Source organism: Aristolochia californica, unplaced genomic scaffold, assembly GCF_029961685.1.
Source record: "Aristolochia californica isolate CCGP_79_NKW_82.1479 unplaced genomic scaffold, dmAriCali1.0.hap1 SCAF_8, whole genome shotgun sequence".
NCBI lineage: Eukaryota > Viridiplantae > Streptophyta > Magnoliopsida > Piperales > Aristolochiaceae > Aristolochia > Aristolochia californica.
In genome coordinates this window covers 34,744,572-34,888,750 of record NW_027182279.1, presented here as the reverse complement: position 1 = coordinate 34,888,750, position 144,179 = coordinate 34,744,572, and the positions used below count along the sequence as shown (strand labels likewise).

The window sequence follows — 144,179 nt, the reverse complement described above, 5'->3', positions numbered from 1 at the left end:
GAATGCTCTAAGAAGTTATGATCAAAGCAACTCATAGAAGGCTCTTTGTGAAGCAAGATTGAAGCTCATGAGATAAGTTTTTTTTATTCTTGAAATTATTAATTCATGCTCTTGGTTTTTGGATTTAGAAGATGGTTTAGAGATGATTTTATGGCTGTCTTCATCTTATGAGATTTTTGAGATTTATGCATCTCGGTTTAGAAGAAGTTACCAAGGCAGTTTTGTCGGTTTGGAAGTTTTTGATTGAAAAACAGTTTATGTTGAGATTTAAAGCAGAAAAGGTTATAATTTTTTGGGAACCAGATTCCATGATAAAGAAGATTGGTATTGAGCCTATTATGAGTGGTTATTTATTCATTGAATTTCATAAATATGATTACTTACTTCTATGCTAAGCTTCTCCATTAACCGAGTTGATTGAAGAACTCTACTTGGTTTTGTAATTATTATTTTTTTGGAGAATTTTTTTACATTGAATTGCCTATTATGGCTAAAGAATACATGGGTAACAAGAGTGATATACTCAAGATTACTAGTATACCCTTGCGAGGGGTTTCAAATTTCATGAGCTGATCCACATCGGTTCATCGGTTTCTTATAACAAAGGACTTCCTTGGCCACCTATTGATGAAGAAGATATTTCTTATACTAAGGGGTTAAAAAATGATACTTTGGTTGTTAGATGGTTCATCAACGGTATGGAAGAACCTATCTCCAACAATGTTATGCATCTTGATTCCACTAAACAAATTTGGGAGACATGTGTTAAGTTCTACTCTAGCTCCGACAACTTACACAGGCCATATGATATTCTCCAAAAAATGTTTAACACTAAACAAAGAGAAAATATCCATGAATATTTGGGCCATTTTAGAGGCCTTCTTCAAGAATGGAAAATTGCTCAACCTACCTCCATGAATGTCTTTGTCCAGGACAAGTAGAAAGAAGCCTTAGTCACTGCCATTTTCCTTGCAAACATTAAGCCATATCTCAAAGTTGCTAAAAGTCAACTTCTTAGTGCCCCTGTTATTCCCACTTTTGATGATGTATGTGCCACATTACTCTGTATTCCATACGCTTCTTCTTCTATTACTAAAGTATCATCCACTATGTACTCCGGGCATAGGGGAACATCAACTAACCGTGGCCGAGGCCGTGGAAGAAATTATAGAGGAGGACGTGGAAGTGGTAGAACGAATGGTTTTGTCTGAATAGATGGCGAGGAATGTACTCAGTGTGGGAGATATGGCCACACCATAGATACGTGCTTGTTGAATTTAGGACCCCATGAATAATATCTCGAGCAATGGGATAGAGAAAGGAAAAATAGAAAACAAAAAGAGGGCTCTCGGGTAGAGAGAGGAGAAGGCGAAAAACTAAAGAGAATTCACGTGAATGAGAGAAGAGGGGAGCTTGCTTGATGTCCTAGATGTCCACCAAGGTCCCCTATTTATACTATTTCAATTACATAATTAGGGAAACTCTTTAATCAATTAGGATTCCTACATTCCCTTATAATACATCAATCTAAGGAAGATAATTAATCATATAAATCAAGGAAGATCTTCAAATCTTTCCAACATATGTTGGGAAAGATACCAACTCTTGGTATATTTTGTGGGCCCCACTTCATCCTCAAATCTTTCAATGTATTCCAGCTCATTCCAGCTCATGTGGTGACTCCTCTTGGCTGACGTCCTCATGGTGGGTCCCACCATGGTTGCACGTCATGGTGGGTTCCACATTGTGACACTCCCCCTCAAGTTGGGGGCGAGAAAACATTGTAGATACCCAACTTGGTGTAGATGGTGGACAAAATTTTATGAGTGACTGTTTTGGTGAGAATGCTTACAACCTAGTTCTGCGAAGATATATGCTTGAAAGATAAGACGCCTGCAGTGAATTTTTCCCACGTGAAGTGACATTCTACTTCAATATGCTTCATTCTTTTATGGAAGATTGGATTCGATGTGATGTGTATAGTAGCCTGATTATCACAATATAAGTACATAGGAGCTTCTTTGTAGAATCCTAGTTCAATAAGGAGGGATCTGATCTATAGGAGTTCACTGACCGTGTGTGCCATGGCTCAGTATTATGCTTTTGCACTATACCATGCAACTACATTCTGTTCTTGCTTCTCCATGTAACCAAGGTCCCTCCAACCATCGTACAATATCCCGAAGTAGATTTTCTATCATCCGGGGATCCGGCCCAATCTGCATCTGAGAATCCTTTGATGTTAAAGTGACCATGATATTTATAGAGTAGTCCTCTTCTTGGTGCTCCTTTTAGATATCGCAATATCCTTTCTAGAGCTTGCCAATGACTGAATTGTGGGTTGTTTATATATTGACTTACCACACTGACTGCATATGAATATCTGGCTTTGTTACGCAGAGGTAAATAAGTCTTCCCAGCAATCTTTGATATTTTTCGATGTCTACTTCTTCTCCGGTACCTATACATAATTTTGTATTTCGGTCCATAGGAGTTTCTGTTGGTCTACATCCGATCATTCTGGTCTCCTCCAGTAAGTCAAGGACGTACTTCCTTTGAGATAATATAATGTTATGTCTGGATTATAGTACTTCAATACCCAAAAAATATTTGAACAGTTTGAAATCCTTTGTCTTGAATTCAGCACATATCCTTTCTTTTATTTTCTGGATGCCCTCGGGATCACTACTGGTTATAATGATATCATCAACATATACTGCCAGAATTACCTTGCCCTTCGGTGTGTCTTTAATAAATACTAATTGATCTCCAGAGCATTTGTGAAATCTGGCCCGTATGAGTACTTGGCTAAAATTTTCAAACCATGGACGAGGAGATTGTTTCAGACCATAGAGGGATTTTTTTAGTCGACATATGGACGCCCCCTCAATAAAATACCCAGGAGGTTGTTGCATATAAATTTCCTCTTTTATATCCCCATTCAGAAAAGCTTTTTTGACATCAAGTTGGTATACCTGCCAGGAAGAGTTAGCTGCCAGAGAAAATAATACCCATACCGAGTTCATTTTTGCCATTGGAGAGAAGGTTTCTTCATAATCAATGCCATAACTTTGTGTATAGCCTTTAGCAACTAGGTGAGCTTTCAGTCAAGCCACGGATCCATCCGGATTGTGTTTCATAGTAAACACCCATTTGCAACCGACGGGTTTATTATCGGAAGGAAGTGGTACTAGAGCCCATGTCTGAATTTCATAAAGTGCTTGCATTTCTTCATCCATTGCCGCTTTCCACCCTAGATGTTTGAGAGCCTCCTGATAAGACTATGGTACAAATATGGAGGAAATAGCTGAGAGAAATTGACAACATATAGGGGACAGACGATGATGAGACAAAATTTGTTATGGGATGAGAAGTAGAGGGTATGGAACATGATCTGGGTTCTTTTATGAGGGCTATAGGATGAGTATCGTATTGTGGGCCAAAAATAATTGGAGAAGATGGACTTATCTAGGTGGGATTCGTAAACTCAATAGGTGTGGTGTCAGCTAGTGTTTCTAGGGGCTGAGTCATTTCTGTAGAACGGGGCACAACCGATCGAGGAGAACCGGATACTGAAGATAGACCTAGAGGAGCATTGTCATAATAATATGGAGAGTCTTCAAAAAATATGACATCTTGGGATACAAGTAAATATTGAAGAGTGGGATTATAGCACACATAACCCTTTTGGGTGCGAGAGTATCCTAAAAGGATACACTTGATAGATTTTGGATCAAGTTTACTATGTTTTGGGGAGGATATATGGACAAAATATTGACACCCAAAGACTTTCAAAGGCAATGAAAAAGGATCATCATTGGGTAATAATAGAGAGTAAGGGGATTTGTTACCAAGAACGGAATATGGTAACTGGTTTATGAGAAAACAAGAGGTAAGGATTGCATGCAAGAAATAAAAGTATGGAACTTTCATGGCATATAGTAAACCGTGAGCTACCTCACGAATATGACGGTTTTTCCATTCGACCACACCATTTTGTTGAGGGGTGTAGGCCCATGAGGTTTGATTAATAATGTCATTTTCTTGACAAAAGGAGTCAAGGTCTTTGGAGGTGTATTCTTTGGCATTATTCGACCAGAGTATTTTAATTTTCTGACCAAACTGAGTGAGCACCATAGCATGAAAAGATTTAAAAATCAATGGTATTCATAACGCCCTTTAAATAGAAATAATAAAGTGGTACGAGTGAAGTCATCAATAAATGTGATAAAATATTTTACTTGAGAAATGTTCGAGACGCTCAAGGGTCCCCATAATTAGTATGAATTAAGGCAAACGGAGTGACACTTTTAACTTTTGGACGGGTTGAGTATGTAGACCTCTGATTTTTACTCAAATGACAGATTTCACATTGAAACTCTGACCTTGTTTTAAGAGTAGGAACAATATGATGAAGAGATTGTGCAGACAGATGTCCCAACCGGTTGTGTCATAACCTGGTTTCAGTTTGACTGGTAGAAACGGTCTTTATTTTTGGCACATATAGGCAGTAGATCCCCCATGTTCACAACCTCCACCAATCACCTGCTTTGTTATAAGATCCCTGAAATACACATGAAGTGGGTGAGAAGGTGATGGAGCAATTAAAATGTTTGGTGAGATGACTAACTGATAAAAGATTTAAAGGAAAGGTAGGAACAAAAAGGATATCAGTGAGCGGAAGTGATGGTGTAATAAAAGTGGATCATTTCCCTTGAACTTTAGTTTGGGAGTTGTCAGCTATGGTAACATATTTATGTGAAGGACACGGAGAAACTGAGTGTAATAAATTTGTGTTACCTGTAAAATGCTCGGAGGCTCCTGAGTCAATTATCCAGGATGAAGAAGAGGCAAATGACAAACCTGAAGCGGTGGTGGCAACAATAGTTGAGGAAGTACTGGGAGTAGAACTCGTCATTGTTCTCATTTTCTGGAACATCTCAGACTCTTCATCAATCAATGTTTTCCTTATCACATGAATTGGAAGATCAAGTGGGACCCACTATGATAACCATGAGTTGGCATCCTTATCATATGATCATGTGCCACGTAGAAGAGTTCTAGTTTGAGTTATGTTAGTCTTCTAATAATGTTGAGTTATTTAATTATGATAGATTTATCTTTAAGAGTTATAGTTTTGGTGTAATTAGGAGAATGGTAGTTTAATTGTATTTGGACTCTACTACTTTTCTCTAGTATAAATAGAGGTACTTGTACTCGAATTATAATAAGAAAGGGAAGTAGTTCTCCACTTCTCATCTCGTAAAGTCTTCCTCTCTAGCCTAAACTTTTCTCTCTTTTTTTCTCTCTTCTCTCATCTCTACCCGAGAGTTCTCTCTCTCTCTCTCTCTTCCTTTTTCTTTCTCCCTCTCTCACCTTGCTTGAGATTCCAGTAAAGGGGTCCTAATAGAGGGAAACCTAATCCTAAACATAATTTCCTTTGACACCCTACTGGTTACATAACCACTCTACAAATTCCAATTAGAAACTTAAAAGGTTAAATTAGGCAGCTGGAAATCTCCTACCAACCAGAGTATACACCAAAAATGTCAAACTCTAGTACAATATTAACAATAATTTATATGTGGAACAGTCCATACCACAATCAGCAACCATACTTCCCACCACTAATCATTTCCTGCTTCCAACAACCCACTAAAAAAAGCAAGAAGTCAACAAAATTTTCAGTGATTCATAATGAGAGTCGTCAAACGAATTATGTTGCAGGAACTCTAGATAAAATAGTAAACTAGTAAACATAACACCACCCTATTAAGACATCCATAGTGGCTACAACAATATAAAAGCCTCGCAGCCTTTGTCAAGGAATTCATATTCAATATAGCATTACTATTCCCTACTGGCAGTTGAATGGAGCATCGGGACAACCTCAGATTCACTTATTGAGACAAACAACGAAACCGGGTTCTTTTGAAATAATTTAATGGATTTCTCTATCTCCTTCTATAGTTTGAGGAACACAAAGTCATCTATAGCAGGGACCTCTCCTATCTTCTTGAGGGTATCCTTGTTTGGTTCCTCATCCACTCCAATTGCCATAATAGCTTGCTTCTTTGGTGCTGTTCTCCCCACGCTCATGAAATCCACATTCACTTTCTGTTCGGCTAGAATATTTCCAACCCTTCCAATCATGCCAGGTTGGTTTGCCTGCAGAGTATTAAGTTACCCTCAAGGCTCTCACATCCACGCTAAAGGATCCAAATCGTGTCAGGTGAGGCGCCCCGTCCTTATCCTGCTTCCAACCTGTATCTCACCAGACTCCGATAAGGCACTGGCAAACTTGAATTTCACATTTGCAATTTGGACTCCGACACACTCAAGTGGAAATTCAGGGGACCCATTCTACTTTGATTATACATCATGAAATGCTACGTTTTAACTACCAATAGAGGAGAGGAAAAGACAAATTCTTCTTACAAACCTAGGAAGGAAGAAAAGAATGAGATTTTTCTTTTAGCTATAAAGGGAAAAAAGGAACAAACTTTGAAGCTTTACTTGATCACTCATACTCAAAAGCCATCATAGAGAAAGAAGTGACAACTATAGAGAAAGAAGTGAGAACTGGTTTGAACAACACCTACCAATGATTGTATAATGGGTTCAGATCTCTAATCCATCTACTAGCACTAAGACTGATTTTTTCCATTTGGCACAACTCTTTGGGGATAAAAAGATGCACTTTAACTGAATATCCAATTTGAATAGGCTTGCTTTATCACCTTTTTTTGTAGAGGAAAAGAAAAAAAAATCTACATGCAAGATGGAGGGTGATGACAAAGCAAGGTTCGAAAATTATGCTGTAAATTTCTACCATCCATCATTTCAAAACATGTTTTGGTATTTGCAAGAAAAGACAAACAAATGGCCTTAGCTAATGTGTGTTGCCATCTCTTGCTCTGATTTAGGCAAAGATTACATATTTAGATCAGATTTGCTAGTACATGTTCAGTTGTTCCCCCTCTTGAAAAAGCTACTGAAAACTTTTGAACCGTATGAAACACGAAAACTAAACTACGCATGTATAGCACTAACCGGCCTAGTTTGGTTGGATTTGACTTCCAGACCCAGAAACTTGCATTAGTGACGGCCCTTGACCTTCGAGTTCTATAACAGGAGGAAGTTAGGAGCCTTGGTGGCATTCGGGTTTCTGCTCCTTCAAGTTCCATGGTTGCACGCATGAGTTCCCTGTTAGCCGTAGTGGCATTCGCGTTTCTGCTCCTTGGTGCTGATGCTCGTCCAGTCTGGGCAGGACCCTTTGTCCATGGAGGCAGTAGAATCGTTTCAGGTCATTTGCCTCATCTTATGGTGATCTTGCGGAGTGACCCTGTCCACTGGCCGGCGTCGCCGATCGATAACCTCCATCACCGTCATGGATTGAAACCACCCTGTCCCCCGGTGGTATGTCATTAATAAGAATCTGCGAGTATGGCAGGTTGCTACGATTGCTTCTGTAAGGCAGTGTCTGTATAACTAATCAATAAGAATCTGCAAGTCTTCCAGTTTTGAGTATTCTATATGTAAAGGGTAAGCAGCTGAGGCGGCCTCACTTGATTTAATCAATTTCCATTTCAATAATTTCACTAAGTCTTTGCAGTTATTATTTAAGAATATTTCTTCTCTCTCTTGTGATTGTCTCTTTATTAACACAAACCTGAGCCAAATTGCTCTAGGATCTAATCTATGTTCAAATTGACCCTGGCCAATTCATTTCCATGTCTACTACACTTGTTACTTAAAACTATTATTGTGAGTTTATGAAATTCATATATATTGTAATTTATTTTTAGAGCAAAAGAAAGCTCTTCGATAGATATTTTTCTCTTACTGCCATGAGAGTTGACAAGGAAGAAGTTGGCTACTCATTTTTTTTATAGAAATAAAACTTTGATTATTGAAGATTTATGAAAATAATATATATTCTATTCAGTTTAGGAAAAAAAATAAAGCCCTTCAGCAGTTATTTTCTCTTAATGCCATGAGAGTTGTCGGGGAAGAGGTTGGCTACTTTTTTTTTTATAGAAATAAACCTTTGATAAAATTGAAGTCATAGAATAAAATATATTTATCCTTTTAAACAGATAAGATGAGCAAAACAGCTAAATAAATGTCAAAAATTAATTTTAAATTTTTAAAAGGGACTTGAGTAATTAACCTTATACTATCAAACAAAAAATTTTATAAGGTATATCTTTTATACACTCAAATATCATAACTTTGTGAAGAGAAAATATGATGTAAATGTAACTTCATCAAAGGTTGAATATTAAATTATTCTATTGCCTTAGTTTGGTTCTTTATTTCGGGTCTCAATTTGAGTTATTGCATTCAACCAAATTGAGAAATTTGACGGAGCTTTCTTCACCCCAAGTACTTGACCTAATTCACAACTATGATCTCAATAAATAGCTTTGGTAATTAGTGATCCATGTAAATTTTTCCATGTTGAATTTATGGAAAAGGGAAAAATTTCATTGACTTCCTATGATTTGAGTACAATGAGCTTCTATTTATAATAAAGGAAACAGGTAGAATCATATTACAGTTAAACTACCTTTATTCCAATTACACCCAAAGTTAAACACCAAAAGATAACTCCTAAAAAAATTGAACAAATGAACAAAAATAGAAGACTAACATAACTAAAACACCTTTAACTGAGACTCTTTTGTGAAACCTTCTCTTGTGACTCCTGTAAGTCTCCACCATATTAATTCTGGCTTTGTGAGAGTTCTTACTGTGAGAGTCATGCCAAACTCTTCCATATATGTTATTCAACACTCCCCCTCAAGCTGGATTTTATTACTTCGTCTTGCAATGAAAAGGATTCTTGGTATTGAATTTTCTTTTGCTGAAAAAAATTCTTCATAAATGCAAAAACTTCATATTTGGTGCTCCCCACTTTCTTTAATGTTTTTGTCACATAAAAATTACCACAATATGTGAAACCAAATAGCTTTTTCTCATACTTATTCTTCCTTTTCTCCTCCTCCAACAGGGGATAAAAAGGACGTAGAGAGACAACTTGGAAAAAACACTATATGGGTAAAGAAAATCACTTCTAGTAGTACGGCAAAAAGCTCTTTACACCAGTAAATAATGGTCATGGTCTAAAACACACTCCACTCAATTTCATAGGCGGAAAAATGGCCTAACTCTAGGGCTTAACAAAGAGACTACTCACTTTTAAAGGTATCTCAAATAAAAATCATCTCTTAGATGAAGAATAAAATACTTGACTCAAGCTGGATATATGGCGACTGAGGTGGAGTTGCCAAAGCTAGTTGAAGGCATTTACAAGATCAAAGAAATTCAGAGAAAGAGAATTCGCAAGGGGAAAATCCAATATCTCATCAAATGGCATGGGTGGCCGGAGTGCGCTAACACATGGGAACCTTAAGAGAATCTTAAAACGTGTAAGGATGAAATTGAAGCTTTCGAAGAGAACCTCGGTTCCAAATCCACCCGCAAATGCAAGTGCAAGTCAGGTGGTCTTCAATTTCAATCCAAAAAGAAATGTGGTACTTCCAAATCACAAGAAACTATAGGGAAGGCATCTCCAATTTTCCATATGAAGTCCTGATTCTTGCATTCATTCGATGTTGTCGAAGCCGGTGGAGTGTTAGGAAGGTAATGATCTGGCCCTTACATTGAATAAGGAGCCTCAAACACTCTTCCACTACCAAGCCACCACCTAGCCTGGTTGGAAGCTTCGCCATCGGCAACGACTGTGAATCTTGAATTTGGCGCGCGAAGGCTATCGACTATCATTTTTTTGTTGTCATCTTACGTTTCTCTGTGATCTCGTGAGATACTAGTACTTGATGGCATTCCTCGCTGATTAATCTCCTTCATCTCTACTGATTTGAGTATCACATTGCTGGTTCATTGCCGTTTTTTGGACGATCTTCATTGCCTTCCAGTTTTAGTCCTCCTTCCAGCAATCAGCCATCAATTTGATACAATATTTTTTTTTTGGATCTTGTCTACATCATTTCCATAATTTTTTTCATTGGCACTACTGATATCCCGCACACTGACATAAGAAACTCAATCCAGATTGAGATCTTATTTCTGGAATCAACAGCTAGCACTCCGCTTGGTATCTTCGTTATTTCTGGAAATACGTCTTTGGTATCTTATAGTCCACCTGGTTCACAAGTCGAAAACCATCCAGTTGGTGGTAGACTCCAACCTCTGTTTCCATTCAAAATCGGAAACTATTTCAAAGAGTTCTCTCAGGATTGATCTTTTGTGCTGCTTCTAGAACAACTAAACCTTCACTAGTTATTTCCTAACGCAGATGTGTTGTCATTTTCAGGACAACAAATAAGCCTGCTATCCCGCTCTAGTTAGAAGCCAGCTTTGCAGGGAAGACAAAGACACTACTTTTGAATTAAAATACTGCCAAATTAGGTAGATATTGATTTTGATCCAATGCGGTAACTAGGCAACTCAGACCAGCGATCCGCTTGGGTTAACTAGGACCAACTCAGACCGAGTCAGCCACCATACTAATTGTCGCGCTGCTGGGTTTAACAGAGTCAACTCGGTCCCCGATCAGCCTGACTCGGCCATCTCAACCCAGTCTCATGACTCAGATCATTATCTTGGATAATTGAAGGCTTATTACTCGGTCAATGTATTTATTTGGTGCATAGCTTTCTGATGGACTCTTATCGGATTATTTCATTCATTTTTAAGGACTTGTTGAATTAATGAAAAAGAGATACTTCATTGACTTATTATAATCAGAGTACATGAACCTCTATTTATAATAGAGGAAGGTAGTAGAGTAAAATTACAATTAAACTACCATTATCCCAATTACGCACAAACTCTCACGCTTAAAGATAAATCCTAGCATAATTCAATAACCCAATATAAATAGAAGACTAACATGACTAAAACACCTTTAAACTGAAACTCTTCCGTGGGTCCATATCTTATGGGCTTGGGCCCATCTTCCAACTTTCTTATATAAGTGGGCCTTCCTTGGTCGTGTGGGCTTGGACCCATCTTCTGTGGGTCCATATCTTATGAGCTTGGGCCCATCTTCCAACATTCTTAGATATGTGGGTTTTCCTTGATTTTGTGGGCTTGGGACCATCTTCCAACACTCCCCCTCAAGTTGGGAGTGAGAGAACATCATGAACTCTTAGCTTGCAGCAAATAATAGCAGTCCTCCATATCTTCCAACACTCCCCCTCACGTTGGTGGTCTCTTCTATGAGGCCCAGATGACATAAGATAAGTGAGAGTAAAATCACTCCAAACTGTATGACATTGTCTATATGCAATGCTCAAAAGTTTAATAAAACTCCTCCATCACCGTGTCCCTCCATAGGACAATGACTCTCGAGTGGTAGGAGTAATAAACGCCAATTAAGGGGGGTAACATATATGTAGTAATAAGCTCCTCCATCACGATGTCCCAACCCGGGCACCGACTCTCACAGGTAGAAATGGATGATAAATGCATGTCATTCACCAAACGGCGATAAAAGACGTGATAAGTGATAAATGTTTGTCAATCACACGACGGTGATAAAAGATGTGTTAAGTGGGTAATGCCCGTCATTCACAAGACGGTGATAAAAGACCCATGGGTATATATATATAAAGTCTCAATGGACTTAAAACATCCAACCATGATGGAATTAAACTCCCAACCAAAGCAACACGCAAGAGGTTGGCCCAAAGAGGTATGTGAGAGTCAAATAAAGCATGTTAGGAGAAAGACTGCCAAATAACCAATGGGTAATGGGTAAAGAGGAAGATAGGATTCTAAGGCCACCACTTCTTTAATAATAATGTCTCATCCAAAAAGACACAATAGTTGCAGCTAAAATAGGTCTGGGCCCATATAACATGAACCAGAATAATAAAAATCCTTGTAAAAGGACCCATGAAATAATCTCATACAACAAATAATATGTTGACCAAGGAATATATTTCAAATACCTCAAAATAATAATCCAGCTGGAGAAATAGAATTGAGTCGAGCCGAGTCAGGTATCACCAATAATTACCACAATTATTATTGCGAGTTAGGATTCTTGGTCTTCAATTTCTTTGCTGTAAAAATTTATTCTTAGATGCAAAAGCTTCATCCTTTGAGCTCCCATTTTCTTGAATATTTTTGTCACATTAAAATTACCACAACATATAAATTACTTCTTTCCTGTACTTCTTCTACTTCTCCCCCTCAAACTAGGAGGTAATGGCAGTGATCCCAGCTTGAACCAAATAACATAGATGTAGTAATAAGGACACAATAGCAGCAATGGAAATGAGCCAAAGCCAAAATTACATGTACTAAATTTGCAGTAGTATAGCAGTAGATAACTGGTAAATAATGAAAGTCCTTAAGAGTAATATGGACACATGAAATAATTCTGCTTAAATTCGGATTTTTAATGCAACAGGATACCAGCATGACCTTTGATTCTTCCAATGAGAATATATTCTTAAATAGAGACCAGATTGACTTGAAATTTTCTCCTTCTTAAACTAGACTTAAATAAATTTAATACAAGTATAACTTCTCTTCATAAAATATAATTATTTTGAGATAAATAATCTGATAGCTTTCTATCTCTGTAATCTGGCCAAACTAAGTACTCTTTCTCCTTTTGCCACCATGACCATTGACACTTCTAAGATCAATATATCCTTAAACAAAACTCATATACATAATTGGTTGAATATTTAAAAAACTAGACTTACATATATTTCTTTTGATATATAAATCTCCATATAAAATCTCGTTCCTGATAGCATAAAGTTGCTCGGAAGTTGAAGTTTTCTACTGCTACTCAAACCTCTTTTGCAATTTGGCCTTCTCTACTTCAAATATCTATTTCTCTTTGTAGATAACTCCAATTAGAAAAAATTATTTTTCCTTGGAAATTAAACTCGAATATATTTCTGTCAATATATAATTTGAAATAATAAAAGCTTAGTATAGAGGTGAAAACACAAATCAAACAACAGGTATAGGGACTAAAAAGAGAAACAAAAAGATAAACACGAACCTAAACTGCTTGAGATAATAGATCAGAAAAGGATCACATTACCTCTATGGGTTGACCAAGTCAACTCATAGAACCTGCTCTAATAACATGTTGAATTTATGGAAAAGAGAAATACTTCATTGACTTCTTATAATCATAGTACATGAACCTCTATTTATAATAGAGGAAGGTAGTAGAGTCCAATTACAATTAAACTACCCTTGTCCCAATTACACCCAAACTCTAACACTTAAAGATAAGTCCTAGCATAATTAAAAAACCCAATATAAATAGAAGAATAACATGACTAAAACACCTTTAAACTGAAACTCTTCTGTGTATCTATTGGGCTTGGGCCCAACTTCTATGGGTCCATATCTTGTAGGCTTGGGCCTATCTTCCAAAATTCTTAGATATATAGGTCTTCCTCGATCGTGTGGGCTTGGGCCTTCTTCCAACAGGACTTTCATTATTTAGTACATGTTATTTGGGTCCAAGCCCATTTTTGCTACTGCTATTGTGTCTCTCTAATTAAGACATTATCATAGAAGGAATCCTTGGTTGCTAACTATTGTCATCATTGGTAATTTTGATGATGAAAATAAAGTGCATGGTGACCCCAACATATTATCTTCCAGTGATTTCCCATTGCCCTCTTATTATTTGTTAAAATCACTTTTGAGCAATGTCTATAGACCCATTATCTACAAAGGATAAGAGTGTGTCCAAGATCTAGCAAAAGTCAAGTCTATTATTCGCCCAAAAGGTGTTTTTTTTGCTACATTTAGAAAGTGAGTAGACTTTGTTCCCCACATTGGGCCTACTTTTCTACCTTTGAAATTAAGTAGAGAGTATTTGAGACTATGACTATTTTGACTAGAGTATGGCGCTTTGTCATACAACTAGGAGTAAATTTTCCTCTCTCACTCTTATATTATGCTAGTTGGGGCTCTTGGTAAAAGAGATCATCCGCTTGAGGGGTAGCATTGGAAGATATGATGGACTATCATTTTATACAGGAAGATCCTATCCACCATTTGCAGCAAGTTGGGCATTGATGATGTTCTCTCACCACCAACTTGAGGGGGAGTGTTGAAAGATGGGCTGAAGCCCAATCGACTACGAGAGGTGTGTTAGAAGATGGGCTCAAGACCAAACGACCAAGGTTGAACCACACGTCCAAGAGTGGTGGCCTGATGGTAAATAAAGAGTCATCTCATAAAGATGGCACTAATGTAATTATTTTAAGTTTCTTGTTTCTTCTTCACTCTTCTTGTTTCCTACTTTGATGCTATTTTTAACTTTTGTGTTTTTGTTACTTGGTTGAGTTTCTTCCGCATAGTTAACTTCGAAAAAATTTGGTCACCGAAAAAAAGTTATTATTGATCAAATTTATTAAGTTCTCTCCTCATAGTCAAACCTAGTTTAAGAAATAAAATAGTCATATTCTAGATTCATTTGGAAGTATGAGTGTTGCATAGTCGCCTCCTTCTAGTTAAAATTAATTTTCTCTAGTATTTCTACAGTTTATCTTCTTCTGTGTTTATCACTTAAGAGCAATGCCAAGACCTTCTACTTAAAAAGTATAGGAGAGAGGCCAATATCCAACTTGAGTCAAGTCTTTTATTCTTCACCCAAGAGGTAATTTGTTTTTTGGATACCCTTAAAAATGTGAATAGTGTCTTTGTTAAGCCCTAAAGTTGGGCCGTGTTTCTGCCTTTAAAATTTAGCAGAGTGTGTTTTATTCTATGACCATTTTTGACTAGTGTATGGAGTTTTGTCGTACTGCTAGGAGTTATTTTTTTCTCCCATATTGTGTTGTATCCAAGCTGAGTCTCTATGTCTTTTTTATCCCCAGTTGGAGGGGGAGAAGTAGAAGAATATTGATTTTCAGGACTCCATGAAATCTGTTTTGGCAATATTTGTTCAACTCTCTGCACAAGTGAGGAAGAAAATTATTTTCACGTCCAACAAAGTCAATGTTGTTGCCCAAGGCATTGAAAATTGAAGTAGCATATTCGTTAGATCTCAATGTTTGTTCTCGTATTCCATTGCGGTTTGTTATCTCAACATCCTCTACTGTATTAATAATGTAGTCCATAACGATAGCATAGCTAGTAAAGAATTCCCTAACAGTTAGATGACATTGTTCCCATGCTGCCATGGCTAGTAGCAGAATTTTGGTGTTGTTATCAATAGACAAATGTTATGTCTGAGAATCCAATAGTACGCTTTTTTCGAAACTTTTTCTAGCATCTTGGAGTCTTCTTGCAATTTGAACAGACTCTATAACCAAGAGTTGTGTTGGTGGGTGATGACTAAAATTTGGTAGTTCCAAAGGTGGAGATGATGGAATTCAAGTGGATATCTTGGTGCACAAGCGTTTCATTACTCGTGGGGACATAGGGGAGATTCCATTAGGAAGATGGCGGTAGTGAACTAAATGAAGCAAATGGAGGACTGAACTTGACTCCATTAGAAGAGCTCGCCCATTTCAAAACTCCAAAAACTAGTTGAAGAAATAAAGAGAAAGCTCTATTGGGTATGGATACTGAGATTTCGAATGGACGACATGATAAGGGATTATCTTCCCTTCCATTTAGGAGATAAGATCTCTGATGATTGTGTTTATCATTTCTATTATAAATTTTATATAAATACCATTCTCAATCAATGCAAAGTCGTGGTTCAATTCAGCCTCTCTTATGGTATCAGAGCAGATTGATTCTTTGGCCTTTTACTGAATTTCTTTCTTCGAAATTGCTTCCTCTATCTCTTTGCGTACAGAATCCTTGCCATCTCTTCCTCTTCCCTTTCTCCTCTGTTCATGTGACACCTTTGATCATTGTACTAACAATCTCTTCATACCCAAAATCAATCGCTCCATCTTCAATGAGAGCAATAGATTAACAGCAGCACTGACAGTCCATCGTACCCAAAATTGATCGCTTAGTTTTCAACAAGAGCATCACAAGCCGCAATAAAACCTAGTAGCATCTTTGACTCACCCCTCATTCATTTGACTCCTCTCCCATCATCAGACATCACCATTGTCTCCTTCCTGAACCTGCCCCTTTCATTCCCACTGCTCTCTACTCGCTTCTCCTTTGTTACACCATCACTTCCGCTCCAAGATATCCTATTTTTTCCAACTTTTCCTTTGAACCTATTGTATGTCGATCAACTTACTAAATACATTAATTGATCCATCACATTCTCACCCTCTTCTTGTGTTTTTCACGGTCTTACAAAGAAGCGGGTGATTGGTGGAGGTTGAGAACAAGGGGGGCTGTACTACTTGGACTTGCCTCAAATAAATGCAGTCTAAACCAACCAAACCGAGTAAAGATTATGGCAGAATAGGTTGGGACATCCCTTAGCACCATCTCTTCAACATCTCTTTCCAACTTTTAAACATTTGTCAATTTTAAACTGTGAAGTGTGTCAACTAAGCAACCATTAGAGGACCACATACTCTCCTCAGACTGAACTTAATGGTGTTGATCCTTTTTCCTTGGTTGAAAATTATGTATGGGGACTCTTGAGTGTCTCGAACATTTCCAGAGTTAAGTAATTTATCATTTTTATTGATCATTTTACTCGAGTCACATGGATATTCCTCTTTAAAGAGAGATCTTAAATTTTCACATTTAAGTCCTTTCATGCTATGGTGGCCACTCAATTTGGCAAGAAAATAAAAATACTTCGCTTTGATAATTCCAAAGAGTATCTCTCTAGTGACATTGACTCTTTTTGTCAAGAAAATTGGATTATCCATCAAACAACTTGTGTCCACACCCATCAACAGAACGGTGTAGCAAAACGGAAGAACCGACATCTCCTAAAGGTAGCATATGGCTTAATATTCTACAGGAAAGTACCATACTTCTACTAGCCAAATACCATACTTACTGTTGTTTTCTTATTAATAGGCTACCCTCATCCATACTCGGTCATAAATCCCCATACTCTTTATTATTTCAAAATGATGAACCATTTTCACTTCTTTTATAAGTTTTTGGTTGCACATATTTTGTTCATGTTACATCACATCAAAGAAATAAACTTGACCCAAAATCTATCAAGTGTATCTTCTTGGGATACTCTTGTACACATAAGGGTTATGTTTGTTATAATCTTATTCTTTGAAGGTACTTATGTCTAGGGATGTGACTTTATTTGAAGACCCTTCATACTACTCTGAAAATGCTCCTTCAGGCCTCTCATTTGTACATGCCTCTCCTTGATCACTTGTATCCCTTGTTGTGGATATTCTTCAACCCCCTGAAGCATTGGCCGATACCACACTTGCGGAGTTTACGGATCCTACTAAAGTAAGTCCATCTCCACCTACTCTTGTTCCATTTGGACCACAATCTGATACTCGGCATGTAGCCTTAAGAAAATAAATACTAGACCCTCTACTTCTCACCCAATATTCAACTTTGTGTCTCTCCATTGTATGTTTTCTTCATGTTGTCAGCTTTTTGCATCCATTTCTTCCATCTTTGTACCATCTCTGAGGTTGTCAAACGCCTAGCCAATAAAGACTGGTTTGTTAGGTGTGGAAAGCACAGCACTTATCCAAAGACCAGCGGTGGAAGGAAGCACCACCTACTCTGATAGCCACCGTTCCCTACCGCTTCCGCCAGGATTCGAATGCGGAACATGTTGCCCAGCTATGATACCATGTCAAACGCCTAGCCAATATGTTGTGGACTCGATAGCAGAACGAGTACTCCAAAGGCGACGCGGATGAGTCAGTGACTCAGTAGAGAAGTGAAGTACATTAGGCAGTATATGTTCTTTTATATTATTAATGACAAGTGGGAAGCCCATGAGGGCAGTATTTTAATAATCAATAACTCTTTACCTCAAGCCTTGGCTTTATTAGGCTATCGAGAGGGAATGAAAGACAAGCAAAAAATTACAAGGATATGTGTTCTCCTCCAACGAACTAGGGTTGGAGTTCCCCTGGAACCCAAGGTGCCGGACTCCCTTTGACAAACCTGATCTCTTCTTCTTCATCGATTTCCCCCTTTCCATCTTTACCTTCTGTTATTCACCCTCATTCACCACCATAGGTCGTCCGAGCAGAACAAGGAGGCCTAATTCGGATTCAGAAATACAGGAAACCCTCTCCCACCATAGAATTACTTGGTCCATGGTCAAAGACCATAACATCTTGGTATTAGAGCAAGTTGGGATGGGAGAGTCATCCAAAAACGCCAAAATGATAGCTACCCTCAGGGAAACGATACACGCAGACCGGGTAGCTGGGCAAGAAGAGATGGAAGGGTGTATGGCTGAGTTGGTGGACAGCAGAATTTTTCAAGCCTTTCATCAGATAAATACGCAAGTTCAAAGTTTGTCTATTAGGTTGGATGAATGCATGGGGGTAAGAAACCCCACCCCTCGGGAAGGAGAGAGAAGCCCTACGACCACGCAGGGGGACTAATTTGTTGGGCGAACAGAGCACCTAGCAAGTGGCATGAGTCCGGGTCCAGGTAGTGGGACCATTCCACGATATACAAAATTGGACTTTCCAAATTTGTAAGGGGTCCGAGGATCCTTTAATTTGGCTCTATAGGTGTGAAAAAAAAAATCACATCAAAAGACGGCTGAAATAGACAAGGTTGGGTTGGCCGCCTTCCACTTGCTCGATGAAGCGCAGATATGGGTGGGGCCACCAGTTAGAAGTGGAGCATCCGAACCTAGACTTGGATGATTTTAAAGAATTGTGTACAATTCGGTTTGGACCTCCAACGCAAAGCAATCCATTGGGGGATCTAGTGCTGCTACGCCAAATAGGTAGTGTGGAGACCTATCAAAAGTTATTTCAAGAAAAATTGGCAAGTACCAGCAAGATGGTTCACATGGATCAATAGGTCAGTCTGTTTCCAACGGGTCTAAATGAGTCCCTCCGCTTAGAAGTGGAATTATTGGGGCTCACTAATCTAGCAAGGGCAATGAACTTGGCAAGGATCTTAGAAGCCAAACACAAACTTCAATACATGAGATCTCCTTGGTAGGGAGGGAAACCATCTCAAGGCGCCACCCCTACCAGCAACCAATGGCGCTCACCTGCACCAGCAGCCACTCCTATAAATTCCAAGCCCAGTCCTTCTCAACCAGCATTCATCGAAAATTGACCAAGGCAGAGATGGAAGACAGAAGGTACAAAAGCTTATGTTATAATTGTGATGAAAAATACACATTCGGCCATCAGTGTTAGAAGTTATTTTGGTTAGAAGTCGATGATGATGGGGAAGAAGTCCCAGAGAGCGAAGAACCTACCATTTCTCTCCACTCCATCACTGCCCTGCAATCCACAAAAACAATGCAACTTTGTGCCATGGTCCACAATCAACCTCTGTTACATCTGGTTAACTCAAGGAGTACCCATAATTTTATCACCTTCAATGCGGCCCAGCAGTTACAACTTCATGTGCAACCTCGCCCAGTAACCTTAGTTTCGGTGGCTAATGGTGAAAAACAACCAAGCTATGGGTTAAGCAAAGCAGTTATGTTCTCAATTGAAGGTCACCAATTTGATGCAGAATTTCTTATTATTCCCCATGCCGGATTCGACATGGTGCTCGGCATTAAATGGTTACAAACTTTGGGTCCCATTTTGTGGGATTTCGCTGCCTTGACCATGAGCTTTGAGATGGCAGGCCAAAAGTACACTTTCCAGGGTAGCAAGACTACCATTCCTCCACACTTACATGTACTCCAGTAGCAGCATCCCTCACCAACTACCTTACAAATATTGTTGGATGATTATAGCGATATCTTTCAGGACCAATAGGCCTCCTGCCTCTGAGACCGTGTGACCATAGAATTTCTTTGAAGGCTGGTTCTGAAGAGGTGATGGTGCACCCCTATCGCTACCCCCATCTACAAAAAGACGAAATAGAGAAACAATGCAAACAAATGCTCGAGCAAGGCCTCATCCGAAGGAGTACGTCCCCTTTCTCTTCTCCAGTCTAGTTAGTCAAGAAATAGGACAACACTTGGAGATTTTGCATGGACTATCAGGAATTGAATTCCGAGACTATCAAGTACAAGTTCCCCATACCGGTTGTAGATGAGTTATTGGATGAACTACATGGAGCTCAATTTTTCACCAAGCTCAATTTGCGCTCAGGATATCACCAGGTTTGGATGTATTCTCCGAATTTTCACAAAACAGCGTTCAAGATGCATCATGGCCACTTTAAATTTCTGGTAATGCCCTTCGGTCTCTCCAATTCTCCTTCCACGTTTCTCGCCTTAATGAACGAGGTATTTACTGACTATCTCAAAAAATTTGTGTTAGTATTCTTTGATGACATATTAATTTTCAGCAAGTTCTGGCCTCAACACTTAGAGCACTTACACATGGTTTTTCAACTGATTCGAGCCCATCGACTCTACTTAAAAAGGACCAAGTGTACATTTGGGAGACAATAGGTTGTTTATTTGGGTCACATTATTACAGTGTCCGAGGTTACAGTGGATCTGGAAAAAATTGCAGCAGTCACACAGTGGCCTCCACCAACCAATGCCTCAACCTTTCGAAGTATTTTAGGTTTGGCCAGGTATTATAGAAAGTTCATTTCCAACTATGCGAGCCTAGAAGCACCCTTATCCAACCTGCTACGTCACAATGCCATCGTTTGGAATGATGAGGCAAGCACAACCTTCCACACTTTAAAAACAGCCCTCGCCACGGCGCCAGTCTTACAGTTGCCTAATTTTGAAGAGCCTTTCGTGGTGGAATGTGATGAATCAAAAGGGGGTATCGGGGCAGTGCTGCAACAATCCAACCATCTGATTGCATATTTCATCCGACAACTCGCACTTCATCAACACAAGTTACCAACCTATAAACTCGAACTGATTGGCTTAGCAAAGGCAGTCCGCCACTGGAGACCTTATTTATGGGGTCGATATTTTCTCATCCGTACGGACCACTACAGTTCAAAATATTTGTTGGATCAATGTATTTCCACCTCCCCTCAGCAATAGTGGATCAGTAAATTGTTGGCCTTTGACTTTACCATGGAACACAAGGCGGCTAAATTGAATATAGTAGTTGATCCTCTGTCACGCAGATCAGAAGACTCACCGCAATTATCTGCCATCAGTCACCCCACAACGGTCCTATTGGACTCCATAAAGGCAGCAAACATAAGCTCCCCGAAATTGCAAAAATTGTATCAGACCATTACTGTTGGAAACATGCCACCTGCTTGGACTGTTCATGACACCATCGTTCTCTATAAGCATCGCATATATTTGCCTCAATCTTCTCATCGGATTGCCACCGTTGTGTCAGCATATCATAACAGCTATCATGAAGGAATTCAAAAGACACACATTCGGATCAACAGGGATTTTTATTGGGCTGGTATGAAATTCTCCATTACTTCATATGTAGCTGCTTGTCAGGTTTGTCAGCGGAACAAAGCGGAGCATTTATCACCCGCAGGGGTACTGCAACCACTACAACTTTCCACTCAGGTTTGGGCTGACTTATCTATGGATTTTATTCAGGGTCTTTCGGGAAATCTATTCTTTTCGTGGTAGTGGATAAATTCTCCAAATTCGGTGATTTCATTCCCTTGGAGCATCCCTACACGGTGACATCAATAGCCAGGGTCTTTTTTGCTCACATTGTGCGCCTACACGGCATTCCGGAGTCAATTGTAAGTGATCGGGATGTGGTTTTTACTAGTCAATTCTAGCGTGATCTTTTCAAATTCTGTGAGTCCAAACTGAACTATTCCACAACCTATCACCCTTAATCTAACGGCCAGACAGAAGTGTTCAACCGCACCATTGCCATGTATTTAAGGTGCTTGGTAGGTGATCGCCCTAAAAGGTGGGTGGAATGCTTTCCGTGGGCGGAGTATGCATACAACACTTCCTTCCGCACAGCCTTACAGGAAACCCCATTTCGAATAGTGTATGGCAGGAACCCTCCACATCTCCTCTCATATGATCATGGCCCCACCCGAGTTGATGTAGTGGAAAATGCCCTCATTGATCGAGATCAGTTATTGGCCGTTATTCACCAACGACTCAGCCAAGCACAAGCCCGTATGAAAGACTATTATGATCAAGGCTACAGAGACATTCAGTACAACCCAGGTGACTTTGTTTGGCTCAAGCTCCAACATTAATGACAAGCTTCCTTATCTGACCGCCAGTACAAGCTCTCTCCCAAATATTTTGGGCTTTTCCAAATTACTCAGAGGATCGGGGAAGTCGCATATCGGCTCCAGCTGCCTCCAGAAGCCAAAATCCATGAGGTTTTTCATGTTTCCCTCCTTAAGCCTTTCAAGGGCATCGCACTTCCTCACACTCCTTCTTTACTGCCCATGGAGGATGGACATATATCTCTCATGCCCTCTAAAATTTTGGAGGCTCATCAGAATCCACAACGGCGAGAAGTGTTAGTTCAATGGTCTCATAATGACGCAACCACGGCCACTTGGGAGGACCTCGACGTCTTCCAGCAGGTCTACCTCACCTTTGAGCTTGTGGACAACCTAGTTTTCCAAGACGGGAGTGATGTTGTGGACTCGATAGCAGAACGAGTACTACAGAGGCGCCACTGACGAGTCGGTGACTCAGTAGAGAAGTGAAGTACATTAGGCTGTATATGTTCTTTTAAATTATTAATGACAAGTAGGAAGCCCACGAGGGCAGTATTGTAATAATCAATAACTCTTTACCTCGAGCCTTGGCTTTATTAGGCTATCGAGGGGGAATGAAAGACAAGCAGAAAATTACAAGGATCTGTGTTCTCCTCCAACGAACCAGGGTCGGCGTTCCCTTGGAACCCAAGGTGCAGGACTCCCTTTGACGAGCCTGATCTCTTCTTCTTCATCGATTTCTCCCTTTCCACCTTTACCTTCCGTTATTCACCCTCATTCACCACCATAGGTCGTTCGGGCAGAACAAGGAGGCCTGATTCTGATTCGAAAATACAAGAAACCCTCTCCCACTGTAGAATTACTCGGTCCATGGTCAGAGACCACAACACAATACTACAAAAAATCGGTCTGTTAGGTGCGGAAAACACAACACTTATCCAATGACCAACGGTGGACGGAACCACTGCCAACTCTGACAGAGGTATCCAGGATAGAAGGTTGCAAGGAAGAAGAAATGCATGCACTATATGAGAATGAAACATGGACTCTAATTCCTCTTCTTTCTGGAAAGAAACTTGTGGCTATAAGTCGGTTTATACTGTTAAACATAATCCGGATGGATCAGTTGCTCGCCTTAAGGCATGCCTCATTGCCAAAGGCTATACTAAGTGCTATGGAATCAATTATGAAGAAACGTTCTCGCCGGTGGTCAAATTGAACTCGGTATATATATTGTTATCCCTTGTTGCTAATTCCTCATGGTTGGTATATCGACTTGATGTAAAAAATGCTTTCTTCATTGGGGATATTAAAGAAGAAATATATATGAAACAACCACCTAGATTTGTGGTGTAGGGGGAGTGAGTAGGCAAATTGAGGAAATCTCTATTTGGTCTGGAAGAGTCTCCTCATGCCTAGTTTGATAAATTTAGGCAAGAAATGATACAAGTTGGATTTCATCAATGCTCACTACATCACTCTGTATTAATTAAAGACACCTCGAAAGGGAAAGTACTTCTGGAAATTTATGTAGATGATATTGTCTTAACTGGTAATGATTCAGATGGGATTCAAGAGGCCAAAAAGTAGATATGTGAACAGTTCAAAACAAAAGACCTTGGACTACATAAATGCTTTCTAGGTATTGAGGTGTTACAATCCAAGCATAGGATCATACTATCTTACTTAAAATATGTCCTTGATCTACTTGAGGAGACAAGAATGATGGGGTGTAGACCAGCAAATACCCCTATGGATTCAAATACCAAGCTATCTGGAGGCTCTGAGGAAGATGTGGATATTAGGAAATATCAAATACTAGTGGGGAAACTTATTTACTTCAATATAACAAGAATGGATATATCATATGTTGTAAGTATAGTAAGTCAATACATGCACAAATGACAACATACTCATTAGCAAGCTTTGGAAAGATTATTACAATATTTGAAAATAGCTCCAGAAGAGGGCTCTCTATAATACCCATGGTCACTTCAACATAGAAGGGTCCGTAGATCTAGACTGGGCTGAATCCCTAGATGATAGAAAGTCTACTTCTTGGTACTATACATTGGTTGGAGGAAACTTCATTCCCTAGTGGAGAAGCTATAATACAGAGCTATGGCACACATAGTCAGTGAGCTTCTATGGATCATATCACTTCTTACTGAATTGGGATTCTATAAAAGGAGCATTTATGGAACTACATTACGATAATCGAGCAACTATCCATATCACATCAAATCTAGTCTGCCATAAAAGAACAAAACATATTGTTGATTTTTAGAAATCCATGGAGAAAATGAGATACAACGTGATGGGAGAAAACAAAAAGAAGAAAGAGGTTATGGACTTGTGTTCTAACCCTCCCCCTGAAGCTCAATTTATAGATGAATAAGATTAAAATATTACAGTAATACCCCTAAAACTTAAACCAGTTACATCAATACCATCTTTATTTGATGAATTTTTATTGACCATAATGCCAACTCCTTGGTCTGTGGGCTTGAGCCCATCTTCACCTCTTTGGATGTGTGGGCCTTCCTTGGTTGCATGGGCTTGAACCCATCTTCTAATATAGTTGGACGCTTGGGCCTTTTCTTGGTCTATGGGCTTGGGCCCATCTTCCAACACTCCCCTCAATATGGGGGTGAGAGAACATCATCAATGCGCAACTTCTTGCAAATGGTGTATAAGATCTTCCCGTATAAAATGGTAGTCCATCATATCATCTAACACTCCCCCTCAAGCAAGTGGTCTCTTTGTTCTTTACCAAGATACCCCACTGGCATAATATAAGAGAGAGTAAAATCACTCCTAGCTGTAAGACAAAGATCCATACTCCAGTCAAATGGTCATAGTCAAAAATACTTTTCGCTCAATTTCACAGGCAGAAAAGTAGCCCTATTGTGGGACACAAAGTCTACCCTCTTTCTGAGGGTAGCTAAAAGAACAACTTTTGGGTGAATAACTAACTTGACTTACACTGGATGTTGGGCACACTCCAATCCTTTGTAGGTAGTGGGTCTATAGGCATTGCTCAGAAGTATAGTAGTAAGCTTCTCCATCACGGTGTCCCAACATAGGGCACTGATTGTCAAATGGTATGAGTAAAACTACCAAATAAGGGGGTAAAGGGTAATCATAGGAAAATAATATTTTGGGGCCACCATGTGATTTCTTCTTCATCAGAATACCAATGCTGAAAACAGTCAACTATTGAGAAGTTCTTAAATAATAATGTCTCAGTCAAAGAGACACAATGGCAGTAGCTAAAATGAGCATGGGCCCAAATAACAAGATAAAAAAATAAAAATCCTTTAAAAATATACAAAATAATCCACTGCGAGTCCATCAGAAGGTTGTGAACCAAATAATATGCTGACTAAAGAATAAGTTGTCAATTAATTCAAGCTAATATCACGCCAGAGCCAAGGAATCGAGTAGAGCCTAGTCAAGGAGTAGACCAATATAGCTGAGTTGAGGAAGAAATAGGTATAGAACTCGAGACCAATTATTTTATATATCATTAGATCTATCATTTATGGGGCTTTCTTCTTGCCATTTTTAATTATTTTTTGTCTTAGAAGAGAAACTAACATACACCAGAGAATGTGAAGGGTTTCTAACAATTGGGTTTGTGATTCACTAAGCGGTTCTATTATTATGTTCCATCTCAAAACTTCTTATTGGATTTTTTTTTCAAAGTTTCCCCAATCATCATGTTCATAGAGGAATTAGTTTTTTTATCTCCCTCTTGGGTCATACTTGGTTTAATTTCTTAAGTTATTTCAATACTACCATTACAGTCTCCTTCATATTATGTTGGTGGTTATTTTATCTTCCATTAATCCCTCATTACCTTTTTACTCGATTACCTTTGTCTTACCATCATTTTTTGACTCTTGTTTACTACCCTCTTAGGCTAACCTTTGGAATTGATCTCTCATTACCTTTCTCGAGTGTTGATCAACTCTAGTGAAGTGAAATGAGCTACATTTTTTGCTTTATTTAAATTGTTGTTTTTTGTTTCTAGAATTTGACCAACTTTCATGTTCTCGAAAATTCCTAGCAATCATGGAAAGAGAGACGATGTGGATCGACATTTTAAGTAATGGTGGTTTCGCCATTAGGATCTCCAATGTTCCTGTTAATGTAGTACATGAAATCAAAATTCTCTACCAAGGGCTAGTGATTTCTTCTCATTTCTCACAACCGAATCCTAAATTCTTGTTGACCAACTCAAAGAGGGAGAACAACCAAAGTTACACCTAAAGTTAAACACTAACAAATGTGTCCTAAAAAAATTGAACAATTAAACATAAATAGAAGACTAACATAACTAAAACTCCTCTGACTGAGACTCTTCTGTGAGACCTTTTCTTGTGAGACTCATGTAAAACTCCACCGTATTAATTTTGGTTTTCTGAGACCTCTAACTGTGAGAGTCATGTAAGAGTCTTCCACAGATGTTCTTCAAAACTTCCCCTCAAACTAAAGTTTAACTTTAGTTTGCAATGAAAAAGATTTTCGGTCTTCAATTTTCTTTTGCTGAAAAGAAAATCTTCATAGAAACAAAACCTTCATCTTTATGCAAAAGTTTCATCTTTGGTGCTCCCCCTTTCTTTAATATTTTGATCACATGAAAATTACCACAATATGTGGAACAAAATACCTCTTTCTTCCACTTCTCCCCCTCCATCTAGGGATAAAAAAGACATAGAGACCCAGCTTGGACAATACACAATATGGGAGAAGAAAATCACTTCAAGTCGTACAACAAAGCTCCATACACCAGTGAAAAATGGTCATAGTCTGAAACACACTCGGCTCAATTGTAAAGGTGAATAAATGACCTAACTCTAGGGCTTAACAAAGAGACTACTCACATATTACCTATTGGGTGAAGAATAAAAGACTTGACTCGTATTGGATATTGGGTACACTTCTACACTTTTTAGGTTGTGAGTCTAGGCATTGCTCTGAAGTGATGAAAGCACAAGAAGATAAACTAAAGAAATACTAGAGGAAAATAATTTTCACTAGAAAGAGGCAACTATACAACACTTATACTTCCAAACGAATCTAGAATAAGACTTTTTTTTGGACAAACTATGGGAAACTATTACAATAGAACTTAATAAATTCGACTAAAAATAACTATCGGATGGGGACTCCTCTCCGGTACCCCCAGGAGGGGGGCACCACAGCGACCTTACAGTGATGGTCAATCCACGACCAACTCAGCATAAGGCGTAAAATTAGGCTCCACAACTTAACAATGCAATGAGAGTTGTGAGTAGATATATGAGTAATCCAGGTAAACGACATTGGGAAGCAGTGAAGTGGATTCTCAAGTATTTGAGAGGCACTGCAAACTCTGCCTTATGTTTCAGAAAGTTAGACTTGGGACTACATGGTTATGTAGATGCTTACAAGGCTTGAGACATTGATGGCATGAAGAGTACCACTGGATATGTATACACATTGGGTGGTATAACAGTTAGTTGGGTCTCAAAGTTGCAGAAGATAGTTGCTCTTTCCACAACTGAGGCAGAATATGTGGCCATGACTGAAGCCAACAAAGAGGCGGTATGGCTGCAGCCTTTCTTGGAAGAATTAGGCCTCAAGCATTGGAAGAATGTGTTGTAATATGATAGTCATAGTGCTATTCATTTAGCAAATAATTTTATTTATCATGCCAGAACAAAGCACATACAAGTGCATTACCACTTCATTAGATTAACTCTTGAGGATGGAGTATTAGCACTTGAGAAGATTGAAGGGAGTCAAAATCCAGCTGATATGTTGACAAAGACTATTACGATTGAGAAACTGAAGTTTTGTTCAACTTTAGTTGGACTTCTCTCTAAGGATTGAAAAGTTGTTGCCTCTGTAGAGGAGATATTGATGTCCAAGTGGGAGATTGTTAAGTTGTGGAGCTTAATCAATGCCCAACACTGAGTTAGTACACGGATCAATGCCCTCCAAGGTCCATGATATATTGATTGTTGTTTCATTAAGGGCAAGTTCAGAACTTCACACTTGTAATCTGATTACCCTAATTTTCTCTTTATATTTGGGGGCGCAGTTGTTAGGGTTTTATCACCCAGAGTAAGATCATCAATTGCGATCGAGAGAGATTAGAGAAAAACCACCTGTAAGTGTGTGCAATTTCTCTTGTAAACTATTTCATCTTCCTAGTGGATTAATGCAAAAATGGAAGACAGGGCATAGTCTCACCTTGAGGCAAACCTGTATAAATCTTGGTTTTTTTTGTGCTTGCTTTTCCTTCTTCTACAATTATTATTATTGCACTCGTTAGTTTTGAATTAGGGTATCTAATTCCTACACACGTGAGTGTCTTTCAACACTCCCCTTCAAGGTGGTGTTTGTAACTTTACTTTGCAAATAGTCCTGGTCAAGAAAGTTGTGTGCTTGACTGAAATTCTAATATCGTGTAGGTTAAATTTTTTTTTTCTTTATTTCATTGTTTTGATTCATCTGGTTTTTATTCATATCTTGCTTGTAATCTTCATCTTGTTCTCATCTTGTTTTTCTCCTTACTTGGATATTCTAATCCCATTAATTTTGATTAACATAACACATGAAATTATTTATTGTTGGTTACCTCTTTTTAATCCTTCTTCTTCTATTTCTCCCATCCAAGCTAAGGATCTCTTTATTTTATACCAAGAGACCCAACATGAACAAAATAATGGTGAGAGAAGAAAATTCACTCCTAGTCATACGATAAAGCTCTATAAACTAGTCAAAAGCAGTCATAGTTTGAAAACAAACTTTGCTCAATTTCTAAAGCGGAAAATAACCCAACAATAGGACACAACAAAGAGATTACTAACTTTTTAAGGGTAGCTCAAACAAAAAATACTACTTAGGGAAAATTTAAAAGACTTGACTCAAGCTAAATATTATGAACACTTCTATACTTTTAGGTAGTGGGTCCATAAGCATTGCTCTGAAGTGATTTTAACAAAAACAAATTGAAGAAAGTACTTTGAGGAACTCAGGGTGTGAATAATAAAATCATCTCTCATACTTCAAAAAGGAAGGAGAATCATAATGTAGCTCTTCATACTTCCAAGTAAGAAGGAGACACTTCTAGACCATTAGATAGATAAAAAGTGACCAGGTTTGACTCAAGACGGAGGTAAAAAAATAATTCCTCTATGAACATGATAATTGAGGAAACTAAAAAAAAATTATCCAATAAGAAAATTTTGAGATGGAACATAATAATGGAAATTTTCTAAAAATAGATTTCTCATATATGACAATTATTTTTAACATAAATTTACCAATTTGGAATGAAAATATTCAAGAGATAAATTTTGGAAAAAAAGGAGATTTAAGACACTAATATTTGAAATTAATAATAAGGAAACAAGACTTTTAATTCAAAATTTTTAGTCTTTGTTAAAAAGAAAATAAAACTCATATAGGGAAAAACTTCTCTCAAAAAAACTAATGCGATGCGAGATAAAAAAATAAAACTTTTAAGGAAAAATAATCAAGTTGGTAAAATATTGACTAAAGATTGAAAAACATAGGAAACTTAACCAACATTAGCAACTCAAAAGTGAAGGCAAAAAATTAGCTTATGTTGGAAGATAAAGGCATATTGGAAGTTGTGCCATTTTACACAAAAAGATTTTATACATCATTTGCAACAAGCTAGGAGTTCATGTTGTTCTCTCACCCCCAGCTTGAGAGAGAGTCTTGGAAGATAAGCCAAAGCCTACACGACCAAGGAAGGCCGACAAGATGGGCTAAAGCACAAAAAAAGTATAATCCACCATGATTACCACAAGTTAGCATCCTTATCACATATGTTGGAAGATCAATAAAGACTCACAAATACATCTTTATCTTATGGTCATGTCCTAGAGGAGCACTAGTTTGAGTTATGTTTGTCTTTTATCTATATTTAGTTATTTAATTATGCTAGGACTTATCTGTAAGTGTTAAAATTTGGGTGTAATTGGAACAAATGTAGTTTTATTATAATTCGACTCTACTACCTTCCTCTTATTATAAATAGAGCTTCATGTACTTTGATTATAATAAGTTAATAAAGTCAATGAAGTATTTATCTTTTCCATAAATTCAACATGGTATCAGAGCAGGCTCTATGAGTTGACTTGGTCAACTCACAAAGATAATGAGATCCTTTTCTCTAAACCCTAAACCCTAAGTCTAAGTTCATAATTATTTTTTTCAGTGCCTACCCCAATAGATTTGTTTGCATTTTTAACCCCTATAATAAGTTTTTAAAATTGTAAAATATATATTTAAAAAAAGATATTTGAGTCTACTTTCCAAGGAAAAACGATCTTTTCCAATCAGAATTATCTAAAAAGAGATATCGATATTTGAATGAGCGAAGGTCAGATTGCAAAAGAGGTTCGAGCAGCAGTAGAAAGCTTCAACTTCCGAGGTATTTAATGCTCTCAAGAACTAGAATTTATATGGATAAATATATATCAAAACAAATATTTGTAAGTCTATTCTTTTACCTATTCAAACATTTTTTTATCTGAGTAATCTACAAAGAGAAATCGATATTTGAAGTAGAAAAGGTCAAATTGCAAAAGACGTTCGAGCAGCAGCAAAAAGCTTAAACTTCCGACGTATTTTATGCTATCAAGAAAGAGACTTTATATGGAGAATTATATATCAAAATAAATATATGTAAGTATATTTTCGTAAATATTCAACCAATTCTAGGTATGATTTTTTTATAAGGAGATATTGATCTTGGAAGAGTCAATGGTCATGCTAGAAAAAAAGGAGAAGTAGTACTTAGTTCGGCAAGATGACAGAGATTGAAATCTATCAGATTATTTATCTTTTGATAATTATATTTTATAAAGAGAAGTTATACTTGGATGAAAGGTATTTAAGTCTAGTTTCATAAGGAGAAATATTCATGTCAATCTGATCTATATTAAAGATATATTCGCATTGGAAGAACCAAAGGTCATGTTGGTATTTTGTTGTATAGAAAAATCCAAATTTATGCCCTTTGTTTAGCGTCACCGTTTGAGTTGTTATATCAGGAAAATATCTCACTTCTCCCAAGTTTAAGGGCTTATTACTACATTTATGTTATTTGGGCTTATTTTTGCACTATGATATTTGGTTCAAGCTGGGATCACTGCCATTACCTCCCTGCTTGAGGGTTGGTTCAAGTTGGGATCACTGCCATTACCTCCTTGCTTGAGGGGGGAGAAGTAAAAGAAGTACAAGAAAGAGGTATTCTATTCCATAAGTTGGGGATAAGTTTATGTGACCAAAATATTCAAGAAAGGGGGAGAAAAAAAGATGAAGCTTATGAATCTAAGAAAAAATATTTACATCTGATTATGATTATTTCATGGGTCCCCTTCTACAAGGTTTATTATTTTGGTTTGTGTTATATGTGTTTGAAGATGATCGTGTTACATTACAACTCATGTTATTATGTATCTTTGGATGAGACATTATTATTGAAGAAAATGTGGCCTCAATACCTTTTGTCATACTATAATTTATTTGACTCTCACAAATATCACGGTTGGGATACCATTATAAATAAACCCACTACCCCCCTGTAATGGCTTTTATTACTCCTACCACATGAGAGTCGTTGTCCCGTGTAGGGACACAGTTGTGGACACTTAAGAGCAATGCCGATAGACACACTACCTACAGAACATGGAGTGTGCCCTACATCCAACTTTAGGACTGGAGTATGGAGCAATGTCTTACCGGCTAGGAGTGATTTTTATTCTCACTTATATTATGCCAGTAGGGTCTCATGGATGGACGCAACAGCGTGAGGGGGAGTGTTGGAAGATGAAGGCATATTCGAAGTAGTGCCATTTTATACAAAAAAAAATTATATCCATCATTTGCACAAGTTGGGAGTTCATGTTGTTCTCTCACCCCCAGCTTGAGGGAGAGTGTTGGAAGATAGGCCCATGCCCACACAACCAAGGAAGACCCACATATCTAAGAATATTATAAGATGGGTCACACGACCAAGGAAGGCCCACAAGATGGGCCCAAAAACATAAGAAGTAGGACCCACCATGATTACCACGAGTTGACATCCTTATCACATATGTTGGAAGATCAAGAAGGACTCACAAAGGCATCTGGATCTTATGGTCACGTCCTAGAAGAGTTCTAGTTTGACTTATGTTTATCTTTTATCTATATTGAGTTATTTAATTATGCTATGACATATCTTAAAGTGTTAGAATTTGGGTGTAATTGGGACAAAGGTAGTTTTATTGTAATTGGAGTGTACTACATTCCTCAAATATAAATAGAGGTTCATGTACTCTGATTATAATAAGTTAATGAAGTCAATGAAGTATTTCTCTTTTTCATAATTTTAACAACTTAAATTCAAATTTTCGCATATAACAAACTACCAACATGACCTTTGATTTTTCCAATGCGGATATTTTTCTCTAGAAATATCGGATTGAGAAATAGTTTATTCAGATAGAAAGTCACTCATATATCTTTCTTTTTAGATACAATTCTATATATAAATTCTTAGTCATGTTGGTACAAACCGTTTAGAAAGTTGAGACTTTCTACTGCTACTCGAAACTTTTTTGTTGTTTGACTTATGCTACTTCAAATGAGGATTTTTCTTTGTTGAAAACTAAGATTGATTTTTTTTTTTGAGTTGGTAACTAGACTCAAAGATCTTTCCAATGGAATATAGTTTTCTATATGAAACTTATGGTAAGAGAGCGAGAACTCCAATAAAATTAGGAATCTAGAAAGAATAAGACTAAAGGGAAAAACAAAAAAAACTCCTTTTTTTTCTTTTCCTTTTCTTTTTCTTCTTCATCCTCCATTTCTTCTCCATCTTCTTATCCCTTTCCATGTTAGATCTTTGTTGCTCTGATGCCATGTTAATTTCTAGGGTCAACACATAAATACAAGAGATCTTAAGGAAATGAGTGAAGAGAAAAAATTCTAGCTCTTGGGAGAGAGTTAAGAAGAAACCAAGGGAGGGAACAAGGACGAAAAGAGAAAGAGGTGTAAGGACAAATTTGAGCCAAGTTCTATTGAGGTTGTATTTATAGTTGTGGAAAAATATTTACAGTGGCTACGATGACCTTATGGCTACATGTTTTAAAAGAAAAATAACATAAGAGGACATACGCCAACTTCCATAATTACAACTCTATACCGTCTTTATGGAAGTTCTCCTTATTTACTAGTCATACCACCCTTACACACGTGAGTATCTTTTAACATTTTTCCTATTATAACTGTTTATAACCGTTGGTTATTAATCTACATACAAAGAATATTTTGACATTTTTTCTATATTCTAAGACTATAGTGACAATTAACAATAATAACAAAAAACTAAGAGACCAACTTTTGTTGTATGTAGTGTGGACTAGCAAATAAAATTAAAATGACAAGTTCATTACACGACTTCTTTGAATAAATTTCAAAATGACCTTGGTAGATGCTATAAGTATTGTTGGAAGATGGGCTCAAGCACACAAGCTCAAGGCTAGAAGCCCACACGTCAAAGGAGTGGCAAAGTGGTTATTTATGGTATGTTCCATAAGGATGGCATGGAGAAGTAAATATTATGTCTTTTAATTTATTGAGTTGTAACCCTAAGGGCTATGTAACACTATAAATAAGAGCATTAGCTACGAGATAATGAATTCAATCCTTCTCCTCTATTTGGAAAAACGTCAAGCCACCCTCTCTTCTCTCTTGACGCATTCTCTCCTTCCCTCATTCCAAACTCTCCTCTCAAACGTCCTTCTCCTTTCTCCCTCTTCTCTCCTTCTTCTTCCACGTTAACCTAGAGTCATTCTCAGGGGGTCCTAACTTCTACATGGTATTAGAGCTTGGAGGTTAGGATCCCTATTCAAGTAGTTATGTCATCCATTCAAGAAGTTGTGTATAGAAGGAGTTCTGCCATGAAGAGATAGGTAAATTTTTTTTTTTTGCATATTCTCTCTTTACGGTTTCAATTTTTTTTCCTCTCTTCTTGAATTGTTGATTCATTTGAAGGCAAGATAATCTTCATAAACATTGTGAAGATCTATCTTGTATGACTAAAAGGATATTGTAGTCTTGATCATCTTGTAGCACAATTACATGATTGATCAACGGTTGCTTTTTTTGGTTTGTTATTTGGATTCAGTTACCTTTATGTAACGGGAATCACACATTGTTGATATGGGATTCCAACATATGTTGTTGTCAATTCTATAATCTAATGTTACTCATGGGAATGTGTCATGTTGTTGGATGCTCGTTATATGTTTGATGAAATTTCAGCACTCACTTATCCCTATTATTTGTTTTATTTGAACTTCAGCAATTGAATCTTTTGTTTTGTTGAAGTATTCCCATGAGTTGGAGTTTCTTTTGCCAATAAATTGCTCTTGGTTTGCCAAGAAAAGCCTTGTCTAAAGTTGCTCTCGGTTTCGTGGTTGAATTTGGATTAAGGATAAGAGTTGCATCTATTCTCTTCTCTATATTTTTTTGATAAATATAAGAGAAGTTGAGTAGTGGTTGGTTCTTGTTATCACTTGACAAAAGCACCAATTTTTCCATGATTTGGTGTTTATTCTCGTGAAAATATTCTCTACTTAGTTTTGGTAGCTAAATTGGTCTATGGGTGCTTCAAATTACATTGTGTAATTGTTATTTGAGCCCCTTTGACAATTGACTTTTCTAGTTGATTTGTGTCAACATGGAGAGTGAAAATATGAGTAATAAGAGTGACATACTCCGCATTACTAAAATTCCACTAAGAGGTCTTTCCAATTACCTCAACTTGTCACAATCGGTACGGAGGGTTCTCATTACTCGTGACCTTCTCAATCATGTTATCAAAATCCCTCCTCCAAGTGATGAAGAAGATGAAGTCTACCATAAATGGGTAAAAAATGATAACATGGTTATCAGTTGGCTTATTAATAACATGGAAGAGCATGTTGCTAACAATGTGGTCCACTTGGAAACTTTGAAGGATATTTGGGACACATGTGCTAAGCTCTATTCTAGTCCCGCCTCCTTGCAAAGAGTATATGATGTTTTCCTAAGTATGTTGGCTACCAAACAAGGAGATAGTATTCATGAGTTTTTGGACCGATTTCGTGGCCTTCTCCAAGAATGGAAAATTGCTCAACCATACTCTACTGACATTGTTGTCCAAGAAAAACAGCGCAAGGCCATGGCAGCGACTATTTGCCTTACCAATATTAAGTCGTAACTAGAGGTGGCTACAACTCAGCTTCTTAGTTCCTCTGCCCTTCCCTCTTTTGATGACATCAGTGCAATGTTGTTATAGATTCCTGATCCATCTCCTCCTTCTTCGATCGATGCTCCATCAGCTATGTTCTCTGGTAATCGGGGTACATCTTCCCCATTTCAACGACGTGGCAAAAATACAAGAGGAGGCCACAAATAGAGGTGGTCGAACAGGGCTGACCCATTCTCGCACTGAGCCTCGATTGTGCACTTATTGTGGTGTTTAGAACCACCTTGTAGATTCATGTTGGAAACTCCATGGTAAGCCTGATTGGGTGACAACCAATCCAGCCTCAGTTGATGTTGAGAAAAAAGAGGAGAAGAGTGATTCTCATTTCAGGAATGTGATTATCTCTTCGGAATACTATGCTGTAATTCAGAAGCTGAAATCCTTATTGGATCAGTCATCTATTCCACCAGGCCCTACTGCTACCACTACCATTGCATCAGGTATGCTTTCTTCTACTTCAACCCCTTCCTCTTGGATCATTGACTCCGGGGCTTCCGAACACTTGTTAGGTAGCAAACACATGCTTCATTCATTGTCTCCATATCTTCCTCATAAATTGGTCACTATTGCTAATGGTTCCCAAACCAAGGTGCTTGGCAAGGGTTCCTCCTCTCTTACTGCATCTATTCCTCTCAAAGATGTGTTATTTGTTCCTCAATTTCCGTTAAATTTGCTCTCCATTAGTCAATTAACCAAAAAATTGAATTGTTCTGTCACCTTCTCACCATCTTCGTGTATATTTCAGAATCTAACTACGAAACAGGTGATTGATGGCGGCCATGAAAAAGGGGGCTTATATTATTTTACTCTTCCACCAGTAGCTGCTATTTCATCCACTCCATCCGAGGCTCAAATGTGGCACAACCGACTTGGTCATCCATCTATCTCGTCACTTCGTTATTTAGTTCCATCTCTTAAATCTTTGTCTAATTTTAATTGTGAGGCATGTCAATTAAGTAAGCATGTTAGGAGTACATATTCTCCTCGTCTTAAAACTACTAGTACTGCTCCATTTGAATTAATACATTCTGATGTATGGGGCCCTTTAAAGGTCTCTAACATTTCTCAGGTTCAATATTTTGCTACTTTTGTGGATGATTTTACCTGAGTGACTTGGTTGTTATTGTTTAAAGAACGATCAGAAATTATTTCTATTTTAAAAAACTTTCATGCAATGGTTCTAACGCAATTTTAAAAAAAAATTAAAATCCTTAGATCTGATAATGCTAAGGAATATTTGTCTAATGAGTTTAAATCGTTTTGTGAGAGTAATGGGCTTCTTCATCAAATATCATGTGCCTATACCCCTAAAAAAAATGGTGTTGCTGAATGAAAGAATCGTCACTTCCTTGAGGTTGCTTGGGCCCTCCTCTACTCCATGAAGGTACCCTACTTTTATTGGCCTCATGGTATTCTTACAACATGTTTTCTCATCAATTGGTTACCTCATCAGTACTTAGAAATCAAACTCCGTATTCTTTTTTATTTCATGGTGAAGATCCATTTTCTCTTCCTCTTAAAGTATTTGGTTGCACATGTTTTGTTCATGATACTTCACCACATAAAAGTAAACTTGAGCCTCGGTCTCTGAGGTGTATTTTTTTGGGCTATTCTCGAACTCAGAAAGGATATATTTGTTATAATCCTACTCTTTGAAGGTTGATGGTATCTCGGGATGTGACTTTCTTTGAAGACACTTCCTTCTACTCCTCACATGAGGCTCCTCCAGGGTTTACCTCTACTCCTACCACTCCATGTCCGCTTGTGCCATTTCATGAAGATATTACTCAACCCCCTGAAGCACCGGTCGTCCCCTCACCTGTGGAGTTGTCTGATCCACCTGAGGTAAGTCTTTCTCCTCCTCCTCCTATGTTTGGGCCTGAATTTGATACTCGACCTATTGCATTATGAAAGGCAACCTGTTCTTGCACTATATCTCATCCAATTGCCAATTTTATGTCTTCTCATCACATATCTTCTCAGTGTGTTTAGTTTCTTGCTTCTCTTTCGTCTGTTTCCATACCACAATCCTATCAAGAGGCCCTGAAGCATCCAGGATGGAAGGCGGCTATGGATGAAGAAATGCATGCATTATATGAAAATCAAACATGGACATTGGCATCGCTCCCAAAAGGGAAAAGACCAGTTGGTTGTAGATGGGTATTTTTAGTAAAACACAACCCAGATGGGTCGGTTGCTCGCCTTAAAGCACGCCTAGTTGCAAAAGGTTATACTCAGTGCTATGGGATAGATTATGATTTCTCTCCAATTGCAAAACTGAACTCAATACATATCATCCTTTCTATTGTTGTTAACTCATCTTGGCCAGTATATCTGCTCGATGTAAAAAATGCATTTTTAAATGGTGATATACGCGAAGAAATTTATATGGTCCAACCACCAGGATATGTGGTTGAGGGGGAGTCCATATGCCGATTAAAGAAATCTTTATATGGGCTTAAACAGTTCCCTCGGGCTTGGTTTGATAAATTCAGTCAAACGCTTCTACGATTTGGCTTTTATAGGAGCTCGGTTGATCACTCGGTATATATTAAAGATACTATCAAAGGGAAGATATTATTGGTCGTGTATGTTGATGATATTATCTTGACTGGAAATGATGTTCATAGTATACAAGAAGTGAATAATATGATATGTAAAGAGTTCAAGACTAAAGATTTGGGTAAGCTCAAATATTTTTTGGGTATAGAAGTCCTTCAGTCAAATCATGGAATAGTATTGTCTCAAAGAAAATACCTCTTGGATCTTCTTGAAGAAACATGAATGAAGGGTTGTAGACCAGTTGATACACCTATGGATGTGAATGCTGGAAAAGATGTTGACACTGGAAAATATCAAAGACTTGTGGGAAAATTGATCTATCACGATAATGTTACGGTCCTGAATCTGACACATGGATTCGTAGGGAGACATGGAGATGAAAACGAAGATCAAGCCAAAGGGAAGCTTGGAAACCCTAAACTCGTAGAGTTCCATGCCTGTTTAACCTAAAATTAACCTAAAATCAATGTTTGTCTTTCTCATTACTCTTACCCCTTAAATAGGGTTCCCCTTGTTAGGGTATAAATAAAATATTCCAAAAATACCCCTATAAATAAAATATTAACATAAAGTAAATTAAAGAAAAACAATAAAATAATAATATTATTGTGTTCATAACATTAAGTACCTATGTCTTCTGCTCCTAACAGGTCGGTCTTTTGGGTAGTATTGGCAAGGTGCTTAACATTTGGTATTAGAGTTAGCTCCCTTGTCATGCGTTCGAATCCCAAAGAGGGCAACTACGAAGGGGGCGACCTTGATGAAGTAGGCCACCGCACGTGCGGAGCTATCAAAGGGAAGATATTATTGGTCGTGTATGTTGATGATATTATCTTGACTGGAAATGATGTTCATAGTATACAAGAAGTGAATAATAAGATATGTAAAGAGTTCAAGACTAAAGATTTGGGTAAGCTCAAATATTTTTTGGGTATAGAAGTCCTTCAGTCAAATCATGGAATAGTATTGTCTCAAAGAAAATACCTCTTGGATCTTCTTGAAGAAACATGAATGAAGGGTTGTAGACCAGTTAATACACCTATGGATGTGAATGCTGGAGAAGATGTTGACACTGGAAAATATCAAAGACTTGTGAGAAAATTGATCTATCTCACGATAATGTTACGGTCCCGAATCTGACACATGGATTCGTAGGGAGACATGGAGATGAAAACGAAGATCAAGCCAAAGGGAAGCTTGGAAACCCTAAACTCGTAGAGTTCCAAGCCTGTTTAACCTAAAATTAACCTAAAATCAATGTTTATCTTTTTCATTACTCTTACCCCTTAAATAGGGTTCACCTTGTTAGGGTTTAATATAAAATATTCCAAAAATACCCCTGTAAATAAAATATTCCAAAAATACCCCTATAAATAAAATATTAACATAAAGTAAATTAAAGAAAAATAATAATATTATTGTGTCCATAACATTAAGTACCTATGTCTTCCGCTCCTAACAGGCCGGTCTTTTGGGTAGTATTGGCAATGTGCTTAACATTTGGTATCAGAGTTAGCTCCCTTGTCACGCGTTCGAATCCCAGAGAGAGCAACTACGAAGGGGGTGACCTTGATGAAGTACGCCACCGCACATGCGGAGCTATCAAAGGGAAGATATTATTGGTCGTGTATGTTGATGATATTATCTTGACTGAAAATGATGTTCATAGTATACAAGAAGTGAAGAATATGATATGTAAAGACTTGAAGACTAAAGATTTGGGTAAGCTCAAATATTTTCTGGGTATAGAAGTCCTTCAGTCGAATCATGGAATAGTATTGTCTCAAAGAAAATACCTCTTGGATCTTCTTGAAGAAACAGGAATGAAGGGTTATAGACCAATTGATACACCTATGGATGCGAATAAAAAATTGTATGCCACAACTGGAGAAGATGTTGACACTGGAAAATATCAAAGACTTGTGGGAAAATTGATCTATCTCACAGTAACCAGGCTAGATATATCATATGTTGTGAGTGTGGTAAGCCAATTCATGCACATACCATAAATTACTCACTGGCAAGTGTTGGAGAGAATACTACGATACTTAAAAGGTGGTCTAGGAAGAGGATTACTATATAAACAACATGGTCACTTCAATATAGAAGGCTTCTCAGATACAGATTGGGCTGGATCACCCGATGATAGAAAATCTACATCTGGGTATTGTATCCTTGTTGGGGGAAACTTGGTCACATGGAAAAACAAAAAACAAAATGTGGTTGCAAGATCTAGTGCTGAAGTAGAATACCAAGCTATGACCCACACTGTAAGTGAACTTTTATGGATAAAGACCCTTCTTACTGAATTGGGATTTTATAAAGGAAGTTCTATGGGCCTACATTGTGATAATCAAGCAGTTATTCATATTACGTCAAATCTAGTTTTCCATGAAAGAACTAAACATATTGAAGTGGATTGTCATTTTATACGAGAAAAGTTTCAAGCAGAAATAATTTCTCTTAAATATGTTTCATCTCAAGAGCAATTAGCTGATATCCTCACCAAACCGGTAACGTCCAAAGTTCTATCTTATATAAGTGGCAAGTTGGGTATTTATGATGTATTTTCTCCACCAGCTTGAGGGGGAGTGTTGGAAGATGGGCTCAAACACACAAGCTCAAGGCTAGAAGCCCACACGTAAAAGGAGTGACAAGGTGGTTATTTATGGTATGTTCCATAAGGATGACATGGAGGTGTAAATACATTGTCTTAGTATGTCTTTTAATTTATTGAGTTGTAACCCTAATGGTTTTGTAACACTATAAATAAGAGCATTAGCTAAGAGGTAAGGAATTCAATCCTTCTCCTCTATTTGGAAAAATGTCCAGCCACCCTCTCTTCTCTCTTGACGCATTCTATCCTTTCTCTCTTTTCTCTCTCTTCTCTCATTCTTCTTCCACGTTAACCTAGAGTCATTCTCATGGGGTCCTAACTTCTACAAGTATAATCAGTTAGATTATATAATTCCAAATACGATGTTCTCATGTGAATCTAAAAAACAATATAGGCAACACTTTTAATTAAAATTTTAAGATTACTAAATTATTTTTTTAAAGATATATTTTGTAATAAAAAAAACTTTCCTTTCTTTCTCTCACATAAGGGAGAAATAGGAAGTGGGAGAAAGGGATAGGGGAGGAGTCGTCCTCCTCTCCCTTCTACCAACTTGGTGGGTGGGTGTTCCTCCCAAATAATTTTTTGAGGAAAAAGGGTCCACATGTTATCCTTTGTTTTTTTTTTTTTTATAGAAATATAATACAAACTCTCATCTTGTTATCCTTGAATTTAACCAATTTCAGTTTCTCTATATGGATTTTGGCTATGTTATAAAATACGAAGTCTAACTATGCATTAAAAAAGGCATTTCAAATATGGCTTTTAATTATCTTTTCTAAAGTAAATATATGAAAACACCAAATAAGACGTATTATGAAAGGAATAATATAATGTGGGTTAAAGATGTTTGATATTCTGTATTTAAAAATTTATTGCATTATAGTCTCTGTTAATTTGAATTAAAAACTACTAAAATAACTCCCAATTACGCTTTCATCTTCCAAAAAGCTCTGATTCGCGATGGCTGATATGATGAGAGAGACCGATCTATCTTTATGCACGTCTACTTAATAACCTAGGACCCATGAAAGCAAGCTCGACCCTCAGCTTTCTTTACCCTTCCCACCGTTCTACGACTGACCCAAAAAGTGGATTCCGTGTCTGAATATTTCGAGACGATCGAGAAGGGAACAGAAACAGAAGCGAAACCGGAATAGCACAAAGGTGAAGGTAAGTTTCACCATAATGTTTTTGCTACTTCCATTCTCAACCATGGTTTTCTGCATCCCCCTTCTTTTTTCCTCTCTGTTGTACGACTGCTCTCTGCTTGCTTCCTGTCCTTTACTGTTGCGTTTATGAGACTTCTCCTTCTGTTCGTCCTTTTCGACGACCACATGTTTTTTTCCGTGGAAGCTCATCTTTCCTGTGTAAACCGTCCCATCTATAGGGGTGTGATGATGTCAATGGAAACTCTATCAATTTTCTACTTCAAAAACAGGCGTTGACATGAGGGCACAGGTTTCATGCAGGGGTACGAGTATTCCCCCTGATTAGTCTTATCCTGAGTTTTACCTATCTCATCTGCTATGAGAGGCCTATCTTTGAACTAGGGTCGAGATGGAGCGTGGCCGGAATATACTGAATTGGGAGTCTCGGAGAGTATACTCTAATTTTGCATGCCTTTTCCTTCTTGTTTCTAGGCTGTCTTGTTTAGGAGTCTTGTTTCTAGGCCTTTTCAAGCATGCACCTAGTACCTACGTATTGGAGTAGAACGGGGTGTCTTTCCCATTGTACGGAATTATGTTCCTTAAGCGTTTTGGATTTTTTTTTTTTGTGCTTGTAACAATATTTCTGTTCTGAGTTACAGAGTATTACTCACATGGAAAATGCGAGTTGATATTAGGTAAGCATCCTTGAGGCCTACATAGTCATTCAGGGATCTGATACCTTCACTTGTAAAATAAGGAGAGATCAACACAAATTTCCACTTCAAGGATACTGAAGGGTCCACATCTATTTACTTACAAAAGTAAGTTATGATCCTTCCCTCTATGTTTCATTTTTGAAGTAGAGGAAATAACGATATAATTTAGAAATCACTTGCCCACTTTTGTAGGTTACCTAATTCCATCACATTCGGTCAGCAACTCTAGATCCATGTCAGGTTCTACATTCTATAAATAAGACACTACAATTACAAACTTTATACTTTCTTTAAATAAGACTCTATAATTATTTCCTTACAGAGTATGAGCTGGGAGAATTTAAAATTTTATGCGAGGCCTTTCATTGGATATATAGCCAGATTTCTTAGAGAGGACAGAATTATAATAAATTTAATCATTACCAGTTATTTTGTGAAATACAAAGTCCCACTTTGCTCTAAGATGAATAAGTATGGCTATTGACTATATTCTGATAAATTTGTTTCTAAAATAATTTTAATCCTTTTTTCTCTAAATATTTCATTATTGTCGATCCAGCTTGACTGAGTAGCTCAATTATCAAAAGAAAATAACCAATTACTGTACATAAAATTTCAGCTTGACTGAGTAGCTCAATTATAAAAAGAAAATAACCAATTACTGTTCATAAAATCCTCCTAATCACATCTTTGTTAGAATGCCTTTCAAAAAAAAACAAAAAAAAATCTTTGTTGTAGCTCAAATTTATTGTAGCAATGAGTATCCATTAGCTATCTGCTCCATGAAAGAAAGAGGTATAGACCTGAGTCAGTAACCAACAGTTAGATGCTAAAATCAGTTAACTAGGTCTGAAGTAAATCAAGTTAAGTGAAATCAAGCTGAGCGAAACTCAAATTGATCTAAAAGGAATAGAAGCAACATAACAATTTATGAAGACATCTCTTATTGTTTCGGGATCCCCTTGTTTGCTTGTAACTGTTTCTTGGCTTAATAAAAGTTCACCATTTTTCCAACAAAAAAAAAAAATGGTCCAGATTTGACAGGATGATCTGCTGTTCCTCTGCATATGTAATCGGTTGAATAACTATTTTAGCTCCCAAAATTTGTTCTGTTTTAGTTTTTTTTGAGGGTACCACTTTTGGAGGGTCAATATAAATTTAGGAGTACGAATATATTCACTCAAATACAAACATACAGTACATATATACCTTCTTTTAGTTATGAAGGCGAGGCTCATATATGGTCGACACGAACTGGTTTTCTTTGCGACTATCATGCTAACAAGACCTGAATTTTCATCCGTTAACTTTTACTGGTTTGCTCATGATGTTTTGTTTTACTCTGCTGTGTCATATTCACACATTTTTCAAAAAAAAAAAAAAAAAACTCTGCTGTATCTTGCTTTTCACATATTTTTTATGTTTGATACATAATGAGGGTCAATGAACTACTATACGACCTTTATACTCGATGACACTAATGTTAGTGGCTTCTCTTAATGTCTAGTTTGTCTAACTTACATCTGCTAATTTATTCTCTTGCTGGTATATATATGTGTACAGAAGGTAAATGCAAGTTCATCTAACCCAGACATTAGTAAAGCTTGGGCCAGTAGGAGTTGTGTGTCCAATGTGGCTGGGTGGATGTTGAATGATCGTCTCCATGGATTTAAATGCCTCACCTTTGCCGGAAGATGATGAAGAAGAGATTTTTGGAGAACATGCTGAGGAGGAAATTGCAGAGGAAGACCGTGTAGAGACAGCAGTTGAAACATTTCGCAGGGTACCTCCTTTTTCATAATGTCCCATTTGGTTTGGAATTCATTCTTATTTTGTAGGATGCAGTGCTGATAACCATGGTTTGAGCTATTTTCTTTTTAGTGATGGAGATTTATATATGTTGTGAAGTATTTCTCATGGTCTCCTTGGGGAATTTTCCTTTTGGTAGTGCTTCTTAAGAGGGTCCATTTTAAGTTATTCATTAGGAATAGAGTGGTAAATGATTAACTTGTATCAAAAGCATGATTTGGATCATTACTAATTATCAGTTCCCTCATTAAATTAATATGAACAATATATCCCCAATAGATCAACTAGATTGTTGAATTTGGCACACCGTATCTCCTTTAAATTGTTTATATGATAACTGTTGAATTATGCGAATAAGGGTATTTTGGTAATTTTGCATTTGTCAGATTGTCCTCTAAGCGCAGATGCGTATGGGAGCTTTATATTCCAATTTTTGTTAAATTCTGAAGTGAATATAGGAAGATATAGGAGTTTTAGTGTTGAGGGGCATTTCTGTATTTTTCACTTTGTCTTTACTTAAGTGAGTTATTAGTATAGAGAGGTCAACCACCAGGCCTCATTGAAGTACGTGCAGACTGCAGCATACTTCTCTCATCTCTTATCTCCCATCTCCCATCTCCCTCTATCTTCTTTCCTCTCTCTCTCTCTCTCTCTCTCTCTCTCTCTCTCTCTCTCTCTCTCTCTCTCTCTCTCTCTCTCTCTCTCTTTACTCCTGAATCTCTACAACACTGAAGCATCTCTACCATCTTGATGTGGACCTATAGTTGATCTTGAGGAAGTTGCTCCTAGGATCACATATAGAAAGAGGGAGCCTTCAGTTTGATGTAAATTGAGTCATTCTTGTTAGGAATTAGATGCCCAAATTCCAAACTAACGAGAGCAATAATAATAATCACGGAAGAAAGGAAAAACAAACACGAGAACTTACAGGTTCGCCTCAAGGTGAGACTACGTCCTGTCTTCCACCGCTCTCTCGGGCTGCAACAGATGATATTCCTTGGGATGATGAGATGAGGGGAGTACTACAGGATATTAATACATTCCATCCTTTTACTACGAATGTAAGAAAAAAAATCAAATTCAAGTAGCCCGGTTTTTGGATGGTTTGAGTGTTGCTGTCTCAGATCTGACACAAGGATTCTTTGAGAGGATCTGGGATCTGCCACGGGTTACGGGTCTTCTAGGCATTACCGTAAGGATAGTAGGAAGACATGGGGAAGACGAAGATCAATGGAGGATAGGAGAATATGTGGGTTTTTGAGGAAAACCCTAACCTCGAGATCAAGAAGGTGATCTCAAGCTTCTTTACGCTAGATTTAACCTAATTCTTAATACTTCAATGCTTCTCTTTCTCTTTACTCTTACCCCTTAAATAGGGTTCACCTTGTTAGGGTTTACAATAAATATTCTAAAAATACCCCTATAAATAAAATATTCCAAAAATACCCCTATGACCTAAAACTGAAATAAAATAAAGTAAATTAAATAAAACAACTAAAATAATGATGTTATTGCGTGCATAACATTGGGGCATGAGTATGATGCTATTAGATCCCAGTTGTTGGTCAATGAAGATGTGACCACTCTTGAGCAAGTCCTTAACAGAGTTCTTCGAGCAAGCCAATGGATTTCGTTTCCCGGAATCCTGGTGGAGCTTTGGTTGGAAATGACCCTAAATCACCTTGCCAGAAAATTCAGAGAATTGATCAAATGGGCGGAGGAAATTTTCAACTGCGCTAGACTTGACATCGCAAAAGTATTTGTTGCCCCATCATCGCCATGGACGCAAGATTTTTAACATTCTTCTGGATTAAGGCGGTGATCGGAGAACTGCCCATGGTGGACTCGCTGGAACTCCACCCCACTGATGTAGGCCACTTTGCTCCCCCTCCCCGACACTACTGAGTTATCGCTCGGCCGAGTTGATCAGACCATCCCCCAAACCCAGACTCACCAAACCCAGCCTGGAATTTGTTGAATTTGAATATGAAATCAAATCCGAATTCAAATTCAAATTCCAATCCAAACTCTTTTTCAAAGAACCCAAATCCATACCAAATTTCAAACCTCCCACAAAAAATTTTCCTGCTTTTTTTGACACCTCGAAAAGCCAAATTGGCCTTCCCAATGCCACTACCATTTCGAACAGTCCAATCATACCCCCCCATCCATTCCCTCCTTCCACACGCCACTCCAAACCTCGAAAATCCAACTTTTTTGAAATACCCTCCTCCCTACATCCTCGAACGCAGTGATTCCACTCCCTCCCCACGTTGCCTCGTCAGCCAACTCCCTTCCCCCACACGCCACCTCTAACCTTCACCTCAAAGCCCCCACCCATTCTTTTCAAAATGCAAACCTCCCCCCTCAAACCTTGACTGTAGCGTTGACAGCCAATCCCATCGATACCTCGACAACCAACCTCTTCCTTCCCCCCCCCCCCCCCACACCACCTCAAACCTTCACCTCGAAGCATCCGCCAACTCCCTTCAAAATACGAACCTTCCCCCTCAGACCTCAACTGCAGCGCTGGCTTCAACGTTGAAACTTCCTTTCAGCTTCTATGAGGATAACAATTCTGATGGTTTCAGCCCTTGCTCAGACACGATTTACTTCGAATCATGGCGAAACCAACCCCCTCCAGATTTGGCTACGGTTACAACAACCACTCAAAACACCATGGAAAAATCTGCGTCCAGACTCATCACCAGGACGCAGAAACCACCTGAAATGCCTTCCCCACTCACTGTCCAAGATCCAGAGACCACATTAGAACCTGAGCCCAATCCTAACACCACGCTCAACCTAGATCTTCCAACCCCTCCAGTTTTGGCTACCTATCATAGAAGGAAAAAGAGTGGCTCCGCCTGTTGCCAATCAGGGACTACTTTGGCCAGCAGAACATCCCCCCCTGACCATTTCAAACCTCCTCTCCCTCCAACTTAAAGGATGGCAGCAGAGCTTCAATCTGAACGAAGTCGGTTTGACGAGGAAACATGGCGAAACATGATGAATCTAGCTCGTTTCTTGGGAGTGGTTTTCCATGGATAGACTACAGGACGGAAAGACAATGTGGGAGTTCAACAAATCAGTTCTAAATGATCTTGATCTCTTGGAATGTCCGGGGAGTAGGGTCTTCACGGAAGCGAGCAATAATTTTTCTCCTCCTAACACAATTCAAGCCTTCTATTGTGGTGCTCCAAGAAACAAAATGCCAAAGTCCGAGCGACAGCCTCGCCTGTGACCTTTGGAATAGCCCTCATTGCAATGGTCGGCCGTTAATTCGATCGGCCATTCTGGTGGAATATTGGTACTATGGGATAGTTCCCTATTCGATGCAATCAACATCAATCACGGAACTTACTTGGTGGGGATTCATTTCTGTGATCGCTGTTCGGATTCTCAGTGGTGCCTCGTTGGAGTTTACTGTCCCAACCTTTATCGCGAGAGGAGGAATTTCTGGGAGGAGCTCTTTGACCTCCAACTCTATTGGCCTCTACCATGGGTTTTTGCGGGAGATTTCAATGCTATTCGTTTCTGCGACGAAAAGCAACCTCCAGCTACTCACACTCATCTTCTATGAGGGGTTTTGCTGACTTAATCGGTAGTAGAGAATTGGAAGAGATCACTCTCTCAGGAAAGACCTTCACTTGGTCTAATGGGCAGCAACACCCTATCCTCTCAAAGTTGGATCGTTTTCTTGCCGACTCAAATAGGTTTCATCTTTATGATGATATTTCTAGAAGAGTCCTCAATCGGGTAGGATCTAATCATTGGCCTATCCTATTATCCACCTCGTGTGGAAGATGGGGTCCCCCCCCATTAGATTCGAAAACACTTGGCTCTCAGATGCCGATTTTGATGTGCTTTTGAAAAACTGTTGGTCGAACTTACTGGCTTGGGGTCGGCCAGAGTGGTCTCTTTCGATAAAGCTCAAACTCCTTAAAAAGACTCCTAAGGAATGGTCCTTCCGGCGTCGTCAAACTGCTAGAGAAAAGAAATCCTCCCTCAACCGCATCGCTGAGTTGGATTCTTTGGAAGAGTAAAGATATATACACTGATGATTATATTAATTGGCCCAAAGTTCAGCAACTTCATTTTTGGCATCTTCCCCACTCTGCTTCATCTATTCTCGAAGCTCCTTTCTCCTAGAAGGAAATTGAAAAGGCAGTCCTGGGCATGGCTTGTGACCGGGTGCCGGGCCCAGATGGATTCAACGATGAATTCTACCACCGTGCTTGGCCGATCATCAAGGGTGATATTTATAAGATGGTTGAGGGTTTTTTCAAGACTGACATCTCCTTTCGCAGCATGGGGTTCTCCTTTATTTCATTGATCCCCAAGAAGAGAAATGTTGAGACCCCTGGTGACTTTCATCCTATCAGTCTGATCTTGAGTACTTACAAGATTATTGCTAGACTCCTTGCAAACAGGCTCAAAACGGTTCTCCTCTTGTTATCAGCCATGGTTAGAGTGCTTTCTTGAAGGGTAGAAACATTTTGGGCTCCACTATGGCGGCGCCATCCACCCCTTGTACTTACCTCGGTCTTCCTTTGTTCACGGGCTGTATTTGCAAAGATCTCTGGACACTGGACTCCAGTTATTGAGAAGATGGAATTGTGGCTTGCTTCATGGAAGGGTCGGTTACTTAGCAAGGTTGGAAGGTTGACTCTTTTAAAATCATGTATTGCTGGCATTCCAAACCATTATTTATCCTTCATGCCTTGCCCAACTTCTGTTTGTCAGCAACTAGATAAGATGAAGAAGCGTTTTCTATGGAGAGGAAACAACCTTGATTTCAAGTACTATTTGGCACTTGGGAGGAAGTCTGCCTCTGAAGAGCCTCGGAGGTCTCGGAATCCGGCTTTCCAAAGACATGAACCGAGCCTTGCTCCTTAAGGGGGGGGGGGGGGGGTTAGTCAACAATGAACTTGAAATGAAGTTCATGTGCATTACCTAGTTCATCTGATTAGGTCATTAGTGGTGAATGATTCTGGCGCTCATTAGAAAACAATAGGTCATCTACTTAGGCTAAAACGGTGGAATTGGGTTTTAGCCCAATTTTTCAAATCTTTCACTTGAAGCTTCGCACGAAACGCGTCTTTGCCTTCCCTGACCAAAATATTTTCCCTCATTTGCGCTCTTTTCTCCTTCTCGGCTTTGTCTTCCTTCTCCCTCTCTTGCTCTCTTCTCCCTCTCGGCCTCCGTCACAGAGCCGCGATCACTGAGCCTCCGTCGCAGAGTCACCTCGCTGAGCCTCCGTCACAGAGCCTCTCGACCTCCCTCTCTTCTCCCTCTCGGTGTACTGTCGGATCGCCGCCTCCGTCGCCGTTGCTTGCTGGCCTGCCGTTGTCTCCCGCCATTATCCGCGTCGTGAGGAAGACGACACTGTGATTTAATTTTTCCTAAGTTAGGAAAAATTAAACCAACGTTATAACTTCATTATATTTATTTTGTAAAATAATGCATCTTTTGTTATTAATAAAATAATTGTTTTTATTTACTCAGTATATTCATTTTGTAATTACTGTATTAAATTAGTAATTTAATAATTAAAATAATGTTAAAGTAAACATTTGATCAATTATTTTGGTTTAATTATCCCATTGCTATAATTAATTAAACCAATGGTTTTAAATTTTGAGGTAATATATTATTAATTAAAAATACGTAAAAATATATATTATGATTTTGATAAAATAATATATTTATTTATTTATTATATTTATTTTTATTGCTATAATTAAATTAGTGATTTTTAATGTTAAAATATATCTTATGTTATTAAAAAAATAATTTATTTATTTATTATATTCGCTTATGTAATTTTTTACTTTATTTATTTATTTTTTATAATTTATTCTAGTCACACATTATTATTATATTAATTTATTATAACTGTTATCATTAATTAATATAATTTAGTATTTCATTATTTAGTATATTAATATATTAATAAAAAGTTACTCATTCTCTTGTTTACATCATATTTTTCATTTTGGGGCACTAACACTGGAATTTGTTTTCCAGTGCACTTGAACTCGTCTACACTAACACCCAAGGAAAAGTTGAAGTTGAATCAAATTATTGTTTTGAATTTGAAGTCTAACTTCAACTTCAACTTCAATGTTGACTAACACCCCCTAAATGGATTTGGAGACTAACTCATTTACTCCAAACCTTTGGAAAAATATGGTGCTTTCAAAACTCGGCATTTCCTCGAATTGGTGGACCGAAGGGGGAAACAGAAGGCAATTTATCTCCTATATGGATGTCTCTCTATCTCCTTACTCCAATTTTCTCATCGACAGTCCGATTCTATGTGGGTGATGGCCATCATATCAGATTTTGGGAAGACTGGTGGTTGGGTGATATGCCTCTTCAGAACACATTCTTCCCTAGCCTCTTTAGAATTTCAAGATTAAGGAATATTACCATTGCTGAAGTTGCTGATAATGGGGGATGGAGCATTCAACCTTGTCATGGTCTATCGCCTTTTGGACGCTTTACAACTAGCCAGAATTCAAGCTAACAAATCAGATAAATTGATCTGGTGGCCAGATAAAAGTGGCTTCTTCTCAGTCTCCTCCGCTTACCTTGTTATTTGAGGCAGGATTACTCGTGGTCCTAAGCATGCAGTGGAGTTCACATGGCGTCTCAGCGCCCCCCCCAAAAATAAAATTCTTCATGTGAGTGCATGCTGCAACAAAATTCTCTTAGCTAATAATCTCAGAATTCGTGGCCAGCTCGGGGTTGACCTCCCATTTGCCCTTTTTACCATGCCAATGAAGAAACTGTTAGCCACTTGCTTCTCGTGTTCTTTCTCTTGGGAGATTTGGACGTCGATTATTAGCCGAATTGGGCTCCATCTCTGCTTCCCAGAAGACTTAGCCGTCGCCTACCGAATGCTTGCAGGGACCCCTGTCCCTGATTATGAAAAATTGATGATCTCTGCCCTCTCCGCATTCATTCAATCAAATGAGATTCAATGCCAAGTTCAGGTCTCAAGATAGAGTCATTGAAACTATCTCAAGCAATACTGCTACTTGGCTTTACTCTCGAAAAACCTTCACCCCCTTCTCGAGATCTTCCATAAGAAATAATTAGAGGTGTCTTGCCTAGCTCCACACTTCTTTGAAGCCCCCAGTTATTTCTGAGTGCACCCTACCGCCTACTGATGTCCTTAAGTTGATCTTTGATGGATCTTCTTTTGGTAACCTTGGCTTAGCGGGTTTTGGCGGTGTGATTCATGATTCTCTTGGGATCCAGATCGTCTCCTTCTCGTGCCCTCTCGGTATTGCGGACTCCACGATGGCCGAGCTTCGAAGCCCACTTAATGGGCTCTGTGTTTTCGGCGATCATTGCTCCGGGCCCATCCTGAATTAGGGAGACTCCAAGGTAGTGATTGGTTGGTGTGAGAATTCCTCTGCGCCTCCGTGGCACCATTGGGACGCCTTTTTTGAAATTATCGATATTGCCAATTTATTTGACTGTTTTTGGTCTCTCATTCCGAGATCAGCAAATTCTGTGGCTGATGTGTTAGCCAAGCAAGGAGCCTCCTTGCAATCTCTTGTTGTTTGGAGTTAGTTCCTCCTTTTGTTTTCTTAATAAAATCACATTTCATTAAAAAAAAAGAGTGCTCAATGTGTACTTTTTTTTCTTTCTTTCTCGTTCCTGTATACTGATGCTCTTGATCACATTTCTTTGTCAAGAGAGCACAATGTGTATGTTTTCTGTTTTTTGTTTTCTCGTTGGACTGTAGACTGATTGTCTTGTCCTTCATTTATAATTGAAGGAGATTCCAAGAAACTAGTTTCTTGACCTTGGAAGAGGGAAGACTTGCTGTGATGGATGGACCCCATCCTTGTGAGGGTTTTTTTAAGATGCTCTGTTTTTATAAATCTGCCGAAGTTGCTTTCGGATTCCTGCATGTCCCTGTTTTTACTAAAGTTGTCTTATACTAATGCAAAAAATTAAAAAGCATAAGGAAGCCAGTGCGTTTCTGGTGATTCATGATTCTACAGTCATACTTTCATGTCCTTCTGAATGCAATTTGTATAGCATTGGCATTTCAGAAGTGTACATGTTTGAAGGAAGATATTTTACTTATTAATATTCATATTTCCCATTGTTTTTTGTTAATTTAATTTTCAGGAATAAGTAGCTAGTGTAATTGTTGATCAATTGTTAGGTTACCGAATTTTCTTGTTGATTTCTGATTTTGAAATATGCTGTTTAGGAGCGTGAAGAAAGGCGCCGAAAATTAAAAAGAGAACACCCAGATGATGGGCCAAGGCGGACACCACAACCGCCTAAGATTGATTGGATGACTCAAAATAAGAAATTTTATGACAAAAGCAAGCTACCTCCTGGTAAAGTCTACAAATTTCTAGCCGGTTGTTACCCTAGATTTGTGCTTAGTATACCTATATTCTAGGGTATTTTTGTATATAGGTCCATGAGTTTCTGTAGATACTTACGAAATGAGCTTTACAAAGAGTTACACACGTTTTTTTGTGATTCTGTTTTTTGCAAACTGGTTGGATGATGTAAACAACAAACTATATCTTGAACTTTTTGGTATCCTACCTTCTTCCCTGAATGTGCAAAAGACTGGGCTCTCTCTCTCTCCCTCTCCCTCTCTGAACACTGAGAAAGAGGATTTATTAGACAGCATGAAACCTAACAATAAGTCTGACACTATATACAATTAGAAAATAAAAAACAACAGAAAAGAAAATAGATAACTAATCTAAAAGCAAAGCACTGTGCTGAACAAGGTGTTGTTGGAAGGCATCAGCCCTAGCTTTAAGACTCAGCATTGCTATTATGTGATGGTAAGCTGCACAGAAATATCTTCAGCTTCGTCAAGGAAATGGAAGAAATGACTTTTAAGGAGTTGTGTACATTGTCCATTTACACTGCTTTCAAAGAAATGGAGGAAATGGTCAAGCGGGCAGGTGTTTTGTTCGGTCCAACTGATGATGGTAGAGGGTCTCTTTCCATGAGGGAAAAGTCCGAACTGTGGTGAATGTAGACTTTCAAGCCTTGAAGGAGGGCTGTCACCTTCATTGTTTATCAAAGAAGAAAAAAAGACGGTTGTCAATTCTGCCTTTGTGGAATCACAATGACAAAATAGGTCAGAGTAGACCAGATGGATGTATCCTCTCATGACTTGGATGACACCACTATTCTCATCAGGGTCAGAGTTTCCTTTAGAGTAGTAGTTGAAATTCTACTTGAGTCATTACTGCAAGGAAGGGCCCTACTCAGTGGGGGAGTTATCAGAGTAAGATACAACAGATCTCCAATTATCCTTTCCATTCTTCAAGCTTACGAGAAAAAAATGGTGGTGTCACTGAAAATATTTATTTAGAATTTCACTTTGGGGCTAAGATGAGGGGGCCTTGCTCTTAGCTCAAATTTTTTTAACCATTGTTGTTGAGAATGTAGCTAGTGAAAAACCAGTTTGAGTATTTGTCTTTTTTTTTTTTTAAAGAAAGTGTGTGAATATTCAATAAATCAGAGAGAGAAATACAACCTATTGGGGGTGGACTGACCTCTAGGGGTGGCATCAAACCGAGCCGATTCGCGAGCGGCTCGAGCTCGGCTCGGTTCGATTTGATTTACCTAGATCTCGAACCGAGTTCGAGATCCAGGTAAGGCTCATTAAGTTAACGAGTTGAGCTCGACCGAACCATGGTTCAGTTTGAAAGCTCGTGAGCCGACTCGTTAACTTAACGAGGGCTCGGGATTCGGAGAGTCGGGAGGCGGGACTCAGGGAGTCGGGAGCAAGAGCGCTGCGGGAGAGGTCGACTTCAGTCTTCTCTCTCCCATTTCGTCTCTGAACAACAGCTCTCAATCTCTGAACTTTTTTCTCTGCGAAATCCCTCTCTCATGGCAACGTCTTTGCTTCTTTCAACGGAACCTGTGGGCCCTACCGACCCTTTCTCCGAGCCTAACAGACTTTTCCTTGCCTTTCCTCTTCCCTTTGCCAACCCTTACCTCATCCGCCTCTGCTGAAACATTTTCGCTGCTTCCGTGGATAAGAATATTCCGACGGATCTTCTCCACCGTCTTCTCCGATTTAACCCGCTTCAACAAAAAATTGAACATGGGAACCATGTTACCCCGACACATCCGACACAACGATTCGGCCGATGGTACTACATTGTTAATATATTGACCCTGCGACCGGTACCCCATTTCCTTCTGCAACCATTCCAGTATAGCCTCAGGCTGCGGGACGGAGCTTGCCGAAGAATGCATTGTAAACAACTTGACCACCCAGAAGGAAAGGAGACACCGGTGAAACTCACTGCAGGAATTCTACTAGATGGTCTATCCTTAGTGGAGCCCGGATCCAGAGGACTAGACCGGATTATTTTGCCGCTCCAAACATCAGAGATAGGGCTTAGGATAAATGACGAGTTTTACTGTGGGGACCATGATTATCGCCTTCGAATCAGATGAGCGGGAAGGACAGCAGAATAGTGTTGAATCCGTTTATTGTCTATCCTTCCAATCACTTCGCTGTTTTGAACAGTGGCATTGTTCTGTATGAACAGCCGTTCGAGCCAACGGAGAATGCAAGGAATGTAATGAAATGAAATTGCTTCCAAATGCCCCCACTAAACGAAGTGGCGAACTAATCCGATAGAGCCGTCCGGGTGGAATGTCCCCCGGTGTAAGACAAAAGAAACAATTTCTTAAAACTCGCGTTGTAAATCATTTGCAGCTGCTGTGGAGTCTTTATTTGTAATCGTATAATTACAGGAATTTTGAATATAAAATTGGAATGCCCCTCATCCGAAGTTCTTACTTGCCCAACAATCGTTGATAGGACCTCCGAGTTATTTCTCTGCTTCTTTGCACTTTTCATTTCATGGTTTTGATAGAGGATAATATCTTACCTCCTTTCATCTTAAATATAGAGACAGTGAAGTTCCTCCCCATCTGGTGAAATTTCATTTTCTGAACTTTTCAACACGACGTAATATTTCTATATACTTCGATAGTTCGATGTGTGTATATTTTTTATCGGTTACGACTTCGTGATTAAAATCTAGCCAAAGTTAGTTCTAACTGTTAATGAGAGAGAATTAAGGAAATAGTTGAGGAATAATTACACTATTTTAATTTTTTATTTAATAACATTTATTCTTCAACAAGGTAATTTAATTAAAACTTTAGATAAAATTCTTTATTATAGTTTTATTATTTTAATATAGGGAGCATTTTCCTCCTCTCACTTCCAATAAAAAATTAAATAAATAAAGAGTGTTGGGCAAGTAAGAGCTTCCTGCCTGATGTCAATGGTGCATTGGTTATTCGGGGTGATGTGTATTGAACTATTCCTAGTTGTGTTTTTCTGATGCTCTGCATCTTCTTTTGCGTTACAATAATTTTATATACAATTTATTTGACATGTATTTTTTGGAAAATTTTAAATGTATGTTGGAGCTCGGGCTCGAACTCGATTAAAATTATTGGGCTCGAGCTAGGCTACAATTTTAGGCTCAAGGCTAGGCTCGGCTCGAGCTCGGATTTGAAATATTTAAATCAAGCTCGGCTCGAACATAGGTAGGTTTGGGCTCGGCTCGGCTCGGCTCTGCTCTGCTCAGCTCGATGCCACCCCTACTGATCTCCACAACAAGGTGTTGGAGGGAAGATCCCCGTTTGGCGTGTACGTCTGCCAAATGATTGGCAGATTTTGGGGTGTGTCCATGTACAATTTAGACAAGAAATTATGTTAAAAATTTTGAAATAAATGTCTTAACGTCTCCAAGGAGGGTGGATTCCTTTTGCACACCAATCGATGACAACCTTAGAATCCCTTCAATGATGAGGGGCTCAACGAGATGGTCTTGGAAGACGATGAGCCCTTGAAGCAATCCGTTAAGTTATGTGGTAGTAGAATCAGAGATCCCCAAAGGCCCCGCAAAAGTGTAGAGAAGATGGTTGTTATCATCATGTGTATTTCCTTCGAATCCAGTTGGACTTGGGCAGCCAATGGCACTACCATCAAAGTTCAGCTTGTAGTGTCTAGGTGGGGGGGGGGGGGGGGGGGGTGGGATGATCAGCCTCCAATTACCTCTAAAGTTAGTATTCCTGAGATGAGTAAATTCCTTCCGTGTCAATAACCAAGTAGAGACTTGACCAATAATGTTATCAACAATTACTTCAATTGGGGAGGCTTTGAATTGAAATTTTCGATTGTTCCTTTCTTTCCAGAGGGCCCAAGGGATGTGGCCCACACATTTGGAGATTAACTTTTTTCCAAGTTTTGGGAGACTGAGTGTTTGTGATGGAAAGGATCATTGAAGGTAAATTTTGGGGCACACTGTATATAATTCCAATTTTGTTTAGAAGGTTAGACCAAACTGTTTGTGCCAAGTGACAATGGAGGAGGACATGGTTGCAGTTTTTTGGTTTTTTTTGACAAAAAGGGCAGGAAGGGTCCTATACGGGGGTGCCCCGTCTGATGAGGGAATCAGATGTGGGTATTTTACCTCTGCAAGCACACTACATAAAGAATTTCACGTAGGACAGGGCAAGCAAGGACCAGGCAATCGCCGCAATGTTATGCGGTTGGGAGGGGTCGGGGCTGCAAAGAAAGTTGTCGGCAAAAACCGTAGAAAATATTCCTTTTGGGCACGGGGTCCAAATGAGGGCATCCAACATATGCTCATGGATTTTGACTTTGGAGAGGCAAGTGAAAAGATTAGGTCAGAAGAGCTTTTGAGTCTATGAGGGCTTCCGAAGGTTAATATTCCAACTACTATGTTCAGACCATAAGTCTGAGATAGAAGCGTTTTTATCTCTGCCCAATAAGGAGATAGGACCAAAACTAATGTCAAGGATTTTGTTCCCTAGCCATAAATCGTGTAGAATTTTGTGGAACGGCCATTACCCGGGTAGCATTTGATTGCCTTGTTAAAAGCAGGGAGCAAGAGCAAAATTTTCCTCCAAACAGGCGACATGCGGTACCGACGACCCCCTTCAGTCCACCAACTGTTCGATTTATTTGCTTTGGCGGCTACAAACGCTCTCCAAATCAAATTTGGAGATGAATTAAATTTCCAAATTCATTTTAGAAGGTAAGCTGAGTTGGTGGATGCGATATCATGGATTCTGAGACCACCAAGACGTGAGGGTTGACATACATCATCCCATTACTAAGTGATATTTTTTTTCTCCATCGGGTCCACCTCACAATTTTTTTTTTTTTTTGAGACTTTCTAGCCGGTTTTTAATTACTGTAGGGCAGTGGAATAGAGAGAGAAAGTTACTCGGTATTCCATGAAGGCATGATTTGATGAGAGTGAGCTTACCAGCCTTTGCAGAAATTTTCCCCTCCAGGTGGCCAAACGCCCTTCCGTACGCTCAATAACTGGATGCCAGTTGTTTTTGGACGACAAGTTAGGTGTCAGTGGGAGACCCAAATAAGTGATTGGAAGATTTGTTTTTTTTTTTCTTTTTTGAAAATGATGTATATATTAACAGAGAGAAAAATACAGAAATCAAGGGAGCAAATCCCTAACAATAAGAGATTGGAAGGTTGTTCCCTGCTTGGCAAGCACATTAGCTGCCAAATTTGCGGATCTCGGAATGTGATACCAAATTCAAGAAAATTGAGAGGCAATATTGAGAATCTCCAGGAAGGTGTCTCAATGCCGCCATGATGGGGCAGATGCATGATATCACCATCCAATAACCACCTTCGAGTCACCTTCAATGTGAAGAGGGCCTCCAAGCAGTTAGCCATTGAGTGCAGGATATGATTGTCCACTTTGAAGCCAGAGATGGAGGATTTTGATCAGCTCACTTTTTGCCCAGATTAGAGTTCAAACAGGTTCAGAAGTGCTTTTATGTGCGCAATTTGGTCCATTGTGCACCGAAAAGGATAGTGTCATCAGCATATTGCAGGAGGGAAATATCTTGCTCAGGATCAGAAGCCATAGCACAGAGCCAGCCAAAACCTTTGACGCAGTGAACCATGGATGCCAGGTATCCCGCAATCAGAGTAAAGAGGAAGGGAGATAGTGGGTCTCCTTGGCGGATTCCCCTTGTACCTTTGAAATACCAGCATGCTTTGCCATTAACATGGAGTGAGAAGGATGCGTTTGTAATACAACTTCTCATTCAGAACCGCTAGCGGGTGCCAAATCCCATTTGGCCGAATATATGATCAAGGAGCTTCCATTTGACTCGATCAAACGCCTTCTCATGGGCTGCCATTGCAGAATCAAGGATATTTTGACCTCTGATGAAAGCGCTTTGCGAAGGGTTGATTATTTAAGGGAGGGTGAAATGGAGGCGGTTAGCAAGAATACGTGCAATGATTTGATAGGAGCTGGTGGTGTGGCTAATAGGTCTGAAATCTTGGGGTTGGACTGAGTTTGTTTTTTTCAGGATTAAGGCGATAAAGGAGTGTCGATGGCTTTGTGAGTGGTACTACACTGATGGAAGTTATTTGCAAATGCATGAACATCATTCCAGATGATATCCCATAGTTTATTGTAGAATTCCCATTGAAACCGTCAGGGCCAAGGGCTCGGTCTTTGGGCATACCGAGTGCAGCAAGGTCAATTTCTTCTGTACTGAAGGGGCACTCCAGGTGGTTAGTGTCCTCGGAGGTGATACGGCAGAAATGGAGTTGGTGAAGGATTGGTCAGTTGGAAGACTTCTCAGTGTAGAGATCTTAAAAATACTTGACAAGAGTGTGAGAAATGGAGAGGCTATCCATTATCACCTGATTTCCACAGTAGAGGGAGGTGATACGGTTAGCTCTCTGTCTAGCTGAGGCGATTGGATGAAAAATTTTGGTATTTCCATCCCCTTCGGTCAACCAGCGGAATCTGGACCCTGCTTCCAATGAATTGTTTCATTACGCAGTAAAGCAAAGAGATCACTATCTAAATGCTTTTGAAGAGTAAGTTCTAGGATAAAGAGAGATCTTTGATCCGTTGTGAACAAATTCTTTTCGGTGAGCAGCAGTAGCACTACAGGTGATGGACCAAGTGCAAACTTTGAATTTTAGGGCTTTCAGCTTTAATGGAAACAACTAGCCTGGGTTTGGGTGATGAGGCATTTCTTGCCACTAGGAGGTGAGGTTGATGGCAAAGTTTTTTTCATGAAGCCATGAGTTTTTGAAACGAAACGGGGATCGACCCCAAGCCGAGGGTGAGTGTTGATTTGAATCAGCTAATGATTAAAGCAGGTTCGGTTGAGAACTTGACCCGAGGTGTTGCCATAGAGCTGAAGCCATTCTGGATTGGCAAGGAATCTATCAAGCTTCGACAAAATCGGGGGAGACTGACTGTTTGACCAAGTATATTCTTTCCCGAATAGAGGTATCTCTGAGAGTTCAAGGCTACTAATGAGGTCAGAAAAGGCACACATGGTGGGTTTTTTTTTCTGGAGTGTGGGGGTTTTTTTGAGCAAAGATGGGTGACATTAAAATCTCTAGCAAGGAGCTAGGGTGAGTCCTAGAGTTGGACGATAAGAAGGACTTCCTCCCAAAATCGAGAACGGTCATGATAATGAGTTGGACCGTAAATCCCAATGAGGGCCCATGGGCATCCCAAAGACAGATTGCATATGACACCATTCTCTTTGGTGAAGGAACAATGAATGAAATATCTCATATTAAAGCCTTGTTTAACTTATTTGAACTCTCATCTGGACAAAATCCAAGCTGGACAAAATCCTCCATTATTGGCTTCAACATTGATCCTAATGTGTGCTGAACTCTATGGCTTGTTATCTGGGATGCAAAATTGCTACACCTCCCTGTACCTATCTAGGCCTCCCCTTGTCATCTACTCTGCCTTCCGAAAGCTCTTGGCATCCTGTTATTGAACTTCTGGAGGGCCGTCTGGCTTCCTGGAGAGGAAGATTTCTCTCCAAAGCATGTAAGCTTGTCCTTATTAAGTCTTGCCTGTATCCCATCTTATTTCCTGTCATTATATTGATGTCCTACTTCTGTACGGAAAAGAATTGAACTACTCAAAAGGAGATTTCTATAGGGAGGACCGAACGGTGAAAGGAAGTATAGTCTTGTGAAATGGCTTGAGGTATGCAAACCTAAACTCTTTGGAGGTCTTGGGATCCGTGATACTGCTACCACTAATTCGGCCTTGCTTCTTAAATGGATTTGGAAATTTAATTTTTATCCTGATCTGATTTGGAGGACTTTAGTTGCTGCTAAAGCAAATAAATTATTTGGTTGGTGGACTGAGGGTGGGAGACGTAAAAGGCTTTCCCCTGTGTGGAAAAAAATTGTAATTTTGTTACCTGATTTCAAAAAGACTATCAAATGCTACATTGGTACGAGAAATCTGACAAAATTTTGGTCAGACTGGTGGACGGGCCCTTGCAGTATCAACATCAGCCATAGTTTGATCTCAAACTTGGCCATAAATATGGAAGCCACTATCTCAAACCAGTGGACCGATTCTGGTGGATGGAACTTAAATCGTTAGAGAGCACTTTTGGACTCAGAGGCTCCAGTGACGTCTAACCTCATTGCTTGTCTATCCTTGGTAAGCCCCCAAAATGTGCCTGATACTCTAATACGGACACCTTGCACCCAAGGTACTTTTTTCACTTCCTCTGCTTATAATTTCTTGAGCTGCCCCAACCCCCGACAAACCAATCATCCTGCAGCCATCGCATGGACCTTGCTTGCCCCTCTTCGTGCAAATTTTTTTATCTGGAGCGCATGTCGGAATAAAATCCTCTTGTCCGATTCTTTAATCCGACGAGGAATCCTTGTCTAGGACCCCTTATGCCCCTTCTACCAAACTTCTCCAGAAACAGCCACCTATGTCCTCTTACATTGCAATTTTGCCCACATTGTCTGGTCTAGCCTCCTCAACAAAATCGGTTTCCAATATTGCCCTTCTCAAAATCTTACATCTACAATCCTCTCAATTACCAATGATAGCCTCCCAAAACTCGGGAAATTATTTATATCTTGCTATGTTGGTCATACCATTTGGGCATTATGGAAAGAAAGAAACAACTGAAAATTCAATTTAAAATCTATCCCTATCGATATACTGATAGAAAATATTGTTGGCCAAGTTTCCAAGTGGATCCTTTTGCGTAAGGAATTCCGAAATCTAAATGGCTCCAACCTTCATGGGAACTGGCGGTTGATAACTGGCATGTCTTATCCTTCTCGTCCCCTGATTATGGAAATTTGGTCTCCCCCTCTGATAGGCTACTACAAATTGAATTTTAACGGAAGAGCTTAAGGATGCCCAGGCCTTGCGGGTTTTGGTGGAGTTATCCATGACGATAATGGTATTCTTCTTTTCTCTTTCGTTGGGCCAATTGGAATCTCAGAATCAACCACTACTGAGCTCTCCGGTTACTTAATGGGTTGCAGATCTTCAATTGCCATCTAGTGGGGCCTCTCTGCATTGAAGGCGATTCTAAAATTGTTATCAACTGGTGTGCAAAGTTAGCTCCTCCATGGCGACATTGGGATATGTTTTTTGATATATGTAATTTAATCTCTTCTAAACTGTAATTGAAAGCACACTCCTAGGTTAGCTAATCATTTAGCTGACACTCAGGCTAAATTAGGTGTTTCACTCCAATACCTTGTTGTGGAGGAAGGCCCTTTTTAGCTAGGTATTGTATTATTTACTTTTTTAATAGCTTATACACCGCCCCCGATCGCACTTGCCCCCTTTGTGGTGTGTGTGATGAGACAGTCCAGCATGTTCTCTTACATTGCGACTTTTCATGGCAAGTCTGGATGAAGATATTTCAGAAGATTGGTCTTCAAATGGGGCTACATCAAGACCTTTTTGGCACTTTGAGATGGTTATGGGGATACACCTTCCTAAGCTGGGCAAGATAATTCTCTTGGCATGCCTTGCGCATGTCCCATGGTGTATATGGCTAGAGCGAAACAATCGGAGATTCAACTCCAAGGCTAGCAACCCGGATAATGTAGCTTCTCAAGCAGAGGGCCTTATCTCGAGCTGGCTACATTCTAAGGAGTTTGCTTTTCTATCGGGCGTCTCCCTCCGAGAAAATTGGGGTTTGATAGCGCACATGGCGGGTCCCGTAGGAATCCAGTTATGGCCGCCTGGTATCCTCCCCCTACGACTGCATCAAACTCAATTTTGATGGCAGTGCTTTAGGCTGTTTTGGGCCGGCTGGAGCTGATGGTGTTTTCAGAGACGGTACTGGAGACCCTATTCTATCCTATGCAGCGCCGGTGGGTATTGCTGATTCAAATACTGTTGAAGTGAGTGCTCTTCTGTTCGGCCTCCAAATCTTTAAAGAGCGGCTCCATGGCAAACTGATTATTGAAGGCGATTCAAAGACTGTCATTAGCTGGTGTTCAAAAGAAAGCTCCCCTCCTTGGCGCCATTGCCCAATCACTGATTGTATTGCTGACATTGTGTCATCCATTCATTGTAATTGGAACCTCGTTCCTAGATTTGCCAATTCTTTGGCTGATAAATTGGCAAAATTCGGAACCTCCCAGCAATCTCTCATTGTTTGGGAAGGCTTCCCCTTGTGTAATCTGCTCGTTTGAGCTCTCTTAATAAAATTCAGCATCATTTAAAAAAAAACAAAAACAAAATAGCTTATACATCTTCATTAAAAAAAAAAGGTACCTGCAACAAACAAAAATTTAAGCAAATGAGGGAAAGTTTTTGTTTTTGTGATCGATTGTCTACAATACCTTCAGGTGTAGAAATAATGACTTGGTGGATGAACTGAGCTTCAAGGATAGTGCATATTCGTACTTGAATGATTCATATCGCATGTTGAGCTTTCCTTACCAGACTACAGGTGGTTGAGTTTAGTGTTAGGAATTAGACGCCCTAATTCCAAACTAACGAGAACAATAATAGTAATCGCGGAAGAAGAAAAAAGCAAACACGAAAAACACAACAAGATTTATACAGTTTGCCTCAAGGTGAGACTACGTCCTGTCTTTCACCACTGTAGTAATCCACTATGAAGATGAAAAATAGTTTACAAGAGAGATCGCACACACTTACAGGTGTTGTTGTTCTCTAACCTCTCTCGGTTGCAACTGATGCTCCTCGGATGATTATAAAACCCTAATAGGGCGCCCCAAATATAAAGAGAAAATTAGGGCAAACACGATACAAGAGTGAAATTCCAAAACTGCTTTTCATGAAACAACAGTCAATATATCATGGACCGGGCAGGGGCTTCGCCCCCACACCCCCACTCCCCCAGGAGGGGGGCTTCCCTCCCCCCTTCCAAGCCCCGCGGCGACCTTAGTGCAAAGGTCGATCCACGTACTGACTCAGCGTAGGGCGTTGATTAGGCTCTACAACTTAACATTTTGGACTTTAATGATTAATATCGCATGTTAAACTTTCCTTACTAGAATACAGGTTCTTGAGTTTAGGACTCCTGGACTCCTAGCTGTGGTGCTGCACCCAAGTCTATTTGTCTTCTATTTTTATGGCCTAACTCCATTTTATTCAAACGTACTAAATAAGATTTTTTTTTTTGTGTGGAAAATATGGATAAAACAATTTCCTATTCTTTGCACCTTAACAATTTGTGGGTTCCATACTGGAAGTGGAGTCTCTTGCCATTTGCTCTGTTGTGGTAGATACTTCTTTTAATAGCATTATTTTCTTCATCAGTTTGTAGATTATTGGCCTTTTTGTTGCTTCAAATTTACCTCTTTCTGTGCTTAGTAAGAAAATGAAGAAGAAGAAGAAGACGAAGAAGAAGAACAACAAATTTTCTTACAGACAGTGTTGCGAAGTTGCGCTACCTGTTCTCGTGGCAAATATGGACTCGAATTCTCCATCGCATTGGCATTACTTTTTGTATGCTTGAACATTTATCGGATGTGGGTATGTTTCTCTTGCACCTTCCCATACCCAAGTTGGGGTGTATGATTGCGTTGGCTTGCCTTGGGTACATCCCATGGCGGATTTGGCAGGAGAGAAACAATAGACATTTCAACTCTAAACTTCTCTCTATTGGGGCCATCACAAAAATGATTGTGGGTCAGATCTCAGCTTGACTTCACACCAAGAAGGATTTCCGCTTTGTTAGTGGCTCCTCTTTGTGGACAACCTGGCGATGTATTGCACAGATGCGGGGAAGCCAACGGCCTCCTGAATGCATTCCGTGGTCCCCCCCCCCCCCCCCAATGGAGTTTTCAAGCTGAATTTTGATGGTAACGCTCGGGGTTGTCAGGTACTTGCCGGCTTTGGGGGAGTTATCAGGGATGCCCTGGGTAACATCCTCTTCTCATATGCAGGGCCAATGGGAATTTCTGATTCCATTGCTGCAGAGCTCTGGGCCTTATATCATGGTTTAACCACTTTCAAAGATCATCTCCATGACCCCTTCATTGTTGAAGGAGACTCCAGTGTTATTATTCATTGGAGCTCCTCCCCCCTCCCCCCCTTGTGGAGACTCTGACCCTTTTATCATTGTGTTTTGGACATTGTGGCCAACATTTGTTGTACATGGTCTCATATTCCTTGTGCCGCCAATTCCTTGGCAGACGGGCTTGCTAAACATGGGACCTCCCTTCCCGCAATGGTTGTAACTGGAGGCCCTCTTAGTTTGTAATTTTCTTCTTCTTTTTTAATACGTTACCACTTTTATCAAAAAAAAAAAAAAAAAGTTGCGCTACCTTCTGCTTCACATTGTTGTGCAACTTGATAATGTTGTTTAATTGTGGTTTATGTGCTTCATTGTTTTCTTGTGCTTGCTGGGCTTTGAGGGGCCTGTTGTAGAGGCTTTGGCCTTCTTTCCTTAGTAAGAACAAAGAAAATGCTTAGCTCGTGCATTTACTATTGGATGGGAAGTTCAGTATTTTTTAGAATTTGTAAGAGTTCTTGGTAAGAGGACTTCGGTGGAACTGAACATTCATAAGATGTGAAGATCAAACTTGAGGTGTCTACTTTCTTTTGTACTTCCTTTCCTCTGTTCTCTTTTAAGGAAAGTAATTTTTATGTCATGCCAAGCTTCTGGATCAGGTGTAACTTCATGTGACATAACAAGCAGATAGTAATATAATTCTTGTTACTCTAATATGGGCTTTTGAATCAGACAAGGAGACCCCCTCTCCCCCTTGCTCTTCAACGGGGTAGCAAAATATCTATCTTCCTTGATCTACTTGGCCAAGAACATGGGATGGCTCCTCCCCACGACAGATTGCACAACCTTTGATATTCCGATTCGCTAGTTTGCGGATGATACTATTTGCTCCGGGGTTGGTACTATGGATTAGATCAGAATATTGCGTGCCGTGGGGGGATTATTTGAATTGGCTTCTGATTAGAACATAAACTGGGGAAAAACCACTTTTCTTGGCTATCACATTGATCCAGTTGGGCTGAGGGATATGGGGGACTACCTAGGATGCTCTGTGGGAAATATGCCAGCTACATTTCTTGGGTTCCCACTTTTTGATTCTCGGCCTTCGACGTCACTATGGTCCCCCCTCATTGAGAAATTTGAAAAGAGGCTAGCCACTTGGGAGGGGTAAACTCTTATCAACAGCGAGGCGTCTCACTCTCCTTAAGTCTTGTCTGGTTGGGCTGCCAAATTATCTGTTATCATTCATGCACTGTCCGGCCTCCGTTTGCTCCAAAATTGATGCCATACGTCGACAATTTCTATGGAGAGGTTCAGAAGACACCTTCAGATACCATTTGGTTTGTTGGAAGGATATTTGCATGCCTCATAATAGAGGAGAATTGGGCATCCGACCTACAAGAGAAATGAACAAAACTCTTAAGCTCAAATGGATTTGGAATTTCAGCAACATGCATAACAGTTTATGGAGGAATATGGTGAAATTCTACCTTCAGTTTTCGGGTGCCTGGTGGAGAGAGGGTGGCGCCGCTCGCCTCCTATCCCCAATATGGAAATCAATTTTCAAGCTCCTTCCAGTATTCAGAGATGCTACCTCGTTTCACACGGGCAATGGAAGGACCCTTCTCTTCTAGTCGGACGAATGCTGTGGCCCTTGATCCCTCTCGGCGGACTTCTCGGGGCTGCCTAGGGTGGCAAGCGACCCCTTTTGCTCTGTGGCTAATTCATGGAATGATCACTTGTGGAGTCTCCCGTTCAGCGGGGGATTAAATGATGAGGAATCGTTGGCTTTTTGCTCTCCTTACCAAACTCAGCAGTACTATTATCCGGGAGCACTTAGATGATGAGTTGATTTGGAAGCCCAGTAATAATGGCCGATTCATTGTCACTTCGGCTTACTCTCATATTAGAAAGCAAGACTACAGTATTCATGAGCACAAGGCGAATCTGGTTTGGAAACTCTCGGCGCCAAACAACATCAAAATTTTCGTGTCATTAGCCATTAGAGAACAAATTCTTACTTCAGACAACCTTCATAGAAGAGGCTTCACCGCCCCCGATCTTTCTTGTTGCCTTTGCGGTGAGTGCGAAGAGACATTCCAGCATGTCCTACTTACACTATTGATTTTCGTGACAAGTTTGGATGAAGATTTTTTAGAAAATTGGGCTCTAAGTGGGGCTACATCAGGACCTCTTTGGCTCCCTTGAGATGGTTCGAGGATTCTCCTTCTTTGGCTAGGCAAGTTAATACTTTCGGCCTGTCTTGCACATGTTCCATAGTGCATTTGGCTCGAGCGGAACAACCGGAGATTCAACTCCAAAGCTAGCACCTCGGAAAACACTGCTTCTCATGCCGTTGGCCTTATCTCAAACTGGCTTCATACAAGGAAGGATTTTACCACTCTATCGGGGATTTCCCTTCGGGAAAATTGGAATTTGATGTCTCATATGTTAGGCCCCAGCAGAATTCCGAGAATGGCTATTGGATCCCCCCCGCCCTTGCGACTGCATTAGGCTGAATTTTGATGGTAGTGCTATTGGATATCCTGGGCCGGCTGGAGCAGGTGGTGTGTTCAGAGGTCACAACGGAGACCCTATTCTTTCTTATGTTGGTCTGGTGGGCATTGCCGATTTTAATACTGCTGAAGTTAGTGCTCTGCTGTTCGGCTTCTAAATCTTCAGGGATCATCTCCATGGCAAGTTAATCATTGAAGGCGACTTGAAGATGATTATTAGTTGGTTTTCCAAAGACAACTTCCCCCCTTGGCGCCACTGGCCCATCATTGATAGTATTGCTGACATTGTATCTTCTACTCATGGTAATTGGAATCTCATTTCTAAATCACCCAATTCTTTGCTTGATAAATTGGCAAAATTTGGAACTTCCCAGCAATCTCTCGTTGTTTGGGAAGACTTCCCTCCTTTGTAAATTGCTCTTTTGAGCTTTTGTCCTAATAAAAATCAGCATCATTTCAAAAATAAAATAAAATCTGGGCTTTTATCTTCTATTTTTGTATATTTTTATTGTCAGACTGGGATATTATTATTTTCAGACTTGTATATTTTCAGGTCTCTGTTTTCTGTTTTGGATTAATTATTTATCTTTTGTTTCTCTATACTAAATTTTTATTTCATTGCTGTTGCCATTAGTCCTCATCTTTTTAATAATTATTTGTTCTTTCATACTTCAGGTTGGTTGGATTGCCCAAAGTTTGGACAGAACATTGGTCATATTATCCCTTCCAAAGTTCCTCTAGGCGAGTCCTTTAATGAATTTGTTGAGCCTGGGAAGAGGTACTCTTTGAAGCAAGTGATTCATCGGCAGAGGGTACTGGGAAGGGACGTAAGTGTATACATTAGGTCAAAGAAGTTTTTTCTCTTTTTAAATGCAACTGATATTCTTTCTAGCTTTTCTATTTTCTATTTTCCCAAAGTTTTTTTGTCCATTTATTTGAAAAAAAATTTGTGCCTAATATTGAAAGAAAAGAAAGTCTGTCCCTAGTCCAATTCCTTGGCTGATGGCTTGCTTAATGGGCCAACCCCAATCCTGAGAAGGAAAAGAAAGAAAATGATTTAGCTTTGCCTCATGCTTGACCTTTTTGTGACTGTTCAACAATTCTGTGCCTACTCCAGAATGGATCAGGAAGTGTTGTGCAGTGGGAAATAGGCACTTCTTCTATCAGCCATATGCAAATTGCTGGTCAATTTTAAAAAAAACTATTTATGCTTCCAATATTTTTAAATTGTTCCTATAAAAATCAAGATTTGGGTGAAGGAAGAAGAGAAAATTGAGAGAAAAAGGAGAAGGGAGAAGAGGAACTCTTTGAAGAGCTTGAATGGCTTCATTGGGAACTGTGCACGAATACCCAAACTCCTTAAATAAGTGTTTTGATTTATAAATTACAAAAAATGCCCCTATACACTTTATGAACCTTAATCTCCTTATACACATCCTATGTATATGAAAATTTAACCACTGATATAATTTAACATGCGAAATAAGATTACATTAAGAAAATTAACCATTAATGTGGCAAAATGACCTAAATACCCTTGATGGGTAAAATTTCCAAAATACTCTTGGATGTATTTTCTAACACTCCCCCTCAAGTTGGAGCGTATATATGTAGGAGTTCCAGCTTGTTGCAGAATGATATAAATTCTCGCTTGCCAAGGGTCTTGGTAAGGAGTTCCACACCGAACAAATGAAGTTACTACCTCCTTTTTCATAACTGCATCTCAAATGAAGTGGCAATCCACTTCAGTATGTTTAGTCCTCTCATAGAAAACTGGGTTGATTGCAATAGAAATCACAATTTGATTATCACAAAACATGCTCATCGGCTCATCCTGGTTGAAATCCAATTCTCGTGAGACAGACCTAACCTACATCAACTCACTCATTATATGGGCCATCGCCCTGTATTAAGCTTCAGCACTAGATCGGGCTACAACATTTTGCTTTTTATTTCTCCAACAAACCAAATTTTCTCCTAGGAGGACACAATATCTAAAGGTTGATTTTCTGTCCAATCTGGACCCCGCATAGTCTACATCGGAGAAAATCTTTATCTTCATATGATAGTTAGGTCTAAAGAAAAGACCTTTTCCTGGAGCTCCTTTCAAATACCTAAAAATTCTTTGTGCAGCTTCTAAGTGTACTTTTTGAGGATGTTCTATAAACTGGCTCCCTAAACACTTACTGCAAAATAAATGTCAGGTCTAGTAACTATTGCATAAATTAACTTTCCCACTAACCTCCAATACTGTGTTCTATCATTTAATTCATCACTCTGCTCATCATGGTGATCATGTCCCACTTCTGTTGGGGGTATCAGTTGGCTTGGCTCCCAACAAATCATACTCTTGAAGCATATCTGTGAAATACTTACATTGTGTCATCACAACGCCTTGTTTACTTTTCGCCATTTCAAACGAGACTTGGTGTCCTCTAGGATGAGCCGAAAAGGTTTCAAACACATCAATACCAAATGTTTGAGTATACCCCTCCGCAACCAACTGAGCTTTATATTGTTTAATAGAACCATTTGTATTATACTTGATAGTATAAACCCAACAACAACCATCAATTTTGGCCCTAGATGGTATATCACATAGGTGCCAAGTGTCTTGATCTATCAACACATCCATTTCAACAATCATAGTTTGCTTTCAATGAAGAGACGAGAAAACCTCTTGCATTGAAGAAGGGATAGTGCAGGAAGAAATGGATAGAGCAAAATTTGTATAGTAATCAGATGAGGAACAAAAAGACACAAATTGAGATAATGAATATTGTCTACCTTTACTTTTCTTGACACCCTTCCTGAGTGCAATAGGAAGATGTAGATCATTACCTCCAAGATCTTGAGACAAAGTAGAGTCATGGTCCGGTGAAAGAGTTGGTGGTGATACTTCTTTTTGGCGTTTATATACCTATTATGGTTTTTGAACAGTCACAGCTTATGATAGTCCAATGGGCTCATCAATTGGTACAAGGATAACTGGTGCCAGTTTAAGTGAGACAAGAGGATCCGAAGGTAAAGACATAAAAGAAAAAAATAGTACATCCTCAAAGAAAATAACATCAATAGATACAAATGCTTTTTTAGTGGACGGGCAAAGACATTTGTAGCCCTTCTGTGTATGAGAGTACCCCAAAAATATACACTTGACTGCTTGGGGAGATAACTTATCCCTGGAAGACCCAAATACATGATCAAAACAGACACATCCAAACACTCGGGAAGAAATAACAAATAATGGCGCATATGGCAAAAAAACCTGCATACAAAATTTTCCTTCTAATATAGACGAAGACATTCTATTAACCAAAAAACAGGCTGTAAGAACAATATCACCCAAACAAGAGTTGGGGACATGCATATATATCATCATTTTCTTAGCTACCTCCAGTAAATGTTGATTCTTACTTTCAGTGTCACCATTTTGCTGAGGGGTAAAGACACATGATGTCTGATAAATAATTCCCTGTTGTTGACAAAAGATCCGGAATTTATGACTCATGAACTCGAGGCCATCATTAGTACGTAAGACATGAAACGAAGCAACAAACTGAGAGAACAACTCATGGACTTGGTTAATTGACTAACCGACAACAAATTTAGAGGAAACTTGGGCATAAAAAGCGCTGATTGAGGAGACAAAAAGGAAGCAGGAGTAACATTGCCTACTCCTTGAGCAGGGGAGGTAGAACCATTTGCAATTAACATGTTTGACACACAAAAACTTTCAAATCGAAAAACAATGACAACATACCTGACATGTGTCTTAAGGCTCCTAAGTCAAGAACCCTGTACGGTGACAAGTGAACATGATAAACTGCCATATCTGAGTCAACATTGGTAGAGCTAGGAATTGGGATGGAAGCATGAGCTACAGATGGTGAGGTCGAGGCAATAGAGACTTGGGCCATGCGCTGAGCAATCTGTTGTTGCTGTATCAATTGCTACCTCTCATCTGGGGCACTTGGTGTAATCGATATAGGGGAATCTAAGCTCTCCACTATCAGGAGTTGTAGAATTAGCCCATGCAGGCTTTCCAAACTTAACCCAACATCTGTCAGGATAATGACAATGCACACACTTCTTTTCTAACTTACCATCACCACAACCTCTACTTCGGCCAGGGGCCTCTCTAGCTCGGCATCTACCTCTACCTCTAGAGGAATTTGTAGGGGCTGATGTAGTGTTGGAAGCATTAAGAGTAGTGACTTCCACTATTTTACCTCTTTTACTAGTTCCAGGTACAATAGTCTTCTCAGCCCTCATAATCCTATTAAAAGTGGTAGATAGAGTAGGAATTTCATATGAAGCTAACACCTAAGCTTTAATATCATCAAATTCAGCACCTAAACCATACCAAAATTTAGCAACATGCAACTGATTTTACTGCTTTTTCAACTCATTTTCATTCATAGTCAACGGATGATATACATTGATCTCCTGCTATATGCCGAAGAGTGCACTATTATATTATGTAATAATTCGGTTTCCTCTTTTCAACCTAAAACAATTTGTATACAGCTCATAAGCTTGAGAGAGATTACTCTCCTGTGCATATAAAGATTCTAGAGACAACCAAATAGCCTTTGCTATATCACAATTCATCACTCGATTTCTAAGAGTAGAATCAATACTATTGACAATCATGCATAACCTGACTGTCCTCTGCCTCCAAATCATCATCTGGAGGCGTTGGGGGATCATCTCGGATAAACTTCAACTTCTTTCTACCCTTAAGATACATTTTGATAGACTTAGCCTAATTAAAGTAATTAGGCCTATCAACTTTTCCAAAGTAATCATGATGATATTATTTCCATCAAACCCAGAATTTCCTCTATCCGGGGTATAAACTTTTCTGTCTCAGCCACAATACTGATATATGATCACAAAATAACCAATTTAAGCTTCCAGACAATTTTCAGATTTTTCACCAAGGTGGGCCCCACTGAGAAAATTATGGTTAGGGCACAAAAATTGGATTTGTGCACTTCAACAATCCAATAACCAGCAATTCACAACTATTTCAACCAATATCATGCAAAAGTAGTAGCAACTAGACTGATGTCATCAATTGGGTGATGATGCAGGCATCCAACACTGGGTTGGGAGATGCAGATCTAAAAAAACCCAATTAGGGCAATCAAAGTGGAGGGAATCCTTCAATGATTCATAAAGACCAGTAACCCTAAGGTTATGGCTAAGAATAGAATTTTTTTTTTTTTTTGTTGAAAATGTGTGTATAGACTATTAAAAAGAAGAGGGAAGTACAAATCAAACTTAGGAGAGAGGGCCTTCCTTCACAATAAGGTGTTGGGGTGAAATGCCGGCCTTAGCCTGAATGTCTACCAAATGATTGGGGGAAATTAAATTACAAATTTCTGAGTACATGTCCCAGTGATGCCACGGACGACTGATGGAGTTTGCACACCAGTTAATGATGACCTTTGAGTTGCTTTCAATGCAGAGTGGGCCCATGAGCTGGCTAGAAAAAAATTGAATTCCGTTAAGCAATCCTGAAAGTTTTGTTGTTGTGGAGTCGGAGATACCAAGAGGGCCCGCAAAAGAGAAGAGATCATTGTTAGCATCATGGATAACTCCTCCATATCCCACAGAGCCAGGGCAACCAAGAGCCCTCCCATCGAAGTTAAGCTTGAAGTGGCCCAATGGTGGGGGGGGGGGGGGGGGGGGGGGGAGGGGGCGAGGATAGCCGTGATCGGGGGGTGAGAGAGCTGAGACAGCTCAACAACCAGCTGTCAATTTCCTTTAAAGTTTGAGCTGCTGAAGTTTTTGAATTCTTTTCGGTTTAGAAGCCAAATAGATACTTGGGCTTGTAATGTAATCAGTCAGAATTTCAGTGGGGGAAGATTTGAATTTGAATTTCCTCCTATTTCTTTCTTTCCATTGTCCCCATAGGATATACCCAATTCAACACGAGAGAATCATCTTTCCTAGCTTTGGGAGTCTAGTGTCAATGAGTGAGAGGATAGTGGATGACAAATTTGATGCAATGCAGTACTGGAACCCGATCTTGTTTAAAAGAGAGGTCCAGATAGAGTGGGCATAGTGGTAGGATAAGAGAATGTGATTGGTTGTTTTTGAAGTATTTTTACAGAAAGGGTGCAGGGGGTCCGGGACTGGGGTATCCCGTTGGATTAAAGAGTTAGAGGTGAGGATTTTATTCTTGCAGATGGTCCAGGTGAAATTTTTTGCACACGGTGGGGCAAGGAGGTTCAAAGCAGTGGACACAGGGTGATTTGATTGGGTCGTGCATGTGTTACTGAGGAAGTTGTAGTATCTTGTTTGTTACTGGGTTTAACTAAGGGCAGGCTTGATAGGAGATTGGAAGCCAGAATGGCTTCAGAATCCGAAAGATGTCTTTTGAGGTTTAAATTCCATCACCCAATTTCAGATCATCTCTGAGATAGAGGCATCAATATTTCTAGCAAGGATAGAGATAGATTCATGGCTGATTTTGAGGTTGGAATGACCGGTCCACCAATCGGACCAAAATTTTATTGAGGTTCCATTGCCGACATAGCATTTGACTGCTTTCTTGAAATCAGGGAGAAGTAAGACGATTTTTTCCAAACAGGAGAGACAAGAGTACCTTCCCCTCTCCGTCCACCAAACCAAATGCTTGTTAGCTTTTGTAGTTACTAAAGCTCTCCAGATTCAAGCTAAACATGGCTTTTCCCTCCAACAACTTGTTGTGGAGGAAGGCCACCTTAGCTAGGTAATGTATTTTCTTCTTTTTGCAATATATATTCACACCCTTCTTTCAAAAAAAATCTCTCCAAATTAGGTCAGGGTAGAGGTTGAATTTTCAGATCCATTTAAGGAGAAGAGCAGAATTAGTAGTGGCAGTATCATGAATACCCAGTCCTCCAAAGAATTTTGGTTTGCAGACCTCTTCCCATTTTACTAAGTGATATTTTTTTTCACCATTTGGCCCTCCCCTCAAAAATCTTCTTTTAAGTAGCTCGATTCTGTCTATGATAGAAGCAAGACATTGGAACATGGACAAATAGTAGCTGGGTATTCTATGTAGGTAGGATTTAATTAGAACCAGCTTTCCAGCTTTGGAAGGAATTTCTCTCTCCAGGAAGCCAAACACCCTTCCAATCTCTCAATGACCGAGTGCCAAGAAGATTTGGATGGTAATCCAGGGGTCAGGGGGAGCTCCAGATAGGTGCATGCAGACATCTCAATTTTGCATCCAAGATAGTTTGCCATGGAGCTTAACAGATTTGGTTCAATGTTAAATCCAGTAATAGATGATTTTGGCCAACTGATTGACTTTCTGGCCGGATGAGATTTCAAACAGGTTAAGCAAGGTTTTAATGTTGTGAATTTGATTTAAAGAGTCTTCACAGAAGAAGATGGTGTTGTCTGCATATTGAAGGAGGGCAATGTCTTGTGCAGGATCAGGGGAGATGGGGCTGAGCCATCCTGACCTTTTAGCCAGCCGAACCATGGTAGGCAAGTGCTCCCCAATAAGGGTGAAGATGAAAGGAGAGAGTGGGTCCCTCTACTTGATACCCTTGTACCTTTGAAGTACCCACATGGCTTATCGTTGACAAAAACAGAATATGAAGCATTAGAAATGCAGTTTCTCATCCAAAATCTCCAACGGGTGGTGAAGCCCATTTCACTGAAGAGGTGGCCAATTAGCTTCCAGTTGACCTGGTCAAAGGCTTTCTCAAAGTCTAGTTTGATGACAACTCTTGGTTGATTGGATTTTTTGAAAGAGTGAAGTAGTTCATGAGCTGCCATTGTTGAGTCCAAGATATTGCGGCCTCGGATAAAGGCACTTTGACATGGGCTAATAATACGGGGGAGGATGGTGCCCTTAGACTGCTGGAAAGAATTCGGCCTAAAACTTTGTATGAGCTAGTGGTTAGGCTAATAGGCTTGAAATCTTGAGGGAGGGTTGAGTTAGCTTTTTTTGGGATTAGGACAATGAAAGAGGCTCTAATGGATTTGTGAGTGATGCTTATTTGATGGTAGTTGTTTACAAAGGCATGGACATCATTTTTTATTACTCCCCAAGATTTTTGGTAAAATTCTCCATTGAACTCGTCTGGGCCAGGGGCTCGATCCTTCAGCAGACCAAGTGCGGCCGCATCAATTTCCTCTGGAGAGAAAGGGCGCTTTGATGAACCAGCATAAAAAACCTGTAGTTTTTTTTTTCCTTCCAGTAGGTCGTCCTCTTAAAAAATGACAAGTATTTATAGTAGAATGCTTCCAACAACGATCTACTGCTCTGATACCATGTAAAAATCAAGATTTGGGTGAAGGAAGAGGAGAAAATTAAGAGAAAAAGGAGGGGAGAAGAGCAACTCTTTGAAGAGCCTGAATGGCTTCATTGGGAATTCTGGGGCGCTTTGATGAACCAGCATAAAAAACCTGTAGTTTTTTTGTCCTTCCAGTAGGTCGTCCTCTTAAAAAATGACAAGTATTTATAGTAGAATGCTTCCAACAACGATCTACTGCTCTGATACCACGTAAAAATCAAGATTTGGGTGAAGGAAGAGGAGAAAATTAAGAGAAAAAGGAGAAGGGAGAAGAGCAACTCTTTGAAGAGCCTGAATGGCTTCATTGGGAATTCTGCACGAATTCCCAGACTCTTTAAATAAGTGTTTTGATTTACAAATTACAAAAGATGCTTCTATATACTTAATAAGCCTTAATCTCCTTATATCTCCCTATCTACACATTCTATGTATAAGAAAATTTAACCACTGGTATAATTTAACATGCAAGATAAGATTACTTAAAGAAAATTAACCACTGACGTGGTAAAATGACCAAAATATCCTTGGGGGTAAAATGTCCTAAATACTCCTGGACGTATTTTCTAACAGTTCCAGTTAAGAAAGTGTTCCATGCCTATGGTATTATGAGTTTTAGTCTGACTATATGACTCTTTTCAGCTTGGTATGGTGATTGATTTGACAAATACATCTCGATACTACCCTGCATCAGATTGGAAGAAACAAGGTATTAAGCATGTTAAGGTGAGGTGGTAATTGCTTTGTAGTTTTTCATTAATAACTGTGCCTTTTTTATTTTCGAGAAAAAAATAGTTTTGCTTTTGAAGAGAAGTTTAATCATTGTCAAAGTTTTCTTCTTGAACTGACATTTATTTTTTTCTGCCAGATTCCATGTAAAGGTCGTGATGCAGTCCCTGACAACGAGTCTGTCAACCAATTTGTTCATGAGGTTATTTGTTTATGATTTAGTTTCTTGCAACATAATAGTCTATTATGCTTTTTGTTCTTTGTCCTATTGAGTGATCAGAGCTCTTAAATGTCTATACATAATTCAAATATGTCGCACCTCTTGCGTTATTTAATGTTCTCTATCTTTTTCTATTTTTCACTTCTACTAAATGTAGCAGAATATTTTCATAGTCATATTCTGGTAGGTTGCTACAGATTTTTTGAAGATATTGATAAGATGCTAGATATTTCATTAAGCTACTTGTTTCTTCTGGAGTAATTTAGTCTTGTTAGTGATCCATATGTTTCATAGAACTGTCTTTTTATATGTATGTGTGTATATATATTTTGTGAGCTTATAACTGTGTTTTATCCAAAGACTGTCATCAGCTGGTGTTCAAAAGATAACTCCCCCCATTGGCACCACTGGCTAATCACTGATTGTATTGCTGACATTGTGTTATCCATTCATTGTAATTGGAACCTCGTTCCTAGATCAGCCAATTCTTTAGTTGATAAATTGACAAAATTCGGAACCTCCCAACAATCTTTTATTGTTTGGGAAGACTTCCCCTCTTGTAATCTGTTCGTTTGAGGTCTCTTAATAAAATTCAGCATCATTTAAAAAAAAAAAACTGTGTTTTATCCAAGGCAATTATTACTTTTCCAAGGAGCAAATATTTTTGCAGTAATAATATTCCTTGCACTTGTGTAAAATTTCAACTTATGAATTAACATTTTAATGTCAGGTCTCTCAATTTTACTTCCGCCAGAAGCACTTGAAGAAGTATGTCTTTGTACATTGTACTCATGGGCATAACAGAACAGGATTCATGATCATTCATTTTCTCATGCGTTCACAACCAATATCTGTAACTGAGGTATTGATATTGTCTCTCTTTCTCTCCCTCTAATCTTGAGCATCTTACTAGTCTTACAGTTTTATGGGCGATCAATCTGGTAGGCACTCCAACAGTTTGCTGCTGCCCGCCCCCCAGGGATCTATAAGCAGGACTATATTGACGCATTGTACAGATTTTATCATGAAAAGAAGCCTGAAACAGTTGTTTGCCCTTCAACTCCTGAGTGGAAAAGATCTTCTGGTCTTGATCTCAATGGAGAAGCTGTGCAGGATGATGATGATGATGGTAGTCACGCTGCTCCCTTGCAAGTATGGATTTGCCTGGACTGTGTTTAAACCAGATTATCTTGTACATTCTTTCTCTTAATATATTTCTCACTATTCTTAGAAAAAAGTCAGATTATCCTAAAACACACCAACAACAATTTCATGCATGTGTGGTTTTTTGGATATCAAATTCAGGATATTTTTTTTGTTTGAAGGAGGAGCCAACAGAAAATGAAGTATTGACTAATGATGATATTCTGGGAGATGCAATACCTTATGATCAGCAAGATGATTTACGACAGTTTTGCTATCATTCGCTGAAATTGCCTACAGGGGTATGATATTGAGAACCTTAGTTACTTCAAGAATAGTTCTGACCATTTTACTTGGAGCTTATTTTGTATACAATCTCAAATTCATTAATTTTCAGTGTCTAGCTTAATTGTGCAGCAATAAGTTTTTTTTTTTTTTTGGTGGAAGGGGGTTGCTGAAATTGAAGAAACAATACATGAAAACATAGTGGTGCACAAAGGGAAAAAATGAAAGATAAAAAAATAAAATAAAAGGATAAATAAAAACAAATGAGGCCTATCATCATAAAAAAAAAAAAATAATAGACTCAAGCTTTTTTGCTTGTTGTAACGGGAATACTCATTTGATTGTTTGTTTGTTCTCCTTTGCTTAATAAAGCTCATCCTTGTTTTTTAGAAAAAAAACCTGCACCTTTTATTTATATACATGTATCTAGATAAATTAGATAGACATATATATGTATATCTGACGTGTGACCTGCAGTTATATTTTGTTGTAGTCTTAACCTAGTTGAGACTGTTTTATTTCTGGATTGGATTGTTCATATCAGTTGCTGTTAGCTTATATCTGAACTCTTTCCTTATTCTCTTATCGTTTCTATTAATGTCCAGCCTAAAGGACACTCAGTGTTTCCTGGATCACATCCAGTATCTTTTAGCAGGTATTACCTCATTGCCTGCATTTTATAATTAGCATCTGCTTTCTTATTAAGCTTCTCTTTGTGTTTGCAGTGCTTGTGATGAACTAACAGTTTATGAGAAAAAAAAGTAAGAGAAAGGTGGAAATGGGGAGTAGTCTAACTGGTCTTCCCATGTCTAGCAGACCTTCCAAATAGCAAATCCATTTTCCAAAAAATAGTTTCATTGCAGAAAGGAGTCTAATGGCACTCATGAACAGAGAATAAATGGGATTTTTAAAGCTAATAGACTTTGACTTTCTGAAGGTAGAACCTAATTTAGATATTGATTTGTAATTGAGCACATTCTATCAACTAACTTCCAACTCCTAAGAACTAAATTAAGTAGAAAAGAACTTTTCTCAATAGAGACCAATGACTTCAAAGCCGCAAAACTGACATTATGGCCAGATGGGTGGGGATCTAGTGTGAGATTTATAGTCCCATGTCTCATCAGGCATTTTGGTTGTGTGTGCATGTGTAGTCAACATTTCCAAAAATAGAAATTGAGGTGTGGTATGACTGATACCAAAGCTTGTGAAATTTGTGGTTTCTTTCCTTTTTTCAATACACTTATATTAGAGGAATAGATTTCTTTTTTTGATGAAATGTGATTTTATTTAGAGAGCAAAAAAAGAGGAATAGATGATAATGATATATGGCAAAAAAAGTCCTTGGGTCTCATATGGTCACCTCTTACAATTTACTGCTTGGTCTTGACCTGAGCACTTGCCTTGCAGTGGTAATCCCTTAGAGCATTTAGCGCATTGGAAGAAAATTCAAATTTTTTGATGTGTGGTGAGATTCCCTAATGGGCTCATCAAAAGGGGGAAACTATTGACAGCCAAATCTGCAAGCTGCAGGGCTTGCATGAGATTATTCTCATCTCCTGCTTTGCTATGCTTCACCTTTTAAGTTCAGGAGTGTTTCTTTACATGTCTGGCATTCAGTTGTGCTTCCTCTTCGTAATAAAAGAATATTTGGATCAAAGTTCACCTATTTGGGTAGCATAATTGTCAAAGTTTTTCATAACATTCTTCAGTGGATTAGTATCCTCGAGGTGCTGTCTCACCTACCAAGCTCTATTATCCAGTGGAACTGGAAGGAAATTCTTTCCTACTGTGATGTTTCTCCCCTAGTTTGGCCCCCCTGGCTTCCCTCTCTTAGAGGCACCCTCAAATTAAACTTTGATGGCAGTTTCCAAGGAAATCCTTGGCCTTCTGGGATCGCTGGTCTGCCTGGGATCATGATGGTTTACTCCTTTCCTACTCTGGTGAGGGGTTTTGGCAGCTTTGTCCTTATTGGAAGGTGATCGTCTTTATTTTCTGAAAGTCTTGAAGCTCAGTAGTCATTCTCTCTTGGTTTATAAAGAAAACTGAGCTGCCTTAGAAGCTTCAGCATGTCCATGACGAAGTCATTTATATTTGTTCAGCTAAAAACATTCACGGGCAGCACACCCACAGATCTGGCAATTCCCTAGCCAACAAGTTTGCTAAACAGGGTGTCTCCAGCCATCTCCTTGTGGTTGGGAATTCTTTTCCCTTGTAATTGCTGGGCCTAGCCCCTCTTATTGTAATTACTTTTTGTTTCAGCAATAGAAGCCTCTCACTATTTTTTTTTTTTTTTTTGAAATGATACTGAATTTTATTAAAACAAAGCTCTTCGAGCAAGATTATAGGGGGGGGGGGGGGGGGGGGGGAAGCCTTCCCAAACAATGAGAGATTGCTGGGAGGTTCCGAATTAACCAATTTATCAGGCAAATAATTGGCTGATCTTGGAATGAGATTCCAATTACAATGAATTGAGGACACAATGTTTGCAATACAATCAGTGATAGGCTAGTGGCGCCAAGGGGGGAGTTTTCTTTTGAACACTAGCTGATGACAACCTTGGAGTCTCCTTCAATAAGCAGCTTACTATGAAGGCGGTCCTTGAAGATTTGAAGGTCGAAAAGGAGATCACTCACTATAGCAGTGTTTGAGTCGGCGATGCCCACTGGCCCAACACGAGAGAGAATAGAAACTCCACAGCTATCTCTGAAAACACCACTTGCTCCTACCTGCCCAGGACAACCTAACACACTGCCATCAAAATTGAGTTTGATGCAGTTGTTAGGGAGAGGATCCTAGGTAGCCATAATAGGAGTCTTGCGAGGGCCTGCCATATGAGCGATCAAGTTCCAATTTTCTCGAAGGGAAACACTCGACAGAGAGGCAAATTCCTTTGTGGTATGCAACCAATTGGAGATAAGGTCCATTGCATAAGAAGCCGTATTATCCGGGGTACTGGCTTTCGAGTTGGATCTTTGGTTGTTTCATCCAGCTATAAACACCAAGGGACATGCCAAGAGAATTAACTCGCTCAGTCTAGGAAGGCGAATTCCCATAATCATCTGACAGGTGCTGAAGAGGTCCTGATGAAGCCTCATTTGGAGGCCAATCTTCATCCAAACTTGCCAAGAAAATCCTCATTGTAGAAGAACATGCTGAACTGTCTCGTCACACACATCACAAAGAGGACAAGTGTCGCCGAAGGCCGAGAATAAAAAAAAGTGGGAGCCCCAAATATGTAGCTGGCAAGTTTTCTAAGGCGCATCCCAGGTAGTTTGCCATGCCCTGAAGTACAGATGAGTCAATGTGATAGCCTAGGAGAGTGGTTTTCTTCCAATTAATGCTTTGACCAGAAGCCAATTCAAATAGGCCCAAAACAACACGTAGTTCTTAATCTGATCCATAGTACCAACCTCAAAACAAATGGTGTCATCTGCGAACTGAAGGATCGGTATATCAAAGGCTGCACAGTCTGTCGTGGGGAGGAGCCATCCCAAGTTCTTGACTGAATAAATCAAGGATGAGAGATATTCTGGCACCACGTTGAAAACCAAGGGAGATAAGGGGTCTCCCTGGATCCCTTAAAATACCCGCAAACGGTTTTGTTGAGAAGAACGGAGTAGCTCGCATAGGAGATGCAACTTTGGATCCAGAAGCGCCACTTTTTCACTAATCCCATCTTCTCCAGGTGAGTGTCCAAAAGCTTCTAGTTAATTCTGTCAAAGGCTTTCTCGAAGTCAAGCTTGAGGATGAATCCAGGGAGCTTTAAAACCTTGAAGTGATGGATGAGCTCGTGACACGCCATAACTGAATCTAATGTGTTCCTTCTTTAAATAAAAGCACTCTGTTCGTGATGAATAGCAATAGCGAGAACCACCCGGAGGCAATTAGCAAGGAGGCGTGCAATCACCTTGTAGGTACTGTGGTGAGACTGATTGGCCGGAAGTCTGATGGGAGTTTTGCCCCTTTTATTTTAGGATGAGGACAATAAAGGATGCTCCAATGCTCCTGTATTTGATGCCATGCTGATAGAAGGAATGAACCATACAGGCCATGTCGTCACTGATGAGGGGCCATCAGCGAAGGCAAAATTCACCGTTAAATCCGTCCGGGCTCGGGGCACGGTCCAGAGGGAGATCTAAGGCTGCTTTTTCAATTTCCCGACTGGAGAAGGGGAGCTCAATGAGATTGGCTATAGCCGATAGCATAGTCTAGATTTGGACCCTTTGGAAGAAAGGGCGGATTGGCTGGCGATCAGAATATAATCTGCAAAAAAATTCACCAGTGAGTCTGAAATAAGGGATCAATTTGAAGTGGTCTCACCATTGACACTGAGAGTTGTGATGCGATTGGCTCTTCTCCGAGCAGTAATGACTGCATGGAAGAACTTAGTATTTGCATCTCCTTCTGAGAGCCACTTGAAATGATCACGTTGCTTCCAGTGCATGAGCTGACTATGAGCGAAGGACTATAGTTGCCCTTGGAGGGCATATCTCTGTGTCGCTTCCGAGGTAGAGAGGCCTCTAGACTCCTCTGTGTCTAAAAAGGGTGTCTAAAAAGGCAATCAAGGCAAGGGTGGAGGCTCTCTTCGCCGAGGAAGACACCTTTCTTGCAGAGGCCCAAGAGCGCAGCATTGGCTTTAACAGCTTGAGCTTTGTTAGGAAAGACCATCCACTCGGGCCAACAACGACCATTCTCTACCAAAAGAACTGGATGGAGCGGTTACAAGAGTGGTCCACCATCCAGGCATTGTTAAATCTGAAAGAAGAAGGGGCGGGCAGATACCAAAATGGGTATCAACCATGATCGGCCAATGATTTGATACAACTCGATTGAGAACTTTGCCGGGGACATTGCTATATAACTGGAGCCAATCATTATTGGTTAAGAACCGGTCAAGTTTGGAAAGGACGGGGGGCTGTCTACCATTTGACCAGGTGAAGGTCTTCCTATATAGGACAATCTCATCCAGATCCCAGCAACCAATAAAGTATACAAAAAGCCTCATGGAGGTTGTGATTCTCCAAGAAGGCGGGGATTTCTCATGGATAAGTGGTCATGAGGTCATCCCAAAAGAGATGTCGCTCATTGTGTCTGGTTGGCCAGTAGACACCCACTAAGCACCAAATGTTCCCCGAACCTTTGTCTCTCAATTTGATTTCAAAAGAGTAGTTGCACAACAACGATCTAGCACCTCGATACTATTTCAAAAAAAGTTGTGCTTCCTCTTCTCCTTCACTACTCCTTGAGCAATTGGTGGCGATGCCAAGTTGGCCAAAATTATGGTTACCCATTCTAGCTAGAACATCTAGAAAGAGAAGGTTAAGAAATTTTTTGATAAGTGCCAGCTCAATTGGCCTGGTGTTGGAGAAGATCATCCATCATATGCTTTCTGGGCTCGGCTGATTCCTCGAACCTTAGTCCTTTGCCTACTGCTGTTATTGTCCACAATTGGCGATCTACTACTTCCTTATTTTATGCTAGAATCACAACCATGTCTGATAGGAGACTCCTAGGGTGAATTGCCCTAATCTTACTTTTGAAGTTTGTTATAATAACCCACATGCCAACCGGTGTGTGTGTGTGTTATGGAAGGGAGGGGATGTTGTCTGTGACTTTGCTCGAAATAATTGTGTGTGCTCTGTTTCATTTTGGTCATTGTGATTCTATAACAGCAATGTTAAGGGCCTTAGTTCAAGAAATGTAATTGAGGCCATTTCTGCACTTCATACTTGTTGAATTTATGGAAAATAAAAATGCATCATTGACTTCATTAACTTATTATAATCAGAGTGCATGAACCTCTATTTATAATAGAGGAAGGTAGTAGAGTCCAATTACAATAAAACTACCTTTGTCCCAATTACACCCAAACTCTAACACTTAAAGATAAGTCCTAACATTATTAAATAACTCAATATAGATAAAAGACAAACATAACTCAAAACTAGAACCCTTCTAGGACGTGACCATAAGATAAAGATGCCTTTGTGAGTCCTTCTTGATCTTCCGACTTATGTGATAAGGATGCCAACTTGTGGTAATCATGGTGGGTCTTTCTTATTATGTGTTTGGGCCCATCTTGTGGGCTTTCATTGGTCGTGTGACCCATCTTATAATACTCATAGATATGTGGACCTTCCTTGGTCATGTAGGCTTGGGCCTATCTTCCAACACTCCCCCTCAAGCTAGGGGGGGGGGGAGATGAACTCCCTGTTTGCTGCAAATGATGTATAAAATCTTTTTGTATAAAATAGCACATCTACCAATATGCCTTCATCTTCTAACACTTCTCCTCACGGTGTTGCGTCCTTCCATGTGGCCCTGCTGGCATAATATAAGTGAGAGTAAAAATCACTCCTAGCCGGTAAGACATTGCTCAATACTCCAGTCCTAATGCTAGATGTAGGGCACACTCCATCTTCTGTAGGTAGTGTGTCTATCGGCATTGCTCTGAAGTGTCCACCACCGTGTCCCTCTATAAGACAACAATTCTCAAGTGGTAGGAGTAATAAAAGCCGTTACAGGGGGGGGGGGGTAGTCGGTTTATTTATAATGGTGTCCCAATCCTGACACCGACTCATGGTATCCCAACCGTGATATTTTTGAGAGTTAAATTTATCATGGTGTCTCAATCCGGGCACCGATTCTCATGGTGTCCCACTCGTGATATTTTTGAGAGTCAAATAAATTATGGTATGAGAAAAGGTACTAAGGCTACCTCTTCTTCAATAATAATATCTCATCCAAAGAGACATAATACCAACAGCTGTAATGTAACACGACCATCTTCCATCACATATAACACGAACCAAAATAATAAACCTTGTAGAAGGACCCATGAAATAATCATAATCTGATATAAATATTTTTTCTTAGATGCATAAGCTTCATCTTTTCTACTCCCCCTTTCTTGAATAGTTTGGTCACATAACTTATCCACAACATATGAAATAAAATACCTTTTTTTACTTCTTCTACTTCTCCCCCTCAAGCTGGGAGGTAATGGCAATGATCCCAGAATGATCCTAGCTTGAACCAAATATCATATATGCAACAATAAGCCCAAATAACATAGATGTAGTAATATGCCCTTAAACCAGGGAGAAGTGAGATATTTTCTTAATATAGCAACTCAAACAGTGACGCAAAACGAATGGCATAGATTCGGATTTTTCAATACAACAGAATACCAACATGACCTTTGATTCTTCCAATGCGAATATATCTTTAAATAAAGATCAAATTGACATAAAATTTTCTCCTTCTGAAACTAAACTTAAATACCTTTCATCCAAGTATAACTTCTCTTCATAAAATATAATTATTAGAAGATAAATAATCTGATAGATTTCGGTCTCTGTCATCTGGCCGAACTAAGCACTGTTTCTGCTTTTTTTTCCAGCATGACCATTGATTGTTCCAAGATCAATATCTCCTTATAAAAAACTCAGATCGAGAATTGGTTGAATAGGTAAGAAAATAGGCTTACAGATATTTCTTTTGATATATAATTCTCCATATAAAGTTTCGTACTTGATAGCATAAAATACCTCGAAAGTTGAAGCTTTCTGCTGCTGCTCAAACCTTTTTTTTCTATATGACCTTTTCTGCTTCAAATATCGATTTCTCTTTGTAGATAAATCTGATTGAAAATTGGTTAGAATATTTAAGAGAATAGACTTATAAATATTTCTTTCGATATATATATATCTCCATATAAAGTCTCGTTCTTGATAGCATAAAATACTTCGGAAGTTGAAGCTTTCTGTTGATGCTCGAACCTCTTTTGCAATCTGACCTTTGCTAATTCAAATATTGATTTATCTTTGATTATAACTCCGATTGGAAAAAGTCGTTTTTCCTTGGAAAGTGGACTCAAATATCTTTCCGTCATTATATAATTTGTAATATTAAAATCTCAGTATAGAGGTGAAAAACGCAAAGCAAACTACGAGTGTAGGGACTGAAAAAATAACTATGAACCTAGACTTAGGGTTTAGGTTTAGAGAAAAAGGATTTCATTATCTCTGTGGGTTGACCAAGTCAACTCACAGAACCTGCTCTGATACCATGTTGAAATTATGGAAAAGAAAAATACTTTATTGACTTCATTAACTTATTATAATCAGAGTATATGAACCTCTATATATAATAGAGGAAGGTAGTAGAGTCCAATTACAATAAAACTACCTTTGTCCCAATTACACCCAAACTCTAACACTTAAAAATAAGTCCTAGCATTATTAAATAACTCAATATAGATAAAAGACAAACATAACTCAAAGTAGAACTTTTCTAGGACGTGACCATAAGATAAAGATGCCTTTGTGAATCCTTATTGATCTTCCAACTTATGTGATAAGGACGCCAGTTTGTGGTAATCATGGTGGGTCCTACTTCTTATGTGCTTGAGCCCATCTTGTGGTCCTTCCTTGGTCGTGTGGCCCATCTTATAATACTTTTAGATATGTAGACCTTCCTTAATCGTGTGGGCTTAGGCCTATCTTCCAACAATACTCCTTTCAAAAAGCATGCTAAAGAAGATACCCCCTCTTCTTAGCTCCCCAATCTGTTGGCATTGAAAGACTATAATCAGTTTCTGGAACCACATCACGCTCCATACCCTCTTGGGTGCAGTGCTCATGGTAGTCCAAGCTAACTTCGAAGGAAATTATTTTGGTAATCCAAGACCTGTGGTTGTATGTGGTGTTATTTGAGACTGCAAATAGTTGTGTCCTTTGATTTCTTAGGGCCTGCTATGGTATATGAATTTGTGGAGGCTGAAACAAGGGCCCTCCTTACAGGTGTTATTATACTGGAACTTGTCCTTAGCCTTACAAATTGAAGGAGATTTAGCTACAATAATATCCTGGATGTCAAAGAAATCAGAACCATCAGGCAACTTGGTTATATGTATGAAGAAATCAATAGCTTTTGTTCTTCATGGACAATTTCATGGTGGCTTGTAGTTAGATCAGCTAATACTGTATCAGATCAGTAAGCCAAAGATGGGGTTCCTCGCCACCAACTTGCTTTTGGGATTTTACTCTTCTTGTAAAATTTATTGGAGACACCCCTCCACCCTACTTGTATCATTGGACATCTGTCAGTGCAAAGTTTAAAACTAATGTAAAAAAGGGCCTCATTGCAAACCAGAGTTCTATAGAGAGAAATTTTCAGATCCTCTCCCAGTGAAAGTGAATGTGACTTGGCTGTTGTAATTAACTAGGCAATGGGGAGAAAAGCCCCTCTGGATACTTCTGGCAGTTATTGGACAAGATTTTGGACATTGGTCACTTGTTATCTATAGTATGGACTCGCTGCCCCCAGAAGTGCTAATGGTCTTCTTCATTCCTTGGGTAGTAGTGGTTGCTACTGGCCACATCTTTTTGTGGTAGAGCTCCCATCCGACTTTCGATCTATCAGTCTCACCACCAGTGCATATAAGGTGATTGCGCGCCTCCTTGCTAGTCGACTCAGGGCAGTCCTCCCTATTGCCATTCACCATCGCCAGAGTGTTTTTATCAAGGGAAGAAACATTCATGATTCAACCATGGCATGTCATGAACTTAGCTATCATTTCAAGGTCCGAAAGCTCCCCAAATTCATCCTCAAGCTTGACTTCAAAAAGGCATTTGACAGAGTTAACTAGAAGTTTCAAGACACCTTCCTGGGGAAGATGAGATTCGGGGAAAAATGGCGCTTCTGGATCGAAAGTTGCATCTCCTCTGCAAGCTACTCCGTCCTTCTCAACGGAACAATTTATCGTTATTTTAAGGGAATCAGGAGAATCAGACAGGGAGACCCCCTCTCCCCCTTGTTCTTCAACGTGGTAGCAGAATATCTATCCTCCTTGATCTACTCGGCCAAGAACATGGGATAACTCCTCCCCACGACAGATTGCACAGCCTTTGATATTCTAATTCTCCAGTTTGTGGATGATACTATTTGCTTCGGGGTTGGTACTATGGATCAGATAAAAAAATTGCGTGTCGTGCTGGGATTATTTGAATTGTCTTGCGGTCAAAACATAAACTGGGGAAAAACCACTCTGCTTGGCTATCGCATTGATCCAGCTGGGCTTCGCGATATGGCGGACTACCTGGGATGCTCCGTGGGAAATATGCTAGCTAAATATCTTGGGCTCCCACTTTTTGATTCTCGGCCTTCAGCGTCACTATTGTCCCCCCTCATTGAGAAATTTGAAAAGAGGCTAGCCACTTAGAGGGGTAAACTCTTATCAACAGCGGGGTGTCCCACTCTCCTGAAGTCTTGTCTAGCTGGGCTACCAAGTTATCTGTTATCATTCATGCAATGTCCGGCTTCCGTTTGCTCCAAAATTGATGCCATCTATCAACGATTTCTATGAAGAGGTTCAGAAGACACCTTCAGATACCATTTGGTTAATTGGAAGGATATTTGCATGCCTCATAATAGAGGAGGATTGGGCATCCGACCTACAAGAGAAATGAACAAAACTCTTATGCTCAAATGGATTTGGAATTTCAACAACAAGCATAACAGTTTATGGAAGAATATGGTGAAATTTTACCTTCAGTTTTTGGGTGCCTGGTGGAGAGAGGGTGGCGCCGCTCGCCTCCTATCCCCGATGTGGAAATCAATTTTCAAGCTCCTTCCAGTGTTCAGAGATGCTACCTTGTTTCACACAGGCAATGGAAGGACTCTTCTCTTCTGGTCGGACGAATGGTGTGGCCCCTGATCCCTCTCGGAGGACTTCCTGAGGCTGCATAGGGTGGCAAGTGACCTCTCTTGCTCTGTGGCTGATTCATGGAGTTATCACTTGTGGAGTCTCCCGTTTTGCTGGGGATTAAATGATGATGAATCGTTGCCTTTTTGCTCTGTCCTTACCAGACTCAACAGTACTATTATCCGGGACCACTCAGATGATAAACTGATTTGGAAGCCCAGTAATAATGGTTGATTCACTGTCACTTCGGTTTAGTCTCATATCAGAAAGCAAGACTACAATATTCATGAGAACAAGGCGAATCTGGCTTGGAAACTCTCAGTGCTTAGCAAAATCAAAAGTTTCGTGTGGTCAACCATCAGAGAACAAATTCTTACTTCAGACAACCTCATAGAAGAGGCTTCACCGCCCCTGATCTTTCTTGTCCCCTTTGCGGTGAGTGCAAAGAGACAGTCCATCATGTCCCCTTACATTGTGGGTTTTTGTGGCAAGTTTGGATGAAGATTTTTCAGAAAATTGGGCTCCAAGTGGGGCTACATCAGGACCTCTTTGGCACCTTTGAGATGGTTCGAGGGATTCTCCTTCCTTAGCTAGGCAAATTAATACTTTCGGCCTGTCTTGCGCATGTTCCATGGTGCATTTGGCTCGAGCGGAACAACTGGAGATTCAACTCCAAAGCTAACACCCCAGACAACCTAGCTTCTCATGCCGTTGGCTTCATCTCGAGATGGCTTCATACAAGGAAGGATTTTGCCACTCTATCAAGGGTTTCCCTTCGGAAATATTGAAATTTGATCGCTCATATATCCAGCCCCAACAGAACTCCGAGTATGGCTATCTGGGATCCTCCCCTTGCGGCTGCATTAAGTTGAATTTTGATGGTAGTTCTATTGGATGTCCTGGGCTGGTTGGAACAGGTGGTGTGTTAAGAGGTCACAATGGAGACCCTATTCTTTCTTATGCTGGTCCGGTGGGCATTGTCGATTCTAATACAGCTGAAGTTAGTGCTCTGCTGTTCGGCCTCCAAATCTTCAGGGATCGTCTCCATGGTAAGTTAATCATTGAAGACGACTCGAAAACGGTTATTAGTTGGTGTTCTAAAGACAACTTCCCCCCTTTGCGCCACTGGCCTATCACTGATAGTATTGCTGACATTGTATCTTCTACTCATTGTAATTAGAATCTCATTCCTAGACCAGCCAACTCTTTGGCTGATAAGTTGGAAAAATTCGGAATTTCTCAGCAATCTCTCATTGTTTGGGAAGGCTTCCCTCCTTTGTAAATTGCTCTTTTGAGCTTTTGTCTTAAAAAAATCAGCATCATTTAAAAAAAAATCTTTTTGTGGGAATGCTTTTTTAGATTGATTAGCTCCGGTTTTTCATTATTTCTTTGCTTGGTCTTCTTTCTACAGAGGTCTATTTTTTTCTACTCTTTTCAGCAAAATGCTTTTATCAAGGCAATGCAAAAAAGGATTTCAAGCTAATAGCCTTTTTTTTTTTTTGAATGTTGATTACATATGCATTTACTCCTTTCGTCCCTGGTGAGACTTGAGCTCAATACCTCACACTTGCAACTCCCTATGTGGCCACTGAGGCAAAGGCCCAAGCTACAAAAGCTAATAATACTCTTAGACAATCTAAAAGTAAGAATGTCACTTAGAAACTGATTTTTGAACTGGTCACCTGGACACAGACATACTGATTTCTAGCTTCTAAGAAGTAAGACATCTAATTTAGAATTTGATTTTAACGGGGAAACACCCAAAATTTCTAATTCCCGTGAGCATAAAAAAATGAAAGGCTTGTAATTTTTTTCTGGTTTTTGATGTTTTGTTTATTTGTTTGCTAGGCAGAATTTGATTGTTCTCCTTGTAATTTGTCTCTTCTTCTCCTTGAAATAATTTTCTCATTATTCTTCAAAAACAAGAAGCTAAGTAGAAAAACACTTTCTAAATATAAATAAAATTATAACTGATTTACAACTCTTGGATACTACAGTAATGAACTCCTCCTTCCCTGTGAATGATGGATGGTTTTAACAAGAAAAGTAAATATCCTAAGACAGAAGGTTGAGATTACAAGATTTTAGGATCCTCCAGACAATGTGTTGTGTGTCATTGGTTTTAGCTAGCAATTGTTTGGGTTAGTCGAGTTTGGTACTCCAATTGGTTAATGGTCCTTGGTCTTTGCTTTTTTTTTTTTTTTTGAAAATGATGGTTGTTGACAACTTGTTCGTATACTTGTGCTGAAAAGAAGAAATTACTAAATTCTTCATGCTATTGGTGGATCATGAATGATATGTACAAAGAACAGAAAAAAGACAAATGTCATAGATCTGTTGATACCGCACATGAACTTTCAAGGTGGAGGAGACCTGTCTTATGTCTATTAGTATGTACTATGTATCTCTTTATCTAGGTGAGGCTTGTTAGAATGTCCTTAAAGTTTGACGGGTTGGAGAAGGCTTTTTCCTCAACATAGTTTATGCAATAAGACTAGATAAGGAGACTAATTTTCTATTTTAAGACCTATCTTCCTGATGTGTAAGGCCACCCCTGATTAACTCTTTACGCTGTGTCGGTACATGGATCCATGATATATTGACTGTTGTTTCGTTAAAGGTGGTTTGGGGATTTCACACTTCTAATCCGGTTGCCCTAATTTTCTCTTTATATTTGGGGGCACCATTGTTAGGGTTTTATCTCCCGGAGAAAGATAATCAGTTGCGGCTGAGAGTGGTTAGAGAAAAACATGAGTGCGTGCGATTTCTCTTGTAAACTATTTCATCTTCATAATAGGTTACTGCAGCGGAAGAAGTTAGGACGTAGCCTCACCTTGAGGCATACCCGTATAAATTTTGTTGTTTTTCGTACTTGCTTTTTCCTTTTTCTGCGATTATTATTAGTTCTCGCTAGTTTTGAATTAGGGCATCTAATTCCTAACCTATCCGTCTGGTCTGGGAGCCCGATCATAAGGGAGGCCAAGGGTGGCCTTTTCAATCTCACGTGCAGAGAAGGGTAGTTCAATCAGGCTGGTAGTGACATCCAGAATTTGAGCGAAGTGAACATTCTAGATGAAAGGTCTTGATGACCAGGTTTCCGTATAAAGATCTGTAAAAAAGCTCACCAATGAGTTAGTAATGGAGGGCGATCGGAAGTTACCTTGCCGTTAACACACAATGAGGCAATTCGATTTGCACGACCCTGTTACGGTCCCGAGTCATGGATCGAGTAACACGGCGTGGGAGTTGTGAATCCAGCACTGGTACTGAGTTGCTGGATTCGGTAAGGAGGGTTAAAGGTTCCTTCTTTGGGTACTCTTCCACCAGTGATCAGTCTCCCTTTTTATGATTTCATTCTAGTGCTAAAGTTATAGCTAGAATGGAAGTAATTCTGGTGGAGAAAGAATGGAGAAATACCTGTTTTGCTCACGTTAATCAGGGTTTCAACCCTGATTTGATGCAGCTCGTTCTAGGACTTGAAGACCTAGCTTGATGGGGCAGCCTTGGCTCACGTTGATGGCTGTCCTTGCTCTATTTTCGTGATGAATTCCCAGCAAGAAGAGTGGCTCTAATCCATCACATGAAAGAACCAGAATTACTCCTCCTTTGCTGCTCGTCAAGAGGGGATTGAACCCAACTTCTTGTTGACGCTGGTTATGAGAGAAGATCCTCTCTTTGGGCTCGGAAAAGGGGTAGGAAGCTCCTTTTCTTAGTATGGATGATGAGGGATGAATTTGGGTGAAGATGGATGGCAATGGAGGGTGAAGGATAGGTTGGATTTTTGGAGTAAACCCTAAACTCGAGATCAAGAGGTGATCTCAACCTATTTAGACTAGGTTATTCTAAAATCTCAAAGCTTACCTATTTCATTCATACCTTTCCTTTAAATAGGTCATGTCAAGGAGTTTTAGGGTTAGGGTTACAATAATTCCCCATAATGTCCTTACATAAAAAGTAATTAGAAATAACTCCTACTTAAAACAATATAAGAAATAACTCCTGCTTAAAACAATATAAGAAATAAATCCTACTCAAAGAAATATAAGAATTAAATCCTACTCAAAGAAATATAAGAATTAAATCCTATTGAGTGAGTTGTTGTTGTCTTCTTCGTTGTGTGACTCGGTGTACTATTGAGTCCACAACATCTGCCTCCCCATGGAGAAAGAGCTTGTCCTCAAGCTCAAAAGCTGGGTAGACTTGTTTGAAGATGTCCACACGTTCCCATGTTGCAGCGTCGGGGTCAGTGTCCGTCCACTGGACGAGAATCTCCCAATGGTCATTGGTTAGCCGTGCGCGTAACACCGCAGCTGGGTTAAGAACAACCTCGCCATGATCAACCGGTGGTAGGAATGGAGTGGATGTAGGTTGTGCTCCGGAATGCGGCTTCAAAAGAGAGACATGAAACACATCGTGAATTTTGGCTGTGTCCGGTAATTTGAGTTGATAGGCGACTGGTCCCACGCGTCGAAGAATGGGAAACGGCCCAAAAAATCTGGGTGAGAGCTTATGACGTGGAGGTCCCGCAAGAGACTGCTAACGGTAGGGCTGGAGCCGTAGCCACACATAGTTCCCAACCTCAAAAGAAACCTCACGGTGGCCTCTATAGTATACATCCTTCATTCGAGCTTGGGCGCGTCGTACCCGTTCTGTGATATTCTGTAGCAGTATATCCTTGTCTATGAGTGCCTGATCAATCGTGTTCACGCGGGTGGACCCTGGGTTGTACGAGAGGAGGCGAGGTGGATCCCGGCCATATATAACCCGAAAAGGAGTGGATTGCAATGCAGAGTGGAACGAAGTGTTGTAACAGTATTCGGCCCACGGAAGCCATTGAACCCATTGCCGGGGACGATCCCCCACCAAGCACCGTAGATACATCTCGATGGTGCGGTTCACCACCTCAGTCTGCCCGTCTGTCTGTGGATGATAGGCGGATGAGAACTTCAATTTCGTCCCACTCAAGCGAAACAGTTCCCGCCAAAAGGTGCTCGTGAAAACTGCATCTCTGTCACTTACAATGGATTCTGGAATGCCATGTAAGCGGACTATCTGCTCCAAGAAAGTCTGAGCAACCCGTGTTGCTATATACGGATGAGCCATCGGTATAAAATGCCCGTACTTGGAGAATCTATCAACCACTACGAAAAGTACGGATTTGCCGGCTGACAGGGGTAAGCCTTCCACAAAATCCATTGAAATGTCGGCCCAAACCTACGTAGGAAGGGCCAGAGGCTGGAGAAGACCGGCTGGACTCAAGTGCTCGGCTTTGTTGCGCTGACATACTTGACAGTCGCCCACATACGTCGCAATAGAGGGCTTCATGGCTTGCCAGTAAAATACAGCTCAAATTCTGTGCAAGGTCTTCTAGATCCCCTCGTGTGTACTGTCATGGTAGGCCGAGAGAATAGCTGGAAGCAACTCGGACTCAGGTGGAAGGAAAATCCGCTACTTGTAATAAATAAGTGAATCCTGGATGGACCACTTCACATTCATTGTCCCTTCTGAGATCTGCTGATGCAGTTTCTGCAGTGCAGGGTTAGTGGCATGTGCTTCTCGCACCAAGTCCATAATGAGAAATCTCGGCTGGTTGATAGAATAGACCGACTGCTGATCTTCAAAACTCCGTGATAAGGCATCTGCCGCCTTATTTAATCTCCCCGCACGATACTCCACCGAGAAGTCAAACCCCAACAACTTACTGATCCAGTGCTGCTGTGGCGACGTCGTCAAACGCTGTTCTAGTAGGAATTTAAGGCTGTAGCGATCCGTGCGTATGAGAAAAGCCCGACCCCAGAGATAAGGCCTCCAATGTTGGACCGCTTTGGCCAACCCAATCAATTCGCGCTCATAGGCTGCCAGCTTGTGATGGCGGACTGCCAACTGTCTGCTAAAATAAGCAATAGGATGGCCCAACTGCTGTAAAACGGCCCCCATGCCCACGCCCGAAGCGTCGCACTCGACCACGAACAATTCGTCGAAGTTGGGAAGTTGTAATACTGGTGCGGATGCGAGGGCAGCTTTGAGTGCCACAAACGACGTGGTGGCCCCCTCATTCCAAATAAAAGAATTTTTCTTGAGTAAACTCGTCAATGGTGCTGCCACTGGCCCATAGTTCTGAATAAATTTGCGGTAGTAGCCCGCAAGACCCAGAAAACCCCGTAATGCAGAACACTATTGTGGTTGCGGCCACTCGTGAATAGCTCGGATCTTCTCGGGATCCACCGTAACCCCCTCATGTGAGATAATGTGTCCCAGATACCCCACATGTGAAGCCGCAAAAGAACACTTGGAATGTTTCAAATAGAGCTGATGTGCTCTTAACAAGTCAAAAACAATCCTCAAGTGCCAAGTGCTCCTCAACCGACTTGCTATATATTAAAATATCATCGAAAAATACAAGAACAAATTTTTGAAGATAGGGGCTAAATACCTCGTTCATCAAAGCTTGAAAAGTGGAGGGTGCATTGGATAACCCGAACGGCATGACAACGAACTCAAAGTGGCCATGGTGCGTGCGGAACGCCGTCTTCTCGATATCAGAGGGGTGCATCCGGACCTAATGGTATCCCGAACGGAGGTTGAGTTTAGTGAATAACCACGACCCATGTAACTCATCCAGAAGCTCATCCACTACCGGAATCGGGAACTTGTCTTTTACTGTCTGCACGTTCAACTCACGATAATCCACGCAGAACCTCCATGTCCCATCATGTTTCTTCACAAGTATGACGAATGAAGAGAATGGGGAGCGGCTGGGACGAATAAGACCCTGTTTCAACATCTCATGGCACTGACGCTCTATCTCGTCGTTCTGAAGGTGTGAGTAACGGTATGGTCGCACGACCACTACCTCAGAACCTGGTTTCAGACAGATCCTGTGGTCACAGTGCCTCATGGGAGGCAACCCCGAAGGCTCCTGGAAGAGGTCAGAGAACTCCTCAACCAGACCATCACTGGTACTGTCAGGCTGATCCTGTGTCTGCAAAGTGTGTATGCGGTGGGCCCTGTCCACCTGACAGCCCTGTAAGAGCACCCGACTTCCGGCCACATCAAAGCTCATGGTTAAAGCCAAAAAGTCCCACAGAATGGGCCCCAACATTTGTAACCATTTAATGCCTAAAACCATATCAAATCCCGCCAGGGGAATAACAAAAAATTCCGCATTAAATGAAGTAAATCCAATGAAAAAAGTTACCGCCTTACTAATCCCATAGCTAGGGACCTTCTCGCCATTGGCCACTGAGACAGTGGCTATAGGATGAGTGTGTATCTGGAGCTGGAGATGCTGTGTGGCTGTCAAACTCAGAAAATTGTGTGTACTCCCTGAGTCGACTAGTCCCACCAGTTCGCGGTCGATGACATGAGCTCGGACTTGCATTGTAGTAGGCGATTTCTGCCCAGTAATAGCATGCAAGGATATCTCTGGTGGTTCCTCCTCGATAATATCCTCTGGTTCCTCTGGATCCTCCATCTCGAGCCAAAACAATCGTTTACATTGGTGTCCGACCCGATACTGCTCATCGCAGTTATAACAGAGATTTTTGGACCGCCTTTCTGCCATCTTCGCACTCGTCAATTTTTTTATAAAGCTCGGTAGGGAATTACCAGGGCGGGGATCGGCTACCCGAGTCGTAGTCGGAGTGTGTCTGGATGGTGCTGCTGTAGATGCTCCCTGAGATGAATTATAGCGGCGCCCTTGCCATGTGGAGGAAGTGTTCCTCTCACTCGACCAACCCGGCTTACGTTGCTGCAGCTGTTGTCGTTGTTCCATTGCTCGGGCCATATTCATGGCATGAGCTAGATCCGTAGGCATAAGGAGTTCTACCTCTAGCTGTAAATACTCATTGAGACCTGCTGTGAATAAGGAGACCTGCTGGTCAACTAATACCCTCTCCCCAGCACGAGCCAACTTTTCCTGGAATAGTTTTTGATATTGTTCCACCGAACCCTTTTGTCTCAATAGGACTAACTCTCCCAGGGGGTTGCTGTTGGCGGGAGGCCCAAAACTAACTGTGCATAGATTTTTAAATTCTCCCCCCAGTTATTCCCGGTCTCTCTTTCTCTACTTGAGTCACCCATAACATGGCTTCATCTGTCATATGGAAAGAGGCTAGTTGCACCTTATCCCATTCAGTGGTCCCTTGGTTCAAAAAAAAAATTTCACATCTATGCAACCAAATTACGGGATCCACAGAACCATTGAAAGAGGGAAACTCTAACTTGGTGTACCTTGGGATTGTGCCTCCATGCTGAGGTGCTTGGACAGCAGTGCGTCCAGGCCACTGCTCCCCTCTTCTGTGATAAGGTTGAGCAACCTCTCTCACCTCTGGACTCTGATGTCTCTCTGTCCTCAACTCCTGTAGCATGCTAATGATTCGGTTCATCTCTTCTTCCAAATCACAAACCTTTCTGAAGTAAACGGAACATTGCCGCAATCAACAGAGAGACTCCAGTTAAGTTTCCTTTTAAGCAACAGCCTCATACTCACAACTCACCTCATCGTCAGCACCATAAAGTACTTTGATTAAATGTCCTAAAATGCTGCAAGAAGAACATATGAGCAATTAGAAACATGGTTTATGATATCAGTTATCTAAAATCTGATACATTTGGCCAATACAAACTGTAAAATAGTAACTCTCTCTCTCTCTCTCTCTCTATCTATCTATCTATTTTTAAGGAGTATTATTTTATCAAACTTGTCTATTCTTATAGGAAGGTATGTGACGTTGTGACAATCGGGAACGACCCCTGTCTTTCAATGCAACGGGGTCTCTTCGAGCCAGTAGCCATGCACCCAATAGTTTCCAGTCCAATATATCGTTCCTATTTTTTATATATAAATTTAAAAACTCTCTCTCTCTCTCTCTCTCTCTGCTCTCTCATATTTGCCTTCTGTTAATTTAATTCCTATAAATCCGCTGTAATTTGGTATCAGAGCCATGGAAGGCTAAACCCTGAATATCTAGGCATGGAGTAAGTTAATTATATTTTTTTTATATTTTAATCATCAAGGGAGTTAACTTACTTCGTAATATTATAATGCTTTACTATTCATCTTCGTTCTTGTTATGATATGGGACGTCACCCAAGTCGCGTTGAGGTATGCCCGTGTTGCCGTTGCCGTGGATAGGCGTAGGCGTTGAAGGGCCTCTATACTCTTAAATCGTTGACAGACGTGTATCTGATTAAGAAGATGATGAACAGTAAATTAATTATGATATTATGAATAATAGTTTGCTTCATTCATGATTTTCATATAATCAATTTATAATATGTTTACTTCATACTAGGATATTCCTCCTTCTGGTTAACTTTTACCACTCCTATTGTAGTGTAACTTAGTTTACTTTAATTGTGTTTTAATTTGTTTCAATATGGCATCTAGTAGTACGATTACTGGATCAGTTAAGAATGCTTCTCTCGTTGAATATAAAGTTCAACAACAATTAAATGATTGGACAATTCCGTCCATTAAACCTGTAAAATCAATGATTGAATATAAAGTTTACTTTGAGATGTGTCTGTCATAGTCATATCCTGTAAAATCATTTTCTTTTAGATGTTACTTGAAACATTTGCAACATAGCATTAATATATTCGTCAAGATCTTCTGGAAGCTGACTATCTGGTAATGAGTCATGAGCATTATCATCATGCTCTGTACTGTCTTCTTCGATTTCTTCATCATCTTCGGCAGCTGATGGTTCTGACACAGACATGTTATCTTCTGCTGGTTGAGATGATGATTTTAATAATTTTTTCATAATCTCTTTTTCCGAGATATTTGGAATCAAACTCTTTAATTGAGTTTGGAAACTTTTAAATAAATTGTTGGAGTCATAATGGACTTCCGGGATTCTATGTAATCCAAGATTATTTTCATTTTGTATGATAGCAGACCCAATTTCTGCTACTTTAGTATCAATGTTGGGAAAATTCTTCCACCAACGAACATGAAATGTTCTTAATAATACTAGGAGGCCTTTATCATTAAAGCCTATAGTACAATCCCATCTCCAAATCCATGGTAGAGAGAATACCATAAAAAAGAGAAGACTGTCACTATTTATTGGGGGTTTTTCAAAACCCAGAGCTTTAAGCTCAGGACTGGATTGAGCCCTTTTTACAAAACGTTTGTGCTGTTTCAAGGCTATCTTCTATCTTTTGCATCCTAATTTGGATTTCTTCATTGCTGATATTATCCCCCATGTTACCCTGCTCTGATACCAAGTTGTTACGGTCCCGGGTCATGGATCGAGTAACACGGCGTGGGAGTTGTGAATCCAGCACTGGTACTGAGTGACTGGATTCGGTAAGGAGGGTTAAAGGTCCCTTCTTTGGGTACTCTTCCACCAGTGATCAGTCTCCCTTTTTATGATCTCATTCTAGTGCTAAAGTTATAGCTAGAATGGAAGTAATTCAGGTGGAGAAAGAATGGAGAAATACCTGTTTTGCTCACGTTAATCAGGGTTTCAACCCTGATTTGATGCAGCTCGTTCTAGGACTTGAAGACCTAGCTTGATGGGGCAGCCTTGGTTCACGTTGATGGCTGTCCTTGCTCTATTTTCGTGATGAATTCCCAGCAAGAAGAGTGGCTCTAATCTCTCATGTGAAAGAACCAGAATTACTCCTCCTTTGCTGCTCGTCAAGAGGGGATTGAACCCAACTTCTTGTTGACGCTGGTTATGAGAGAAGATCCTCTCTTTGGGCTCGGAAAAAGGGTAGGAAACTCCTTTTCTTAGTATGGATGATGAAGGATGAATTTGGGTGAAGATGGATGGCAATGGAGGGTGAAGGATAGGTTGGATTTTTGGAGTAAACCCTAAACTCGAGATCAAGAGGTGATCTCAACCTATTTAGACTAGGTTATTCTAAAATCTCAAAGCTTACCTATTTCATTCATACCTTTCCTTTAAATAGGTCACGTCAAGAAGTTTTAGGGTTAGGGTTACAATAATTCCCCATAATGCCCTTATATAAAAAGTAATTAGAAATAACTCCTACTTAAAACAATATAAGAAATAATTCCTATTGAGTGAGTTGTTGTTGTCTTCTTCGTTGTGTGACTCGGTGTGCTATTGAGTCCACAACAGACCCCTAGCAGAGGCCACGACATGGAATTTTTTTTGTTAGCATCGCCCTCAGGGAGCCACTTAAAGTGAGCTTGATGTTTCCAACAAAAGAGCTCATTATGTGCAAAAATTTGGAGCTGATTTTGAATGGAAAAGTGTTGAATTAATTCATTGGAAGAGAGATAGTTGGTTTCTTCCATAGCGTCAAGGCTAGCATGCTGATTGAGGAGAGAGTACTTGTACCCCGAGGACCTTGATTTGAGGTGTTGTTTGAGTAACCTTCGTTTTTGAGGGAGAAACCAACCTCTTGGACCATGAACATCAAGCCCATTCCAGCCATTCGCAACAACCGAAATGAAGTTGCTACTGTTGAGCCAAGAATTATGAAACCGAAATGGTGTGGGACCCCAACGACCAAAATGTGTGTCAAGCAAATATGGGCCAGTGATCAAAGATGGTGTGCCTGAGGACTCTACCAGTCACATTATCATAAAGCCGCAACTAGTCCTCATTGGCCAAAAAACGGTCCAATTTAGATAGTGTTGGAAGACAGGGCCCAAGCCCACACGACCAAGGAAGACCCACATATCAAAGTGTATTAGAAGATGGGCTCAAGCCCATAAGACCAAGGAAGACCCATGCAACCAAGAGATATAGAAGATGGGCTCAAGGCCCACAAATCAAGGAGAAGGCCCATAGGCCCACATACATTGATGGTAGGATGGTAAATAAAGGGTCATCTCATAGAGATGACATTCATGTAATTTAGTTAAAGTTCCAGGGTTAAAAACCTAAACCTTAAACCCTAAGTTCAGGGGTATTATTGAAATATAATAGTTTAATAAATCTATAACGAGAGCTTCAGGGGGAGGGTAAAGAATAATCAATTCCATAACCCTTCTTCCTCCAGTTTTCTCCCAATGGGTTTCTTTCCCTTTTTCTCCATGAGTTAAATTCATGGAGTCCTGAAAATCAACATGGTATTAGAGCTTTGATTTTCAGAACTCCGACTATGGGCTTTAAAGTTCATTCTCGTCCGTTGTTAGAATTTTTTTTCATCTCTTAGTACTTGTGCATTGTTTTTTTGCTTCTAGTTTAGTTTAGCCCTTTTGTCTAAGCCTTCCTTCTATTTGTTTTTTCCGTTTGGGGTACCGGTTCCGAATTGAGGGCATCTACGATCGCCTCCCAATCGTCCAAGCTATCTTCCTCTTCTTTACTGACGCTTCCAGAGTAGGATCCACTACTGCTGCTACCACAACTGGCATGTCCTTCCTTACGAGAGTCATTACTTGGACTGTTAGTAAGCGACTCAGAATCACTGTCGTGAGGACGCGAACTCTCGATCTCTTCTGTTCTTGATCTTGGTTTTAAGTTGGCCAAAGGCTTGTGTCTCTCATCAGTGAGGCGCAAAGGAGACAAAGGAGAAGAACCACCATCGGAAGGTTCTTTTCCGCCTTTGTTCTTGACTTGAGAAAGCCATTGTTCGCGCCGCGCATCAAGCTTGCACTATTTCAATTTCGCAGACCGTTTGACCTCTTCTTCTTACCCATATCTTTCGACATTGCGGGAGCAGAGGCAACATTCATCGTGGTTGCTGCTGTCGGAAGTCGTATTACGTTGCTGTCTGGAAGGTTGCCATCCGACAACAATCCGTTTATTTTTGGAATGTCCCGATTTCTGTCAAGCCAAAGATCATTATATGCTGCTGTCAGAAGTCTCTCTGGTGCTCTGTTATCACGTCGCCGTTGCCAGAGACGATGACACCAATCTCTGCTAAATTCTATTGTTCCTATTGCTGTCGGAGAGTTTCCCGTTGCTGTTCTGCTCTGTTTGGAAGCCGGGATCGTCGCCGTGGGGAAGAAGGAGAGTTACCTTTTCTCAACGATGATTCCGTTTCGGTTTAAGGAGTCTCTGTCTGGAAAGTTGCCGTTGCCGAAATTGCTATTGCCGAAGAAGTTGGGAAGAAGACTGTTCAAATATTTCTTGTTTCCTAAGTTAGGAAACATGAAATAATCAGCCTGGTTCAGCGATCCGGACTCGCCCGAGTCAACTCGGACCAGCGAGCCAGTGACCCAGCAACCCGATGGTACAACTCCTGCACCAGCCAGACCGAGTCAACTTGGACCAACTCGGTCCGGGTCAACTCTGGTCCGGGTCATCCGACGACAATCCGTTTATTTTCGGAAGGTCCCGATTGCTGTCAAGCCAAAGATCATTATATGCTGCCGTCGGAAGTCTCTCTGGTGCTCTGTTATCACGTCGTCGTTGCCAGAGATGATGACACCAATCTCTGCTAAATTCTAATGTTCCTACTACTGTCGAAAAGTTTCCCGTTGCTGTTTTGCTCTGTTCGGAAGCCAGGATCTTCGCCGTGGGGAAGAAGGAGAGGTACCTTTTCTCAACGATGATTCCGTTTCGGTTTAAGGAGTCTCTCTCTGGAAAGTTGCCGTTGCCGAAATTGCCATTGTCGAAGAAGCCGATTGCCGAAGAAATTGGGAAGAAGAAAGTTCAAATATTTCATGTTTCCTAAGTTAGGAAACATGAAATAATCAGCTGGGTTCAGTGACCCGGACTCGCCCGAGTCAACTCAGACCAGCGAGCCAGTGAACCAGCACCCTGATGGTACAACTCTTGCACCAGCCAGACCGAGTCAACCCGAACCAACTCGGTCCGGGTCAACCTGACTCGGACCACTTTATGCTTTAGTAAACATGCCCAAGACTTCGGTGCGACTCGGTAAATTTTTTTTCTGGTTGGATTATTATTTTTGAAGAATTGACCGATTATTCCTTTTTCAGCATATTATTTGGTTTGGATATGTGCATTGGACTATTTCATGGGTTATTTTACAAGGATAATTTTGGGTCGTGTTAAATGGGCCCAAGCCAAAGCCCATTTTAGCTGCTGCTATTGAGTCTCTTTTGATGAGACATTATTATTGAAGAAGAGGTATCTTTCATATCATTATTTATTTATATCCCCGTAAAAAATATCAAAGTTATTTGTGGTTGGGAGTTCATGACGGAGGAGCTTTATCCCCATAAAAAATATCAAATTTTTGTGGTTGGGAGTCCATGACGGAGAAACTTCATCCCCGTCAAAAATAATTAAAAAATATCAATTTTTTTGTGGTTGGAAGTCCATGACAGAGGAACTTCATCCCTGTCAAAAATATCAAATTTTTGTGGTTGGGAGTTCATGACGGAGGAACTTCATCCCCGTAAAAAATATCAAAATTATTTGTGGTTGAGAGTCTATGACGGAGGAACATCATCCCCGTCAAAAATATCAAAATTATTTGTGGTTGGGAGTCCATGACGGAGGAACTTCATCACCGACAAAAATATCAATTTTATTTTGTGGTTGGAAGTTCATGACGGAGGAACTTCATCCCCGTCAAATATATCAAATTTTTGTTGTTGGAAGTCCATGACTTAGGAACTTATTATTATATTTATGTAACTTCTCCCCATTAATATCATATATTACTCTACCACTTGAGAGTCGTCGTCCTGTGGAGGGACACGGTGGTGGAGGTAGATACTTCAAAGCAATGTCTTAGTGGCTAGGAGTAATTTTACTCTCACTAATATTATACCAGCTGGGCCTCATGAACGAGAGCACCAACATGAGGGGGAGTGTTGGAAGATGAAGGTATATTATACAAAAAAAGATTTTATACATCTTTTGCAACAAGCTGGGAGTTCATGTTGTTCTCTCACCCCCAGCTTGAGGGGGAGTGTTGGAAGATAGGGTCCAAGCCCACACGATCAAGGAAGGCCCACATATCAAAGTGTATTCGAAGATGGGCCTAAGCCCATAAGACCAAGGAAGACCCATGCAACCAAGAGATATAGAAGCTGGGCTCAAGGCCCACAGATCAAGGAGAAGGCCTATAGGCCCACATACATTGATGGTAGGATGATAAATAAAGGGTCATCTCATAGAGATGACATTCACGTAATTAAGTTAAAGTTCCAGGGTTAAAACCCTAAGTTCAGGGGTGTTATTGTAATATAGTAGTTTCATAAATCTATAAATAGAGTTTCAGGGGAAGGTTAAGGAATAACCAATTCCATAACCCTTCTTCCTCCAGTTTTCTCCTAATGGGTTTCTTTCCCTTTTTCTCCATGAGCTAAATTCATGGAGTCTTGAAAATCAACAGATAGAATTGGCGGTTGACAACTGTTAGACCAAGTGAAAGACTTCCCAGAGTAGGCAATCTCATCCAAATCACAGGCACCGATGAAGTCTGCACACTATGGCATTGAGATTGAAATTCGACTAGTTTGGGGGGGGGGGGGGGGGTTTCGTGGTATTAGCCGGTGGCATTAAAGTCCCCTGCAAGTAAGAGGGGGAGATGCTAGTGTTCACATATAGCAAGGAGATGCCAAAATTGGCTCGGGGAAGATATAAAGTCCAGTGTTCTGGTCTCTGGGGTAAGAGTCCAAGTATTGGGTTCTTGTTGAAGGGAAATCCCAAGTTGTCATCCAATGGTACTCTTCCTCAGCCACTCCCCTTTGGCATACTGGCCTATTTTTCATCGCATTTTGACCTTGTGTCTATCCTCACTTGTAACTGGTCCCATATTCTGATATGAACCGCGCCAACCTGTGATGAAACCTGATACCAAATATGGTAAACGTCCCCAAGACCTTTCAAGTTTGGATGGAAAATCGAAGACGCCACAAACGGGAATGGAAATCCGTTTGATAAGTCGATGAACGCCACAAGGAAAATCCTTGATAAGTTCGAATAGTTTTGGCAAGAACCCAAGGAGAATGTTTTTCACTCAAAAATGGCAAAAGTTTCAAAAGTCCTCAATCTGTTTTGAAGCCTCCTATTTATAGAGGAGGCCCAAAACCCTAATTACATTCACTTAAAAGAGATAAAAGAAAACCCTAATTGCATTCACTTAAAAGAGATAAAAGGAAACCCTAATGCATTCACTTAAAAGAGATAAAAGGAAACCCTAATGCCAACTCGTGGCCCACATGCTCTTCCTCAATACACGTGTGTGGCTGCTGGGCCCTCTTCCGGATAAACCTTGATGAGCGAAACCAGCCCACGTCTTCATGGTGGGTCCCCTAGCTTGTGACTCCATGGTGGGTCCCACAATATAACAGTGTAAAACCAACCTTTGTGGGTGGGTCCCACTAGCTTGTGACATGGTGGGTCCCACTAGCTTGTGACATGGTGGGTCCCACAATATAACAGTGTAAAACCAACCTTTGTGGGTGGGTCCCACTAGCTGGTGACTCCATGGTGGGTCCCACAATATAACAGTGTAAAACCAACCTTGGTTCGCATCATGTTCCCTGCTCAGCTAATTCTTTAGCTAATGGCCTTGCTAAGAGAGGGCCATCACTCCAATCCCTTGTTGTTAAGGAAAGTCCCTGCTAGTTTGTTGTTGTTCTTTGGTTACTTTTAATAAATTATAACCTTTTATCAAGAAAAAAGAAAAGAAAGAAAAGAAGTTTATATGTCCTCAATAAGTTGGAATTTAGGATCTGGGACGTATTTATTTTTGGTTGGTGAATTTGCATCTATCAAATCCTTATTTCTGTGATAGCGCCCTTCAATTTCCTTTTCCATACTTAAAAATTTTCTTTTCATTTGTTCTTTTTCTTCTTAAATTTTGTCATTAACCATGTATAATGCAGGGACAATTTGCAGCTATTGAGGCAGCGTTACTATTACGCTACATGGAAAGCTGATGGCTCACGTTACATGATGCTTATCACTTGTCATGGGTGTTACTTGATTGATAGAAGTTTTTCTTTTCGGAGGGTTCAAATGCGCTTTCCAGTGAAAAATCCAGAGGTGAAAATCTTTGCCAAATCATTGTTCAGTCATTATCCCATTAGATGCTGATTCTTCAGATGAAGTTCTGTTGCCCTTACTGGACTTGGGTTTTGTGTCAGGGGGGTATCAGTGAGAGGACACATCACTTAACGCTTCTTGATGGTGAGATGGTGATTGATATCCTACCTAATAGTCAGAAGTTGGAGAGGAGATATTTGATTTATGATCTAGTTGCACTAAATATGCAATCTGTTGTAGAGGTGAGATTACGTTTTTGATGTAGTAGAAGGAATCCTTCTTTGTTGCTCCTGTATGTTTGCTACCATCTTCCTTTGCACTCATTCATTTGGCATTCTTTTTTTCTTTTCTTCTTCTTATTTTTCTTCTTCTTTATCATTATAATCTTCCTGTATGTTTTTTTGGATGCTGATATGAGTTTATTGAGAACAAAAAAGACAGAGGCTAAGGGGAGTTAACATTCACAATGAGCTGTTGGAGAGAAGCACTAGCAAGCCCGTGAATCTAATAAAAAAGTGATGTTAAATCTTCAAGAATGTTGCCCAAGTTGTTTTTTTTTTTTAGAATAAGAATGTTGCTTAAGTTTTTGCACCTTATGATGAGGATGTATGATTCTCTCAAATCATTGTTTGTGTTTGTCTATTTGTTTAGTGATTATGTTTGCTAAACTTGTAGGACTGAAAAGAAAGTGGGAGAACAAAATAAAAAATCATAAATAAGTCAAAGTACAACAGATTGCAACAAAATTTATTTCTTGTAAATTTACTCTTTTTTGTATAGGTAAATTACATTATACACGTGGAATCTCTCCTGAAGCCAGTGATACTAAGGAATTATTGGGTTCATCAAAATCACTCTGTACGTTTACCCTTTCACAGGCCAGAACACAATGCCAGCTGTCTTAAATTATTCAGACCTACATAAAAAATATTTACTCTTGTTCTATTTTTCATTTTTCCTTACTGTCTATTCTAGGCTGGGGTAACTGTCATATCACTCTTTGCCTTCTGCCATTAAGTGACCCTCCCACAGATGGTGTTTGGGATCCACATGTAGCACATCTGGGCAAACCCTTGCTTCGCATGGGCCATCTATCAATTGTATAAATGTGACTCACTACCTTTGGCAAGTTATTCCAGTGGATAGGCTAATGTGGGTTCAGGCAATTATTGCATCAAAATTTAGAAAGAACCTTTTCTTGGTATTATTACTAAGTGGGCCTACCCATTATTTCTCTGTTTTCAAAAAACATAATAGGGTGGCCTGTGTTATTCTATATTGTTTAGTCTCAATCCTAGAAGGCTTGAGGTTGAATCCCACTTGCATCAATTATGTGTTGGCTCTCGTAGCCCTCGGTTTGCCTTGAAGCTTGATCTTGAGAAGGCATTCGACAGTGTTAACTGGGATCTATTAGATGACCTGCTAGGTCAAATGGGCTTGGGTGACCGTTGGAAGGGTTAGATTAGATCATGTCTCTTTGGCCTCTTTCTCCCTGGGACTGCTTGTGGGCTTCAGGGGTATTTGACAAGGGGGTTCGCTTTCCCCTCTCCTATTCAATATTGTGGCTGAGCTTCTATCGGCCATGACTTATCGGGCTAGAGAGGTTGGTTGACTTAGGCAGATTAGCAGTTGTGAGGCTTTTGACGTTCCCTTTCTCCAATATGCGGATGATACGTTACTGTTTGGGGTCAGATCCTTGGACTATATTGTGAAGATCTAGGCTTTATTAGGGTTTTTCAAGATCGTATCGGGGCAGAAAGTCAATTGGCAAAAAACATCTTTGGTAGGGTTTAACATCAAGACAGACGAACTCTGATCCATGGTGGATTTGTTGGGCTGTTCTATATCTACCCTCCCCACCACATACCTTGGTCTTCCTCTGTTTACTTCTCGCATCAACAAGGACTTATGGAGCCCGATTATTGAGAGATTGGATCGCCGATTGGCTACCTGGAATGGTCATTTTCTATCCAAAGCTAGGAGGCTTAATCTACTCAAATCTTGTTTGGCTGGGATCCCAAACTATTTCCTTTCGTTCATGCATTGCCCGGCCACGATTTGTAATCAGATTGATGGCTTGATGAGAAGATTCCTTTGGCGAGGCACCTCTTCCTAGTTTAAGTACCATCTAGCGAGATGGTCAGATGTATGCACTCCCAAATCTAGGGGAGGTCTGGGTATTAGGCTCTCCAAGGACATGAACATGACCCTCCTCTTTAAGTGGATTTGAAAATTCAACACCGTTGGCAATAATCTATGGAGACCTATGGTGGCATCCAAGCTTAATCGACATAAGATTTGGTGGACCTCAAGAGGGAGGAGTGCTTCTCTATCTCCTATTTGGAGAGCTATCTTTCCACTCCTTCTGTTGTTCCACTCGGGCATCTACTTTCATGTTGGAAATGGTCGCTCGATCCGCTTCTGGGAAGATTGGTGGGTTAGCTCTGGGCATCTAAAGGGCTCATTTGGCAATATCTGGCAGGCCTCCACATAGTGCGATATGTCGGTTGCGGATGCCTAGAGGCTGGATAGTTGGGATATCTGATTATGTAGAGGATTATGTAGTGGATACTCTGCTTGCTTCTCAACTCCTTGAGGTGATCTCTGACTCTAGGCCCCGTGACTCTTTTCGAAGATTCGATGATTTGGTGGCCAGAGGCGAGTGTTACCTTTTTAGTCTCCTCCGCCTACACCCTCATCAAGAGCAGGACTTCAGTTACCTCTGAGCACGAGGTTGAATTTATTTGGCATCTCTCCGCTCCCCCAAAGATCAAATTCTTCCTTTGGAGTACCGGGCTCAACAAAATTCTCACTGCTGTCAACCTTCATTGTCGTGGCAATCTCACTATTTTCACCTCTTGCCCCCTTTGTGTCTTGGAGGAGACCTCTCGGCACCTGTTTGCTACCTGCCTGTATTCTTGGTCTATTTGGATGAGCATCCTCAGTCAGTTCGGTGTCTAGCTTTGCTTGCCAGAGGACATTCTTGTGATTGGGCGTGTTGAGGACTCATTCTGAGCAAGGGTAAGGGCTTCCCAGCCCTATCCCGAGAGCAACCCCTAAGAGAGGTGCTTCAGCCTCTAATCCATCAAGGAGCAGGATTAGAGACATCTAACCTCACTGCCGTGAGTAGCAGACCTTAGCCAAGAGGGTTCTAACCCCTCTCAGCCATGAGCAACCAGGGAACCACCTGTCCTGGACGAGAACAACAAGGGTTTCTCAACCCTTACCGAGAATAGCAAGGGTTTCTCAACCTTTACCGAGAACAACAACTAAGCTGTAAGAAAAGAGACTCTTTTTCATCTTTACCGTGAGCAGCAGTCCTATTACAGTGCTGGATTCACAAATCCCACACCGAATTACTCGATGCATGGCTAGGGACCATAACAACGTGGTATCAGAGCAGGGTAACACGGGGGAGCCTAGCAATGGTGAGTTCAAAAGAGTTGATGATCAGAGGGCAGCAGGCACAGGCATAAACACAAGTAGAGAATGAAAGAAAGTTTGCCCTAATCATGGAGAAGTTGGAACAACTTCCAAATATGAACCTCCAGATTGATAGACTTTCTGGAATGATGGGAAATATTACGGTTGGAAGAAACTCAACTCCGGAACAAAGAGGAGAGGACAACTCACAAAACAAAGGGGGAGACCAGTTTACAGGGTGCACTGCCTTTCCTGGCCAGACGGGAAATTTCAACCAAGGAGGAGGCACTGTACCAAGATAAACAAAACTTGACTTCCCTACTTTTAATGGGTCAAATGACCCCTTGATATGGTTACATAGGTGCGAAGTTTTTTTTACCCATCAGAGAACATCAGAAATTGATAAGGTGGGATTGGCCGCCTTCCACATGCTCGATGAAGCTCAACTCTGGTTTCATCAAGTAGAGTTGGATAGATTGGTACTGGATTGGGAAGAGTTTAAGGAATTATGCACTATACGGTTCGGTCCTCTAGCCCACAGTAATCCCTTGGGGGATTTGGTGCTGTTATGACAAACTGGCCCACTGGAACTATATCAAAAACAGTTCCAAGAAAAGTTGGCATGAGCCAGTTGGATGGTTCTCGTAGACCAGCAGGTCAATTTATTTACGGTAGGCCTTAATGAGTCATTAAGGTTAGAGGTGGGGCTCCACTTACTGGCTGACTTAGCTTGAGCAATGAATCTAGCTCATGCATTGGAAACTCGTCAAAAAGTTCAAAACAAGAGGACAACTTGGCAAGGGGACCGGAACACTTCCAATAGTTTGGCAAGGGCGCACCCAAGGAATAGTGCCATTGCAAATGACTTCCTCAGTAGTGTTGTACTTGCAATTGAATCGGCGGTTATTCCTTTCCTTATAGAGGCACCAAGGAATGTGAGTAGTGCTGGCTGAAATGAGCTTTGACAAGCTTTGGGATGCGGCACCCAAGGGACAAACGATCCATACCGTGCATGTCACGAGGAAGACAAAGCTGAATACCCAGTCTACCAAGAAGGGGGGACCTGATGTGCCAGGCAAAAGAGCCATCTCTAGGAGATGGCTGACGATATCTTGTTCAAGGTTGCAGAAAGGGCACAAGGAATAACATTTCCATGCTTTCGAAGGTTGTCAACAGTGAGAATTTTGTTGAGGCAAACATTCCAAAGAAAAAAACTTGATCTTGTATGGGGTCATGAGGTGCCAAGAAATAACAACATCATGCTCAGTGCGGGGGCATGTCCAACCATAATATGCCTGTAAGCCGAAGAGAGCACAAACATCTTTCCATCCCTCTAGGTGATACTTGAATTCGTTGCTGGCTCCTTTCCATAAGAAAAGTCTCTTTATAATCTCAACGTGGTGACATATGGAGGCAGGTCAAGGCACAAATGAGAGAGTAATTTGGTAGCCCCGCAATGCAGGAGTTAAGGAGAGTGAGCTGACCGGCCTTCAACAGTAGCCGCCCTTGTCAAGTGGAAAGTTGTCTCTCAAGGAGCTCAATGATAGGAGCCCAAAGTCCCATACGAGGTCTACTATCAATCAGAGGATGCTCAAGATAGGTGGAGGGGAGGGTGGCAATAGTACATCCCAGAGAATCGACCATAGTATGAAGGAAACTAAGATCAATATGGTATCCCAAGATTGTAGTTTGCTCCAATTAATCTTCTGTTAGGAGGTAAGCTCAAAGAGGCCAAGGAGAGTCTTGATCCAATTATCAGGAGTTCTTTATTATATAGTTCCTCTTTCACATAAGTTTAATGTAAATACCTTGTTTTGAGAAACAGGTTGTGGGAATGGATGAGACTGTCTTGCTTTTCAGAAACAAAGGAAGGAAACAGAGGAAGCTAAATCGCAAAAGATGACTTAAGTCAAATATCTTCAGCCATGCCTAGTGTTCATGGTTGAAGCAATTCTTAAATGGCATGTGGACATTTGCACAGTGATATAGGGGATTGGGCTTTTGGCTCATAGTTACATGGGAGAGTTTCTTATTTGAGGTCTTAAGTTCAAAGTCTTCCTAGGGTATAGGGTCATTAAGAAAAAAATCGCACTATGATCTATATGCGCCATTGGATAAGCTGAAGTTGAGCTATTGGTGGTAGCCTTGCTTTCTTCATCATATGGGAAGTGTAACTCTAATCTTATTTGAATGCAGCAGATTATAACTGCATAATATCTTACTTAAAATGGGATGTTATGTAGTTGAAAATCCTGCATTCTGTAAAAGACCCTTGCCTGCCATTAAAAAATTGGTACAGAATATATCTTACTTACATTGATGGCACTTGAAATTCCATTACTCATGTTTTAGGATATACACTGCATGGAGTTAGAAATTGTCTGTCGCTGTAACGTCTCATGGCCAGTGAAGAAATAAGGAATTTTTATCGGTGTTGGTAGAGATTAAATTAGAGACGTTGACCCGGCCCCCACCCACTCCCAATTGTTAATTGGGAATAAGCTTCTCATTGTTGAAATCATGGCTGAAGTACGGTTTTGGCGGGGTTGATGTCTGTAATAAGTCTAACTGCAGTTCGATTTCAGCTTATTGTGGATATTTTTTGGAAAGTACAAATTGTCGGCATTCTAAAAATTGAACTACCAGCTTCTAGCAGCACACATTATTGTTTCTAAATATAAAATGATTGATAAAGTGATGTTATCTAAGTTGCTGACTGTTGGCATTGCGAAAATTAAACAACTAAAGTAAGAACCTTGAGCTGCATTCTTCCCTTTTTTGGTACGTTAATCCATTACCTCATTTCTCCATCAATTTGTATGTATATATGGGGTTATACACAATGACATATGGTTTGTTGGTCATGTGTGCAACATTTTGTTCATGTATTTTTTGATTTTGATACGAATTTCAGGTGATGAGATTGGGTTTTGTTATTGAAATTTGGCAGTGTGGAACATGAGTAACTAAGGTGGCATGTCCTTAGATGTGGTTAGGATTGAGGCTCTAAATGGATCTGGATCTATGTAAACTGTACTCACAGCCCTATATGGTTATGAGAGTCGTTATGTCGTTTCATTTGTTTTAAGTTGAGAGTTAAATTGTTTTAAGTTGAGAGTTAAATGCCAGAACTATTTCTACTAAGTTGAGTGGACAAAGAGATGGCGAATGCGGGGACTGCGGTGATGGGGAAGACCCCCCCTTTCCTCAACAAAACCTATCGATGATGGCTTCCCATGACCTGTTGTTGGCACGATCTTCTGATTTTCGCACGACGACCCATCTCCTGTTGGGAACCAGCTCATCCCAAGTTCGGACATCAGAAACCAGGACAACCTTCTGTCGAATCGACACGTCACTGTTTCTACCGATGTCCCGAAGATGAACGTGGAAGGAGAAGATGGTTGGACCACTGTGTCAGAAGAAAATCTCAAATCTGGCATGACGCTTTCTGTTTCAACTACAGAAATACCTTTTTAACCATCGAAAAGATTAATCGAGCCTTTGGTACAGTTATTCGCTTCAGCACCGCAACAAGAACCAAAGGTTCTTCATCACCATTTCGATTGTTGTCGTCGACGCGTTTTGCCAACAACTCTCGAGGGTGATATCAGACGCCGATTGCTCCAATAGAACTTTGGAATTTTGGACAGGTGGCTTTGCCTTCCGCAATTGGAGAGAGTGCAAGATAGTTCAGTATGACAAAAACTTAATCATGGCTCGCATTTCCATCCCAAAGTTAACCAACGTGGAGTTCGGCTGGTGAGTCCTCCAGAATTGCTTGGCTAAGCTTTCGTCATCCTCAGCTTAGACGCAATAAATGCACTCACGGGTAAACCCAAAACTGTCTTTCCTGTCACTCCTCCCTCACCACTCTACAACTCTGTTCCAACATCCTTCACCACCTTCCACTACTCCCCCATCCCCTGATGCCCTCACACCACCAAATTTCCGTGAGCCAAAATACTAAGCCCCTTGTCCCCCATTCACAATCTCCAAACTTTGCTCCTGAATCACCCCCGAACTAATGCCACCAACCCCAACAACCATTTCGCTTCATTCCAGCCTCCTATGTTGATGGTCGATCCGCTCTACAGCGCTCTATCATCGTCACCACCTCTTCTAGCGTCAACAAACCCAACATCATCAATTGGCTCACCACCCAACTACAACTCACCTACCCGCACATGTCACACCTTGCCCCTTAACGATGGCTGGTACACCTCGGCTCGACCTCAGACAAAACCTCAGCTCTCACTCTATCCCCTAGGCCTAGCACTGACACTCTATTGTTGAATGGCTCCCCTCGGCTCCCTCAACCTCCTTTGGTCAATGGCTAACCATTCGTGGCCTGTCGGCGGAACTATGGCAATCTAGAGTATTCAAAGCATTGTCGACGTTTTTGGCACTCTCATCTCGTTGGACCATGATACTGAACAATGGCATTGCCTTGACGAGGCACGTCTCCTCATCAATCCACACCACCTTCATAGTGAACATCAATTTCTTTGCATTGCCATCGATAATGCCAAATTCTGGATTAGTCTCTTTCGATGCCATGACGGACTTCCGATAGAATGAGAAGATGAATAGTGACTCAGATGAGTCAACTCACCATCCTCCTGGTTAGGCTACTCACCCTGTGAGTTCAAAAAACAGCCCAGAACGCTCCACTACGGGTGAACCCCTTCCCTAGGCATAGTTGTCCTATCACCCAAACTCAAATTCCTCCCCTCTACAATAGCCTCCCACCTGCCCTTGCATCCCAGGCAACACTAACACTTTGCCATACACTTTGTTAGATTAAACCTGACACAATGTTGTTTGAGTTTTGAGACAAAAACTGCACTAAACTTTAAAGAAGTTGTATGCTTGTATTAGGCCATTAAAAAGAAAATTGATTAAAATGTTAATGGTATTTCTGATGTTTTAGCTTGCGGGGGAGGGTTCAAGACCATGAGGGGGTACATTTTCCCCATGGGCTTTGAGGGAATACTTCCCCTATTCCTTATATTCATGATCCATGTATTTATTTATTTATTTATTTTTGAAATGATGCTGAATTTTATTAAGACAAAAGCTCAAGAGAGCAAATTACAAAAGGGGGGAGCCTTCCCAAACAATGAGAGATTGTTGGGAACTTCCCAAAGAGTTGGCTGATCTAAGAATGAGATTCCAATTACAATGAATAGATGACACAATGTTAGCAATACAATCAGTGATAGGCTAGTGGCGCCAAGGGGGGGGGGGAGCTATATTTTGAACACCAACTGATGACAGTCTGTGAGTCTCCTTCAATGATTAGCTTGCCATGGAGACGTTATTTGAAGATTCAGAGGCCGAATAGAAGAGTACTTACTTCAGCAGTATTTGAATTAGCAATGCCCACCGGCCCAACATAAGAAAGAATAGGGTTTCCATTGTTTCCTCTGAAAAAACCACCTGCTCCAGCCGGCCCAAGATAGCCAATAACACTACCATCAAAATTGAGTTTGATGCAGTTGCAAGGGGGAGGATCCCAAATGGCCATAACCGGAGTCCTACAAGGGACTGTTATATGAGTGATCAAACTTCAGTTTTCCCGAAGGGAAACACTCGATAGAGCGGCAAACTTCTTCCTGGTATATAACCAGCTCGAGATAAGGCTCACAACATGTGAAGTCATATTGTCTGGTGTGCTAGCTCACGATTCGTGTATTAATAAAATATCATCTATGATTCAACCCAAAAAAAAAAAAAGAGAATAATGAAGAGGAAGAAAAAGAAAAGTGAATCTCAGATGTACTCCTGCGGCAGCTAGTCATTGACAGAATGCCTAGTTGGGAAACCCATTGAGGTTGAGATCTTGTTATGGTCCTGGGTTAAGTACCTATGTCTTCCGTTCCTAACAGGCCGGTCTTTTGGGATGTATTGGCTAGGTGCTTAACATTTGGTATCAGAGTTGGCTCCCACGTCGCGAGTTCAAGTCCCGGGACGCGCAAAGGCCAGAGTAAAATACTGGTAGGTCCTTGTGATAAGCCCTGGGTCGGGCCAGTGTCGTTGCGCGGGCGCAAAGGCTGGATTAAAATACTAGTAGGTTGCGTCTAGGTATTATCGCGGTCGGGCTAGTGTCGTTGCGCTGCTGTGGTCGTCAGCTCGCGAAGGTGGGGTGTAATGTTATGGTCCTGGGTTAAGTACCTATGGCTTTTGTTCCTAATAGGCCAGTCTTTTGGGATGTATTGGCTAGGTGCTTAACAGATTTGATGTCTTTTGGAACACTTTTCTAGATAATAAAGGGATTCCTCTTATGCCAGTCTTAAAAGTTGCTCAGATTGCATACAATACATCCTTGGTACTACATATTCTGCTGAAAGAACGTTTAGTTGCATTCCATTGTTGAATTTTCACCTTCTGAGCTTTCTGTCTTCTTTGGCCTTGTGCCAGGGTGTTTGCTATTGCTAATTTCTATGGCTCGAATATTTTCCATTAATAATGTACTTAAAGCTTAACCATTTATTTGATCTTTGTCTTTTGATGCAGCGGCCTTTCTGTGAAAGATGGAAACTGTTGGAGAAAGAAGTGATTGAACCTCGAAATCAAGAACGCTCAAATATTCACCTAAGTAAAAATCCCTATTACCGATATGATTTGGAGCCTTTTCGTGTATGTAGTACCACCTTATGAACACTTTTTTCGTTTCAAATAACAAAATTATTGGCTGTACAATAAAATTCAACTACAAAGAAATTACTTTTCCAAGATATGCATTTCTTACAACCTTAGGCTTACAGGTTAGAAGGAAGGATTTCTGGTTGCTGTCGACTGTAACCAAGGTCCTGAAGGAATTTATTCCAAGGCTCTCACATGCGGCAGATGGTCTTATTTTTCAGGTATGAGGATTTCGAAGTGTGATTCTCTCATTAATCATTTGTTTTAGCAACATGTTATGTAAATTTGTTTTTTTTTTTTTTAAATGGTGCAAAGCTATCAGTAAGAAAGCATTAAGGCAAGACTAATACATCATAGGATACAAGAACATAACCTTCTCTAGAGGTTTAGAGAGGCACTGGAATGAAGGCTGGCTTTGCAGACTCCAGTTTTATCGAGTTTTTCTGCAACTGAATTGGCAGATCTGGGAACTTTGCTCCAAGCAATGTACCATTCAAAAGACAGATCTGAGATTTCATAAAAATCCTGATTGCCCAGGGGAGCAGAGCTCTTTTTGCTCCCCCATCCAATGACCAGAGCTGAATTGCCCTCTATGATTAGAGGGCCGCTGAGGTATTGCTTAAATAGATTTATGCCTTTCAAAAAAGCTAGGTATTCTGATTCGCCAGATCTGCAGCAACCAGCTGGTCCAGAATAGGCCAACAAAATCTGCTGATGGCTGTTTCTGAAAACTCGTACTCCTTGTGGACCCGGGTTTCCTATTGAGGATCTGTCAAAGTTTAATTTTGACCAAGAAGATGGAGGGAGCTGCCTTTCGACTAGAACTGTAGGTTTAGGGGCACCAAGTTGGATGACTTTTTCTCAATACTTTCGTAGGATGGAGCTTGGGAAGAGGGGTAAGCCATGTAGGCTGTTTGTCCATAATAATGTGCTGTGAATCACCTTTTCTATCACCCCTCCCACACAGCTTTTGGCTTCAAATGTTCTATTGTTTCTTTCTAGCCATAGGTGCCAAGGGATTGCTGCCAAGGCTGCTTTTCATGGGGCTTTTCCATAGAAGGCTAGGGGGCACATTAGCCACTGTTGAATGAGGAGGCCAAGAGAATTTGGCATGAAAAGGTGGATGCCTAATTTTAAAAGAGTGGCATTCCAAACAGATCTGCTGAAACAACAATGCATGAGAATGTGATTGCTGCTCTGCTCCCCATCATTGCAGAGCTTGCATAAAGAGTACACAATCTGCTGCCCCCTTTTAGCTAATTCATCATAAGTAGTATCTTTTCATGAGAGGCTGTCCATAAGAATTGTAGTACCTTTTTTGGAGCCACAAACTTCCATACCAGGCTCGTACCTGGAGGACTTGGGGAGGTGTGTGATGGTGGTGGTGGTGGTAGGGGTGGGTAGGGGTGGCATCGAGCCGAGCCAAGCCCGAACCTGCCTATTTTTGAGCCGAGCTTGATTTAAATATTTCAAACTCGAGCTCGAGTCGAGCCCAACCTCGAGCCCAATAATTTTAACCGAGTTCGAATTCGGTTGGGCATACATTATGCATAAAATTGGGCATGACCTCTACTTAAAATTGGGCATAACCTATGTATATAATACCTTCATAAAATTGTCTAAACAGGGTATTAACTGGATCCAACAAAGTAACCATCATGCTCTGATGCCATGTTAAAGTTGAGTCCAAGTCCATCTTGATTTTGACTAACCAGGTTAAGAAGTCATTTCCAGCTAATAGATACAGGGTTTTTCTTAATATTTAACTATGTGGGACTATTACCACTAACACTATCTCCACATATACTCTTGACAAGGCCAACACATCCCCCTTTGGACAATGTTTCTCTTCCTAACACCCACCAAATCATGTCTCTAGGTACACTTTACCATTCACTTTCTACAAACAAATAAAGATTTTGTAGGTTCTTCCTCTTCCCTGATACCTCCCCGTAAGTTGTCTTGAAAAGAAAGGAGAAATCCTGTCTATCATAGAGAGAAGAATAAACTACTGAACCAGCTCTGTTCACCTCTGATTTGGTTGAATAAAGGGTAGTTCAACAAAGACGAGCTTGGTAGTTCAGCACTTTACTCTCTATCTCTGTAGCTCCCTGTTCTCTCGGTCTCTTTTTCTCTATCTCTGTGTCTATATCTCTATCTCTCTATCTAAATATGTATCATATTTGACGTTATTCTTTGCATGGAAGAATTATGCTAGAGTATGTATATTGGAGAGAAAGGGGCATTATTGTGACATTATATTCTTTTTTACTTATGTGATATGGTGTAGGAGTCAATCTGCTTCCTCACTTTTCCTGTGACAGCTTCCCAATGTCTCTCTTCTTCTCTCTTACTTTCTTCTCCTTTCTCTCTCTATCTCCTCCACTAAATCTAGAATGGTACAGATTTAATAGATGCTAATACTAAGTACATTCTTTCACTGGTGATAGAAGATGGATAGAGGAGTATAACCTCAACACCTGCAGTTGATCTTATAGCTTCTGAAATCATTGAGATTGCTTTTGCACTTGCCTGCGATCTGGCTAGGATAGCTTCAACTTCTCCTGCAATACTCATAATGTACATGGCAGTTCAGACAAACTTAAAACAAGAAAGTAAAGGAAATGAAGCTAGCAACCAAATGTTACAAGTGCAAGCTACTTTCGTGAATTGAGGATTATATCCTTAACAAAGTTCATTCTCTTTCCAAATTTCTCACTACTCAAAATGTAATAGAGGATATTTCAAAAGTAAAAGTTATATATGGAAGCATGACAACAGAAAAATCATCCAAGCTACCAATTAGAAGTCTCAACCTTTTGGCACCTTAATTAATGGGTTTCACAGCCATCATACAGAAAAGCAGTAAAAGGCCGTATACATGATACAATAGAATTACAGAAGCAGTGACCTGGTACATCCTGCTCTGAGTGTCTGGAGAACAAACATAAAAATTTACAGACGGAGGAGTGCCAACATATGGTCAACAAGTCATTTTATTAATTTCATTCAGAATATTTGCCATGGCAACACCTACATTCTGGATAATCTATTTTATTAATTTCATTCAGAATATTTGCTATGGCAACACCTACATTCTGGATAATCTCCTCAGGAGACAGGGACTAAATCTATAAGCGATGTCAGAGAAGAATGCCAAACCCCAATACCACAACAGTCCATTAAGCTTTTTTTTTAATGAACAAAACCAGGCAGAAAAGACAGTCATATAAAGGGTTACTAATGCAAATTTACTGTTGCCCTTCATTGCCTTATCTTTACTAGATGAGAGTACACTTACATTAAAAGTTTAAAGCACAACTTGCATTCTTGCACCATGCAACCCCAACCATTAAGCTTTTATTTTAATGAACAAAACCAGGTAGAAAAGACAGTCATATAAAGGTTACTAATGCAAATTTACTGTTGCCCTTCATTGCCTTATCTTTACAAGATGAGAGCACACTTACATTACAAGTTTAAAGCACAACTTGCATTCTTGCACCATGCAACCCCAACACCCCACCTCCCCCCCCCCCCCCCCCCCCCCCCCCCCCCCCCAACCCACACAGAAAGTTTTGTAACGATAATGTGTAACACTATTCAGGTTCTTCAATGTTTTATAACAGTAGCACCACTAGGATTACCTCAATTTAGCAATATCCTTGCACTCATATTGGGTTTGCTCTTTGGAAGCACCAGAGATTCCCCCTTGAAAAGGTGAAGGAAACACGCAGAGGTGGTGAGTTAAAACATTAATATAAAAAAATTAAAACGCAAAACACTACAGAACGGTAAGAACTAAAAACATAAAAAAAAACAGTAGAGGAGAATGAGATTACCTTTGAAAAATAAGTAGGTTCTCCTAAAACAGCATTGGCATGAGGCATTCGTCTGATCGAAGATAAATAATGGAATACAGAAGATAAAAATGAAAAAAAAATCTGTATTAGGTCGCTGTTGACAAAAAAAAACCCAAAAGATTAAGAATAAAACAACTTACCTCTTTCCATTACTTTTGCCAACGAGGAAGAAGTTTGGAGGAAGTAATCGAAGAGGAAAAAATGGGAGACCGAGACTGAGATTGAGAGTAAAGAATCGAAGAGGGAAAATGAGGAATAAGAAGAAGAAATTCCCCCATTTCGCTGAATCGCTGCCTGACGAGTGACGAAGGGCGATCTCTGTTCCCTGATTCCCGTCGAGAGGAGAGTGAAAGATCAATTGACCTCCCGCTCGGCCCTCCTGCTCAGACAGAGCTCCCGAATCCCTGATTTCTCGAAGTCCCACCTCCCGACTCCCTCCCCAAATCCCGGGCCACTTGTGAGCTTTCGAACTGAATCATGGTTCGGTCGAGCTCGACTCGTTAACTTAAACAAACCTTTTACGGATCTCGAACTTCGAGATCCAGATAAATCGAATCAAACCTAGCCGAAACCGAGCCGAGCTCGAGCCGCACGCGAACCGGCTCGGTTCGATGCCACCCCTAGGGGTGGGGGTGGTGGAGTGGAAATCTGGCATTTGAAGTAAAACTAAGAACTGTCTCGAGGGGTAAGGCTTCTATATTATTTCATCCTATTCCTGAATTGAACTATAATGTGCCTGCAACAATGCTAGTATTTTTCACAGCTTCCTCTGCTTCTGGATCATTTAGATACCTCAGTATAGATTCCAGCTTGAGTTTGTTTCTGAATCTCTGGATTCCAGAACTGAAATCTGTTTATTCCAGTCTAAGTTGAATACCTTTGGAATTCTAGGCAGAGAGGCCTGCCCTCTACCCAACAATTTGTCCAAAACTTGACTAAGGTTCCAGCTCTAACATGGAACCTGAGGTGCTGATCCATTTCTGGTTTCTGTTTCGGTATTGATTCCCACATGTGAGATTGTGTGCTAAGCGGGCCACTGAGTGGTAGCCAATTTTGGGGGTTCCCACTGTATTTTACATCAACTATTTGTCTCCATAGTGACCCTTTTTCAGTGGCATACCTCAAAATCCACTTTGCCAACAGTGCCTTAATTATAATTTTGATTCTTTTGTTTCCCAATCCACCATGCTCTTTAGGTGAGCAAACTTTATCCCATACTCAAACTAACTTGAACTTCCACACCATAGGAATCTATGCTGGATTATTTCTAGTTTGGATGCTACACTGGCTGAACAGCAGAGTAATGAGAAGCAATAATTTGGGATGCCTGCTAAGGTGGCTTTTAGTATGGTCTGGCCTGCTTGTGAGATTAGTTGTCCCTTCCATGTATCAATCTTTGCTGGCATCTGACTAGAATTGGGTCCAGTGATGCTTGGTTATTTTACCATAAAAGATAGGCAAGCCTAGATAAGTTGAGGGAAGTTGTAGTTGTTTGCAGCCTAGTATTTGAGCTATTTGATTTTGCATGAAGCCATTGAGATTGAGGCCGACTATACCTGATTTTTCCCAGTTGACGCTTTGACCCAAACTTATCTCGTATAGATTCAGTACTGCTTTAAGGTCCAGGATATGTTTTAATTGCCCCTCACATAGTACCACTGTCATCTGCAAACTGCAGAATTGGGACCTTTAGCTGCTGTCTTCTTAATTGCAGACCCAAGAACCATCCCTTTTTGTGTCTAGCATATCTCATTGAGCAAACTGCCTCGCTGACAACATTTAATAGAGGTTCTCCTTGTCTTAATCCCCTTGTACTTCTGAAAAATTCTTCTGCTGTGCCATTGATAATGTTAAGTTGTGGAGCCTAATTAATGCCTTACACTGAGTCAGTACACAGATATTAACTGTTGTTGCATTAAGGGCAATTTGGGAATTTCACTCTTTTAAAGCGGTTGCCCTAGTTTTCTCTTTAAAATTGAGGGGTGCTGCTATTAGGGTTGATCATTGATCATTCGAGGAGCATCAGTGGCAGCCGAGAGAGATTAGAGAAAAACAACACCTGTAAGTGTGTGTGTGTGTGTGTGATCTCTTGTAAACTATTTCATCTTCATAGTGGATTATTGGAGCGGCGGAAGATAGGACGTATTCTCACCTTGAGGTGAACCTGTATAAAACCCAACCCCCAGATACCTACAGTTGCCATTCACCCTCCTACTTTATCCCATGAAAAATAACCACACCCCCTCCTTCATCCCCACCCCCACCCCCAATTAAAAGCCTGGAGGCCTTCCTATAACTCTATCCCACCCTCACACCCCTCAAACCACCACTCAGATAATGAACTCTCCCCCTCCACCACCTCTGAGAAATTCCCACTCCAAAATTCCTTCTCCTCCTCCCCTTGCCACCTACTAGCACCGAAATAGAGGTCAATCGAGACAGCTTCTCCAGGGTGGTCCCAATGTTACTACTATATGCCCCTGCAATCCAGAGATAGGGGACTTCATCTTTCCAGAGACGAGTGAAAGAGCTCAGAATTATGTGGCTGCTCTTCAAATAGAACAACAAAAATTCGACCCAGAAACCTCGGCCCAAATAGTGGAACTTGCCAAGGTGAGGGGCACTGTCTACACAGAGCCCCTCCGGGGGGATAACCACTTGTTGGAGAAGTCCTAGAAGAAGACTAGTGATCAATGATCATTCTCTCTAGGAATATTCGTGGAATTGGATCCGTGCGTCGTGCCTCAGTTCGGGACCTCCTTGCCTCTACCAAGGCAAATGTTGCTATTTTTCAAGAAACCAAGGTGGCTTCTCTGCCCCTTGGATATATCGGCGAGTTGTGGCCTCTTAAGGAGCCTGGATGGATTTTTGTGGATGCAACTGGATCGGTTGGCAGCATTCTGATGGTGTGGGACACTAATACCATTGAGGTGCTCAATCGTTGTTGTGGCACTTACTCCCTTGGAATCAAGCTGAGAAACGAAGGATCGGGGAGCATTTGGTGCCTTGTGAGTGTGTATGGTCCTACTAGACACCATGAGAGACATCTCTTATGGGATGACCTTTTGAGGACTTGTCAGAGGTGGCCCATTTCTCTAATGCTTGCGGGGTATTTCAATGTTACCCGCTTTTGCCACGAGAAATCCCCGCCCTCCCGGAGAATCACTACCTCCATGAGGCTATTTGCAGACTTTATTGGTAGATGGGATCTTGATGAGGTTACCCTATCTAGGAAAACCTTCACTTGGTCAAATGGCAGACATCCCCCTGTCCTCTCCAAGCTTGATCGCTTCTTAGCCAACAACGACTGGCTCCAGTTATACAACAATGCCACAGGCAAAGGTCTCAATAGGGTTGTTTTTTATCATTGGCCGATTACTCCCTCCCCTCCACAACCCCCCCCCCCCCCCCCCCCCCCCCCACACACACACACACACACCCGAACTTTTAGATTCAACAATGCTTGGAAAGGTCTCTTCCTCAACCAAGAGAGCTTCCGTCCTTTCTCAGATTTCCACTCTTTGACTCTGAGGAGGAATCTAGAAACCTCTCTTCCTCGGAAGTAACTTAGAGATATGCCCTCCCAGAGCAAATGCAGTCCTTCGCTCATAGTGAGCTCGTGCACTGGAAGCAGTGTGCAAGATTTAAGTGACTCGTTGAGGGGGATGCCAATACTAAATTCTTCCATGCAGTCGCCTCTGCACGGAGAAGTGTCAACTGCATCAGCACGCTCAACATCAATGGTGAGATTACCTCGGATTGATCCTTTATTTCTGACTCACTGGTGAACTTTTTTGTAGAATTATACTTCGAAAGGGTTCGTTTCCAGACTATTCCTTCAGCAACTAGTCTCATCGAGTTCCCTTTCTCCAATAAGGAAATTGAAAAAGCAACATTGGGTCTTCCTTTGGATCGTGCTCCGGGCCTGGATGGTTTCAACGGGGAATTCTATCGCTGATGCTGGCCCGTCATCAGAGACGATATTGCCTACATGGTCCACTCGGTCTATCAGCATAGCATCAGATATAGGAGCATCGGAGCTTCGTTTATTGCCCTCATCCCTAAAAAAGAAAGGGTAGAACTTCCATCTGACTTCCGGTCGATCAATCTCACCACCAATGCCTACAAGGTGCTTGCTAATTGCCTCAGGGCGGTTCTTCCTATTGCCATTAATCATAGCCAGAGTGCTTTTCTCAAGGGAAGAAATATATTAGATTTGGACATGGCATGTCACGAGTTCATTCACCATTTTAAGGCTTTAAAGCTTCCCAGATTCATCCTAAAGCTTGATTTTGAGAAAGCCTTTGACAAAGTTAATTGGAAGCTTCTGGACACTCTCCTGGGGAAAATGGGATTCGAGGAAAAATGGCGCTTCTGGATTCAAAGTTGCATCTCCTTTTCTTCTCAACAGAACGGCCTGCGGGTATTTTAAGGGATCATGGGGAATTAGGGCAGGGAGACCCCCTTTCCCCTTTGCTCTTCAATGTGTTAGCGGAATATCTGTCCTCTTTGATCTATTCTGCAATGAACTTGGGTTGGCTCCTCCCCACAATGGATTGTGCAGCCTTTGATGTGTCGATCCTTCAGTTTGTAGATGATACCATTTGCTATGGGGTTGGTATGGATCAAATCCGAAAACTGAGTGCTCTATTGGGACTATTTGAATTGGCTTCTGGGCAGAATAGTATGGTTGACTATTTGGGGTGCTCACTGGGAAATTTTCTAGTTACATATCTTGGACTCCTACTATTCGACTATCGGCTTTCGGTGACGCTTTGGTCCCCCCTCATTGAGAAATTTGAGAAGAGACTAGCTACTTGGAGGGGCAAACTTTTATCTACTACAGGGCGACTCACTCTCCTCAAGTCTTGTTTGGCAGGACTGCCAAACTATTTATTATCCTTCATACACTGTCCGGCCTCCGTTTGCAACAGGATTGATGCCATCTGTCGACTTTTTCTCTTGAGAGGATTAGAGGACACCTTCAGATATTATTTGGTGAGTTGAAAGGATATTTGCATGTCCCGCAATCGGGGTGATTTAGGCATCCGGCCTACGAAGGAGATGAACAATGTCCTTTTGCTCAAATGGATCTGGAACTTCAACATCAAGCATAACAGCCTATGGGGTGATATGGTCAGGTTCTATCTTCAACCTTCGGGCGCTTGGTGGAGGGAGGATGGCGCTACTCGCCTCCTATCCCCGATATGGAAATCAATTCAAAAGCTCCTCCCAATATTCAGAGATGCAACTTCCTTTCACACAGGCAATGGAAGGACCCTCCTCTTTTGGTTGGATGAATGGTGCAGCCCCGCCCCCTCTCTAAGGACTTCTCGGGGCTCTCTAGGGTGGCGAGGGACCTCTCTTCCTCATTGGCTGATTCTTGGAGAGATTGCTCATGGAATCTCACGTTTCGCCGAGGATTAAATGATGAGGAAACTTTGGCTTTTTACTCTCCTCTCTAGACTCAACAGCATTACTATTCATAAGCATGCAGTTGATAAACTGACATGGAAGCCCAACATTAATGGCCGATTCAACAGTTGCATCCTCCTACTCTCACATTAGAAAGCAAGATTACAACATGCATAAGCACAAGGCAAACCTGGCATGGAAGCTCTCAGTGCCTAGTAAAATCAAATTCTTCGTGTGGACGACCATCAAGGAACATATCCTCACCTCTGACAACCTCCATAAAAGAGGTTACACAACCCCCGATCGTACTTGTCCCCTTTGTGATGTGTGCAACGAGACAGTCCAACATGTTCTCTTACATTGTGATTTTTCTTGGCAAGTCTGGATGAAGATATTTGAAAAGATTGGTCTCCAAATAGGGCTACATCAGGACCTTTTCAGCACCTATGAGATGGTTATGGGATCTGCCTTCCTATGTTAGGCAAGATAATTCTCTTAGCATGCCTTGCGCATGTCCCATGGTGCTTATGGCTCGAGCGAAATAACTAGGGGTAGCTCTTGGGTAGTGCTGTGTGTAATCAGCACTAAAAACCAATGAGGTCAATTACATTGTCTTGGGATATATGAAGAGTAAATCTTCACAGTGAAATCTCAGAATTATGATGTTGGAGGGAAAGAGTTTTTTTTTTTTTTTGTGGCTTTTGTTCAAGTTATTTCTAATAACACAATCAACTATGTTCTTCGAATGGACTTATTGTTTACATCACCCATGTGAAGGACAGGAATGGCCAATATACCTGCTACTGCACACTTGGTTATGGCTACCCACCTTAGAGCAAAACTCTTCTATATAAAATGTTGAGACTACCCTTAAATTGTTTATTGGGAAAATTTTCTACTAAAAATCATCCTTGCAAGACATGTGAAGTATTACTGACAGCAATTACTTTACATGATATATACTTTACTATGATTTGACTGCTTCTGGTAGGGTTGGGATGATCCGTATGTGCCCCGTACTCATGAAGGCCTTCTGAAGTGGAAATATCCAGAGATGAACTCAGTTGATTTCTTGTTTGAGGTACTGTTATTACTCTATTATAGTTCCTGTTTATGCTATTTGAAGTTACCTTTCAGATACAGTATCTTTATTTTCAAGGATCGCCATATCTGTTTCAAGAATAACTTGTGCTATACTTTGTTACTTTAAACTCAAGAGGCTAGACTGATCCTCATACCAGGTGGGAGATAATGACCAACATCAGCTCTGTCTCTTTGAAAGAGGGAAGAGGAAGCAAATGGAAGGCAATCGTGTAGAATTTAGAGGTGAATATCTCTAGTGTTATCATCTGAAGTTTTGACTGTTATTATTACTGCTATTAATGTTATTCTCGTTATCCTTACCACTTTTTTCTTTGTTTAAACGTTGGATTTTCTTCTTGCTTATGAGCTTAGTTCTGTTATTATTTCACTTGCCCTTAGCTGTTGCTTACTGTACATTCTCTTTATTGTTTTTTAACACCTCTGTTTTTGTTTTCATGGGTGATGCTGAATATCTTGGAGTTGGTTAACATGTTAACACTCAGAAAACTCATGTTTTCTTAGCAAATTTGCATTATTTATCTGTTTTAGAGTGCACTTTTAGATTCTCTGCCATTCTTAGCACTACTATCTAACTAAGGTGTTGTCCTTCAAAACTTTGTTGTTAATGTGCAGATGTATCGGACATATCCGAATACTCGGGCAAGATCATCGAGTGCTCTTGGGATATGGATGAGCAGTGCTGGGTATTTATGCGCCTCAGAACAGACAAGACAACCCCCAATGAGTTTAATACATACAGGAAGGTCTCTCTCTCTCTCTCTCTCATTGCTGCTGATATGTCTTAGAAACTATTCATTGCTAATGTAGAAGTTCCTTGCTCGTGAACAGGTAATGCGAAGCATCAAGGATAACATTACGGAGGAAGACTTGCTGAAGGAGATAGGGGAAATTGTTCAATTGCCAATGTATGCTGATAGGATCGGGAGCGACAGTAAGGCCCGCCACATGCATCACCAACAGCATGCCAACCCTGGGCGTCGTAGGTGATTCATTTTAGTATTTTAGTATTCTAGTCGATATGTAGAGAGAGAGATGTTGTCGTGTAATCGTCTTTCACCTTGTAAATTAGTCTTTTTCTATTAGTTGGCATCAGAGTTTGAGAGTGGATTTCTATGCGGTAAGCTTTCTTTAGAACAATTTATCCCAGCAAAGAGGCACAAATATGCTCTAATTGAGAAATTGTAGAAGAAAATAAGAAGAGAATGGAGAAATGTGACTATGTGGCGATCTGCTTTAGGGGGGCAAATTGACCTGTTTTATCATTTCTTAAATCAAATTACAGTAAAACGAGTATTACAGTCCCGTTTCATGTGGCGAGAAAACCAAATTCTAAAGCTTTTAACAGCGTGAAATAGACAAGAAACATAACTATAACAGCCGATACACTCAATACCTTTTTGATAGAGTTGTCAAGGTCACTCTTTATTAAAAAATAATGCTTGATAGTCTCACTAAATGGCATTCAAAATTTTAATTTCAAGGTCTTATTCTTCAAGGATTGATTTAACTCATTATAAGTTTACCAATTATTTGTGCCATCTTTTCATATTCAACTTCTTCACTTGATTTAAGGGTCTGTTTGGAACCCAGTGGAAAAGAAAAGAAAAGGAGAATATGATTATTATTATTTAAAAAAATAGTTAATAAAAAAAAGAATTTGATCATTTTTACTAACTATTTTTTGATATAATAATGATCAAAATTTTATTTTCTAGGGGTTCCAAACAAACCCTTTGTCACTACTGTTATCTTCTTCTTATTTAATTAATTACCTCTCACAAAGTAGTAACATTAGGTAGTAGATTTTATATCCAAATTGAATATTGGGTAATCAACATCCCAATAACCCATTACTTGAATTTCCTTGTGATATTTATATAACAACTCTTTCCTAGTAGCTGCTTTCAAATGCCTCAGAAGTATTTGTGTTACTTCAAGGTGTAATTTTTGTGGGTTTTCTATGAATTGGTTGACAAATGCAATTAGAAAACCTATCTTTGGTTTTGTAATGGTGGCATAAACAGGTTTTGTTACTTGCCCTTTGTATTATGCTTGTTTAGAACTTTGGTCATAAAGATTTGAATTTTTTTCCATAGGCGTTTGTGTTTACCTTGTACTTAATATATTATATTTATGTAAAACATCCATTATATATATATATATATATATATATATTTTTTTTTTTTTTTTTTTTTTTTATGGTAGCACCATTGTCCTATTTCTAGCTACCTTGGTCCTAAGGAAGTATTTTAGTTTTGTGTCCTTGATAGAAATTCCTTTTCAAATACACTTTTGCCTCTTCAATTCCTGTTTTGTCACTCAAACAAGTACCATGTATTACAATGCACCACTAATACTACAACCCTCGACTCTCCTTAATAAACAATGAGTGGTGATAATGTCTTCGGGAGAATTCAAATGTTGTCACTATTTATTGAATTTGTCAAACCATATCTTGGGGACTCTATGTAAGATGATAAAAGATATTTTACATTTTACAGACTTTCTTAGTCTCTCCCTAAGCAACAAGTTAATGAAATTCCCTGATAAACTCTTTTTATATATCATCATGGAGAAAGATGTTACACTCTTTGTCGACAACAACAAAATGTAGACTGATCTGAGGCGTGCGATAGGTGAGAAAGACTTACAGGTGGGAAAGGGTGTGGTGGTCATATAGGTTTGTATACTTTGGTGCAATTTTCAAGTTAGAAATGTGTGCCACTTTCCATGAGGTTACACTAATTTCACAAAACAATTCTATAACCTTAGAATCTAAAACTTTGGCCTTAATAATCTTACTCTCTCTCTCTCTCTCTATAACCTTAGAATCTATAACCTTGGCCTTAATAATCTTTCTCTCTCTCTCTCTCTCTCTCTCTCTCTCTCTCTCTATATCAGAAATGAGGGAGAAAGGGGAAGGAGGGAAAAAAGAAGGTACTAGAGAAAAAACCGAGGGGTGAATGTCGACAACATATATTTCATTCATTAAGGAAGGTCATGGTCGGCGAAATACCAAGTTGTGTTGACTATAAGCCAATAGAAGGAGAATCCTAGGACAACTTCACATGGCTCTAAGGTACCTCCTAAGGATACAAAATTCACTGAGACCAAACCAGTTACATGTTTCTATTATTGGTATAGGAAGAAAATAGGATGAAACCAACATTAATGGCAAGAGAAAACGCTTACTTTTATGAGGTATGTTAAACCCCATTTCCCTGGATCAGCCACTAGACGATCTCCTCCTGGTTCCGTATCGAAAGACTTGAGAATAACTGAGCTTACGAAGGGAGCTCAACCCTGGACCTCGATAAGAAAGGGAGAATCCGACCTTGCACTAATTCTATTGATCAAAGCTTGATTACATTCTTACTACCTTCCTTCTTATAACAAGAAAGACCATGACGTCCATATAATTTCCAAACCAATCTCTTTCCCATGATGTCCCCACATTTCCCAAGACATCCATACATTTCCCAAGCCATTCTCGTTCCCATGCGTCCACTCATTTCCTACCATGACTCTTATTCTTCCCCAAAACATACACTTCCCCGAACTATGACTTTTACATTTCCCAAAGACCTGACGCTAACCTCCCAAGCCATGACGATTACACTTCCCAAGCGTTGATGTGGCCCTCACTCCTAACTCAATATAGTACATTAGACCTAGCCCTTGACATAACTTGAAAGTGACACCACTTAACTTCTATGTCTAGCAATGACTCCAGATACTATAGAGTCTATAACATCACTCCCCTCCTGGAGAACGAGCTTGCCCTCAAGCTTGAAGGTAGATCTGCTGGCCCGCGCCGACGTCGTGATCCATGCACAAGTGCCAACCGCGGTAGCTGTGGCAGCCCTCTGGACTACAAAAATAGAGCAGCCCACCAGAGGAGCAATAGACTGCCCGGAAGGCTGTGACGGTTCCCATGAGGCTGCAGTGTCAGTCTCCGGCCACGGAAAGAAAATCTCCCCCACACCGGTATACGACGAGCCAGCGGATGTAAGAGTTCCTGCAATACTAGCTTCAGAATCTACTACTACGTCCTGGCTGTGCTGTGTTTTATTGCCCATTATAGTTGTGATAACTGAACCAAATAATCTTTTTTTCCTCTCGTTACTACTAGGGGTTGAACTTCAGTTTGCATAGGAATAGTGTGTTGGGAAAGTAGGCAAATGGATTCCAGAGTGTTGTATATGTCATTTCTGCACAAAAGAGAGATGAAAAAGATTTCTGGATCTTTGTTCACCAAAATGAGTTCTCCTTCCAAGGCACAGCAAAAAGATAAATCCAAAGTTGAGCTCGATGTGGAGTTTGAAACAGGCAGACCCCTCAATAAAGTGTCCATTAATAAGGAGAAATTTTGAAGAGACGTTATTTCGAGTTTGCCACTTGTAAATAGAAGTATTAGACCAATACCAGAACTAGGAGTGGAGACTATTGATGCCCACCAGCAAGTCCCCCGGAACTTTTTCGTATTGTGCACTTTCTTAACCCCCTGCATCAGATGAAGGAATACAAATGTGCAGCTTTTGCAGAACAAACCAACACAAGTGATGGCTTTGATATTGTTTCTTGACTCATCTGCCCTTGGTTCAAACGTGGACTGGAGGCAACGTATCCATGGCCAGATGTATCTTGCTCATCTAGAAGGTGCATGAAGAGTGCTTTTGCAGGTTTTTTACAGTGGACCCCACAGCTGCTGAGTGGATTTCTAGCGTCTCCATCAGGGGCCAAAATGTATGAATCATGCAGGGCTAAAATGTATGAATCATGCAGGGCTACCAGCAAAATAGTTGGCGGATAACCACTGGAGCTGCAATTCTCAAATTGTAAAGCACCAGTAGATGGTTCACTTGAAAAACGCCTCTGAGACAATATGGTAGGCCCTTCCATCTCAATTATCGAAACAGATCCTTCATCAGATCCAATGACAAGGTACCCTGCAATGGAGCTCATATGTATGAACATTACAGCTCCCAGAACCTTTAGAAGCTTGATGTCATGAATGTTGCTGCTGCATCCTGGCTTTCTACTGACTTACTCAGGTTTGAATGTGAAAAGGCGGACCATTCCAATCTGATCTCCAGAAACAAGACCCTGAGAAGTGATGTCAAAGAACAAAGCTGTCACTGGAACACTACTCAAAGAATGAGCACCGAGATCTGCAAATTGTTCACTGAGCAGAGTCACGTGATTGTTGTCTTGTGTAATGTGAAGAGGAGCCTTCCAAATAAAATTGAGAAGCCTCTCCTCATAGACCCCCAGTGCTTCCCCGGCGTTCCTGTTGTGGCAGAATGCGAGTATCAAGGCGTGCCCAACATTCTCATTTCGATCGGGCATTTCAGCAAATATTTGGAAGGCACCAGGATTATCCCAAAATTTGAAATCCATATGAACCAAAGAAGGGCCCCCGAAGACAGAAATTTCGAAACCCAACTGGAAAACCCTGTAATAGACTCTTGGGACATCACGCAACATCTCGCCAAAGATGAAGATCACTGGTCCTGACAAACAGAAACTGGAAGGTACCTTTGAGAAAACATTCGATATGAAGATCACCAGATATGAATCAATACCGAACGTCAGTCGCAGATTATTGTGGAAACCAGAATCGAAGGGCTAGGAGATTTCATCTTCCAGCACAGTGTCGTTATCAGTGGCCGGTTAAAGCAGGTTCAATTCAAAATCCTGTGGACGAGACCTCTCTTCTTCCGCCAGGGCCACGATTTCTATTTCGAAATCGAAATCTCTGGGTTTTTGGGCTTGTCGGTTCGCATAAGCCGTCAATGGTGCTTGGCTGGATTGTTCATACCCCGTGCCAACTTCGAGCCCGACGAGCCTGAGTGGTTGCCCACGACGAACAGAATGAAGGAGTGGCCGAAAGTTAGAACCTGGTTGCTTAATGACGAACAGGTGGTTTGGTCCGGCGAGAGCAGAGTTGGTCTTCGGATTTGAGGTCGCCCCGCCGTCTGATGCCTGAAGTGCGGAAATCTTTTTCCGAGACAGTGATCTGTGGGATTTCTGGCTTTTTTGTTCGGAAGGACGTATGGCGTCCAATGAGAAAGGGTTTGACGACAAACCCCCTTCCGTTTTTGCCGACGAAGGTGGTGCGGGGCGCAGAGGAGGCAGTGTGATGGAGGGGGTGGGGAGTGGTGGTCGGAATGCCGATTGGAACTGCTCGGAAGTGCAGTATCCCGCACCATATACTCTTCCATACGAAGAGTGAATTGATGAAATGAATTTCAAAGTTACTTCAATTCTGTTCGAACAGAGGCGACAAAATTTTGTGTCTCCACTCTGAGTTCATCCGGCTGAGAATCGCCGATGGTGGTCCTGTCTGATACCACGTCGTTAAACCCCATTTCCCTGAATCAGCCACTAGATGATCTCCTCCTGGTTCCAGATAGGAAGACTTGAGAATAACTGAGCTTACGAAGGGAGCTCAACCCTGGACCTCGATAAGAAAGGGAGAATCCGACCTTGCACTAATTCTATTGAACAAAGGTTGATTACATTCTTACTACCTTCCTTCTTAAATGACCATGACGTCCATACAATTTCTTAACCCATCTCTTTCCCATGATGTCCCCACATTTCCCAAGACATCCATGCATTTCCCAAGCAATTCTCTTTCCCACGGCGTCCACTTATTTCCCACCACGACTCTTATTCTTCCCCAAAGCATACACTTCCCCAAACAAAGACTATTACATTTCCCCAAAACCTGACGCTTAACCTCCCAAGCCATGACGATTACACTTCCCAAGCCCTGACGTGGCCCACACTCTTAACTCAATATTACATTAGACCCAGCCCTTGACATAACTTGAAAGTGACACCACTTAACTTCTACTTCTAGCAATGGGTCACTCAAAAGGGTGCTATCCCACTCAAGAATCCTTGAAAGTGCAGGTCAATGAACAAAAAGTATGTCTCAATAATTATGGCAAAGGAGGAACATGGTTTCTAGACAAAGGATGTTCAAGGCATATAACTGGGGACATAAACTTATTTATCCATGTAGACCCTAAGGATGGAGGAACTATCAAGTTTGGAAATGGGCATGGCCATATCAAAGTTATAGGTAATATATGGTTGTTCCCCTACCATACTATACATGATGTTTTTTGTTGAAGGTATCAACTACAATCTCTTGATCATAAACAGACGTAGGGATTAATTTATGTAATTTCCTTTTGGGTGTTATGTTGGTTTAATTGTAATTCTCGTGAACCTTGTGGCCCTCGGTTTGGGCTGGTTATTTGCGTCCCTAATCCTCTTTATATGGGAGAAGGGGGTTGAATGAAAAGCAAGCATTGAAATCAAAATAGATTAGAGGTCGGATTCTCCCTTTCTGATGTCCAAGGTTGAGCCTGCTTCAAGGCTCAATTCGTTCCCAAATCATTGCACGCACTAGGCATAGAAAGCTCACCTCTTCGTCGACGGAAATTCTGGAGGAAAGATGAGAAAGAAGGGTGACGAAATCCATGGCAAAGGCAGATCCTAACAACAACTGGTTGAGGAGAACCTGGTACTGAAGATAAACCTAGAGGTGCATTGTCAGAATAGTATGAAGAGTCTTCAAAAAATGTGACATCCCTGGACATAAGTAAACGCTGAAGAGTGAGATTATAAAAAACATAACCTTTTTGTGTACGAGAGTATCCTAGAAAGATACACTTGATAAATTTAGGATCAAGTTTACTGTGTTTGGGAAGGAAATATGGACAAAACATTGACACCCGAAGATTTTCAAGGGCAGTGAAAATGGATAATGAAGAGATTGTGAAGATGGATGTCCCAATCGGTTGTGCCATAACCTTGTCTCATTTTCACTAGTGGAAATAGTATTTATTTTTGGCACATCGAGGTAGTATAGCCCCCCTTGTTCACAACCTCCACCAATCACCTAATTCGTTATAAGATCCTGAAATACTCACAAAGTGAGTGAGAATGTGATAAATCAATTAAAATACTTTGTCAACTGACTAACAGATAACGATTCAAAGGGAAGGAAGGAACAAATAGAATATGAGTGAGTGGAAGTGATGGTGTAATGGAAGTGGATCCTTTCCTTTGAACCTTGGTTTGAGAACCGTCAGCTATGGTAACAAACTTATGTGAAAGACACGGAGATACAGAATGTAATAAATGTCTCTTACCTGTAAGATGCTCGAAGGCACCTGAGTCTATTATCCAGGATGAAGATGAGGCAGATAGCATACCTGAAGCAGTGTGGCAGCGGTATTTAATGAGGAACTTGGAGAAGAACCCATCATTTTCTGAAACAACTCATATTCTTCATTAGTAAAAATTTTCTTTTCAATTGATTTTGTGGGCTGATCCTCCTTTGTATCACCTAGCAAGGATTGATTACCCTTTGTAAAGTCTGAGTTGTCGTTGGCATTATAACATATTTCTCCATAGTGACCATTTTTTCAATAGTAACTCCTTTTCTTGTAATAGCATGTATCGATAGCGTGGCCATATCTTCCACAATGAGTGCATTCTTTCCACAATTTTTTCATGCTTTTGATTAGCCAACTAATCACAATGGTATCATTTTTTAACCATTTGTTATAAAAAAAATGCCTTCTTGATCAATAGGTGGTCCACGGTTGGTGAGATGACCAAGTATGTCTTTTGTTATAAGAAACCTCCGAACTGATGCGAACCAACTCATAAAATTTGATACCCTTTGTAAAGGTATTGTTAATTCTGAGCACACCACCTTTGCTACTTGCATTTTCTTTAGCCATAATAGGTAGTTCAACAAAAATAATTCTCCAAAAAATTCTAATCAAAATATCCTAGTAGTATTCTTCAAACAACTTGGTGCATGGTAAAATTTAGCATTGACGCAAAACAATTATTATTCTGATTTTTTTATTATTAAATAAGCACTCATAATAGACTCAATGTCAATCTTCTAGATCAGGGGAATCTTGTTCCCATGATTTTGTTTTTCAACAATCTGATCATGGACTGGTCTCGGTTAACAGAAATTCCAAACCGACAAAACTGTTTTGATTGCTTCTTCTAAATCGAGAGGTATTCATATCCACAATCTCATAAGATGAAAAACATTCACATACTCATATTTAAACCATCTCTAAATCTTGAAACCAGTAACATGAATTAATAAAAAAAATGTTGAAGTAACTTATCTCACACTTTTTTATCTTCCTTCACAAGGAGCCTTCTATGAGTGGTGTTGATCATATCTTCTTAGAGAATTCCTTTTGATGTAGGGATCCTAAATTTAATGCTCTGATTCCATGTTAAATTTAGGATCCCTTTTCCAATATTTCGAGCAAGGGAAGAGAGAAAGAAAAAAGGAGAAAAGGGGAAGAAGGCTCTCGGGTAGAGAGAAGAAGAGAAGAGGAACAAGGTGTGAGCCAAGCAAAGAGAGAGAAATTTACTCAAGAGAGAATTATAGAACTTGATTAATTCTGAATTAAAACACCTCTATTTATAGTAGAGGAAGTGATAAAGTCCTTATACAATTAACCTTTAAATCTCCTAATTACATTCCAACTCTAAATTTCTAAGATAAGTCTATCTTGAAAGGATAACACAATCTAATAGAGTTATAATATAAGTTGAACTATAAATCTTCTTCAATAACATGGAAATAAGGGAAGAGGTGAACTTGTGGCCTTATCCTTGTGGCTCCCATAAGATATTCCAATTCATGTTTATAAGATTCTATCTCATGGTATCTTTGTGGGTCCCACTTGATCTTCAAGTCTTCTAACTCATTTCAGCTTGTGCTTCTTATCTTCTTAACTCATGTTGGCTTGGGTGAGGACTCTTCTTGGCATCCCACATCCTCATGGTGGGTCCCACCAGCTCGTGCACCATGGTGGGTCCCACATTGTAACATATATCAAGTTGGTGAAGCTCCCTTTGAAAATTTGCAATCATTGAAAAGAGAACATGTACTGAGTTCATTTAGCAATGGGAGAGAAGATCTCTTCATAATCAATCTCATTGGATTGATTGTAGCCCTTGGCAACTAATCTGACTTTAAGACAAGCAACACTACTATCCGCATTATGTTTAACAATAAGACCCACTAGCATTCAATGGTAATGTCATGAGATCCCAAGTGTGGTTGGAATGCATGGCTGCCATTTTTTTGCTCCATAGCTGCTTTCCACTTTGGATGTTGTAGGACTTATTGAAAATTTGTAGGTAGAGTGATGGTAGAAAGAGCTACATGGAAGGATTGACAACTTGGAGACAAGCGACGAGTAGAGACAAAGTTGGATATAGGATGGGAAGTAGATGGTGGTGTAGGGACACATGAGCGGGGTTCTTTTCTAAGTGCACTGAGCTGAGTGATAAAATATAAGGAGAAGGAATCAGTGACCTAGAAGGACTTACCTTAGAACTATCAACTGGCCTAGGTGATGGGTGAGCCATGCGATGAGAAGTATCTTTAGCATATGGATGAAGAAGTGTCTTGGTGCTTCAGAGGGATTTAAACCTGTAGAGGGTGAGTTTTGTCCATAATAGAATGATTGATCATAAAAAAGGTGACATCAGTAAAAATAAGGGTATAATGTAATCCTAGGTGGTAAAAAATATACCCTTTTTTATATTTAGCATATCCAAGGAAGACACTAGTTTGGTTGGACTTGGACTATTGTGAACAAAGCAAATGCATAGAAGGTCTTTAGAGGAAGTGGAAAGGACTTTTTTTATGGTAGAAGTAAGGAGATGGGAGACACATCTTTAAAAAACATAAGAAGACACCCTATTGATGAGATGGCATGCAGTAAAAACTGCATAGGGAAAAAAAAATTGGAGAACATTCATAGGAATAAAAGAGTTGGAGCCACTTCTAATAGGTGCCATTTTTTTATTTTGGCTACTCCATTTGATTGAAGAGTAAAGGCACATGAGGTTTGGTGAGTTATTTTGTTTGTAAAATAATAGAAATGAGTAAGAAAGGTATTCTTTGGCATCATCGGATTGAAATACCTTTTTTTGTGAATTCATTATCTACCATGGCATGGAAAGAGGTGAAGTTATTAAGTACTTTAGAGAGATCCTTCATAAAATATAACCAAGTGACATGAGAGTAATCATCAATAAATATAATAAAATATCATGAAAGAGAGATATTTGATATATTAAGACTTCTCCAAACATCAGAAGAAATTAAAGAAAAAGGACTACCACTGGAATCATTTGAGTGAGACAAAAAAACACTTCTTTGATGCTTGATTAACTGATAAAACTCACACGACAATTTTTTTATGGAATGAGAATTTGGAATAAGTGTTTGTAAAACCGATAAAGATTAATGTCCTAGCCGTTGGGGCCATTGGACCACCTATGTTTCTTTGTGACAAGTGCAGAGAGAAATTTATGGCAAGGTAGTAAAATCCTCCTTTCTCATGGCCTCCATCAATTATCTGTTTGGTCTGGCAATCCTGAAAGACAATGAGAATCTTAAAAGGTTATGAAGCATCCAAGTTTTTTTGTGATTTTACTAATGGATATAATGCTTAAGATAAATTGTGGAACATAAAGAATGTCAAATAGAGATAAGGAAAAAGAAGAATTTGAAATAACTATCCCTTGAACTTGTGTTTGAGATCCATCAATAATAGAGACAAATCGTGGAGTAGGACAAGGGGAGACTTTAGAGAGGTTACATAACTTCCCAGTAAGATGTTCAGAAGCCCCTGAGTTAATAATTTGGGAAGGAGAAGAGTCACAAACAAAAGGAGATAGCACATATGTAGTAGCCATGGTGGTTAAAGAGCTTCTAGGAGTGGTGATGAGTAAGTTTTTCTACTTCTGGAAGACTTCATAATCCTCTTTAGTGAGTTTTTTTTTTTTGAGACAGTCGACCTCCCTTGATTTACTTACTTGATTCATATTTGTCTTTCGACCATGAAGTTTCTAGCATTTGTCTTGTTCATGATTAGAAAGGCCAAAATAGGCGTTGTTGAATTTAGGATCTCCTTTCCAATAATCCGAGCAAGGGAAGAGAGAAAGAGAAAGGAGAAAAGGGGAAGAAGGCTCTCGGGTAGAGAGAAGAAGGGAAGAAGAACAAGGTGTGCGCCAAGCAAAGAGAGAGAATTTACTCAAGAGAGAATTACAAAACTTGATTAATTCTGAATTACAACACCTCTATTTATAGTAGAGGAATTGATAGAGTCCTTATACAATTAACCTTTAAATCTCGTAATTACATACCAACTTTAACTCTCTAAGATAAGTCTATCATGAAAGGATAACACAACCTAATAGAGTTCTAATATAAGTTGAACTATAACTCTTCTTCAAGGATGTAGAGATAAGGAAGGAGGCCAGCTCATGGCCTTATCCTTGTGGGTCCCACGTGATCTTCCAGTTCATATTGTTAAGATTTCAGATCGTGGTATCTTGTGGCTCCCACTTGATCTTCAAGTCTTCTAACTTATTTAAGCTTATGCTTCTTATCTTCTTAACTCGTGCTAGCTTGGGTGAGGACTCTTCTTGGCCTGCTAGGTCCTCATTGTGGGTCCCACCAGCTCGTGCACCTTGGTGGGTCCCACATTGTAACATTCCCCCTCAAGCTGGGGGTGAGAAAACCTCGTAGATGCCCAGCTTGCTGCATATGATAGACATAATCTTGTGAGTGATTGGCGAGGTGAGAATATCTGCAACTTAACTTTGTGATGATATATGCTTTAGAGATAAAAGACCAGTTTAGAACTTTTCTCGTATAAAATGGCAGCCCACTTCATTATGCTTTCTTCTTTCATGGAAGACTGGATTCAATGTAATTTGTATTGCTACTTGATTATCACAATATAGATCCATCAGAGCTTCTTTGTAGAATCCCAATTCCGTGAGAAAAGATCTTATCCATAGGAGTTCACTAACAGTGTGTGCCATGGCTCTATATTCTGCTTCTGTGCTAGATCCTGCTACAACATTTTGCTTCTTGCTTCTCCATTTAACCAAATTCCCTCCAACCATCGTACAAAATCCTGAAGTAGATTTCCTTTTATCCGGGGATCCGGCCCAGTCTGCATTTGAGAATCCTTCGATGTTAAAGTGACCATGATTTTTATAGAGAAGCCCTCTTCCTTGAGCTCCTTTCAGATATCGTAATATCCTTTCAAGTGCTAGCCAATGACTAAGTTGAAGTTTGTGCATGTATTGACTCACCACACTTACTGCATATGATATATCTGGCCTTGTTACATACAGGTAAATAAGTCTTCGCACTAGTCTCTGATATTTTCCGTTATCTATATCTTCTCTAGTACCTGCACATAATTTTGTATTTGAGTCCATAGGAGTGTCTGCTAGTTTGCATCCCAGCATTCCTATCTCCTCTAGTAGATCAAGGGCATACTTCCTTTGGGATAGAACAATCCCATGTCTAGATTGTAATACTTCAATACCCAAAAAATATTTGAACAGTCCAAGATCCTTTGTTTTGAACTCAACACATATTTTTTCTTTTGTTTCCTGGATGCCCTTGGAATCACTACCAGTTAAAAAGATATCATCAACATATACTGCCAGAATTACCTTGCCTCTAGGTGTGTTTTTAATAAAAACTAAGTGATCTCTAGAGCATCTATAAAATCCTGCTCCTATGAGGGCTTGAATAAATTTCTCAAACCAAGCACGAGGGGACTGTCTTAGACCAGACAGAGATTTTTTTAGTTGACATACTAACTCTCCCTCAAACACATACCCAGGTAGTTGTTGCATATAAATTTCTTCTTTGATGTCCCCATTCAAAAAGGCATTTTTCACATCAAGTTGATATACCTGTCAGGAAGAGTTATCTACCAGAGACACGTACCTAGTTTATTTTTGCCACTAGAGAGAAGGTTTCCTCATAATCAATTCCATAACATTGTGTATAGCCCTTAGCCATGAGGCGAGCCTTCAACCGATCCATAGACCTATCCGGATTATGTTTCACAGTATACACCCATTTGCAACTGACAGGTTTCTTTTCTGATGGAAGTGGGACTAGAGCCCATGTCTGATTTTCATAAGGTGCATGCAGTTCTTCATCCATTGTTGCCTTCCACCCTGGATGTTTGAGAGCCTCCTGATAGGATTGTGGTACAGATATGGAAGAAATAGCAGAGTGAAATTGACAACAAGCAGGGGATAGATGATGATGAGACACAAAATTTGATATAGGATGAGATGTAGAGGGTATGGTGCATGATCTGGGTTCTTTTCTTTGTGTGATAAGGCGAGTATCATATTGTGGGCCAAAAAAAAACTGGTGAAGATGGACTTACCTTGGTGGGATCCGTAAACTCAACAGGCGTGGTGTCAGCCGGTGTTTCTGGGTTTTTGTAGCACGGGGTACAATTGATCAAGGAGAACCTGATATTGAAGATAAACCTGGAGGAGCATTGTCAGAATAGTATGGAGAATCTTAAAAAAATGTGACATCCCTTTACACAAGTAAACATTGAAGAGTAGGATTATAACAAACATAACCCTTTTTTGTACGAGAGTATCCTAGAAAGATACACTTGATAGATTTAGGATCAAGGTTACTGTGTTTGGGGGAGAAAATATGAACAAAACATTGACACCCGAAGATTTTCAAGGGCAGTGAAAACGGATCATCATTTGGTAACAATATAGAGTAAGGAGATTTATTACCAAGAACGGAAGATGGTAGACAATTTATAAGAAAACATGTGATATGGAGTTTATGAGGCCACTAAAAATATGGAACTTTCATGACATTTATAAACCTCGAGCTACCTCAAGAATATAACGATTTTTTCGTTCGGCTACACCATTTTGTTGAGGAGTGTAGGCACATGATGTTTGATGAATAATGTCATTTTCTTGATAAAAAGAGTCAAGTTATTTGGAAATGTATTCTTTGGCATTATCAGACCTAAGTACTTTTATGTTATTACCAAATTGAGTGAGTACCATAAAGAAAAGACTTAAAAATCAATGTATCTCAGAATGCTCCTTAAATAGAAACAACCAAGTGGTACGAGTGAAGTCATCAATAAATGTAATAAAATACCTGACTTGAGAAATATTTGAGACGCTCAAGGGTCCCCATACATCGGTATAAATTAATGAAAATGGATTAATACTTTTGACTTCTGGACGAGGTGAGTATGTACTCCTTTGATGTTTACTCAATTGACAAACCTCACAATTAAACTCGGACCTGACTTTAAGAGTAGGAACCTTATAATGAAGAGATTGTGAAGATGGATGTCCCAACCGGATGTGCCATAGTCTTGTCTCATTTTCTCTAGTGGAAACAATATTTATTTTTGGCACATCCAGGTAGTATAGCTCCCCTTGTTCACGGCCTCCACCAATCACCTGCTTCGTTATAAGATCCTGAAATACACATGAAGTGGGTGAGAAGGTGATAGAGCAATTAAAATATTTTGTCAGCTGACTAACAGATAATAGATTCAAAGGGAAGGTAGGAACATATAGAATATGAGTGAGCGGAAGTGATGGTGTAACCGAAGTGGATCATTTCCCTTGAACATTGGTTTGAAAACCGTCAGCTATAGTAACAAACTTATGTGAAAGACATGGAGAAAAAAAATGTAATAAATGTCTGTTACCTGTAAGATGCTCGGAGGCTCCTAAGTAAATTATCCAGGATGAAGATGAGGCATATAGCATACCCGAAGCAGTGGTGGCAGCGGTATTTAATGAGGACTTGGGAGAAGAACCCATCATTTTCTTAAATAACTCATATTCTTCATCAGTAAAATTTTTCTTTTAAGTTGATTTTGTGGGCTGATCCTCCTTTGTATCACCTACCAAGGCTTGATTAGTGTTTGTCAAGTCTGAGTTGTCATTGGCATTATAACATATTTCTCCATAGTGACCATTTTTTCCGCAGTAACTCCTTTCATTGTAATAGCATGTATCGATAGTGTGGCCATACCTCCCACAATGAGTGCATTCTTTCCACAAATTTTCTATACTTTTGATTAGCCAACTAATCACAATGGTATCATTTTTTAACCATTAGTTATAAAAATGTCTTCTTGATCAATAGGTAATCCACGGTTGGTGAGATGACCAAGTAGGTCCTTTGTTATAAGAAACCTCAGAACTGATGTGGACCAACTCATAAAATTTGATGCCCCTCGTAAAGGTATTGTGGTAATTCTGAGTATACCACCTTTGCTACTCACATTTTCTTTAGCCATGATAGGCACTTTAACGAAAATAATTCTCCAAAAATTTTAATCAAAATATCCAAGTACTATTTTTTAAACAACTTGGTGCATGGAGAAATTTAGCATTGACGCTAAACAATCATTATTATGATTTTTTCTGAGAAAAAAACCACTCATAATAGACTCAATATCAATCTTCTATATCAGGGGAATCTTGTTCCCATGAAAAAAAAATTCAACAATCTGATCATGGACTGGTCTCGGTTAGTAAAAATTCCAAACCGACAAAACTGTTTTGATAGCTTCTTCTAGATTGAGAGACATTCATATCCACAAGCTCATAAGATGAAAAACATTCACATACTCATCTTTAAATCATTTTCTAAATCTAGAAACCAGTAATATGAAGTAATAAAAAAAATAATGAAGGAACTTATCTCACACTTTTTTATCTTCCTTCACAAGGAGACTTCTATGAGTGGTGTTGATCATATCTTCTTAGAGCATTCCTTTTGATGTAGGGATCCTAAATTTAATGCTCTGATACCATGTTCAATTTAGGATCCCTTTTCCAATATTTTGAGCAAGGGAAGAGATAAAGAAAAAGGAGAAAGGGGGAAGAAGGTTCTCAAGTAGAGAGAAGAAGAGAAGAGGAACAAGGTGTGCCCCAAGCAAAGAGAGAGAGATTTACTCAAGAGAGAATTGTAGAACTTGATTATTTCCGAATTACAGCACCTCTATTTATAGTAGAGGAAGTGATAGAGTCCTTATACATTTAACCTTTAAATCTCCTGATTACATTCCAACTAACTCTCTATGATAAGTCTATCATGACTAATAGAGTTCTAATATAAGTTGAACTATAACTCTTCTTCAAGAACGTGGAGATAAGGGAGGAGGCCATATCATGGCCTTCTACTTGTGGGTCCCACTTGATCTTCAAGTCTTCTAACTCATTTCAGCTTCTGATTCTTATCTTTTTAACTCGTGCTTGCTTGGGTGAGGATTCTTCTTGGCATCCCATGTCCTCATGGTGGGTCCCACCAGCTCGTGCACTATGGTGGGTCCCACATTGTAACAGGTGTCAAAACTGGATTGTGTGGAATCAAACATACCTCAGCCTTTGTTGTAATTACCACGACCTCTTCCACAGCTTCCTTGGCCTCTTGAAGCATTAGGAGACCCTCTACCTTGAGAGAACATGGCAGAAGTCCTTGAGGGAGTGTGATGAGTCCTTAACTCTTCTTTGACTTGAACTCTATATATGGGCAACATAAATGTCATCAAAGGAAGGTTTGGTTGTTGAACTTAGGATTTGAGATTTTGTCACATCTAAATATGGATTCATATTGGCTAAGCAAATTTCTCCAACCAACTTTTCCCGTTGTTTTTCTTGAATAGCCACATCAAAGGAAAACGGTTGAGCCAACTTTCAATGTTGCAAGTAACCTCAGAATTTGGCAAATGTTTCATTGAGATTGCCTTCTTGTTTGTGTATGATGGCTTGGAAAATTGTCATAAAGCCTTTCAAGACTATCAGTGCTGGAATATATCTTAGCACATGTATCCCAGATGATTTTGGCCGTGTCAATGTGCACAAGATTATGGGTTACACTTTCTTCAATGCATTTAATGAGCCAATTTATGACTAATTTATATTCTTTAAGACACCTTTTAAGTTTATATCATCCTCATCAAGTGGTGGAGGAGATTTGACAAGGTGATCTCCAAGATCTTTTGTAATAAGGAATATTTTGATCGATTGTGCCCAATAAAGGTAAGTTGAAACCCTGTTGAGGGAAAATGTGGTTATTTTAAGAAAGATGGGTTTCCTAAAATCTAAAGAGGGTAAGTGACTATTTCATGCTATAATTGGTCTATTGAGGACTCAATCAATGATCTCTGTTGAATTTTTAGAAAAGAGAAATACTTCACTAACTTGTTATAATTTGAGTACAATGAGCCTCTATTATATTAGAGGAAACTACTAGAATCTACTTACAATGAAACTAACCTTGTCGTAG

The 144,179-nt window shown here is 40.1% G+C and overlaps 2 protein-coding genes across 6 annotated transcripts; one reads left to right on the top strand and one right to left on the bottom strand.

Moving 5' to 3' along the window:
- The first annotated feature begins 41,749 nt into the window (after window positions 1-41,749).
- On the top strand, window positions 41,750-127,336 carry LOC137939166 (uncharacterized). Of its 5 annotated transcripts, XM_068784380.1 has the most exons (20): window positions 41,750-41,858; window positions 42,496-42,657; window positions 42,745-42,787; window positions 44,116-44,335; window positions 52,601-52,733; window positions 67,911-68,062; window positions 76,181-76,264; window positions 76,407-76,469; window positions 77,218-77,349; window positions 77,433-77,639; window positions 77,813-77,932; window positions 78,521-78,570; window positions 105,368-105,527; window positions 105,629-105,769; window positions 115,470-115,592; window positions 115,721-115,819; window positions 125,868-125,957; window positions 126,118-126,202; window positions 126,593-126,723; window positions 126,809-127,336. In XM_068784380.1, the coding sequence occupies exons 4-20, from the start codon at window positions 44,204-44,206 to the stop codon at window positions 126,965-126,967; spliced, it is 2,061 nt and encodes a 686-aa protein (XP_068640481.1). In that variant the 5' UTR covers window positions 41,750-41,858; window positions 42,496-42,657; window positions 42,745-42,787; window positions 44,116-44,203; the 3' UTR covers window positions 126,968-127,336. The 5 variants fall into 5 exon arrangements, with proteins under 5 accessions (XP_068640481.1, XP_068640480.1, XP_068640483.1 ...); XM_068784379.1 differs by lacking the exon at window positions 42,745-42,787 and having other exon boundaries at window positions 41,750-41,852; XM_068784382.1 differs by lacking the exon at window positions 42,745-42,787 and having other exon boundaries at window positions 77,445-77,639.
- On the bottom strand, window positions 100,818-101,290 carry LOC137939334 (uncharacterized). Its single transcript, XM_068784616.1, is given in 2 exon segments — window positions 100,818-101,230; window positions 101,233-101,290. Coding segments are annotated over 2 exon segments (471 nt in total).
- Window positions 127,337-144,179: the final 16,843 nt, after the last annotated feature.

Bases quoted from the DNA above. Each gene is read 5' to 3' on its own strand.
- LOC137939166 (XM_068784379.1), top strand. From the start codon at position 44,204: ATGATCGTCTCCATGGATTTAAATGCCTCACCTTTGCCGGAAGATGAT. The intron at 76,470-77,217 runs GTTATTTGTTTA...TTTTAATGTCAG, and splicing joins TCAACCAATTTGTTCATGAG to GTCTCTCAATTTTACTTCCG. The intron at 78,571-105,367 runs GTATTACCTCAT...TGTATAATGCAG, and splicing joins CATCCAGTATCTTTTAGCAG to GGACAATTTGCAGCTATTGA.